The sequence below is a fragment of the Balaenoptera ricei genome, chromosome 8 (genome assembly GCF_028023285.1).
Source record: "Balaenoptera ricei isolate mBalRic1 chromosome 8, mBalRic1.hap2, whole genome shotgun sequence".
Taxonomy (NCBI): domain Eukaryota; kingdom Metazoa; phylum Chordata; class Mammalia; order Artiodactyla; family Balaenopteridae; genus Balaenoptera; species Balaenoptera ricei.
Window position 1 is genome coordinate 12,516,864 of NC_082646.1, and position 143,056 is coordinate 12,659,919.

General features: G+C 49.5%; 1 protein-coding gene across 3 annotated transcripts; it reads left to right on the forward strand.

Moving 5' to 3' along the window:
* Positions 1-10,236: 10,236 nt before the first annotated feature.
* Positions 10,237-69,971, forward strand: TRIM29 (tripartite motif containing 29). 3 transcript variants are annotated; one of them, XM_059929280.1, is made up of 10 exons: positions 10,237-10,256; positions 43,808-44,719; positions 53,091-53,186; positions 53,952-54,185; positions 55,371-55,569; positions 58,222-58,323; positions 60,678-60,761; positions 62,935-63,030; positions 65,943-66,019; positions 68,836-69,971. In XM_059929280.1, the coding sequence occupies exons 2-10, from the start codon at positions 43,916-43,918 to the stop codon at positions 68,896-68,898; spliced, it is 1,755 nt and encodes a 584-aa protein (XP_059785263.1). In that variant the 5' UTR covers positions 10,237-10,256; positions 43,808-43,915; the 3' UTR covers positions 68,899-69,971. The 3 variants fall into 3 exon arrangements, with proteins under 3 accessions (XP_059785263.1, XP_059785265.1, XP_059785264.1); XM_059929282.1 differs by having other exon boundaries at positions 55,515-55,569; XM_059929281.1 differs by lacking the exon at positions 60,678-60,761 and having other exon boundaries at positions 10,238-10,256.
* The last annotated feature ends 73,085 nt before the right edge of the window (positions 69,972-143,056 follow it).

The window sequence follows — 143,056 nt, forward strand, 5'->3', positions numbered from 1 at the left end:
TTAATTCTGGGTGGGGGGGGGGGTCTTCTAGTCTGTCCTGCTACCATGTCCGGTGCAGAAGAGAGGAGGGAGCAACCTGATCTGCCCCATGTGTGCAGCACAAGTGCCTTTCTTCTCCTGTCTTCTTTGACCTACACGGCATCCCTCTGCAGCAGGCAGGGTGGTGATGGTTGTCTCCATGTTGCAGGTGAGGAAACAGTGGTGCAGAAAGCAGAACTGACCTGACCAAGACAGCAGAGCTGGTCAGGGTTAGAGTTGGGGCTGAAGTTCCGTTTATCTGACAAGTCCAGAGTCCGTGCCCTCACCCACTCTGTCTCTCCTGTCTGGTCCGTTCTGCTGCTCTGCCCCTTCTCTCCAGGACCCCAGGTTCTCTGACGTGCCCTGGCTCCGATGAGAGCGATGAGAGATGCCCTGCTTCAGAGGGGGTCCTGGGGGATCAAGACCAGAACCCGGCATCCCTCCTCCTGGCTCCAGGCCTGGACGCTGTAGACGGTGCAGCCTCCCCATGCAGTGCTGGACTTCTCGGCTCTAGGACGGGGAGCAGGAGGGCTGGGGAGTCTTCAGTACACAGGACAGCAGACGAACGTGCTAAAGGTGCCAAAGGGCCCCCCTCCTGCATCTCCAGGCTTTCCTGGGTGATGTTTACTGAGATAAAACCTCCCTCCAATGGGAGAAAGTTTAGAGTGAAACCTCCCCAGAGCATTTGTCCTGTCCCGCTTGGGAACGTGGACAGGTAGCTCACAAAGGGATTCTTTCTCTCTCAGCTCCCACCTACCTTTTTGGTTCTAAAATCGAGCGAGCTGTTCCCCAGTGAGAGTGAGACCCTGGGTGCTGGCTTGGTCCACACTCTAAAGGGTGGAAAGGGGCTCCTGGGACAAGATGAGTGACTAAGCCGCTCTCCTCTCGGAGAATGCCCGAACTCCTCCTGTGCTCTAGATGAAGGCAATGATATACCTGCTCCATAGAAATGTGTTTTCTCAAACACAGGACTTTTGCATCATAACCCATCTCCACCTAGGACTGATGTCTGTTGGCTGGTCTGAGGGAGAAGCTAAGGAGAGAAGACTTATCTGAGTTTATCTTATTATTATTTTTATTTTTAAAATTTTTGGCCACATTGCACGGCATGCGGGATCCTAATTCCCTGACTAGGGATCGAAGCCAGACCCCCCGCCCTGGCATGGGAAATGTGGAGTCCTAACTGCTGGACCACCAGGGAAGTCCTGAGTTTATCTTGTTTGTTTGATAATCTGTTTTGGTCTGTCCTACCCCTATAATGTAAGTTGTAATGCCGTAATAGGTTTATATAGAACCCTGTAACGCTAAAGGTCATACACTTGAATCCTGCTACTGTATGGAGTTTACATATCAACTGGCTCCCTCTGAGACCCAGATGCCCCGCAGTCAAAAGCATTTTGCACTCTCCATAGCTGGCCCAGGTGAAACAGAGCAGGACCCTGTGGTCCTTGCCCCCCATGTCCTCAGCCTGCCTTTTGTCTGTGGAAGAACTTTAGCTAAAGAATAAGTTTAATCAGAGAAGTGGGAAAATGCAGAAACAAAGGAAAACAGTCCAACAAGACTAAATAATATTAGTTTAGTCATTAAGCAAAGTCAAGGAACTTTAGGTCCTCCTCAAGGGCTATAGATAAGATTCTGAGCCATATCCTGTGAGCTGTCTTATAGATACTGAGATCCCCACCAGGTGGAAGAAGTTAACTACATGATGACCAGACTGTAGTCATGACATAAGCTGCCACAATTCTGAGAACTGGCCTGAAAGAAATGGAAACAAACCGACCCTGGAACTGAAGACTAACTGTACTTAAAACAATCAAGATGATACTGATCAGGTCATCACATGACCAATTTCAAGATGCCTGTCAGAGCTGACCCTGCTGATTCTGCACGTAGCCCCCTCCCTCCGCCTATAGAAGCTCCTGCCCACTGATTGTCAGTGGCGGGGTGCGGGGGGGAGTCGGCCTTTGGACAGGTGTCCGCCCTCCCCCTGAGGTTGCCAGCCTCTGAAATAAAGCAAACTTTCCTTTCCTCCAGCCTTGCTTCTTTATTGGCTGTTGAGTGGTGAGCAGCTGGACACCACTTTCTGTAACACAGGGGCTCACTGGTCTGTTCACGTCAGGGCCCTGCTCCAGACCTAATGGCTTCCTCAGCCTGGCCTTCAAGGCCCAGCACCATCTTCCTCCTGCCACACCGTGCGTTCCGCGTCCCTGTGCGCTGGCATGAGTCTCTTTCCCTCCCTTTCTTTCCTTTTTTTTTTTGAATTTTATCTTATTTATTTTTTTATACAGCAGGTTCTCATTAGTTATCCATTTTATACGTATTAGTGTATATATGTCAGTCCCAATCTCCCGATTTCTCTCCCTCCCTATCTTCCTTCCATGATTTAAAGAGCACCAGACCCCTTTCGAAGTGCAATGGACTTGCTTTCCCTTAGCTTACATTACAGGGGTGGACACAGGTAAAAATAGATATTCAAATACACAAAGTAAATTTAGAGAAGTGCTATATGCGTACACTACAACAGGGTGATGTGCTAAAGAGTTCTGTGGGGTGGGAGTGAGGCCACATGCCTTGACCTACTCCTACGTGGGCAGAGGGAAATGCCCATGGGTAGAGGCTGCCCACAAGCCACTCCCCCAGGAAGTCCATCTGCTTTGGGGGGCTGGCAGCGTTCTCTCCCACCTCTGGACTTTATCCCCCTTTCTGACACGGTGTCTTGTGGCTTTACTGCAGTGCATGCCCCATCTGCTGCTGAGCTGTAAGCTCCCTACGGGTAGAGAAAGCATCTCTTCCAGTCCTGTGCCTCTCACCCGCCCCACGCATGCCAGGCACAGAGTAACTGCTCCAGGAGAGTTTGCTGGGTAAGATGTGCAAGGATGTCTCCCACCTCAGAGGGCAAAGGCAGAGGGGGCCCAGCTCAGGGTCATTGCCTAGAAGAGAGCCACTTCTGTGCCCTGGAGAGAGATGAGGAAGGGGTATAGTTGAATGGGAGGATTCATCCCTGGGGGAGGGGTTTTAAACCAGCGCAGGTAATTGTGGGACAGGAACAAGTCAAATTCTTGTAAAGCTTTAAATGGTTTGCTCTGATGAGGAGCCTAAGAACAGTTTCAGGCCTATTCCTTGGCTTGGAAAGGTCTGGAACTGTGTATGGGGGCATACTTTGATGAAGAGTGGGGAGTGGGTGTGCAGGGTCACTGCTTGTGGAGGTGGGCGTGTGTGGTTTGGAGTGTGGTTTGGCGTTAGTGTGCAGTGGGAGGGGTTTGTGTGGTGTCTGTGATTGCGGTTCCGAAATATTGGCATAGGATGTGAGGGAGGATGTGAGTGTGTGTGTGTGTGTGTGTGGCCAGGTGTGTGGGTGGCGGTGCCGTGGTGGCTGGGTGCATATATATGTGAGGTGCATCCCTGGCACGCAGCCCATGGTGTGGAGGGGCTGGAGGTGTGCTGGTGTGTTCTCCCAGAAGACAGTGGGGCACTTGCCCAGGGCCCTGCGGGGGACCCTGCTCCCTCACGGAGAGGGGTGGGGAGAGGTGGAGCGGCAGTGGGCTGGGAGCTGGGGGCCAGCATCCCTGGTGACTGGAGACATCACTCTCCCAGGTGGTACCCGGGGCCCTACAGCTGAAAGCCATCAGAGGCTCCTGCCTTGCCCCCAGGCCCCACACTGGTCTTTGGGGGATGGTCTTTCTTCTTCAGTTTCCCTGTGACCTGCAGTCCCTCCTTTTTGAAGCTTATCTTCGAGCCCCATCCCCATTCTCCATCCTACTATCCAGAACAGACACCAAAATATTTCTGCGTTTCCTCTGGAAAAATCCCGGGAGGTCTGCTTATGACTGCAGCAGAGCAGCCCACATCTGTGCGCAGTTCAGCTGGGACAGCTGGAAACCCAGGCACTGGAGTTGGCCGAAGCTCGGAGCACATCGGTGCTTCCCCATCTCTGCACGACGGGCACAGCAGAGTGAATTCGTGTGCCTGTAGTTAGCCCTTCACTGGTCCCTGTATGCACACACCCGCATAGGCAGACACGCTCTCGCACACAACCGATTTCCGTAAGACATACAGAGGCTGGACAAGGACACACGTGAACACAAAGGTGAGCCAGAACATTCTGAGAACCACCTCAAGATACAGAGGCCCGGTGCCCTGGGGCCTGTCCCACACGTGCGACGCCTCCCTCCCTCCCTGGACACGCAGGACAATGCACGCTGATCCAGCACGCCCACAGGCGGGCATGCAATGCACGTGGAGGTGTGATTCACTTTCAGCCGCCTGGAAAGCCCCCCACACCCAACCTCAGGCAACACCTGCCCTTTCTGGTGCACAGGCCTGCCCTCCCCTGGGAGAGCTGGGTACTCCCGACCCGGGGAGTGTCTCTATCTTTCCCCATTTTCTGCCCTTTCCCCGACAGAGGCTGTCCGCACCTCCTCTTGGGCCCTTTGCACCCTGGATCTCCTCCTCACCAGGTGTGTGGCTCTGGGCCTCAGTTTCCTCCCTGCAGAGGAGGGGCAGGACTGGAGAACTGCTGAGTCCTGTCCGTTCTAACCCTGGACTCTTCGCCAGTTTCTCGAGGCCCGACTGGGCTGGGAACAGGCCACCCTCCCAGGCCAAGTGCTCAGGCCATCTGGGGAGACAGGACTGCCGGGCTCTCTGGGAGTCCTGGAAGCAGGGACCTGCCCGTGTGGCGGAAACTGGGGACAGGGAAGGGGGCAGCCTCCAGGAGCTGGCTGGGCAGGCAACAGAAGGCCACCATGTGCCGGGATGCTAGGAAGTGTGCAAGGGAGGGCGCTGAAACAGGCGGAAGCCGCCCAGCTGTGCAAGGGTTAACCTGGGCTGGCGGAGGAGGAAGGCAGCCAGCCAGCCCTGCTGATGGGGCTTCAGAGCGTTCTTAGACACAGGCCTGGAGGGGGTGAGGGCCCCAAGTGAGCACCCCGAGTTAGAGCAGCTGCCGTGCCTGGCGAGGCCCAAGGCCGCCTGTTTGCCACTGACTTTTTGGTCTCCCCTGGGCTGGGCCCCTCTCCTTGACTTTTGCTACCCATGGCAGCCTAGACCAGACCCCCTGGGGGTGCTGAGGGGGACTGTGGGTTGCTGTAGGCGGGAGTGCCTCCCCAGCCGCCCCCCACTGCCATGGTCCCCGCTGGAGGGCAGGGCAGGGAACCTGAGAACCCCCTATCCTCGACTCCACACCTCTCCAGACGCCAGGTGGGTTCCGGGGCCACTCGTCCCACCAGCCCCCCTCCCCCTGCCGGGAGCTCCTCTCTCCCCATTGCTAACCCCTCCTTCCTTCAGTTCTGCTCTTGGATCGGCACTGCCTCCTCTTCCTTAGCCAAACCAGGCCTCCCAGATTCCAGTAAAGCTTCTCGGTCAGGATAGGAATTTGCTCTTTAGGGCAGATGGGGGGAGGGGGGAGCAGGCCAAGGAAGGGGGAAGGGGGAGAGGGCAAATGGGAAATAAAAAGTGGAAGGAGACGGAAAGAACTGACATTTGCTTGGGTCTCAGAAGGAAGGAGGGGCGAGTTTAGTGCAGCTGCAGGATGTCCAGTGTGTGCGTGGCCAGGCAGCAGGTGGGGAGGGAAGTAGGGACCGAGCTCTTCAAGTCCCATTGTTCTGCTGGGCACCCATTTTAAGGCACTGCCTGCTCCACATGGGGACAAAACCTGTGTCCTTGGTCTCTCCAGTAATGTATCCCAAAGACCTGATCTTCTCAGGCCAGACCAGGATTCTCCGGGACTCTTGGAGGGGTGTCCTCGGCTTGGGGTGCACTTTAACCCCCTTCATTCATATACAGGGCCATCTTGGTGGCTTCTGGGTCCAAAAGAGTATCCAACCTCTTGGACCTACCCAGTTCCCCTTGGGACCCTCCCTCTGCATATGAGCCCAGGCTGTACACAGACCCTCACTCATCTTTCTGAGCTGGAACATCACAGCTATATTCAGCTTTCTGTCCATACTCTTATGAATAATTCTGGAATGTTCTAACTCAATCATGAATTAAACCACCCCCCCCAAAAGTCCACTGGAAGCCTTGAGGCATTCTCCACCCTTCATTTCATATTTGTGAGGTCTGGGGCAAGTTTCTTCAAGGCTTTGCACCTCAGTTTCTTACAGGCAAAATAGGGAACCCCCCACCATCCCCCAGTAGGACAGTTGGGCGGTCAGTGTCTCCTGGGCACCCAGCCCAGTGCCTGATAATAGCAGGAGGCCCTTGATCAGCGTTAGTTCCCCTCTCCTTCCTCCCCACCCCCTTTTAGTCTTCTGACACCATTTAAGCCCAAGAGGAGCAAGCTGACCCCGCTGCCCTGGGACAAAGGAACGATGGCCTCCATTCAAGGGCAAAGTACAAGAGTTTTTGATTAACTCGGGAACACCACTGGCTTCCAGCAGCCCAGCTGCTGTGGGATGGGGTGGGGAAGGGAGGGGATGTTGTTGAGGGAAAAAATTCAGAAATCCTCGGAGGAGATGAGGGCTGAAAGCCTGTGCCAACGCCCTCTCCCATCTCTCCTCTGCAGCCCTGGAAGGCCACAGCCCAGGGGCAGAGGCTGAGGCTCTGCACTGGCTCCACCGGGAGCCTTAGGAAGGTGGATTCCTGTGGGACTGAAAGGGCTCCTATGCTCCCGTCCTCTGCCCCAGGCTCCCTGTCCCCAGCCCTGAGTGCGTCAGATGTGTTTCTTTCTGGACTTGGCTGGGGTGAGGTCACTCTGGCTTTGGAGGGGAGGAGTTATGCAGCCTCTAGGTCAGTGCCCCTGTGGACCAGGGACTTGGCCAGAGGGCACTAGGTGGGGAGGGTGGAGGTGTTGGCGGGGCCCAGAGTACAGAGGGCACAGTGCTCCCTGAAGAACCCCGGTGTGCTCCCATCAGAGGGCCTCCCAGGGTCAGAGGGCCCCTCCTCTGCCTCCAGGCCAAAGGGCTCCCCACCTACCCCAGGAAGCAGGCCAACTCCGTCCTTCAGACAGAACATTCCACATGGAGGCCGTCCTGGTCTGCACAGTCTTCCTGATTTGTAGCCTAAATCTTTCCTGCCAATCTGATAGAATTCTTTAGGTTTCAGGATATCAGTTTGTTTTTCCCCCTGTAGATAAACAAAATTTTGGGAGGATTCTAAATATCTTCACCCTCTTTCATCCAGCTCACACCCTCCCAGCCTCCTCCCCACCCAAGGACATGGGAAAATCTCCAGTTAGCCCTCCCAGTCATGCGAATGAGACCACGAGTCAGAGGCAGTGGGCAAGAAGGAGGCCACCCAGAGCAGCCCGAAAGAACCAGCCCTTTGTGCCGGACTGGGGTCCTTGGGGGATGAGTGCATTTTTGGCGTATTTGGAAAGATTTCTTTTTTATAATGAGGAGCAGAGTGGGAGAGCCGAGGGAGAGACAGAGAGGCCAAAGGCAGGACTTGGGAAAAGAGGAGGGAGGAGGAGGGGTGAGGGCCAGAGAGGGAGGTTGTAAGAGCACATGGAGAAATGTAAAAGGAAGCAAAGCTCGAGAAACGGGGGAGACGGGGCCCAGCAGGGCAATTCTTAGGACAGATGGAAATTGCCACATCGCCAAAATGGAGAGCTTCTGAAGAGAAAGGGTGTCTGTGTCTGGGGGCAGAGGGGTAGATGAAATGAAGGTGCCCAGAGAGGGTTTTACCTCCACTTTTACGCGTGGGAAAAACAGGCCTCAAAAGGGATGCAGGAGTTGGTAGCCAAGCTGACCGAGCCTTCGCACCACACCGGGCATCGGGCGTCGTGCTGAGGGCTTCGCAAGCAGCTGCTCATTTAATCCTCATGATAACCACACGTGGCCTGGGGTCTGTCATCATCCCCATTCTGCAGGAACTTTGAGAAGCCGGGCACCTTACTAACACCTAATTTGACGTCAGCCAGCTAAGAAGCCGCGGTGCTGGTGCTGAGCCTGCAGAGCTCCTGGGTGCCTCATGCTGCTGGGTGGGGCTTGGTGCAATCAGGGGAGACAGAGACACAGAAGCAGGGGCGGTGAGCACGCTTGAGGCACCCCCCTGGCCGGAGATGATACATAAATTCCAGCTGTAGACTCCACGCCTGGTCCTTCCTCAGGTCAGTTCAGAAGGTCCCACGTAGCTTTTGACGCGATGCACCATCTCCCTCCTGCCCGCGAGCCTGTCCCTCCACCATCTGACTCCCTTTGAGAAAAAACTGTTTTTCTCTTTCTTGAAATGCTCTGTGCCATGGGGGGCCTAGGAAACACCTTTCCTCCTTAGCTCTTTGTAGAGCAGACGTCATGAGGCCTCCTGCCTCGTGAGCCCATCCTCTCCCGCCCGTGTTTTCCACTTGGCCTTCCTCATTGCCAGTCCTCTGTTCACACATTGTTTTCCCCAGGGACTGCCTTTACTGAAAGCCCGACGCCTGGCCCAGCGCCGGACACAGCCGAAGGATGGTGCGGGCATTCCACAAATACTCAGTTTCCTGCATTCACACACATTTCTAGAGCATCCACTCCGTGCTTGGAGAGTGCAAGGAGCTGGGGAATGAGACATAGTCCTTGTTGTAGGGGCACCAGACCAGAGCTGTGGAGAGAGATGAGTGAATCAGTGACTACACAGCCTGGTGATGGTGATGACGGCAGAGGCCCCAGTGGGTGAGGAGCCTGGGGTGGGGTGGGGTGGAGGGAGGGGGACAAGTCCCTGAGGGCTTCCTGGACGAGGTGTGGACAGACAAGAGTCTTGAAGAAAGAGAGATCCTCAACTCCATCAAATTCTGGAGGATCCTGATTCTCTATTCCCCTTTCCCTACTCTTACCATCCATTAAAAAAAAATAGCAATAGTTCATTCATTTGTTAATTCATTTGAAAAATACTGCCGGCCCGATGTGTATCAGGCCCTGTGTTAGTCTTGGGAACTCAGCAATGACTAAGAGCTAGTCAGCGCCTGGCCAGAAGCTCCCAGATAAGTGAGAGCCGACAAGCAGGCAAGCAGTGACCCCCACGGAGCCCCCCGTGGAGTCCGAGCCAGGGCAGCCCTGTCACCTGACCCTCCGTCCCCCTGCCATTCACATGGGCTGGTGGCTTGCCCAAGGTCATGGGGCAAATAAGTAGGGGATCTGTGACCCTTCCTCAGTTCTCAGGCTCCAAGACCCTGTACTTGGCTCTTACCAGCCTGGTCCCTGCTGGAGGAAGGGGCTAAAGGTGGGCTGGCTGCTTGGGGGTGACCACTCGCGGGGTTGGGCTGCTGGGTCTCCCCTGAGAAAGTGGAACAGTGCCCCTTTCCTCCTGGGCGACCTGTGGAAGGTCTGGTGCTCGGTTGCGAAGGCAAAAGCTCTAGGGGTTGTCCCCGGGGGCGTGGCTGAGCTGGCAGGTCAGGACGCCCCTCCTGCACCTCCGCGCCTTCTCCCTCCTCCTCCACCTCTTCCCGCCCCTCCTCCATCTTCCCCCTCTTCCCCCCTCCCCCGCTCCAGTACGTCCCCCTCCTCCTCCTCTCCCCTTCCCTTCCTGCCTGTTTGCTCCCCCCACCGTCCCCTCCTCTTCTTCCTCCTCTTCCTTCTGCTTTTCTCCTTCAAACTAATTGCTTAAGGGGTGAAGACCAGGTCGACTTGTGAAAACGCTGATCCATCGCCATGGTGATGCTAATTCAAGCTGAGTTCAAAGGAAATTGTTCCAGTTAAAACTAACAAGCTGGAGCTGGGGCCCCAGGAAGGACCAGTGCCAGGAGGCGAGAGCCCCGCGCCCAGAGAAATAGGAAAAACAAACCCGTCGTTGGCTCCTCACACACCAGCTCTGTTCTGTTCTGCGCCCGCCCTGGGCCTTCAGATCTACCCTAGATGAGAAGGAACCAGAGAGGTTATTGCAGGGAGTCCCCTGCCTCCGGCCAGACTCCAGCCAAACCACCGCCAACAACCCAGTGCACTGAAGCCCGCCCTTGAAGGCCTGACACGGTCGCCCTCACTCTGTGGTCCCGGGTTGTAACCACCTTTGCTTCTGGGGAGTTCTCCACAGTTCACACGGTGCTTCCCGTCACTTTCTAATAAACGTGGATTTGAAAGCAACAGGAGTAAAGCAGCCAGTATTCCAGGAGTGTCTGCTCTGGGCTGGGCTGGTCCAAGCCTTCGTGTCTGTGCTGGTACTATTACCACTCTTACCAATACTTTTCAGGTTTCCAGGCATGAGAAAGCTCCCAGGGGAAGCACCTGCTTCATTTGAGCTTAGCCAGGTCTGGCTAGTTCAAGGGATGGACCCTGAACTGGGGAGAGATGCCTGACCGATGGACAGGGGAAGGTCTTGATTCCCAAGTACAGGTGAGCAGCCTCTGTGTGTTTTTTTTTTTTAATTCATTTTAAATTATTTATTTATTTTTGGCTGTGTTGGGTCTTCGTTTCTGTGCGAGGGCTTTCTCCAGTTGCGGCAAGCGGGGGCCACTCTTCATCGCGGTGCGCGGGCCTCTCACTATCACGGCCTCTCTTGTTGCGGAGCACAGGCTCCAGACGCGCAGGATCAGTAGTTGTGGCTCACGGGTCCAGTTGCTCCGCGGCATGTGGGATCCTCCCAGACCAGGGCTCGAACCCGTGTCCCGTGCATTGGCAGGCAGATTCTCAACCACTGCGCCACCAGGGAAGCCCCCAGCCTCTGTGCTTTGAATTGACCAGACCTCCGCTTCCACCTCCAGTCCCCACAGCACGTTGCCTGGACCATCCTGCATCCCGGCTCGCGTCCCTTTCAGTCTGGGTGTCTGCACGTGTTCTTCTTGACTCTGAGGGCAGGAACCGTGTCTTGTTTGTCTGGGGCCCATGAGTGGCCAGGCTGGGGCCAGGTTAACCGTTGTCTACCCATTGGAATGCTGAATGGGAACCCTAGCCCCTTGGGAGGGGGATGCTTTGAGGTCCGCCAGGTAAAGGAGGTTTGGGGAGCTCCCTCTCATGGAGGCCAACTGGAGACCAGCAGGAGGAGCCTTTCTGGGAGGACTTGGTGGTTCTAATCCACTGGCAGAGGCCAACACCAGAACGCTTCCCTTGGCAGCCCTCGCCTCTCCACTCTGACCTTCCAGAAGACCTCACTCTCTTGCTCAATCTCCCGTTCTTTTTCTTAACCCTGAAATATCCAGTGATTTTCCAGGCACTGTAGAGGTACTGGTTGAGCAGGAGAAGACATTCCTTAAGGCCGTGCCCGTGCGGTGCCTCTATCACAGCGCCGGCAATACAAAGCACAGGGCTGGGAAGCTCCTAGGAGAGCCTCAAATTTAAAAGAATGAGTAACTGGGGTCTGGCTGCCCTCTGGGGGGAGGACGCTAGGGGCCAGAAGGCTTCAGATCTGCTCTCTCCTCAGCTGTGCCCTGAGACCTTGAGAAACCTCTCCAGCTCTTTTTTCCTCGGTTTCTTCAAGTGTAACAAAAGGATGCTCATCAGTGATTCACCTCACTCTCCCAACCACGTTCAGAGGGAGTCACGAAGCTGTAAAATGCGTGGTGGCATCCCCACTAGCGTCAAGGCCAGAGCACCTCCCTCCCCTCCCAGTGAACTGAGGTTCACGCCTGGCCCGTGTGCTGCACACACTCTCTGGGAACACCCCATCCCCCCCTTCCTCCCTCCCTGAGCTGTCCTGAAAGGGGAGTTTGGTGTCTCTGGATTACAGAGGCGAGATCCAGCCAGGATGGAGGAAGTGACTCAGCACAGGGGCTGGGGAAGGCCCAGGGCCAGGTCTCCCACTCCCAGGACAACTCGCATTGTGCTTTTTACTCAACCCAGTGCCTTTTATCCCAGCATCTCAAAGCCCCTTTCAAGCTGCAGCAGTCCTGGGAGTTGGGTCATGATCTCAACCAACGCCTCCGGCTTGGGTTGCTGACTCAGGCCATTGGGTTGATGTCCAAGGAGGCCTGTGGCTGCAGACCATCCAACTCATCGATGCCAAGCTTCTCTCTCTGGCCCTTGTTGCCTTCCTGGCCTCAGACACCATCTCCCTCTCCCTTTGTCTTTGAACGTGGCTCTGGATGTAGCCAGGCATATCTGCTCAATAACCTCAGTATCTGACTCTCAGTCTTGCCCTTGCCCTTTGTGTAAGCCCATAACGTGAAGGCAGCAGGCCTGGCCCTTTCCCCACGTGGACCTTTTTCAAATCTTTGTTCCAGATTGGCTCCTCCGAGTCCTGCCATTAGCTTCCCTGCCTGTGAGCCTTCTTCGTCTTGGTGGCTGCTGTAGCAGGGCAGTGTGTTGCAGAGAGGCCAGCTGTGGCCAGGAGGTCCAGCTGTGCCTCGGGTTTGCACATGGGTTGGCTTTTGTTCTGGCCTGGGAGGGGGTGGGGCAGGTGAGGAGGAAGCATGGCCGAGGGCAGGCAGTTGGGAGCGTCTCCCGCCAAGTCTGGAGGACGCGTGAGGGTGGGATGGATGGAAAGGGTTCTGAAGAGGGAGGGGAGCTGGGCTTGGTATCAAATCATAAGGAGAAAAGAATTTGAACTTTCTTCTGGGGTTTGTGAATTCTAGAGTGTGGTTTCTTCAATATGACCTCTTCGATCCTTATCTGAGGTTCTCAAATGCCTTCCCATTCTGGCCTCCCTGACTCTCTCTGCTCCAAGTCCCCTATTACCCTCACTTCTAGCCTTGGGCTCAACATTTTTCTGGAGCTTTTTGCAGTCTTTGGATGGGTATAAATTCCTGCATTTTGCAGATGGAAAAACAGAGACTTTTAGAGAGATCTGGTGATTTACTTACAGACCCACAGCCAGCGATGTTAGAGCTGGAAAACTGACCAGGTCCCCCTGGCTCCGAAGTTGTGCTCCTTCCATTACACCCTCATACAGATGTGCAGGGTGTGCGTGTGCGTGTTGTGTGTTCATGTGCGTGTGATTTCCCAGAAGTCCTTGGAGGATTGTTTACTGACCCCTCTCCCCTCCCTCCCTCCCTCCCACCTTCCTTTTTTCCCTTTCCTCTTCTCTCTCTCCCTTCTGGATGATGCATTGGGCTGTCTGTGTTCATGACATGTTTTCTTTCCACGTTTGTGAGGATCAGATATTCTGGCATTGGTCTCTCTGCACCTTCAGGACACCCAGCGTCTAGCCCTGTCTCGGGAAGAGGGAGGTGGTTTTGTTGCTCTTCCCTGGCATAGCGGCAGTCTGGGCACCAGTCTTGGCTTCTAGGTGGAAATATAAAATTAAAAAAATTGTAAAGTGGAGAAAGCAGGAGGGTCAGGGAACCTGTGTGCTAGGTATGACTCGGCCTTTTACAGATTGTATGACCTTGGGTGAGCCTCTGAACTTCAGTTTCCTTAACTGTATGATGCTATCAGCCTCCCAGGAGTTGGATTAGAAGACATACTGTGTGTTATCATGCTTGGTAAACTGTAAAGGGTCAGGTCCACTAATGTCAACCCAGAGAATCAGGGATGTTTGGACACGCTTCCCCCCCGTGTCATTCTGACGGTGACATCAGGAGACCAGCATCCTCTCCACACCCTTGTCAGAGACAGGATCTACTTGGATGGACACTTCTTGATGATAATTCTTATTATGGCGGAATGAACTATTTGGTGGCCTCTCCCCCTTTCATCAAGGGGGTGTTAGGAATTAGGACAAATCTAATTGGAGTCATTCCAGACGCTGAGAACACTTAACAACTGATGTGGTGATACTTCTACTGTGAGCCAAGCTCAGGAATGAGTGATGCTTTCTTAGATGCATTAATGCTGGGGTTATTGTTCTATAAAGGGCAGGGTCAAAGTCAGACGAGGAGAAATAGCCCTTCCCAGGAAGAGACCAGGCTGTGTTGGCTCTGGGGAAACATGAGTGCTCCCCATGACTGGAGGCATGCTTGCTTCTTGGCTAATGAGGACACTCAGCCAGTGGGAGGCCGAGTGGAGTCAGGGAGCCCACCATTGCTCTCCTGAACTAACCACTGCTGCCAAGAACAGAGGCTCCATGAGCATCTGGCCAAGCTCGAGGCCATAAATAAGGGGACTTTCTGTGGGGAGGGAAAGAGTAGGGACACTGGTCCAGGGACCTTGAAAGGAGGGACTTTTACCAGAAGGATGGGAAATTGAAGAGACAGAGAGCTAAGAGCCTGACCGCTGCCCAGAGGAGCAATTGTTTGCTGAGGGTTCATCCCAGCTGGCAAAGGGCAGGCCCCGGAATTCCTAATCATCAGCCATGAAACCTTTTCCAAAGGAGCAGGTGAGCAAGCCTGCCCTTCTTTGCCTCTGTCTGAACCTGCTCCCTGCCCTTCCCTTGGGTTCCCACTCCCCTCCTCTTGGGTCCTCTCAGCTTCCACACCTTCTTATAGAAGTGAAGGGGGGAAGAAGTGGGCTAAGCAGTGGGACAGGAATACTCCTTGAACTCTGAGCCTCTCTTGATTCATCAAAGGGGGGCTACCTGGTTGCTGGAAGGAGTGGGGAAGGAGAAGAGAGGGAGAGGAGTGCTCTTCAGGCTGGGAAAGATCCAGAACTCTCATTAATGCCTGACACCTCCAATAAAAGCTGCATATTCCCCAAAAGCAAGTTTTGAGAATCCTAGACTCTTTGAAGCTTGGTGTTTAACTGCCACTCCTTCCACACACTTAATAGGAAACCAAGCCCCTTGGCTTGCGCACAGGGCTCCCATCTGGGGCAATTTCCCTCCTCCAAGCATTTGAGGCCCTTGTGTGCTTCTTGCAGCTGGGCATGAAAGGGAGGCCTTGGTCCTCACAGAATGAAGAGTAGCCACCCCGGGGGTAGTGGCTCTAGCGCAGACACGCTTGGAGGCTGGAGTGGGTCAGAGCTGGGTGGGAAGGAAGCAGGGGTAAGACTTTGGAAGTTGGAAGGCGAATGGAGTTGAGAAATGGGACTGAGCCCAAGCACTTATTTTTCTAGACTCTTTTCCTCCCCTTCATTTAACTGAAAAAATTAGCACATATATAAATGCTAAAATAGGAATATACTGAAAAGCAAGTCCCCATTTATGCAGACTACCTGCCTCTTAAATGGCCTCTTAAACTACAGTTAACAGCTTTTTGTGTATCATTCAGAAATTTTCTATGCTTAAATGCATTTACTTCTTTTTTTTTTTTTTTGCCATCAGCAGGAACATATGATACCCACTCTTCCATATATGGCTTGCTCTTTTATTTTTTAATTTAAAGATTTTATTTTTAATGTTTTATATTCATATTTATATTGCCCTATATGACTTGTTCTTAATATATCTTGGAGATCTTCATATAAATCTACTTCATTTACATGCACATATATTTCTTTATATACACACATATCTACTTCATTCTTTGGCTGGTATTGTATAGCATAGATGTACCATAATTTATTTACCCCACCCTCTAGTGATAGACACTTAAGTTCTTTTTAGCTTTTAGTTATCATGAACAAAACTGCAGTGGACAGCCTTATACATACACGTCTGTGCAAATATAACTGAGGGGTACCTTTCTAGAAGAGGAATTGCCGTGTCAGAGGTGTGTCGTTTAAGCTGACAGACGTTGCTCGGGTTGTTTTCTGGCCAAGATTGCATCCAAAGTGTGGGGAGAATTGGTTGTCAACCTTCCATCTCTCCCCCACCTCATCTGGGAATAATGTGACCCCCAGGGTGGGATAATTCCCTAGGGGATGATTGAGAAATCATCTCTTGTTTGGCTTTGGGATGCAGGAAGAAAGGTGTTTTCTGTCTGGTTTTTTGTTTGTCTGTTTGGTTTTTTGCAGAATAGTCTGTCCTCTTAATGATGTTTGCTTGGGCTGAGTGCTTCTTGCTTTCCCTGAGCAGAGCTGCACTGCAGAGGGACTGCCAGACTCAGGGGGTGTCAGCTGGGCTCCCCACAGAGTAGAGTGGCCAGCTAGTCTGCCCCCAGGGAACTCCCCGGGCTTCCCAGCGCTGTTCACCAAACTGCAATAATGTTGCAATCATTTGCCTGGTGGATTTAACTTTTCAAAGACTTTTGTAGCCAATGTTTCATTCCATTTCAGCTGTGAGGGAGGCCAAATAAATACTCTTAGGTCAGGTGAGGAAACAGACCCAGAGAGGCTGTGTGATAGAGTGTGGTCATGAAAAGGTACTGGTTCGTGAGCTGGGACCCTCGGGTTCAAGTTCAGCACCGAGGTGGTAGCAGGGTGGGCCTCTGTGGAAGCCGTTGGACAGGATGGTCTTCCAGCCCCTCCCCATCAAGGACGTGGTTTGATGACTATCCAAGGGCCTGCAGTTAGCTTGGGGGCAAGCTAATGATTTGTGAAACCCATCCTACAGTGGCTCCAGGCTGGTACCACATCCTGATGTGGCTTCTATAGAGGAAGCGGAGGGTCTTTCTCCTTTGGGTGATGGCACATCTTCCAAGACTCCTCAGGGGTGGGTTTGGTGGGGCGTGTGGCAGAAAGCACAGCAGTGGCTGGAGCTGATGTAATTGGGCCAGGCTGCTAGGGAAGAGGCCCCGCACCAACACCTTCCAAAGGCACTGTGGGTAAAGCCCTGCTGCCCCATTAAAGCCCCTATAATTCATGCCATCTGCCCCCCATAAGACCAACCAATCTCCAGTCTGACCCTGCAGATGGCTTTGGGACCTAATCAAAGCCAGACCCTTCCCTGGTCTCCTCCTCTTCCACTGGTCTGTGAATAGCCTTCAGCCATCCTGGCTCCAAGCCCCCTTAACCCCTTCATCCCTGGCTTCCTTTTTCTCCCCCAGGATCTCTGTTCTGCTGCCCTTTCACCCCCTTGGACTAGGGTCACACAGAGAAGCCCATTCCAAAGCCAAGTGTGATGTCTTCAAAGAATCTAGGTTGGGATCAGGAGGCCAGGACTCCTCCCCTCAGGCCACCACCGACTTGCTGTGTGGCTTCCAGAAATTCATTTAACCTTGTGGGGCCTCAGTTTCCCTATCTTTGGCAACCAACATTTATGTTTTAATAAAGAGCTTTCAAAATGTTTTTCACCTACATAGCTCCATTTAATGTTTCAAAAGGAGATCATTATGCCTCTTCTAATTACCATCACAGGGAGAAGTTCATGAGAAGGTGGGTTGTGGAGGTTAGGAAGCAATACCTAGGTCACCAGTTACCCTGCCAGACTGCGGAAGGGTCTCCACAGAAGATGGCACGAGCCTCTCTGTAGGCCGGTCAAGGCCCTCTGTGGGAGGGGGCAGGATTTCCTAAAAGCTCCTCACCCTCGAGGAGTTCATACACCACCCAGGGGACCACAGCGTGTGGGTCCACAAGGAAAGCGACTCCTGCTCCAGGCCACTCAGCTTAACCCAATGAGGCGGGGGTGTGGGTAGTGACAGGCCTTGCACTTGCCAACAGTCAGGGTCTGTCTCCCCAGAAGGCAAGACAGGAGGAAACACGCTAAATAGTAGGGGAAGGATTGAGGACAGACCCATGAAGGGCTGTGTCAAAGGGAGCCGGGGCCTGGGTGGCTGGTTGAGCCGGGGTGTGGAGACACCCTGTGGTGGGAATGAGGAACCACAGCCTGGTTCCCTCGGAAAGGCGATGGGGCGAACCGGGGATGCGGCTTACTTGAGTTTACACCTGTGCTGGGCAGGTACTTTCCCCAGCTGACCCTTGAGTCCCCGAACTGCCCTCTCCTCTGTGTTCACTCTGATGTTCAAGAACACCTCCTGGCTCCTCAGCTTTAAGACAACCTTCCCTGGGCCCAGGGCAGGGATGAGAGTGAGGATCCAGCCTTCATCACCCTTCAGGCCGGAGCTCAATGAGTGAGCTAACGACAGCAGGAGGGATGGTAGTTGGATACCAGAAGGGACTTACTGGGTGGAAGATTGTTCCATGGTGGCACAGAAATCCTTCTGCCCAGGCCAAGTTCAGTGACGGAAGGTAAAGGAAGGGGATAGACTGTTTCCTACGGTGTTCAGATGACCACTTCAGAGGCTGGTCCCCTTGCCAGTGGCCTGACGCTGTTGTTCTGATGGACAAAGTGGACACAGCAGGTCACATGGGCATTGCTTAGTCCTCGGCTCTTAAATGTCCAGGCCAAACCCCAGCCGTTCTCGGCGCCAACTTGGTGTAGCCAGTGAGACTCCTCCAGGGTCCCTGCACCATGGGCTTGCTGAGGGCACTGACTCAGGCTGGGAACTGACTCTAAGGGGCGAGCTGGGCATCTCATGTTGGGTGAGGGTATGGCTGCTGAGCCACGTGGGTTGTGGGGGGGGGGGGGTGGGTCATAGTAACAAGAACTAACACTCACCATGCATCTTCCTGTGCCAGCAGCTGTGTGTCCACAGTCCCTCCCAGCGACCCTATGCGGTAGATCCGTCATTTCCTCCATTTTACAGGTGAGGAAAGTGAGCCACAGAGAAATTAAGGAACTGGCATAAAGCCACACAGCTGGAAGACAGTGGAGCCAGGATCTGAGTGCAGGCGACCGGACTCCACAGCCCACACTTGTCACCGTTACACCTGCCTAAGGGGTAGGATGGTTGGGCTGGACCGAAAGTGGGGCTGCGAGGTCAGTGGGGGCAGAGTTGGAGCAGGAAAGGGGGCTCGAGATCCTGGGGGGCCTGAAGGCTTAGGGAGATGGGGGCAGGCTGTGAGGAGGGGAAACCCAGCCGTGTCATTGGACTTCCCTGTGAGAGGCTGAGCGTGCTTCCTCAGAGCGGCTAGAGGTTGTACAGTTCCACCTGCCCAAGAGCAGAGTTCCCATCTGTGGGCAGGGCACACTGATGTGCCAGGAATGAGTTGCAGGTGTTCTAAGACAGAGATCTCCTCCGTCCGATCCTCCAGATGGTCCCAGGTTCCTGGGGCATCTGCCAGTCCCTCCCCCAGCTGTAGCCTCTGGCTGAAAGCAGCCCCTCACTTTACTTCAGTGGGTCATGCCATGCCATGTCGTCGTTTTTCTCACGTGCCGTGCGGTGACAAACTTTGGGAAGCTCTGTCTCAGACAGGAGCTCACACGGTCTCTGAATCCTTCTAGGAGCTCAGAACATCAGATGCTGCTTCAACAGCTGCTACTACTGCTTCTCCGGTGTCAAGCACAGAGAGCCATGCCTACACTGGAGTGCTTGGGGACCTGTTGGTGGGGTGGCATGGGCCCGGCTGCCAGGCTGGGCTCTCTGCCCCGGAGCTGGCTGGTGAAAGCCCATGAAGCTCAGGGAATCTCCTGTGGGAAGCTCATTGCGTCCATCCAGTTCCTCTGCGCCTGCTTGCTTCTAGCTGCCTGCTCCTGGGCAGGTGACCTCCCGGGGCCCCAGATTCCTCATCAGGAAAATGAAAATAATAAACGTCCCCTCCCCCCGCCCACCGGAGGGTACTTGTTAGCATTAAGTGAGCACATGTGCCTCTTCAGCAAGCCTTTCCAATCTTGCTCTGGGCCGGGCAGTGGTTGGTGTCAGGGATGGGAAGTGAGTTAGTACACCGCAGTGTCTCTGGGCAAAGAGAGGAGGGGACCCAGGGGCAGGGAAACAGATCCAGAGACAGAAACCCAGATACTTAATAAATGGGGCTGCGCACAGAGCCCATACAAAACGCACCTCCAGTAAATAACCTGCTGGGTTTCTCTTTAGAACAAGAACGATCGGCATTGTCCCGGTGACCCGCTGGACGTTGGACTTCAGAAGTGCCCTCTGCCTCCCTGCTCAGTTTGGTCCCTCCCCTCACTCACCCCAACCCCTGGGGGGCCAGAGAGAACGTCCTGGAGCCCGGGTCCCTGCCACCCTCAGATGCTCACTGGGCAGCAAACTCAGGTCCCCGATTCTCCGGTCGCGGGGAACCCGCGGGCAGACACAAAACCCATTCCAGCGTTGGGCATGAAACAGGCCTTTCTGTCGGGCGGGAGCAGCCAGCAAAGCCCAGCGAGCGAGCGGGGGCAGCCCGGAGCGCTGAGAGCCTGGGCGCCGCTGGTTCCCACCGCGGCCACCGCTCCCACGGGCGCCGCCGCACCGCCGCGCCTCTCCAGACGCGCGCCCCTCTGCCTCCTCCGTTTCCATCCTCCCACTTTTAACTTCAGGGATGAGGCCGCTCTTACTTGCGTTGCACGTTTACAGCTTTGGGGAGCACCTTTCACTCCAGTTGACTCATTTGCTCTGCATCACAAACTGAGGAGGCATGAGGGTGCCACTCAGAGCTGTCAAGTGGCTCATTTGTTCAGTAAGCACCTGCTGTGTGCTGAGCTCTGAGGATACAAGGGCAGGGCTGGACTTTGCAGGGCGTTGGGCCATCTTAAGGACCGAGGTCTTATTCCTGAGAGCTGTGGGGTGCCACTGGAAGAATTTAGGTAAGGCCAGCATGTGAAGAAGGGAGGAGATGGCAAGTTCAAATTTATGTTTCAGAAAGACCCCCCTGGCTGCTGCATGGAGAATGCATTGAAGTGAGCCAGAGGCATTGCAGGGAGAGCAGCCGGAAACTCCCGAGAAGGCCAGGGTGGTGATGGGGACAGGGTCACACAAGTGCAGAATTCAATGAAGGACAAGTGTTGTGGAATTCAGCCCTTCGTCCAACTCCTCACACAAGATTCAGGGTAAAGCTGTTTGTAGGGTGAGAAGAGGGAGGGGTATGGAGACATTTCAAACTAGAAAGATTCAGGAGAGGCTCCCCATCCGTCGACTGTGGTAAGACTTGGGTATTGAAGTTGATTATTAGCCACAAGACTTGGGCCAGCCACATAATTTCTCAGTGCCTCAGTTTCCTACTGTGTGAAAAGGGATAATACAGTTCTGGCTTCTAGTAATGGAAGAATAGCTTTGTGGGACTTACCCATCCGCCCACCCCCCCCAAGCAGTCACCAGCAACAGATAACAATTATAAAATCTGGGAAAGTATTTTAAAAAAATTATTTGAAGACACCGGAGAATGACTAAAAGCAGACAAAAACTGCAAGGGTGTCTACCCTTGGAAAAAAGTAAACTGCAAGGAGGGAGATTTGTGAGTCTGTAGCCATTTTCTGATGAATACTCTGATACCCATGTGGATCTAGTGGTAGAATCTGCAGCCTCACTAATTTGGTAAGGGCAGAGCAACCAGAAAACTGAGGGGGGCCTGAAAAGGAGGGAACTGTAGCGGGGGTGAACCCCCAAACCTACATGTAAAATCTGTTCATATTCTCTGTTGATTTTAAGTTATTAAGCTAAACTGTCAAGCGTTAAGGAGATTCCAGGCAGCCTGCCAAAAAAGCCGTGGCTAGAAGCTGAAGGAACGGAGCAAAGATTTCAGATGTCACCACAGCGGAGGCAGAGTTTGGAGTTTCGGTCCAGCTAGGTTAACTGACAGCTTGAATAGAATTTACCCTTCAAAGAAATACAACACAATCCGGAGTCCATACATAGCATTCATAATGTCTAGAATCTAATCAGAGCCCAGTAGACGTGCAAAGAAACAGGAAAACATGACCCATTTTCAATTAAAAAGAGCAGTCAGTCAACCCCCAACCCCCATCCTGAGATGATCCAGATGTTGCAATTAGTAGACAATGATTTTAAAGCAGCTGTTATAATATGTTTTCTTAAATTAATTAATTTATTCATTTATTTAATTTTTGGCTGCATTGGGTCTTTGCTGCCGCATGCGGGTTTTCTCTAGTTGCTGAGAGCGGGGGCTACTCTTTGTTGCGGTGTGTGGGCTTCTCATTGCGGTGACTTCTCTTGTTGCGGAGCACGGGCTCTAGACGCGCAGGCTCAGTAGTTGTGGCTCGTGCTCGGGCTTAGTTGCTCCGCAGCATGTGGGAATCTTCCCCGACCAGGGCTCGAACCCGTGTCCCCTGCACTGGCAGGCAGATTCTTAACCACTGCACCACCAGGGAAACCCTGTTATAATATGTTTGAAAACTTAAAGGAAAACAATTGGGTTATGAATTAACGGATAGGGAATCTTAGCAGAAAAAAATACTATAATAAAAGAACCAAACGGAAATTCTAGAACTGAAAGTTACAAAAAATGAAATAAAACGTTTACTGGGTGGGCTTACAGCAGAGTGGAGAAGGCAGGAAATAGAGTTAGTGAACTTGTACACAGACCAATAGAAGTTATCCTATATGAAGGACAAAGAGGAAAAATATTAAAGAAAAATGAAGAGCACCTCAGAGTCCTGTGGGACAACATCGAGCAATCTAACATGAATGTATCTGGAGCCCAGGAAGGAAAGGAGAGAGAGAGAATGGGTAAGAAAAATATTTAAAGAAATAATGGCTCAAATCTTCACAAATTTAGTGAAAGACATCAATTTAGAGATCTTAGAAGCCCGGTGAACCCCAAGCAAAGTAAGCATATAGAAAACCACACCTAGGCACAGATGGTCAAACTGCAGAGGTAAAGAGAACATACTGAAAGCTTCTAGAGAGGAACAACGGTACAATGATGGCCAACTTCTCAGCAATGATGGAGGACAGGACACAACTGAGCAGCATCTTCAAAATGCTGAAAGAAAAAAAGGAAAAAACTCCCTGTGAACTCAGAATTAAAAAAATTTTTTTTGATTTTTATTTTCAGAATTCTATATTCAGCAAAATTATCTTAAAAAATGAAGATATATAAATTTTAAGAAAAATAAGGTGAATTCATTAGCCATCACACTTAACACTACAAAAAATGTTAAAGGAAAATTTTCAGACTGAAGGGAAATGATACCAGATGTTAACTCAGATTTATAGGAAAAGGGAAAATCATCAGACATGATAAATATGTGGGTAAATATAAAAGACTATACATATTTTGTCTTTTCTTCAATTCTTTAGAAGACATGACTATTTAAAGCAAAAATTACAACACTGTAGTGAGGGGTCTATTACATATGTAGATTAATATATATGACATGCAGTGAAAACTATGATGGCAAGTGTAAATGGAACTGTCTTGTTGCAAGATTCTTATATTTTATGTGAAGCAGTACAATATTAACTCTAAGTAGATTGTGGTAAGTCAAAGATGTACATTATAATACCTGGAACAACTCCTACAGATGCAAAGATATATAGCTATAAAACTAATAGAGGAATCACAATAAAATATTTTAGAATATTTTATTAATTCCAAACAAATCAAGGAGGGAAGAACAAATGAACAAGGAAACAAATGAAATCAATATAAAACAAATAGGAAGTGGCAGACCTAAACCCAAATTTATCAATAATTACATCAAATGTAGTTTTATGAATTATTGATAAAATTGATGAATTAAACATTTTAATGAAAAGGTATAGATTGTCTGACTGGGTCTGACAGGACCCAGATATGTGTTGACTCTAAGAGGTGTACTTTGAATCCAAAGAGACAAAGTGAAAGTAAAAGGATGGAAAAATATATACCATTTGTGATAATTAGTTTTATGTGTCAATTTGATTAGTGCCCAGTTATTTAATTAAACACTAATCCAGATGTTGCTGTGAAGGTATTTTGTAGATGTGATTAACATCCACAATGAGTTGACTTCAAGTAAGGGAGATTATCTTCTGTCATCTGGGTGGGCTTCATCCAATCAGTTGAAAGGCCTTAAGAGCAAAATTAAGGTTTCCTAAAGAAAGAAGAAAATTTGCCTATGAACTACAGCTTCAGCATCTGTCTGAAAGTTTCGAGCCTTCCAGCCTGCCCTACCCTACAGATTTCGGACTTACCAGCCCCCACAAGCACATCAACCAACTGCTTGAAATAAATCTCTCTCTATCCATCTCTCTTTTTCTTTTTACACATAAGAAAACATGGATAGATAAAGAAATATTGTTATAGATTTCCAGTAGGTTCTATTTCTATTAGGTCTCTAAGGCAGCATTTAAACACAACACATAGGAAAGCTGGAGTAACTATATTAATCTCAGACAAAATAAACTTCAAGTCAAAGATTATTACTGGAAATAAAAGGGATATTTCATAATGATAAAATGGTCAAAACATTAAGAAAGCATAATAATTATAAATCTGTACTAAGATATAATAATACTCAAAATAATTGTTTATAATCTGTACTAAACCTAGTAACAGAGCTTCAAAATACATGAAGCAAACACTAACAGAAGAAAAGAGAGAAATAGACAAATTCACAATCATAGTTGCAAATTTTATCATCCTTCTCTCAGAACAACTGGACAAAAATTTAGTTAGAATATAGAAGATCTGAAGGACACAATAGACTCCCTCAGTTGAATCGACATTTATAGAATACTACCCATAACACTTGCTATACACATTTTCCCCCCAAATGCCCATGGAACACTCACTAAGATGGATCATATGCTAGATGAAATAGCATCTCAATAAATTCCATAAGACTGAAATAAGATTGAGGATGTTTTCTGACCAAAGTGGGATTAATTTAAAAATCAATAAGATATTTAGAAAAATTCCAAATATTTGAAAATTAAAAAATACAGCTTTAAATAACTTGTGGGTCAAAGAAAAAACTAAAAGGTAAATTTAAAAGTATTTTGAACTAAATAATAATGAAAATACAACATATCAAAATTTGTAGCATGGTATTTAGAAGAAACTTTACAGTTTTAAATTCTTCTATTAGCTAAGAATAATGGCTTAAAATCAATCATCTAAATTTTTACCTTCAAAAACTGGAAAGAGAGGAGAAAATTAAACTGAAAATAAGTAGAAGAAAGGAAATAATAAAGGGCAGAATCAATAAAATAGAAAACAGATGATAGAGAAAAACAATGAAACCAAAAGTTTTTTCTGGAAAAATTAATAACATTGATAAACCTCTATCAAGACTGACCAAGAAAAAGAGAGGAAATATCAAGTACCAGTATCTGTAATAATAGAGGAATATCCCCACAGATCCTTTAGGACATCAAAAGGATAACAAGGGGGCTTCCCTGGTGGCGCAGTGGTTGAGAATCTGCCTGCTAATGCAGGGGACACGGGTTCGAGCCCTGGTCTGGGAGGATCCCACATGCCGCGGAGCAACTAGGCCCGTGAGCCACAACTGCTGAGCCTGCGCGTCTGGAGCCTGTGCTCCGCAACGAGAGGCCACGATGGTGAGGCCCGCGCACCGCGATGAAGAGTGGCCCCCACTTGCCGCAGCTGGAGGAAGCCCTCGCACAGAAACGAAGACCCCACACAGCCAAAAATAAATAAATAAATAAATAAGTAAATATATAATAATTTTAAAAAAAAACTTAAAAAAAAAAAAAAAGGATAATAAGGGACTATTATGAACAACTTTATGCCAATAAATTTGACCACCTAGATGGAATAGGCAAATTCTTTGAAAAAAGCCAACAGACCAAAACGGACATAAAAGAAATAGAAAATCAAAATAGTCCTATACCTATCCAGTACATTGAATTTGTTATATAAAACTGCTCTACAAAGGAAATTCCAAGCCCAAGTAGTTTTACTGTTGAGTTCATTACATATGTAAGGAAGAAATAGTACCTGTGGTCTTTCAGAAAATGTAGAAGAAGGAACACGTCTCAGTTCTTTTCATGGGTCCAACATAACCTTGAGCCCAAATTTGACAAAGACAAGAAAATTATAGACCAGTATCTCGCATAAACATATATACAAAAACCTTTAACAAAATATTCACAAATTGAATCCAACAATATATAAAAAGGATCATATATCTGACTATATGAGGTTTATCCATTGCATACTTGTAAATCTGTTATTATAATCCACCTCATTTATAGGATAAAGGAGAAAATTCATATGATTATCTTAATAAATGCACAAAAAGCATTTGACAAAATTCCACTCAATCATGATAAAAACTCTCAGAAAACTAGGAAAACAAGAGACTTTCCCAGTCTGATAAAGGGCACTATATGAAACCTACAGCTTTAATCACCCTTATTAGTGAAAGACTGAACACTTTCCCTGTAAGATCAGGATGTCTACTTTTATTACTTCTATTTAACATTGTACTGAAGATCATAGTCACCGCAACAAGGCAAGGAAAAGAAATAAAAGACACAAATATTGGGAAAGAAGAAGTAAAATAATATGTTTTCACAAATGACATGATAGTTTATGTGGATAAAAACCTTACTAGAACTAATGAATGAATTTAGCAAAGTTGCTAGATACAAGGTCAATATATACACATAAACTATATTTCTACATACAAGCAGCAAACAACTTGAAAAATTCCACTTACAATAGTGTTATAAATAACAAGATACTTAGGAAAGTCTTTAACAAAAAATATGCAAGAACTGTGCACTGAAAATTATAAATTTTCCTGAGTGAAATTTAAAAAGACCTAAATAAATGGAGAGTTATATAACATTTATAATTGAAAGACTCAATCTTGATAAGATGTAATCTTTGCCAAGTTAATATGGAGATTTAATGTAGTTCCATTCATAATCCTAGAAGGGTTTGCTAATAGCATTTTATAGGCTATTCTGAAATTTATATGGAAGTTCAAAAGACCAAAATAATCCTAAGAAAGAAAAACAAAGATGAAGAGTTTATAGTAGATTACTTTAAGATTTACTATAAAGCGGCAGCAGGGACTTCCCTGGTGGTCCAGTGGTTAAGAATCTGCCTCCCCATGCAGGGGACGTGGGTTACACCCCTGGTCAGGAACTAAGATCCCACATGCCGCAGGGCAACCAAGCCCGTGTGCCGCAACTACTGAGCATGTGAGCCACAACTAGAGAGAAGCCTGCGTACTGCAACAAAGAGCCCGCATGCCACAGCGAAAGATCCCACATGCTGCAACGAAGATCCCATGTGCTGCAACTAAGACTCGAAGCAGCCAAAAATAAAATAAATAAATAAATATTTTTTTAAAAAGCTGCAGCAATCAAGACAGTGTTGTATTGACATAAGGATAGACAAATTGATCACAAAACACAATAGAGATTCTAGAAATAGACTTGCACTCACACAGTTAATTAATTTTGAACACAGGTGTCAAAGCAATTCTATGGAGAAAAGAAAATATTTCAACAAATGGTCCTGAAACAACTGTACATGTTTATCCAGAAAGAATAAGCCTTGACACCTGAACTTTATATCATATATCAAAAAATTAGAGTTGGATCATAGACCTAAATGTAGCAGCTAACACTACAAAGTATTTTGTTAAAGCAAGCATAGGAGAGAATATTTTTGAGACCCAAAAGTAGGCAAAGAGGTCTTGAACAAGACCCAAAAGTCAATAACCAAAAAAGAAAAAAATGATAAAGTAGGCTTCATTAAAATTAAAACAAAAACAACTTTTGCTCATCAATGAACACATCTGCTTTCATCATGATGGAGTAATGGGGACCAGATCTACCCTGTCACCTTAAACATGTAGAAAATTGGAAAAAATATATGGAACAACGTTTTTCAGTTATTAGATAATAGCACAAGGCTGTGATCCTTGAGAGAAGGGAAAAAATGAAGTGAGCCCTCCAAATACCTAACTTTATTGCCTGGAGGCATTTTCCAGGTCACAGAACAGGGAAAGAGAAGCCAAGCACTGCCTGGTGGTCTGATTGAATTGAGGAGAAAGTGACTGGAGGTCAGGGAAGCCAAGGAGCAGAACTTGCAGGGCAGGGTACCAAAGAGGAGGGAGCTACAGAGGAGAGAGAGCTCTGGATATCTTCAGAGGTGTCCCTTGAGTCTTTGATTGGCTATTGATTTACAATGTGTGAGAGGAAATGACCCAAAGCTAGGGAAAGGATCCCCAGAAAGGAGTGGGCAAAACAATTTCTAGAGCCACATAGAACTTGGAACTCGTGTTCTCACCAACCAGAGCTGAGAAACCTTATAATGCATGGGACATTGGGTTAAATGCTCAGAAAGGTATTGCCATAGGAGTGGAGCTAAATCAATTCTGGTCTAAAGGTTGCTGTGGACCCACATTAAAGAAGCTTAGACAAAAGTCTTGAAAGGCTTCAAGTGATTACATATCACTTACCCGTGCATCAGAATAAAGTCCAGCACTTAAAGGAATGCAACAAAATTCAGCACCCAACAGATAAAATTTACAATGCCTAGCATTTAATAAAAATTTCCAAGCATGAGATGAATTAAGAAAAACGTGACTCATAATCAGGAGATAAATTGGCCAATAGAAAAACAGATAAAATAAAATGAACAAACAAGAGTGTTAAAAGCATATTATAAATATGCTTCATAGATTCAAGAAGGTAGAGGAAAACTAACATAATGTGAGAAAAATGGATAATATAAAAAACCCAAATGGAACTTCTACAGATGAAAATATAATATCTGAAATAAAAAATACTTTGGAAGGAACTAAACGCAGGTTAGACACTGTGGAAAAAAGGAGTAATGAACTTGAAGATCCAGCAATATAAATCATACAGAATGAAACACAGAGAGGAAAAATATTGGGGGAATAAATGAACAGAGCTTCAATGATCTGCAGAATAATGTCAAGCAATCTAATATTCATGTAATTGGAATTTCATAAGGAGAGAGTGGGGCAGGGCAGAAAAAGCTTAAACCCAATGCAGGAAATAAGAAAAATGAGAGCAGAAATTACTGAAACAAAAAGAAAAAAAGAGAAAAATCCAAGAAACCTAAAGCTTACTCTTTGGAAAATATTTTGATTTCTCCCTATTCACCCAGTTGGTGAGACAGGGATTCTTGCCCATGAGTTAGGAAAATGGTGGAACACGTAACACCTGACACCAGACAGATGCAACTGACAGGAGTTTATTAGTCACATATACCCACAGTCAGGGGGAGGAGGACACTACATGCCATTCAGGGCTGCATAGGGGTTGCACTTGGGAAGAGAGTGAACACCAGGGGCTGTTGGGAGGCAAGCTTTGCAGTACCAAGAGGTTGAGGTGCCCCATGATTCCTAGGATGTGATTGGTGTGTTTGAATAATTCCACCAGCTGTCAGGGAACTGAAACTTACTATTCAGGGACAAATAGGAACTGCACCTGGTCCTCTTGATAGGGTGGGTTGTTTGGCTAGAGGACCTTACTCACAGTAACAGAGTGGGAAGGGGAAGTTGAGGTAGGGCCAGATGAGGCCCTCCTGATTTCACTAGGTGTCAAAGCAGCACATAATATTGGACCAGAATTTTAGACCTTACACCATAGAAAGATCAACATAATTGATAAAACTCTAGCTTGACTGATCAGGAGAAAAGAGAAAAGACACAAATGACCAATATCAGGAGTGAAAGAGGGGAAATCGCTATAGATTCTACAGACATTTAAAAAACCTAAGGGAATATCATGAACAACTATATGCCAATAAATTCAGCAACTTAGATGAAATGGACATATTCCTTGAAACACAAGTCACACAATAAGAAATAAATAATTTGACTATCCCTATATCTATTAAATAAATTAATAGTTTTTTTTAAAAAAAACTTTCTATAAAGAAAACTCCAGGAATGGCTTCACTAGTGAATCCTACCCATTGGTGTGCTGGCAAATGTTTCACCTGTGATTTTCCAAAGGGAAAAAAAATCCCTGGTTTGTAGCATTTGCCAGTTTCCTTGGTGTAAGTATTCCCACCATGATCAATTTCAGTTACCAATGTGATGTCACTGATCATGGAGCTGGGGAGAGATGTGCAGTAGAACACCACATGGATAAAATAGTCATAAATGTCCCCAAGAGCACTGCTACTAATAAAATGTAGCAAAAATAATTAAAAAGTGATGCACGGTCATTCAGGATTTATTACCTTTGTTTTTAATATAACTTATTTAATTTTTAATAATGGCTGTGCTTAACAATGGTTCACAAAATTCCTAAAAGCTATCATGAGCCAATACAAGCCAGTTCTGGTATACCAATGATTCTAATAAACATTTAAGGTAAAAATAATACCAATTCTATAAATACTTTAATAGAAAATAAAAGAGGAACGAACATTTCCAAACTTACTTTAGCGTTACCTGGATACAAAAACCATACAAAGAAATTATAAGGAGAAAAAAAAAAAAGCTAAAACTACAAACCACCGTCACTCAAGAACATAGATACAGAAATACTTAACAAAATTTTGGCAAAGAAATTTCAGCAATATGTAAAGAGGATAACAAATCATGACCAAATGGCCTTTTTCCCAGGAATTCAAGGTTGTTTTAATATTCAAAAGTCAATCTATGCTTTATCATATGTGATAGACAGAATATCCATTTCTTAATCCCAGAATCTGTGAATATGCTGCTTTCTGTAGCTTAAGAGATTTTGCAGATGTGATTAATTTAAGGATTTTGAGACGGAATGGGATTCTCTCCTAGAGCCTCCAGAAGGAAGATAGCCCTGCCGACATCTTGACTTTAGCCCAGTAGGATCCATTTTGAACTTCAAACCTCCACATTGGTAAAATAATAAATCTGTATTGTTGTTAAGCCACTGTTTTTAAGCAGCAGTAGGAAACTAAGTAGAAAACTAATGCACCATTTAAACAGTCTTAAGAGAAACAACATACAATCACGTCAATTGATGCAAAGGAAGTTTTTGACAAAATTCAACATAGACCCATGATAAAATTTTAGCAAACTAGGAATAGAAGGGAACTTACACAACCTGAAAAGAAAGGATGTCTATAAAAAAACCTAAATAAAGATGTTTAAAAATTTTTTTAAAAACCCCAAAAAACAAACAAACAAAAAACACCTACAGCTAACATCATAGTTAGTGGTGAAAGACTGAATGCTTTCCCTCTCAGATCTGAAACAAGGCAAGGAAATCTGTAAAAACTATTCCCCCCTCCAGTTTTATTGAGATATACTTAGCACATAAGATTGTACTAGTTTAAGATGTATGACATAATGATTCGATGTATATATTGCAAAATGATCACCACAAAAGATTTAGTTAATTTATCCGTCACCTCACATAGTTACATTTTTCGCTTGTGATGAGAATTTTAAGATCTACTCTCTTAGTAACTTTCAAATATACAATACATTACTGTTAACTAGAGTTACTATGCTGTGTATTACATCCCCAGAACTTATTAATACTATAATTGGACATCTTGGCCACCTTCACCCATTTTTCCCATGCCCACCCCCCTTTTATAAATATTTCTATTCAACAGTGTACTGACGGTCCTAGGCAATGCAATAATTCAAGAAAAAGAAATAAAAGCCTTGTTGTTTTGAAGGGAAGATTCAATATTGTCTTTGTTTACAGTCAACATGATTGTTTATCTAGAGAATCTCAAGGAATCTACAGAAAAGCTAGGGTACTGGAACTAATAAGTAAGTTTGGCAAGATTTCAAATACAAGTTCAATATACAAAATGAATTGTATTTCTATAGACTAGAAACTAACAACTGGATATTTACATTAAAAATAACATTTATAATAGCATAAAAACATGAACCATTTAGGGGAAAATTAGCAAAATTTATACAGTACACTGAAAACTACAAAATATTGCTGGGAGAAATTAAAGAAGATCTAAATAAATAGAGAGATAGACCATGTTCATGAACCAGAACAATTGATATTGTTAAGATATCAATTCTGCCCCAAATTAATCTATAGATCTAGTGTATTCCCAGTCAAAATCCCAGCAGGTTTTCTGAGAATTTCACAAGCTGATTCTAAAATTCATGTGGAAATGGAAAGGACAATAATAGCTAAAAAAATTTTACGAAAAACAAAGAACAAGGTTGGAGGAATTACTACCTGATTTCAAGACTTACAATAAAGTTACAGTAATTAAGACAGTGTATTATAGTGTAGAATAGAGATTTGGATCAGTGGAACAGAATAGAGCATCTAGAAATACTTACACATATACAGTTAATTGACTTTTCACAAAGGTGTCAAGCTAATTCAATGCGGGAAATGGCAGTTTTTTCAACAAATGGTGCTGGAATAATTGGATGTCTATATACAAGAAAAAACAATGACCCTTGTCTCACACCATAAACAACAACTTGAAATTGTGGGTCAAAGACCTAAAATCTTTGTGATCTTGAGTTAGCCAAGATTTCTTAGATAGGACAAAGAAAGCACAACCTCTCTTTAATGAGAAAAAAAAATCAGTATATTGGACTTCATCAAAATGAAAACCTTTTGCTTTTTAAAAAAGACATTGTTAAAAAAGTGAAAAGGCAAGCCACAATGGGGGAGAAAATATTGCAAATCCTATATCTAATAACGTACTTGGATCCAGAAAATACATGAAAAACTCTTCCCACTCAGTAGAAAGACAAATAACCTGGTTAAAAAGCGAGCAAAAGATTTGGAGAGACATTTCACCAATAAAGGTAAACAGAGCAAATAAGCATGTGAAAAGAAGCTCAACATCATTTGTCACTAGATAAACACAAATTAAAATTACACTGAGATACCACTTAACGACCAGTGGAATGGCTACGACTTCAGGAGACTGATTTTACCACGTGTTGGCAGGGTGAGGGGCAGCTGGAAGTCGTGTGAGTTGGTGGGAATGAGAAATGGCATGGCAGCTTTGAAAAACATTTTGGTAGTTACTTATAAAGTTAAACATAACTTTATAAGTTATAAAATATTTATTTATTTATAAGAAATAAAAATATTTGTGTGTCTTTAAACACATAAAGACATTTATGTAAGTACTCATAGCAACTTTATCTATAACAGCTGCAAACAGAAACACCCAAATGTCCATCAAGTGATAAATGGATAAATTGTAGAATGTCCATACAATGGAATACTATTCATCAATAAAAAGGAATTATGTATATAGTCAACAATGTTAATGAATCTCAAAAACATTATGCTAAGTGAAAGAAGCCAGACAGAAAAGATTACATACTGAGAGACTCAACTTATAGAAATTCTGGAACAGGTGAAACCATGGTGCCAGAAAGCATATCAGTGATTTCCAGAGCCTAGGGGGATTCACTATAAAGGAGCACAAGGGAACTTTTCAGAATGATGGAACTATTCTAGATTGTGCTTCTCATGCTGGTTATATGACCATACACATTTGTCAAAATTCTTTGAATCATACACTGAAAACGGGTGAATCTCATCTAAATTATGCCTTGATAAATTTGATAGAAGGACACCATTAAGAAAATTAATAGGCAGGCCACAGACTTGGAGAAAATATTCAGAAAACATATAACCGACAAAGGACTGACTACAAGAATAAACAAAGAACTCCTATGATTCTATAATGAAAAGACAAGCAAGTTCATTAAAAATGGGCAAGAGGCTTGAACAGATACTTCACAAAAGATGTAGGAATGCCAATAGCACATGAAACATTGCTTGACATCATTAGAGTAATGCAAATTACAAGCAGTACATACCAGCCAGCATGGCTAAAATTTAAAAGCCTGACAACCACCAAATGTTGACGAGGCCATAGAGCAACTGGAACACACACACATTGCTGGTGGGAATGCAAACCAGTACAACTGCTCTGGAAAAGGGTTTGACAGTTTCTCATAAACTTAAACATACACCTATACACCTACTCTTTGACTCGGTAATTCCCCTCGTAGGTATTTATCCAAGGGAAGTGAAAACATATGCCCACAAAAACAAATGTTCATAGAAGTTTTATTCACAATAGTCACATACTGGAAACAGCCCAAATGGTCATCAACAGGAGAATCAGCAGACAAATTCTGATACATTCCTACAGTGGAGTACTAGTCAGCAGTGGAAAAGAAACCAACTACTGATGCATGCATCAAGATATATGAGTCTCAAAAATAATATGCCGTGAGAAAGGAGCAAGGCACTCAGGAGTACATATGGTATGATTCCACTCATGTGAAGTTCTAGATTAGGCAAAACTATTGTTAGCTACAAATTAGATCAGTTTGGGGTGGAGGTAGGTGGCGGGATTGACTGGGAATGAACATGGAGAACTTGCCCGTGAGATGGTAATGTGTCATATTATGACAGGGATGCGGGTTACTTGGATATAAACATTTAGCAACATTATACAGCTATATTTGTACATTTTAACGTATGTAAATTTTCCTAAAAGTAGTCATGTCAAAAAATAATAAAAATTGAGTGGGTGAAAATATAGTGAAAGGAAGAATGGCACAGTGAGATAATTGTTACAGCGAGGCGATGTGTGCATAGGGATTTAAATTATACCATTATGTTTACTCTGTGTATTTTTGAAGTTTTCCGTAATAAAAAGTAAAATAAAATAAAAGGAAAGAACAGGATAATGATACCTCCTGGAGCTGTTGTGCGTTCATTTAAGCAGTGCCGGGGAAAGGGTTTTGGAGTCGGGGAAGTATGTTTTGACACAAGCTTTCTCCACTGGATCTGCCTTCCCCTCCCTCTCATTTACTCACTCTAGTTCTTGCTGTCTGCTGCACTCTTGTTCTGTTTTGTCCTTCCTGCCGCTCTGCTTTCTTTTTTCTTTCCCACCTGCCTAGTTCCCTCCCTCCCCCTGCCTGCCCATCGCCCTCTGTCCACTGATGCCTCCAGATCTGCCTCGTTGGGGCTCTGCAGACTGGGCGAGGGCGGTGTCCTGAAGGTGTTTCCTGCACAGCAAGCGGCCTGCTTGGGGAGGTCAGGGAAGGTGCTGCTTCCTGCTTTCTCCTCTCGCTCCCCGCAGCTCGGCCACCCTGTGTCTCCCAGGCTCCTCTGGTTGCCTTGCGGCCTGAGAGCCAGCCCTCTAGCCAGACGGACCGGCTGCGTTGCCCTGACAACGTCTCCTCTACTTGGCGTCCCTGAAGAGCGTCAGATTTGAGGGAAATTTGAGCCAGGCTCCCAAGCCCTAAACCCCAGCTCATCTCCTTTCTGGAGACGCCCTGCCCTACTCCGACCTCCACTGCCTCACGGCTGCCGTCAGCATCTCGGCCCTTGTACCCTGATTTGTTCTTGCCGAGCCCCAGCTGAGTGCCTGGAGATGCTCCGGAAACTGTGGGCTTCGGGGCAGGATCCACAAGATGCCTACAGTCTGCTCTTTCTTTTGTTCTGTTTTCATCCTCCGTTAACTCAACAGATATTTATCAGGCACCCACTGTGTGCTGGGCACCGAGTGAGACGCTGATGGCCGTAGAGCTGGCCTGGTGGTGGGAGGAACGGAAGGTTACAAGGCAGTGTGACCGGGTCAGCCACCAGGGAACTCGGAGGAGCGGGGTTGGGGGGGTGGGGGGAGCGGGAAGGGAGGGGTCGCTTGGCCTGGATTGGGGTGAGGGGTTGTCAAGAAGCAGTTCTTGGAGGAAGTGCCAACTAAGCGAAGACCCAAAGTGGGTGGAGTGGCAAAGAAGCAGCGTGTGAAACAGCCCCAGGGTGAGTGTTCCTTGCAGGGCCTTCCGGGAGCTGCAGAAAGTTCAGTCTGGTTAGACTTTGGGTGTGAGGGGGCGTGTCCAGCCCGCACGTGAGGCCTGGAGACCCCCCTGCTCCCCGGCCAGAGCTGCCGACCGGCCTCCCTGGGCGCCCCTCCCCGGGCAGTGGTGCTTCTGCCTGGACCAGGGGGACTCCAAGGTGGCTGGCGCTGGCCGCCCCTGAGCAGCAGAGGACTTGAGCGAGACGGTGCCGAGCAGGGGCCTGGGTGCCCCTCAGCTTGCTCCCCCTCTTCCCCAGCGGTCCTCCCCGCGAAGCCCTCAGTGACTCAGGCAGAGGTGGCCTCGCCTCCTTCCATGTGGCTCACGCCTTGTGCCTCTGTGGGGCCCGGCAGCCTCCTCTGCCCCCTTTGCCTTTCAGGGAATGCTCTGGCTTCCCTTCCAGTTCCGGTTCCAATTCTTGTCCAGGTTCCGGCTCTGGTTCTGGGCTCAGCTGTACCCACAGGTGAGGCCACACACAGAAGCCAGGCCTTGCCAGGGCCAGGAGAGCCGATTCTGACCTCAGTCTCCTCCTGGGGAGGGGCCTCCCCCATCCCTGAGCCAGGATGGGGGCAAGGGCGGCCACGGGGTGATGAGACAGACTGTGGATGAACTTCCCAGAAGTGGAGGCTGGAAAAACATGGAAGATATGGAAGGAATTTTTAGTGACATTACAAAGGTAGCCGTTAGACTCTAAAATCAGTTAGCATGCTTGGCTCAGAAGAAAAAAATTTAGCAGTATAGTTTAAGGGATTAGAAGGAGAGCTCTGGAGTCAGATTATGTAGAATTCAAAACTCAGTTCTGCTACTTATTAACCTTGTGACCTTGGGCAAGTTACTTAACCTCTCTGTGTCTCAATTTCCTCCACTGTAGCATGGGAAGAATGACAGTACCCACCTGGTAAGATTATGGGAGGGCTGAATCAGATAATTCATATTAAGGATTTAGCCTAGTACCTGTTACATGGTGAAGGCTTCATAAATAATAATAATAATAAAAATAATAATGCTATTTATTGGTATTATTCTCTCCAACCCCTCTGATAGACGGGTGAGTGACCCTTGCCTGCCACCCACTGGGGGCTTCACAAGGGATTACTCCCCCCTCCCCTCACCATGGAATGAGAGAGCGGCAGAATGGGGGTTCTGCTGGGATGTATGCCGTCACTGGTTAACAAACAGCTGAGTGACTGAGGGCAAGTTGCTCAACTTCCTGGTCTTAATTGGTCTTAATTTCCTCATCAGTGAGATGGGGATAATGCTATCTCACTTGTGAGTAGTAAAGTTTGTATGGCATGGATGGATGGCACAGAGCTGAGTTTCAGCTCTGCTGTGTGACCTTGGGCAAGTTGCTTCACCTCTCTGGACCTCTGTTTCTTGGTACTATGTACCAGGGAGAGTTGTGAAAGTGGGGATAATCTATGTAATGTTCCTGGCAGAGAGTATGACTTCAATAAAAAATAGTCACTAGTATTGTTATCCTGATGATGAAGATGGGGAAGAAGTTCAGGGTTCTGGGAGGGAACTGGTTGCTTCTGGGAGGGAACTGGTTGGACCTACGTGTTCCTTGGGAGAGAGAGCTACTTATCGCAGCCTCAGAATGAGATGTGCATCTTGTTTTCCTTCATGTCTTCCTGAGATGTTAGCACTGCCTGAACCTGGGCAGGTTCACGTTCAAGCTGTGTGGAAGGGATGGGGAAGGAAGGTGACCTTGGAGGTCTTAGGAGCAAACCCAAAGCAGAGGCTTCTCTGTGACCGACCCCCCCTCACTTTGTGGGGCTTGTGCTGACCGACCCCCTCATCCCCTCCAGCCCTCCCCGGCTGACAGGCCATTCAGGGCAGCGGGGTGCTGCTGGACCAGCCCTGCCACACCCGTTCCGTCTGCTCTCCGGTTTGATTGTTTGTTTTTTTCCTTTCCTCCTATCTTTCACAATTCTGGGGAAATTAGTTTCTAGAATTCAAACAGCCGGGAGGAAAGCCGGAGGCTGTCCAACACATTTCCTACCACAAGGCGGGTCTGCAGCAATCCCACCCTCCATCCCCCCCCATCCCCGCGCCCCCCAAGTCCTCTAAAGGAGATGGTATCTTGGGCGAGGCAGACAGCCTGTGGTCTGTCTGACCTCAGTCCTTCTAGCTGGGCTGTTAGCCTGTGCCCTCTTGTTTGGCCCTCTAGAGAGGTGGAAAGAAGCTGGCCAGCCTATATCCAAATAACCCTCCTGAGGTTAAGAAGGGTGTTATTAAGGCATCCCTTCTCCAGGCTAGATAAGCCTAGTGCCTTTAACCCTTTCCTCTCAGATTCTGTTTTCCAAGTCTTTAATTCTTTTCATTGCCCTCTCTGTAATTTAGGATACCACCCTATAATCATAGAATGTCAGAGCTGGAAGGTACCCAGGAGAGGTGTGGAGGAGAGCCAGATGCAGAGGGTTCAGGCCTCTCCTTGCCCAGTCGCCAGCATGGGAAGGAAGCCCGGGAGGCTCCCCTTCACGACGCCCTTCCCCATCCCTCTTCCAGCAGGGGAGAGCCCTGCTCATTTGTCCTTAAAGCAAACATTGATTGAGCCGTTCTGGCGCGCTGTGCGCTGTCTAGGCATTTTCAAAATTGTGACCTCCTTAATCCGTCCACTGACCTGCCAGGGAGCCTCATTTTGTAGGCAAGGAAACTGGCTCGGAGAGATTAAGTAACTTACCCAAATTCACACACGAAGAAAGTCCCAGGGCCCCTCCACCCAAACTCCCTTCTCCTGCTACTCTCACCCCAATCCCAGTGGCGCCCACAGAGTCAATTCCCACAGGCCTTTACGGAAGCATCTCTCTCCTGGAGAGTCTGTCTAGCTCCATGGAGGCCAGAGCTGGGCTGCGGCAGGAATTGTCAGGATTCTCTCTCTCTCTCTGTATATATATATCTTTATATATCCATATATATTTATATGAAGAGCTTCATTTATGTATCTTTATTTGTATATGAAGAGATTTATTTCAAGGAATTGGTTCATGCAATTGGGAGCTGGTAAGTGCAAAGTCCAGAGGACAGGCTGGCAGGTTGGAGATCAGGCGGGATTTGATGGCGCAGTTTTCGAGGCAGAATTTCTTCTCCAGGAAACCTCAGTTTTTACTCTTAAAGCCTTTCCACTGATTCGAAGAGACTCAACCACATTAAAGAGGGTGATCTCCTTCACTTAAAGTCAACTGACTGTAATGTAACCACATCTACAGAATACCTTCTCAGCAATACCTGGATTAGTGTTTGATTAAATAACTGGGTATTATAGCTTAGGCAAGTTGACACAGAAAGCTACCCATCACACGCTCCTTCATGGGTATCGATGGGGAGAAGTTGGCTTGATCCAGTGAGCCGTTTCCCCAGAGTCCCAGGCAAGTGCTGGGAAGGTGCCAAGGAGGGCATAGCCCTCTGTGGACCTCCCCATTACGAAGGTGCTAGGTCCCAGGTCAGGGTTAGCCCACCAGATCCACACCAGGACGCTTTCCCCTGGGGATGTGCTGCCTTCGTCTGCTTGAGAGCTGCATTTAAGACCCAGGGACTTTTCAGGGGGCAGAAGGCTTAGGAGGAGCAAAGGGCGATCCTCGGAGAAGGAGAAAGAGGACTGTTGCCTGAGTCCGAGGGACCAGGTAGGCCAAGAGCCCTTGAGGGTGCGGACCGTGCCTTATCTCTCTGTATCCCAGGGCTGGGACCATGGCCCACGGGAGATGTGCTACAAATGTCTGTTCCTTTTCCTTCATCAACCTCCCCGGTAGGTGCCTAAAACATACTAGGCAGGTAGAAATAAGACCTGTTTTTAAAGTTCTTCCAATAAGAATATTTACTGATAAAAGAAATAGTATTTCCCGGTCTAGAGAGTTCTTCTTCTTCTCCTCCTTCTTCTCCTTTTTCTTCTTCTCCTCCTCCTCCTCCTCCTCCCCCTCCCCCTCCTCCTCCTCCTCCTCCTCCTCCTCCTCCTCCTTCTTCTTCTTTTTCTGGTCAAAGGGTATAACCTTTTCTTTTTAAAATAAATAAGTCCTGGGGATGTAACGTACAGCATGGTGACAATAGTTAATAATACTGTATTGCATATTTGAAAGCTGTTAAGAGAGTAGATCTTAAAAGTTCTCATCACAAGAAAAAAAATTAGAGAGTTCTTCTCAATATAAAATCAAAACCCCTCCAGTTTCAGGTCAAACTCTGTAGGACTAGGATAGCAGAAATGAGTAAATTAGACTTCGGAGATTTTATTGCTGCTCTAAAGTTTGAACCACCACAGGCTTCTGGCTGCTGTTTACAACTAGAGGCACACAGAGACACAAAGGACAGAGATACCGGCAGTTCAGAAGACCCATGCAAGCACTAAGATTGGACCAGAGCCCTCCTCTCACAGACATAATTGCCCCTCATCTTGTCTTTCGCAGGGCTTGAGGCTCAGATAGACTCAAAGAAGAAGTTCCTGCAGCAAACAGTCCTAAAGCTTGAAATCAAATGGCTAAGGGATCTTGTGAAATCTTTTTCTTTGCAGGTCTTTTAGAGGACGTTTCTAGATATAGTGTTTCTCAGAGGCAGGGAGTGGACCAGCTGGCCGCTCCCTCTCAACCCTGGGATTCCAAGGGAACAGGAGGAGTTTTCTCCTTTTCAGGGGTTTCCTCTTTCATCTGGAGGTGATTGGTGAGAGAATCAGGTGTTGCCAGGGCACAGCAGCGGGTGGGTGAGGCTGCTCCACCCATCGAATCAAGGGACGCTTCCAGGAGGGGAATGGCTTGGAGATGACTCATGAAACAAGCCTGGGAGGAGGCTTGGGGTTGGCTGATAGGTGGGTATGGGAGGAAGGGACTTGGTGGGAGCTGGCTGGAAGGGCAGGCCTAGTCTGAAGAGGCAGGATTCGCCCCAGCTTCACGGGAGTCCTTCTCTGGAAGCCATACCTGTCAGCTCTTCTTACCTCCTAAACCTTGCAAGGGATGGGGTAGGGGATGGTAGCCAGTGACATTCCACCATCAGTTGGTATAGGGAGAAATGTTGCAGCAGGAAGGCTTTAAGCTAGACCAGAGGGAGAACTGGATAAGAAGGGAGATGAGTGAATGAGGGGCTCCAGGGGCCCCTTTCTTTCAAGGCCTTTAAAAACAAAGAGGTTTCTTCTGCTCCCAGCACCCTCCTCACCTCCAAGGCACAGTGATGGTTATGCGAGCCTTTGGGGGCTTTTTGCCAGTTTGCGCGTAACACGTAGGTTCTGTGAGCCATCAGGAAATACCCTTTCGTGGAAACTGTGCAACTAGATTTGGGATTGAAGAGCAGCCAGACCCCAGCAGATAGTGTAGAGTGTAGTTTCGGGGGGCACAATGGCAGAACTGGAGTGAGGGGTTTGGGGGGGCTCTGGGAGCAATCCTTCTCCCGTGGATGGTCCTCAGTGCCCACACCAGACCTCAGTACTCCAGAGGGTAGAAATCCTTGCCTCTCTAGTTCAGCCCTGGGGCTGGTGGGCATGGAGTCATGGGGTCCCTGGAAGGACAATTGTTTCATTGGCTTCTTCCCTTTTTCAGCCCTTGGATTCTGGAGATTGTCAGGAGACTCTACGTAGAGTCCACCATGCCTTTGGAAGGAGCACCCGCACCAAGGGAAGGAAGGGCCTGAGGCCCTTACCTGGGAGGGCCAAAACACCTGTAAACCAGCACCGACACAATTCAACTGAATCAATCTGCTGAGTCAAATCAAATGCTGCCTCTGTCTGGCCAGGGAAGATGCTTCTGTGCATGGGAAGTGAGCCATGCTCAGCCTGGTTGGAGGGACCAGCCTCTCTCAGCAAGGCCTGGGCTCTCCCTCCCCCCGCTGGGCAGCCCAAAACTCTCACATGGATTTCTCTCATTCACGGACATGCCAGATTCAAACGACTGACTCACTGGTTTGTTTCCCCACTGGACTGGGAGCTCCCCAGCCACGAGATCTGGGACTCATTTATGCCTGTGTGATCAGTCTCTTGTTTAGAGCCTGGTATATGGTAGGAGGCTGGAGAAATATCAGTGTGAATGAGTGAGTAATTAACCCCATCGGGTGATCTGAGCTAAATATCTCTGAGTAGGACAGACAGGGATGTAACAGGGTTTCCGAGGAGGGAGCCATCACTGTGGGCCTGGGTCAGAGGGAAAGCCTCGTGGAAGAGATAAAGTAGCCTTGTCTTCCATTGCCTTAAAATCACTTGAGCCCATTTTCCTCCCTCAGGACAACTGAGAGTTGAATTCTCCAGCATCCCTTTTTCTATCCTCCTTCCTACATTAATTCGTCTACCCTGGTCACCCGCTGATCCTCCGTGATGTGCCGGAGGGGCTCACAGTGGCCTGGCGGAGCTGACTGTGCTCATCTCTTCCCTCCTCTTCCCTCTCTCCTTCCCACGAATCTTCCTTCCTTCCCTTTTCTCTTCTTTTGTTATCAATTCTTTTATCCAGTTCCCCACCTACCTACTCATCCGTCCAACCACCATCCATCCACCATCCATCCACCATCCATCTATCCATCCACCATCCATCCATCCATCCATCATCCATCCATCCATCCATCATCCATCCATCAATCCACCATCCATCCATCCATCCACCATCCATCCATCAATCCACCATCCATCCATCAATCCATCATCCATCCATCCATCCACCATCCATCCATCCATCCACCATCCTGCCATCCACTCACCTATCATCCACACATCTACTATCCATCCACCCATCCATTTCCCACTTGGATCCATCTAAATTTTATTTCTTTTGTTCATCCATCCATCCATCCATCCACAAATGCTTTCTGAGCATCTTCTCTGTGTCGGCCTATTCCCCAGGCTCAGAATCTTTCCCAGACCTCTGGAAGATAGGTGCATGAAGGACTAGCCCTTAGAAGGACCAGCAGAGGTCTCCCAGTGCAGCACCCCAGGGTCAGCCGGCACTGATGTTGGGTTCATGACCAGAACACTTGGGTTTGCCCCTTCTGCTGCTCCTTGCCCTCTCTGCTCCTTGCTCCTCATAGCCTGTTCTCACAGGGTCCAGGAGACACTAGCAGGGGAAGGAGAGGCATGTCCCCATCTCTCACTCCCTCCACACCTCAGGCAAGAGCCCAGTGGAATTGGGCCTGACTTTGAGAAAGGGTTTCCTGCCCCAAAAGTCCCCACGAGCTCTTAGACAACTTACCAGTGAGTTCAAACAAGATGGGGCTCCCCTGGAGCCTGAGAACAGAGACACGAGGTGAGAGGGAAGCCCCATCATGAAGCAGTACTCTCTGCCCCCAACACCACCCCACCCCTCCTCTTAAAACTCTGGCTGCTCTGTGAACCAAGCTTGTCTCTCGTTCCCAGGGGCTGTTATTGCAAACGGTTTGCTGTTCAGCCTGGTGAGCCAAAGGGGCTATAGGGCTCCCAGAGCCCGACCTGGAGTCGAGGGGAAGGAAGGGAAACCCACTACCCTACACGCAGTCCAGAACCTGCCACCTCAGCCATACCCATCTCCTGCGCTGCCCCATCCAGCCCAGCCTGGGAGAGGCACAGCCCTTTACTCTGTGGGGAGGTGTTGGCTTCCCTGGACCATGGCAGAGGGTCGCAGCCCAGAGGGGACCAGGTGGCATGTCCTGGCAGGAGCGGAGGGTCCCCAGTGTTCCTGCAGGGGGTCAGAGAGAGGAAGTGGCTAGAGTTGTTTTTCTCACTTCTTCCCCTGGGGTCTGTGTTTATATGACAGTCTTACCCAAACGTCTCACTTCTGAGAGTATCTGAGTCCACACTTCACTGGCCTCTTTTTGGAGGGTATTGCCTGTGGCCTGGAACAGAGAGGGCGGGCAGATTTTGTTCTGAGTCACACAGCATACCTACTGTGGAGACAGATGAAAGTGAAGTGTTTGGGCCCCGAGGATGCAGCCCCCTGTCCTGGCACTGCTTGCATTCGTGTCCCTCACTACTATTTCTCTGTCCTTTGGATCCAAGCAGGTTATTTCTACCTGCTCTGAGAGAAATAACATAAGGCTGTATGCATCTTGTTCGCGCTGCTGGGACAGACGTGACTTTCCGAAGCTGTCTTCCATTGTGATAGTCAGGTGGCTGACGGGACCTTAGCATCTCAAAGGCCTTGGGTTCAAATCTCAGCTCCACCAGGACTCAGCTGACTTAGGCCAGCGAGTTACCTTCTTAGAGCTTCAGTTTTCTCATCTATTAAATGGGGATAATTGAACAGGTTGCTGTAAGGTTTAAGTGAGCTCATACAGGTAATGTACCTAACACAGTGCCTGGAAGTTGGCATGCAGGATTAAATGATCAGTAGCCACTTCACTCCAAATCCTAAAATCCAAATCAAACTGAACCCATCATTCCCTTTAAGATGAGAAGCAACTCCATTGTCTCAGGGCGGCGGGGGATCTTCCTCTGAAACCTGGGCCCTCAAATTACAGGGTTATTTGGCTTGTGTGAGCCAATTAATAGCCCTCTGTCCTGTGGGCCTCTGCGGGCACCTCACCTTCTGTCCCGGGGGCCGCTCAGCTCAGTGAAACCTGTGAGGACAGAGGCTCCCACTTTCCTGATGAGAAGAAAGTGAGTCAGGAGGAAGCAGCCCAACTGGTTGCTGAGCCGTGGAAAATAATTAAACTGGGGGAGAGAAAAAACACTTGTTTAAAAAATCAGGCTAGGTATGAATGTGTAGGGTGTGGCCCCCTGTATAATTAGCTGCTCTGCCGGCTCTGGGAGCTGCTTGCCTCTCCGGGCCCGTTGAGTCAGGTTCGCCTGCGGCCCCTCCTCTCCGCTCCGCCTCCCCTCTCCCTGCAGGTGTGTCTCGGGCTCTGCGGCTGCCTGTCTCACTCCTGCCGAGACGCCGCGAGAGGTCACCCACCGCACCTCCAGCGAGCCCGACACAGACCAGCCAGGCGACCCACAATGGAAGCTGCAGATGTCTCCAGGAGCGATGGGGCCAGCCCGGAAGCCAGGGGTGCCCGCAGCTCGCTGAGCCCCAAGGGCAGCCTGGAGACTGGGGCCAAGGCCGAAGGCAAAGAGGCCAAGATCACCAACGGGCACGGCAGGGAAGCGGCCGAGGGCAAGAGCCTGGGCGGCTCCCTGAAGCCAGGCGAGGGAAAGGGCTCCCTGTTCTTGGGCAACGAGCGGCGGCGGCCCATCATCCAGTTTGTTGAGTCTGTGGATGACAAGGGCCCCAACTACTTCAGCATGGACTCTGGAGAAGGCAAGAGGTTCCCCTACGCCAGGCTCCAGCTGGGGGCCACCAAGAAGCCACCCGTCACCTTTGCCGAGAAGGGGGAGCCGCGCAAGTCCATCTTCTCGGAGCCCCGCAAGTCCACGGTGTCCGTCACGGAGCCTGGGGACCTCCAGCGGAACAGCTCCCGCCGGGCCGCCTCGAGCAACCTCCTGTGCTCCAAGTCGGGCTCCGAGGAGGTCCTGTGCGACTCGTGCATCGGCAACAAGCAGAAGGCCGTCAAGTCCTGCCTGGTGTGCCAGACCTCCTTCTGCGAGCTGCACCTCAAGCCCCACCTGGAGGGCGCCGCCTTCCGTGACCACCAGCTGCTCAAGCCCATCAGGGACTTCGAGGCCCGCAAGTGCCCCCTGCATGGCAAGACCATGGAACTCTTCTGCCAGACGGACCAGACCTGCATCTGCTACCTCTGCATGTTCCAGGAGCACAAGAACCACAGCACCGTGACCGTGGAAGAGACCAAAGCCGAGAAGGAGGTAACAGCGGGCCCCTCCAGGTCTCTCCTCCCTCAACGCGTCCTCCCACCTCATCTTCTCCACTGGGGGTTCCCAGGGTCTGGGGCTTAAGTCTCTGCTGTCCCTTGTCCTTTCAGAAAGCAGTTCTTTGCCCTCCCACCCCCTCAGGAGACCAGGCATCTCCTAGATGAGCAAATGCGGGCTCAGCAAAGATGGGGGGCTTGGCCAAGGTCATAGGATAGATTCAAGTCAGGTCAGGGAATCAGCACTCAGTCCTGGGCTCTGTGTCTGGCTGGGTCTTTTCTTTCTTTCTTTCTTTCTTTCTTTCTTTCTTTCTTTCTTTCTTTCTTTCTTTCTTCCTTTCTTCCTTTCTTCCTTTCTTCCTTTCTTCCTTCCTTCCTTCCTTCCTTCCCTCCCTCCTTCCTTTCTTTTCTTTTCTTTCTTTCTTTTTTACTTAGGGGAGAGAGAATTCTTCCCACCTGAGCAGGGCTGGCTCCTGGGATGAGTCATGGGTGAGGAGAAGGGAATTTGAGGACCACTTCAAGGCCCTTTTTTTCTGGCTTCAGAGTTGGCTTTTGCAGTCCGGTGGCTCCTTCTTGTTCTATCTGATCCCCCAGCCAGTCTCTTGACCCTCCCAGTGGCCTCCTTTACCCTTCCCTCTGCTGCGCCCCGTGTGCTTTGTGTGTGTGGTTGTATGTGGACATACCTCTGCCTGTAGGTAGACACTCCTGGGGAGGGTTGGAGCTGGGGGCGGGGGAAGGGGTGTGTTATATTCATATGTGGATGTTTGCGTATGACTGTATATGTGATACGTTAAGTGCTTTTGTGTTCTGTGTATGTGATCCTGCATGTGCTTCTGTGGGGAGGAGTGGGGGCGTGTGGAAACCTGTGAACATGGACACCTTACACCTGGAGAGCGTGTGCTGGACCAAAGGCTCAGCTGTGGCTGCCACTCGTGACTCCACAGATGCTGGGCTGGTGCCCCAGCGGCAACACAGCTCTGTGACGTGGGCGGTCTCCAGCCGCTGGTCAAGGCAGGGCACCTGACTTTCTGCACCCCGCAGAACGGGGCAGCACAGGACACCCTCTGGGCCCAGCCTTCCTAACCGGGAGTCTGTAGGTTACTCTCTCCTACCCACACCCCTGGGGCAGAAAGGATGAGTCAGAGATGAGAAAAGACTCAAAGATCCTTTTCAGAAGCCTCATTTGGCCCAGGAAAAAGGTGATCCCAGTTTCCCTAACTCCCTGACCCCAGTCTGGCTTCAAGCTTCAGACAGGGAGATGGAGATGGGGCAGGGGCTGTGGACCCCGCCTCCAGAACTTCACCTAGGAAATCAAAACAGAACGAGGGCCAATCATACTCAGCCACCGCAACCAAGACATTGCAGAACCCCGGGCTGTGTTTTAGGAGACCTGACTTCCAGTCCTGGTTTTTGCCTCTAACCAGCTGTGAGATGGTGGACAAGTCCCTTCCATTCTCTCAGGCTTGGTTTCCCTTCATGTGAAACTAAGGGATTGGACTAGATTGGAAGTTTTCAAATGACCCCTGGAGCCCTAGGATTCTTGGGAATGTCTTTGAGGCATCAGGGATGAGGAGGGGGGCAAATTGATACCAAGAAGTCAGGGGAACCCTGTTTCCACACCCCGTGCAAGCAGCGCATGCTCTTATTTATCTGTAGGGTTTGGCCCCAAATTTCATCTGAAACAAGGGTAGCTCCACTTAAGAAAAGCCTGAGTGCCCCTGGAGGACAGGACGGTCTTGGGCAGTTTTCTCTGGTGGTACCTGGGACTCAGAGTTCATGTTCTAGTACTGGAACAGGACTCAAAGACACAGTTCTCACCCTTGAAGGCTCATGATGTAGGTCAAGAGGCAGAGCTCAGACGCACAAACCAGTCTGGGGCGTATCCACCCCCTTACACAGCAGTGGCTGTAAGTAAACATCAACTTGCAGAGGACAGAACGCCAGACTGGAGCATTAGCGATCTCGTCAGTCTGCTCTCCACCTTGCATGGGGACACAGACCCAGAGAAAGGAAGAGACCTGTCCAAGCTCAGTGTTTGAGGAAGAAGTTCCCTGAGTCCTCTTCCAATGTTGGGGAGCAACTTAGGGGAAGGGTTAGGGTTCCTTTGAGGGGGATGGGATTACAGGGACTCAGGGGAAAATGTCTGATTCACTGGAGTGACTTTAGGGGTGGGAGCTTCAGATTGTATGTGTGTGTGTGTGTGTGTGTGTGTGTGTGTGTGTGCATGCGTGTGTGTACACCAGCAGTGTAGGTAGGCAGGGACGGGTGGTGCCGGGCAGCTGAGTGGAGATGGAGATGGAGCGGAGCATTTTGTCCCGGTCTGGCTCTGCTGGAATGTCAGACGTGAGGGACGTTGGCACAGAGCAGTGTTAGATGGGTTGACAGATCAAAGTGGACTGGCGTGTCAATCCTGGCATCCTTTGGAGGCAGCCCTGCAGACTCAAGCATTAGGCCCCACACAGCTTTTTGCAAGGAGCCCCGTCCAGAACCTGTTCTGCAGCCTGGTTGGTGAGGCCCAGGTGAGGTGATCGCTGACCTATCTTGGTTACTTGCACAAAAGTGTAGACAACACCCAGGGCTGCGGTGCTCATCTCTTGGGCTTCAGATCTTGCTACAGACTCCGAGCAGAGGCAGTGCTGGAGAAAGGCCACTTGGTATGCCAGCATGACAATCCTTCCTCTGCTGACCCAAGATCAGAAGGTTTCCAATTCCACTCCGAATGTCACAAGGAAGGTCCCACAGATGTCCTGTGGTCCACCCCTCTGCCTCTGGGCGTTTCCCAGGCTGGATTAGACTGATGAGATTGCAGTGTACACATCCATCCTTTCCTGTGTCTCGTGGCCCTTCCTTCTGCCTATCCCGAGTGCCTTCTGCTGCATTGGGTCCGGGTGGAGGATTCCTGGCCATGGCTGCTTGCTGCAGGGCGGCCTGCCTGTCGTGGGTCCTCTTGGGCTCTGGGTTGGCAGCCTGACAAGGCGCCGGGAGGAGTACTCAGGCCAAGCATTGCTCTGGAGGGCGAGGTCCTAGCTCGTCAGCGCGGCTCAGATTCCGTGCCTCGGTCGCTCTCCTGACGCCATCATTTGGCTCGGTTCCTCTCTGTCACCATGGCCTGTGGCTTCGCTTCTGGTCTCATTGTCCAATTCTTCCTTGAAGGCTGAACTGCCGGGCTGCTGGGCGTGGGCAGTTGCTGCTCATTGAGTCTTGGGAGCTGGTCTGGGCTTTTGGGGCTCTTTGGGTGGACAGCCATGACTGGGGTTTGGGAAGAGGAGCCAGGCGAAAGGCCTAGGGTGCGGTGGCAGGTGTTGGGACCATCCTCCCCAGAGATCCTGGGGGAAAACTTCTGCTCTGGGACAGGGTGGGTGAGAAAGGAGGTGGGATGAACTCTGTGGGCGCTGGGGAGGAAAGGACAAAATAAAAGAGGTACAGACACAGGAGGCGGGGAAGGAGGGTGCCAGGGAGGAAGGCAGGAGACACCCCTGTCTTTATGGAGTACATCTATGTGCCAGGCGCTAGCTTGAGCATTTTACACAGTTACTCCTGACAACAGTCCCACGGGGTGGGAGTAACTGCTTCTATTTTATAGGTGAAGAAATGGGCTCAAAGATGCCAAGAAACTTACCCAACGTTATAGCACTGGGAGGTGGCAGAGCTGGGATTCAGATTCATTGTGGCCATAGCCCAACCTGTTTTCTCTCCACCATTTTAAATGTTGTTTTTATAGGGTTGGCAGTGGCTCCTTGGGGTCACCTGGGAGGTTCTGATTCAGGGGGTCAGGGCCTGGGATCTGTATTTTTAAGTCACCCTCAGGGATTCGAATACGTAGTCAGGTTGGAAATCAGGAATCTAGTCCAGTTTTACCAGGAAGAAACCGAGGCCTGGGAGGTGGGGTAACATGTCAAGGGCCCAATGCTGGTCTGGAGATAGTCTGGGTGATGCTCTTCCCACCCCGTCTTGCCCCTTCCCCATCCTGACACCCAAGGAAGCAGAAGGAACGGTGTGCCCCGACTAAGCAGACTAATACTGGGCTGTTTGACATCTGTGTGGAAATGGGGAAATCTCTCCAGCACTTCAGATTCTTTTCCATATAATCACCATTTGTCTGAAAGTACAAATTTGGCAATTAACTGGCTCATTTGGCAAATGTCACAGCCAACGGCCTTTGTGGTTAATTCAGACCAGGGGAGGATCCTTCGGGGCCCTGTCTCCTCTTCCCTGGGGGCAGCGCAGGCACGTGTCCAGGTGAGTGCTCAGGTGTGTCTACACTTGAAGGCCCCGTCCGTCCGGGCTGAGACACCACCAGCCACTGGCCACCCCTCTGCTCCCCCAAGGCCGGAAGGATTTCAAGGCTGTGTGGTCTACACAGGCCCGTCCCAGGCAACCAGGCGAGAGGCAATCGACATGGAGGAGTGTGGGAGAAGAGAACAAAGAAGGCATTTAGGGACAGGCCCAGGCAGGGTGTAAGGAGTGAGCTGGGGAGAAGAAGGAAGTCAGGAGGGAGGTGTAGACAGGGGTGGAGCTGAGGGGAGCTGAGGCCCCGTCAGACATCAGATTTAATCAGATTTCAAGGGAGGAGGGAAAGAAGGAGAAAGCGGGGCCTCAGGGGGTGATGGGGAGGGTGTAGGGAGGAGAGCAAAAGAGGCAGAATTGATGAATTGCCCCATCCGTGAGGTGGGGGAGCTTGGGCAGGAGTGAAGGGCACGGATGATGTCCTGGAAGGTACAGAGAATAGCCCAGAGGTTGAGGCCATGTAACAGAGCTGAGTCCTGTTGCTGTGTCGTGGTCTTCCCACTTCCTCGCTGGGAGAACTCAGGCAAGCTCCTCAGTGTTTCTGGGCCTCAGTTTCTGCATCTGTAAAATGGGGATAATGCGGCTTGCCTCCCCAGGGGGCTTTTGCAGATGAAAGGAGAAATGTGGGCACATAGTGGATGCTTAGTAAAGCAGTTGGGGTCCTTCCTTCTAAGGTTGCAGGAGAACCCAGTATTTTGGAGCCTTCCTATGTTTTATTGTTTCCTATATCCTGCCTTTTCTGGCTTTTGTGCAACCCTGCCAGCAGGGAAAAATTGCCAAGGGCTAAACAGATGCTGGACACATCCCCAGAGGTCTCACCCCAAACCCTCTTCTCCTGACAGGGTAGCACTCATCCCAGAGGTGAGAGCAGACCCTTCTAGTAGCACAGAGTTCCCAGCCCAAGGTCCCTTCGGAGATCCCCGGTGCCCTGCAAGTCTGGCCTTGCAAGGCCCCTCCCAGCCGATGTTGACTTCCCTGGTGCCCCAAAGAAACCAGGAGACTAGTCTCTCCTCCGCCCTGACTGATGTTTCCGCCCACTGCTGCAGACAGGGCGGCTCCGCTTTTGACCCTTCTCTCGCCTGTTTCCAGATCGGCTGCCTCTCCCTCCGGCCCTCCCAGGTCACTGGCCGACACCTCTGGCTCTCCTTTGTGTGGCCCCTGCTAGCCTCCCTCTTCCCTGCCTCTCTTGCTCAGGATGGACCCCAGGGGCTGACTCCTGCTACCCTTGGCCGAGGCTCTTCATTGTTCTAGAGCCCCTGGACTCTCCCTCCTCTGTACTCAGTGCCTTCTTCCTCCCTCTTGGCCAGTGAGTCTGTGCTCTGTGGGTTAGACCTTTCCTCACCTTAATCCCCCACGCCCCACAGCTGCCAGCAGGTCCCCCGAGCACCTCTGCTCACTCCGCTGGCTCCTCACCTCCACCTTCTCTACGCAAACCTTCTCCCCTCACGCAGGGGGTTAGCCTGCCTGCACCACCCCCTTTATCCTACCTCCTTTCTACTTTCCCCAATATCCTCCAATCTTCAGTTCCCCACCATCTAAGCCTCTACTTTGCGTCTGCAGCCCAATGTCTTGACCTCCCTCCCCCAACCCCTGGACGATTCACTCTATCCCGACTGTGCACGCACCACCCTTGGGCCCCAGCACAACGGCACACTCTCATCTGCACCCCTGAACACCACCAAGACCTCACCTGATTGCACCTGCCCACTCCCCTCACTTACCCGTGCCCTGTGGGCCCGCCCGTCACCCTGTCCTCTCCCCTCCGAGCCCGGCTCCTGGTCCATGGAAGGTGCCCCACCCAGCAGTGGGGATGGGACCACTCGTCAGCGCTTTCTCTCTGCCAGGGGCTCTCTGAGAGCCTCACTTGCCTGATCCGAGTTCATCCCACACCTGGCTGCGAGATGGCCCTCATACTACCTCCACGAACAACGGAGTGACCGAGGCACCAAGTTTGGTAACTTGTGAAGGCCACCTGCCTAGAGGTGGTGGTAACTGGATTCAAAGCCTTGGAACCCCAGTCCTGGGCTCTGGGTGGGCTCCCTCCTGGATCCCCCAGGCTCATTTCATGGAAGAACTGCCCTGCCCCTGCCCCCCGCCCCCCCAGGCCTGGGGGTGGGAGTGAATACACTTTTGTTCTCTGCTTTCCTTGCTCTGGGTGCTGAGGTAGGGTGAGAAGCCCCAGCGCCAGCCGCTCTATCGCTGAGCTGGTAAGGACGGCTCAGCTGCGGGGGGAGGGGTGGCTTCCAGCGTCCCATCCCCCTCAGGCCGTGCTTGCTGGGGGTGAGGGGCTCTCCAGGGCTGGGAAGGGTGCCCAGCACAGACGCACTGGCCGGTCTTTAGGCTTCTTCCTCACAGACCCACCTACGAGTCCCAGGCTTCTCAGGAAACTTCCAGGCCACCGGCTCTGCCAACCTCGGAGTTCCGGGCTCTTGGCTCTGGCCCCGCAGAGAGTCTCCGCTGCCCACATGGGGTCTGGGTCCCTTGGCTCTCCACCCTCCCACCACCGTGTCTATCGACAGCTGGCTTCTCCCAGCCTTTGTCCAGAGACCAGGCCAAATCCTCTTCTTCATCCGCGTTTACTCCTCCTCTTAAACATTCTCCATCCCTGGCGATGGCATTTTCCGTGTTGTGGGATTTCCAGCGCGTAGTTCGTGGGGCACATGCTTTCTGAGAAGAACTTAGAATCTCTGGCCCGGGGAGCCCAGGGATGTGGGCAGAGCGGGTAGAGTTGCAATCCCGGGCTGTCTGTCCGGGGGCTCTGCAGCTCCTGCCCGAGGCCTTCCCACCTTCTCCACCAGCTTCTCGGCCCTCTGGGTACTTTTTCAAGAAAGCCAGGACACTCTCTCCTCCATCAATCCACTTCCCTGGGTGTCTGCACAGGGACCCACCAGCAGCCCCCTGGCCTGGGAGGGTATCCAGGGGGTGTGACGTGTGCGCCCAGCTGCTCAGGACTCCTTGCCAGGAGCTCACATTCCTGGTGGTTTGTGGCTTCCACATCTTGACTCTTCTTGTGGTTCCTCAAGGAGATGGCTGGGACTCTGTGTTCAAAACCCAGGGTAGTGGGGAGACCGGTGAGCACTCCGGGGTGTTCTCAGATGCCTTGGTCTTCCTGCCTTCAGGTGGAGATCACCCACCTGTCTTCCAAGCTGGCAGGTGCTTTGGGAGCACTAGTGGGGAACCCACAGAAGAAAAGAGGTGCCTCTTGGCTGAACTGGATTGACCTTAGCTTCACGCCTCCACTTTTGTCTCTGTTGTAGCTGCTTTTCAGAGAAGGACATTCCTCCGATGGAAGGAAACCATTATCCATACTTTCCGTATCCATCAGAGTTCATGTCCCAGCTCATTCCTGATAGATCCTCTTCCCAGCCCACCCCACACCCTGACAGCCCATGTTCTCTTCCTGAGCAGGGGTGCCTACAACCTCTCCTTCTCTTCTCCCATCCACCCTCACTGCCTCACTTGCTGGCCTCTCTCCTCCCCCACGGAGCCCGAATAAAGTCCCGATCTTGCCCAAACTGCAGACGGCACTCCCTTTCCCATAAACAGGTTTATAGCTGTGCCTGCCCAGACGGAGTCCCCGCTGGCGGCAACCCAGGCTCCTGCTTGCAACACAAGCCTCACGTCATGTCATAGAAACGCTGCACACTGTTACTGCCACGGGACACTCCCTGGGCTGGGCTCTGCTGAGCTGGGCTGCGTCCCCTTTCTCCCCTAAGCTGCTCCCTGATGGCCCCAGGTCCATTGAAAGGAGTGGGAACCCCATAAATGAGCTTCCTTCCTGCTCACGTTGGGTGGAAGGCCTGGCAGAGGGTCAGCCTTATGAAGACATGGCTGGGCCGCCCAGCCCCAGAGCCCTGAGTTTACAATGAGATGGCGTTTGACTTGTTGCTGGATCCTCGGTGACTGGCGTGGTGCCTGGCATATCCGACGGCCTGATGAGCGTTTGCTGAATGAACGGCTGAAGGGCTGAGTGGTGGACCCTGCTCGAGTTTGCCCCCTGGGTGGGCCCACTCCCTGACTCTCTGGTTCTCTTCCACCTCTTCCCCCTGACTTCTCCTGCAACCCTGGCTCCTTCCCTGCAGACAGAGCTGTCACTGCAAAAGGAGCAGCTGCAGCTCAAGATCATCGAGATCGAAGATGAAGCTGAGAAGTGGCAGAAGGAGAAGGACCGCATCAAGGTAAGCAGCCCCCAGGGCTCTCCCCAACCTGTGCTGCCTGGAAGAGGCAGACCTGGGCTCCAGCTCGAGGTCTCAGGCCCACAGTTACAACCCACACTCGTTTCTTCTACGTTCTCTTGCCCCCTTCTAAGTGTGGGCCAGGCATCCATGTTGCCCAGCACCTAATGCTCATTTTACATCATCCCAGCAAATAAAGACCCTGGACCAACTTGTCCTCCAGTGTGGCTTCCAATGTCCACCGATGTCTGTTCTGCCCACCAGGCTACCCAGCCACCAAATGCATGCTATTTTCCCTTTCCTTGTGTCAGTGTGGCTAGATGTATGTCCGCCATGGTTTGAATGCTTGTAAACTACAACCTGAAATCACTGACTCTTGACCGTGGCTGCATAAACAGCTCATTAATTCACTTTCTGAATGATGTTTGGGTCTGGTTGAAGTTTCAATGGACACACCCTGACTCATCTGGGAACTTCTGGGCCCACGGAGTTACCCAAGGGTGGAATGATGGTTCATGTCAACCCACCAAGGGGGAGGAGCTGCTGACGGATAAGGAAAGGTGGGCTGTTAAAAAAACCCTGGCCATCTCTATCGAGAGATGGCATCCCTCAATGATGCCTTTGAATGAGATTCTTGGTTGAACAGGCTTGCAGGGTCAGGGCAGTAGAAATGCCCTGACCCTATGTTGGGAACCTAAAGATGCACCCTCTAGGGAGATTTTTAATTCCTGAAACCGTCCTTCCTCTCTCCGCTCACTCTGGACGCAGAGCTTCACTACCAATGAGAAGGCCACCCTGGAGCAGAACTTCCGAGACCTGATGCAGGACCTGGAGAAGCAAAAGGAGGAAGTGAAGGCTGCACTGGAGCAGCGGGAGCGGGAGGCTTCAGAACAAGTGGAGGTGATCGTGGGTGCTCTGCATGAGAGGGCCAAGGTGCTGCAGGACGACAAGCAGACCAGGGAGCAGCTACACAGCATCAGTGACTCAGTGCTGTTTCTGCAGGTAACAAGCAGCTCCTCCGTCATTCAGTCCCTCACTCCTTCTATCCACTTACCCAGACCCTCATCCAGTGTCCATCTGTCCACCCATCCATCTATCCACCATCCGTCTATCCACCGTCCATCATCCATCCATCTATCCATCCATTCATCCCTCTAAGCTCCATTCCATCTGTCTATTTAATTTTTCCATCCAAGCCATTTCCTTACCTACTTTAAAGATGGCACACAAATATCACTTTGTCCCAACTTCAACTGATAAGTACAAATAGGGCTCCAGGCTCAGTAGGAAACAGTTCTGTGATCGATTAGTGATGCCTGCACTGGGGATGGGGTGTGTGTGACACATACAAGCGCTGCATATTTGTTATCCTTCATCTTATCTGTCTGTCAATTCCTCCATCCATCCTTCCACCTGCTAGACTGTTTTGGGTACTGCATGCCCAGTACTCTATCAGGTGCTGTGGAGAATAGAAAGGTGTAAGACATGGTTATTGCTCTCAAGGAGCTGCAATCGGCTGGGAAGATAAGACACGTACAATTAGAGAACAATATAGAAGAGAGTGTAATTAAGTGATAAAGCCTATGGTTCAGGAGATAAGAGCCTGTGGAAGCTCTGGGAAGGGCAAACAGGCCGGAGACAGCTTTGTGGAGGCGGTGGAATTTGAACTGGGTCTTGAAGGCCCGTTAGGACTTGAGATGAAGGGATTCTCCAGTGAGAGGGAAGGGAGGTGAGAAGTGCCAAAGTGTAGAGGCAGTGAGTGGGCATGTGCAGGGGGAGAAACCACCATGACCGACCCACACACTAGTAATTCCTTGCCTTTCTTTGGTGCTTTCATGCCCAAAGACTTCACAGCTTGTGTCACACCCATAAACCCCTGTGAGGTAGGCACAACACACCCAGTTTAAGAGATGGGAACCACGGAGTCACATGTCTCGGTGCTAGTGCCATTAGGGATATTAGCATCTAGTGGATTTTAGTTGAACCCTTTCATTTTACAGAAGAATAAGAAACAAGTGCCTAGTGGGAAAAAGTGGGACTAGTTAGTAGCAGAGCTAGATCTAGAGACCAGCTCCTCTGCCTCCTGTACTGAGTCTTCCAGCTGGACCATGAAAGCCCCGTGCAGAGAAAGGTCCCCATAGCTCCCAAAGACCCAGAAAGTTAATGGCTTCTTTCCTTTCCTGGTAGGAATTTGGTGCCTTGATGAGCAGTTACTCCCTCCCCCCGCCCCTGCCCACCTATCATGTTCTATTGGAGGGGGAGGGCCTGGGGCAGTCGCTGGGCAACTTCAAGGACGACCTGCTTAATGTGTGCATGCGCCATATTGAGAAGATGTGCAAGGCGGACCTGAGCCGTAACTTCATCGAGAGGAGCCACATGGAGGACGGTGAGTCCCCTCTTGTGGGCAGGCCCCAAGGCCGTGGATGTTTCCTCCCAGGTCAATTCCTGCTGCCTGGTGCAGGCTGACATCGAGCCAGCTGGCCCCTCACTGTTCCCAGCCACCCATCCCACTTAAGGGTGTTTGGACTAGGATTCAGGGATGGTGCCCCCCTCCCTTGAAGTTGCTGCCACAGTTATGCAGCTATTACAAGGGGCCTCCAGGGCAGGAAGCATCCCAGGCACTGGCTGCACAAATGTCCTCTCTGTGGGTTGTCCATCAAACTCAGGGATTGGTTTCATTCAGCTCTGTGTCTGCTTGGCGGACCCAATCCAGCAGCTGTGTAGATGCTGCAGCTTGTAAGGGCCAGACTCCAACCTGGTGGCTTTGCAGGTTCCAGTGGACATGACCTAGAACTGCATGCGTGCTTGGAGGGAGAACTTGCCTGTCACCATGGCCGTGCTGAGCAGTGTTGAGCCCAGAGGTGGACTTGGCCTGGTGGCCCGGCTGGGGATGGTTGGGCACAGCGTGTCTCGGTGACTCACCAGCTCCCCTGAAGTCAGCTTCTCTACTGAATCACTCTGTCCTCTGCAGAGGCAACTGAATCATCTCACAGCGTTCTAACATGAGAACCTGCCCCATTAAATGCTTTTCCACCAGTCCCAGCCCAGTCCCTTTAGGGCCTGAAGCTGGACACTTTCCCCAAGCCCCACCCAGTGGCCCGGGCCTTGAGGTTGCAGCCTAACTAATGACTTCTTGCCCCAGCACCCCGAAGGCAGTGACCCTGGTCTTTGGTCTCCGAAGGGAGCATGTGATTCTTTGGGAGATGAGAAGGGGGTAATAGTGCACAGAAGGGCTGGGACTCAGGGGGCAGCGTCTGTATATCTTGGGGATGGTGACGTCACATAGCGTCCCCGTGAGATGTGAGGGACATTCAGTCACACCTGAGGACAGATAAGCCATTGCAGCAAGACCATCATTTGGCTTCAAGTGGCACCTGGGTCCTGAAATCCTCCTAATGACCATGGCGACCGTCCTGAGGGGACGGCTCACAGCGACTGGGTGTTCCCTGGATGCTGGCTTTGTGTGAACGCCTCCCTTACATTATCTTAGTCTCCCTGTGGGATGAATTGCACGTCACAGATGAGAAGGCTGAGACTCAGAGAAGAAGCTTTTCAAAGGGCACACGGCTAAGCAGGGGGCGAGCTGGGTTTCATGCTCCGCTGTTCAACAGCCCCACCCGGTGTCCTCTCATCTGAGAAGCAGCTGCTGCTGGTGGCCGTGCAGAGGAGCTGGGAGTGTGACGATCATGACCCCTGGGGTACACACCTGGTTCGGGAGCCCCTCCACTGAGGTCTGGCCGGACCGATGAGGACAGCCCCGACCGGGTTGGGGTGGCCCGTGAGCCTCACAGGGACCGCCCCCGCCCCCTGCCTGCGGCCCGCCCACTCTGCCATTTCTAGGTCATGATTGTGCTGGCCATGGCCTCTGTGCAAGTGGGGCCCTGTGTCCTGTCCAAGGTGTGCTGGGAAGCGGCTGCCAGGAGAGGATGGGTGCTACTGATGTCAGCAGCCCTGCACCTGTGCCTGGGGCCCCGGGCCTCCACGTTGGCGTTTTGTCACTGCTGTGTGCTTGGGAGTGTGTCTGGCTGTAGGAGGTGGGGTGTGGGTGGCCGGTAAGTCAGACCTTGGAGTGACCGTCTTCTCTCCCTTGATTGTGGCCTGCCCACCGGACAGACCAGGGACTCAATCCCCACCATCAGAGGTGTGGGGTCTGAGACGCACCAGAGTATCTTCATCCTGGGCTTGGTGGGGACGGGGCGGGGCCAACATCGAGGAGGACTTCCATTTGTCGTGAAGTGCCTACTGCGTGCCAGGCCCCTGCTCGGCACACGTGATGGAGATGAAGGATGAGTATCCTCACTCCTCCTCTTGCCCAGGAGAGAGGGAGAGGGAAGGGCAGAGGGAAGGTAGGAGATGGGGAAGTAGCAGGAGAACGGACTGGGGCAGAGGGCAGTTGGGGAAAGGCAAACTTGGAGCCACAGATTTGTTTGGGTTCAGGGGTCTGCCGGTGGGTGTAGGGGGGAGTCAGTTAGGGTTAGCTACCCCTCCTGAGTAGCTCACTCTCCCCTGCACGGCTCCGCAGCTGGATCCCTGGCCATGGAGGCCAGTGCTGGGACTTCACTCCATCTCCTTCCTGGGCTGCCAGCAGTGGCTGAGACAGAGCCGGGAAACAGGGATGAAGGCTCGAGCCCCACATCTGCCCTTATTGGCCATGGGGCAGTGGCTTCACTCACCTCCTGAGCCTCAGTTTCCTTATCTGTCACCTGGGCATCTTCATACCAGCCCAAGGGTTGATGCACACATCAAACAAGAAATGAAACTCAGTAGCACCTTGCAAACTGCAAAGTGCCGTGCACACGTCTTCCTCACAGGGGCTCAGTCCCAGGGAGGGTGGACGGCCCACCACACAGACCCTCTCTCGCCCCCCAGGAGCTCAGGGCCGGAGGGGACGCTGGGCAGGGGGCCACCTTCTCCCGGGCTAGGGACCTCGCCTCTCCCTGGGACAGAGGGGCTATGGGCTGACTCAGCGACGCCCTCAGTGGGCCAGCTCATCCCCCACCCCCTGCCCCTCTGCTGACCCGGCCTCTCTGCTTCCCAGGGGGTGACCATCGCTACATGAACAGCTACAATAACAGCTACAGCAGCGAGTGGAGTGCTCCAGACACGGTGAAGAAATACTCCATGTACCTCACACCCAAGGGTAAGGGAAGGGAGCAGATCCTCCGCTGAGGGGGTGGTCCAGGAGAGACGCAGCGGGCTCCCCTGGGGCGTGACCCTCGTGGATGGGCCTGGGAAGGTCCTGGCACGTACCTGCTTCCCGGTGTACGTAGCGGCACCTCCTCTCGCCCTCTGTCTGGCACCTGCTCCTCAGCTTCCCTGGCCTGTGTCCACCCCTCCCACCCCCTCGCCTCCAGCCCACACCCTCCTTCTCCTTCCTTCCGGAGGGGCTCCTGGCTGCTGGCCTCAGCCACTCCCATCCACCAGGCTGAGCTGCGTTTTGCTTCTGCGGAGGTTTCTGTGGTCCTGAGGGAGGGCTGGCTTCTCCAGAGCCATCCTGCTCCTCAAGGCAGGGGGGCTGACGGCTGCTCTTTTAAACTCCTCAGCCCGCCCCCCCCCCCCTTGCAAGCCAGCCCCTCAGCCCTCCTTCCCAGGCCCTGGCGAGGCGCCGCCTGAGGGGTGGCAGCCCAGCTGGGCATGGGTAGAGACCAGCGCCTGCCTGTCCTTGCCCTGCGGTAGCCCGTCACATTCTTTGGCACCAGCAACAAACCACAGCGATGCCCGTTACGTAAGGGTGGGTGTGCCCGGTGGATAGAGGGGTGTGTGCATGTGTGTGTGTTGTGAGGGCCCAGGGGTCGGGACAGGAGAGGGTGTGCAGGGAAGGGGGAGAGAGGAGACGTGGGGAAGACGCCAGGGCCTGGAGCGCGGAGCCTCGAGCCCTGGGCACTGATCCACACGCCTCAGACGCGCGCGCACACACACACACACACGGACCCGGTGGGAGGGGCCCAGGGGAGATGAGCTCAGCAGAGAGGAACCTTGGCCGCCCCTCCCAACTTGAAAACAACACCTGGGCTTCCAGCAAAGAAGCTGGACCTGAGTACCCGGCCCTACATTCCTGGTGGGGCCTGGGCCCGGCCGGCTGGTCCTGCTCCCTTCCCTCCCCCGGGGCGCTGTCCTTTGGGTCTAGTTCTATGAGAGGGTGAGCTGCATTAACCAGCCCCATTCCAGCATCACTGGCCCTGACCCAGACCCTTCTGGTTCCCCAGCTTCTGAGGATCAGACCCTGGGGTGGTATCAAGTCCCCCGACTGGCCCCTGCTTGGCTGGCCTGCTCTGTAGAAGGCGGAGGGGAGCAGAGCAATAATGGGGGATTGAGGAAAGAGCATGGACCCCCCCAGATGTCACCCGAGAGCCCGGGCCTTGTGACCTTGGGCTGGTCACTGCCCCCTCAGTATCCTCATCTGAGAAGAAGGAGGTTGGACTCAGCTGTTAGGAGAGCTTCCAGCTCTGTTACCATGAGTCAGGCTGTGACACTTGTAGGGAGAAGAAACAGGTTCGTCCGGTGTCTCCGCCCCTGCACTGGGGACGGGAGGGAGGAAATCTGGGAGCCCCGGGCTCAGGGTAGAGGCAAGGGAGGGGCCAAGGGAGTCAGCAAGGAGATCAGGAAGCAAGGCCACCAAGGGACAGTGGCCTGAGTCTGGGAGCTTTGGGGCAGTGGGGCTGGGCAGTGAGACTTCCAGGAGAGGTTAGTTTCCAGGCTCCCTGCAAGAGGGGCCAAGGGCTCGGTAGAGAGGGCGTGGCTGTGATGGACAGAGGGCGCAGGGCGAGAGGGATGGACTGCAGGGGTGCGGATTTACAGAAGGACCAGCTGGTGCTCGGCCAGAACGGGAGCGGGGCTGGCTAGGCGGGAGGGCGGGAGCTGATGGAGGACTCTGACCCATGCAGACGCACGTGGGGAACGCGTTGTCTTCACCTGTGAAGTAGGGGTGTGGAGCCCGAATGGGGGAGGGAGGGAAACACCTGTGCCATTTAGAGCTCGTCCCTGGGGAAACATCCCCGTAGTGGGGGAGGTATTTGTGGCACAAGCTCATCAGGCCCCTCCAGGTGGCAGCCCTCATTCGGCCCTACACCTCTGCCCCATGGTGGCCATGGCCCAGCTTCCTCACGGGCACCCCATTTCCCAGCCTCTGGAGTCTCAGTCACACAGGGCCTGGCTCAGGAAGGCTCTGGTGACCCTCAAAGCCCCTAATTAGGACAACCATACATCTTAGTCCATCTAGGACTCTCCAGGTTTACACCCGGTACTCTCCGCATAACTATTCATAGCACCCCTTTCACACTCAGAACCATTCTGATTGGAAGGGTAACTTACGTGGTCACCTTATCCTAGACCCAAGGGAGCTGTCTTGGTGGGGGAACAGGCCCTGGCACAGGCAGAGGTCGCTGTCTGGGGGCAAGGAATCCTGCAGTACACCCCTCAGGTCAGAGCCACAGGCCCCCGACTGAGCCAGGTCCCCCTTTCTGCAATGAGAGCCCCTCCTCGTGTACTTCACAGGTGGGGCCAAGACATCGTACCAGCCGGTGTCCCCCAGCCTCCTCTCCAAGGAGAAGACCTTCAACAATGTGTATGGCACCAAGGGTAGGAGGCAGCTCAGCTGGGGGGTGGGCAGGGCCTGTGTGGGAGCCATGCAGGAGGGGCTGCGGGCTGGGTCATGGGCAGGGGGCCTGGGCTCCCCACGTGAGGTGAATGTGGGGAGCTGGGGTGGGGGTGGGGACCCAGAGACGGGTGACGAGGGGTCCTAGTGGGCTTAGGGCGTGTGCGCATGTACAGGCGTGAGTGTGCGTGTGTGTGACGTCGTTAGGCTGAGGAAAGGCAGCCGGGCACCTCGGCATCCCTGAAAATCCCCGAGTCCGTAGGATCTTCTCCCTGAAGGCTGAGTCAGGGGGAAGTGAACCCGGGGGTTAGGTGTGGGGACTTCCCTCAGCAGATGTCGGGGCTGGGGACCACAGAGGACCTCTCCTGATTTGTGTACTCCTGGGTCGGAAAGTCATACAGCGGTTAAGACAAACTAGGGGAGCAGGAAACGAGAAGTCAGGCATGCTATGAAATGGGCCGTCCCTGGAAACGCAGGAGGTATCGTTGTCAGGGAGGTGTGTGGGTGACTCATCCTTAAGACCCGGGAGGGGTGGAATGGGGGTAGAGACACAGCTTCCCCAGGGAGAGCTGCTGAGCGCAGGGTCCCCTCTGCCCACAGCGCTGAGGGCACCGCTGCGCTGAGGGCAGGGCCGACCCTCAAAGAGCCCGGCTTCTGGGGGCTCCTGCGGTGGGTGCCACTTGCGGGGGTGGGGGAGGGGACCGGGCCAGCTCTGCCAGAGTCCCCCTCGGACACAGCACCGGGACGTCTGAAGAGAAGAGGAAGGGAGTCAGGGCTCGGTAGTGAGGACCAGGCCCCCGGAGATCTGGAAGGTCAGGGGCACCGTGGGCAGGGCAGTGCCCAAGCCTCTAGGTGCAGGACTGGCTTCACCACAAGCACAGGAGACTGTGAGCTCCGTGAGGGCAGACGCTGGGTCTGTCCTGTTCCCTGACGCGATCCCAGGGTCCAGAAGAAGGTGGGGCTCAGCAAACATTTGTTGAATGAGAGGAAGAGGGGACCAATGAATGGGCGAAGGAAAGGGCAAGGTGGTTGGCCCCTTGGAGACTTGACAGGCGTGCTCAGTGAGGGCCTTGCTGCAGAGTCTGCCTGAGATACCTGTGGGAGGGCGTCCATGACGGGGCAGGCCGCCCGCCCCAACCCCATGTAACCGCTGACCCAGCTCCACCCCGCAGGCAGCAGCAGGAGAAAATCGCCAGGGCTGGTGAGCTCCGCTGTGGAGTGAGCTCAACTAAGGGGGAGTCCCCCACGCTCCGGGCTGCTGAGAGGGTGCACTGCCCACAGGGGCTCTCGAAGGCCCTCACGGTGCCCCTGCTGTCCCTGCCACACCGTCCCCACGGCCTCTTTTTGTCCACCTGCAAATGGACACTTGCAGCCTGTTCAACCTGGCAAACAGAATTTCAGGACTTGTATCAGCTGCTTCCGCCTCCAAGTTTTAGCCTGTGTTTGTATTTATTTGTTCCTTTACTCATTCATCCATCCATCAGCTGTACAATGAGCACCCTCCAGGAAGCAGGCTGGGTGCCAGGCATTGGGTGTGATGCTGGGCCAGACGGGCATTCCACCTGCCCCCACAGAGCCCAGTGGGGGACGTGGACCATTAAACGTGCAGTTACAATGCGATACGGGGCATGGGGCTGAGACACATGCAGACTTGGGGGAGGTGACATGGAAGCTGACACCTGAAGCCCCGACACCTGAATTTGCTACGCATGGGGGAGCAGGTGGGCTATTCTAGGCAGAGGACCTGGTCTGTGCAAAAAGCCTGGGGCAAGAGAGAGCCCGGTGTGTGTCAAGAGCTCAGAGCGCAGCCTGGTTGGAACATTGAGTGATGGAGGCCCGCCTCCAGGCGAAGGCAGAAAGTGGAGACAGTGGGGAGGGGTGAGGGCCTCATGAAAGAGCTGAGGGCCGTGCTAAGGACTTTGTACCTTAATCTGAGGGCAGTGGGCTGTTAGGTAGGGCAAGGACCTGACAACACTTTATAGTTTAGAAGGACAGCTTGATGGCAGGAAGGATTGGCCAGAAGTGTGACGAGGGCCCAGCAGTATCCTGGCTGGAGACGTGCGGGGGCTGGAGAGATTCACAGCAATGGCCGTGTCCCGGCCTCCGTCCCCCATGCCAAGCTGTCCAGGGCTGACGCCTCTTCCTTTCCCCGCCCAGGTAGCTACACCTCCCGGGTCTGGGACTACTCCTCCACCATTCAGAGCTCCGATGACCCGCCTGCCGTGCAAGGCAGCTCTTCCTTCTCCCTGAAAGGTGAGCTCGCCCTGTCCGGAGTGCCTTGGACTCTACTCACAAGTTCTTACCTTGTAGGGATCAGAGCCCTGCCTCCACATCTCTGCTGTCAGGAGGGCTGGGCCACCACACGCCGGTCCCTCAGGATGTGCTGTGATACAGGCCTCGGTGTCAGGGAGGTGCGGACACATGACACCCTCTACACCCCCCCCACCCCAGACATCCCCAGGGTGCTTCCATCAGGCACCGAGTCTTCCTACTGCAGAAAGTTTCCTTAACTTAGTCACCCAGTGACTCCCAGCCTTGGTTGACTCTAGAACCCTGTGACCACATGGCACCTGTCAGCATCCCATGGCACCAGAGTCCTGCCGAGTCCCTGCTGGGAGAGGCAGATGAGATGATCTCTAAGGCCTCCCAAGTCTGATTCTGCCCCCCAGAGCTCTTTGACAAGGCTGAGCAGCCGATGCCTCCTGTCTCCTGGGGATGGGGTCATCCTGAGGGGCAGGCCTGAGCCAGGCCCCAGCTCACAGTGGGGCCCACGGCCCTCCCATCTCTTCTGAAAGGTGCATGGGGCAGCTCTGGTGGGCTGAGGTGGGAGCAGGCCTGTCTGCCTTCTGGCTTAGAGACATCTGGCCTGGGAGACAGGATAAGCAGGCTGGGTGGGCTCAGGTGGAGGGGGTGGGAAAGGGGCAGGCGGACCTCCCGGCAGTGGCCTCCAATGGTGACTTTATCATCCAGCATTCCCTTCCGGGCTGGATCCCAGCCTATACCCAGGGCTGGGATTCTTGGATCTACCAGCAAGGAGATATGACTAGAGGGTCCCAGCCTGCAGGACCCCCAGGCCTGGGGAGTTCTGGGACTTGCCTTGGCCTGTCTGGCTTCCAACAGATCATCCCTGCTCTCTGGTCAAGCTTGGATTGACCGGCAGGTCAGGGCCCTGATTCCCGGCAGGGAAGACGGCCGCCCTTAGGTGTCATTTGGAGATTTCACGCTCCCTTGCATCTCCCAGTTGGCCTGCGGTCTCCCCAGGCGAAGGCCTTGTCCTAGGAGAGCCTCTCCTCAAAAAACACCAGGACCCGGGGACACATGTTGTCACCTTCATGCAGATCAGCTCCCCAGATCTGCTCGGAATGGCCTATATGGGGGTTCTGGGCAGGGGCTGCCTGCCTGGGAGGACTGACCCCACCTACTCTGGGGTGGGGGGAGGCAGGGAGTACACTCCGGCTGCCAGCGAGGACTGAGTGAGGGCTTTGAGAGCGGCCGTGCCCATGGGACGTGTGACTCCCTCTGGCCCCTCCTGGGACCAGTGCTAATGGCTCTCTCTCCCAGCAGGCACTGGGAAAGTCCCCTATCAGTTCACCACCTTGGGACAGGCTACCACAGAGTTTTCCAAACCACTGGACGGCAGTGGGCTGTTTAAATATCATCCTGGTACCTGCCTGTTTTACATCCCCCCCACCTTTTCCCTCCCACAGCAGGGCAAATGGGACACCCTATGGGGCTCTCTGCCACTTCTAGGGTGTCCTGGTCCCTCCTCCCCAGAGCCCCCTGGAAGAGGATGCATGCCCCTCGCCCCCTGCCATCCCTAGCCCACCTGCCCCTGCATGCTGCCTGCTATACAGGCTGGTCTCCTGGACCACACCCCTGCCCCGTCCCCATCCCCACCTCTCTCATGGCTGGCTTGGGATTTTCTTTCTGGGAACTGAGAAGTGAGACCTGAATTCCCCCCCTCTCAACCTCCCACTCAGGACCTGAGGAACCCTCTCTTCCCAAGGCTGCCCCCATCCCCAGATGCAGGGAGACCGCTGGGTTCTCTGCTCTGTTTCCACCCCCTTGCCAACCCGGGGAAGGGCCGGCCTCTCTGGCAGTCTGGCAGTGCTGCAGGTGGTTTCTGGGCCCGACCAGCTCATCCGCCTTTGAGCAGGCCAGCCTGCCCAGGGCTGCCCAGCCTGCAGGGCTCCAGCCTGCCCCTGCCAAGGCCAGATGCTGTTTATTTCTTGAGCTCCTCCATGTCCAGGTCACAGCCCGTTCCTTCCCAGGCACCACCGCCGGTCCCTGCAGGCTGAGGGCTGACACTGAGGGCACTTTTCACAGTTCTGGGGACTGCAGCTCCTTACAGACCCGCTGGGCTGAGGGGGAGGGGTGGGGAGGTGGACTTGGGCAGCGCTGCCCCGGACCCGCGCCTCGAGGACCCCAGGCCCAGATGGCGCCCATGTGCTCCAGGCCCCCTTGGGCTCGCTCTTTGAACCCTGGACCGCAGCCACATTGCTGCCCCCTCTCTGGGCCCCAGCCTCCTGCTCGTGAAGCAGGGAAGAGGGAGCCAGACTAGGCAGACAGGACGTGAGGATGGGTTTTGGAGTCCAGCAAACCTGGGTTCTAATTCTGACCATTGATTATTAGCTGTGCAGCTCAGGGCAACAGAGACAGGGAAGACCCATGCGAGTCCCAGCACAGTGCCTGGCACGAGTGGAGCCAATAAATGGGGAGCCTCGTCCACACAGTGGGGGGGAGGGAGTTGGGATGAGTGCCTAATGGTGGAAATCCTGGCAGGTCGTGCTTATAAAGTGGCTTCCCTGGGCTTTGGGGAGGGGAGGGGTCTGTGGGGTGAGCCTTCAGGGTAGGTGGGGGAAATCTCAGCAAGTGGTGTGATTCTGACCTGGATTGGGGGTGACACTCCCCTGCCGCCTGGCCCAGCCCACCTGGCCTGTTCCTCCTCCTTCTGTCTGCCTTGGTGCCCCCTCCCCTTGGCCCACCTCCTCAAGATTTTACATTGCAACCCTCCTGACTCCTGCATGCCTCCTCAGGGTTGGCTGCACTTGGTAATGGGCTGGATGGAGCTTGGCAGTCACTTTGGAGGTGGCGTCTGTGCTCCGGCCCTGGGCCCCTGACCGCCAGCCCATGCTCCCTCTGACCGGAGCCTCTTTTCTCCCCAGGCTATCCTTCCCTCCTCAGGAACCAGAGCCCCAAGGCCCAGCCCCAGACTTGGAAATCCAGCAAGCAGAATTATCTGGTGAGTGGAGAGCCTGCCTGGGCATGAGCATGTGCAGAATGGGCACTGAATGGGGCTCCCAGGAGCAACTGGTCATCACTTGCCCAGGGCCTGTGGGAGGATGGTGACATCTCTGGGCCATGGGATGGAGGTGGCAGTGGCCTGAATACCTGCATACAGCAAAGGGTAGTAAAGAAAGACCCAGGGCTAATAGGCAGGGGGCCTGGGTAAACATATACTTTTTGGGCCTCGGTTTTCTAATCTGTAAAGTGGGCGGCCCAGGATTTTTTTTATGTGCAGATGGTTGTTTGCTGCCTATGCTTGTTGAATGATGGCCAAAATGCTGAGTCCAGGGGACGGGCATCCTAGAGATGAGTCTCGCTTCCCTGGGGGCCAGCTCTGACAGCATAGAAGCCATTGGGATGATAGCGTGGGTAAGGCAGAGGCTGCAAAGTTAGGAATAGATATATTTAGGGTTCGATAGCTAATGACCCTGAGCTGGGGCATCAAAGAGCAGCACGAGAGGAAGCATGGTCTTGGGGTCCAGCCGCCTGCTGACTGTGGGGTCCTGAGTGAGTCAGAGCCCTCTGGGACTCTATAATGCGGTGCTGAGATGGGGTTGAACTCTAATACCTGTAGACCTGACATGCCTGAGCCCTGCCCGAGACCTCAGCGATCAGGGGTTGTCCTTCATGTGCTGTGCCTTCACTTCCCCGCATGCTCTCCTCCAAGGCCCATGCCAGGCCCTGCTGAAGGAGTCAGCCAGCTGCCTTGGGATGGGGGTGGCATCTGCTGGGCCCAAGGGCTGGAGCCCCCCGGCTCCCTTCTGTCTTTGCATTTGGAGGTCAGAGCATGGAGAGGTGATTTGCTTCAGGTCACAAAGAGTGACTGGGGCTGGTTTAATTGGAGAGAATCTTTAATTTGCTGGCGATGGAGCTAAGTGATGGTGTGTGTAATCTGAGCCAGGCCCAGGGCCACTGCAACAGCAGGGCTGCAAAAAGCAGATATGGAGAGAAAAAGGAAGCTTTCTCTTCCTGGACTTGGTCCTTCCCCTCCCTCCCACTACTTTCCCTCCCTCCCAGAGCCCTGATCCCAGCAGAGAAGGCTCAACATCACCTTGAGATGCCTGGCAGGGCAGGGTTCTGGGGTCCCCAGCTGGCACCCAGCACTGGGGGAATGGAGGCAGGTGCTAGTGTAGGAAGAGGCTGGCCTGGGGTCTGGCCCCAGTCCTCTCACCAGCTTGCCATGCGAGTCATTCTTCCCCTGTGCCTCAGTCTCCCCATCTGTAACATAAGGCAGATGGCCTGGATGCTTTCATAGCTCTTCCAACTTTCATGTGCTGTGACCCTGAGCCAGGGAGGGAATGGGGCAGGGGATGGGGGGGTGGTGTGTGCAGAGAGCACCCTGCCCAGGTGCTCTGTTTGTGCCCGCCCAGCACCCTGGACTCTTGACAAGACAGCACCATTCACTGGCCTGCGATCCATTTGATTGACCCAGCCTTCCTGTAAGAAAGGCTTCAGCCATTTCTGGGTCTATTCACTTTGCCTTACTGACTCCTTTGGGGTCCAGGCTGGCACCTGGGGATTAGGAGACCTGGTCCAGGCCCTGCTCTGCCACTGAGTAGCTGAGTAACTTGGGTATGTCTTTCCCCGCCCTGGGTTTCCATCTCTTCCGTTGTTTAATAAGTGTTTTAACCAAGGCCTGAGCTAAGTTCCCTCAGCCCCCGCATCCCACAGGCCCCCAGTCCTGCTGTGGACCAGATGTAGGCAAGGAGCTACTGTAGATACAGATTTCCAGGCAGGCAGGTCCAGGGCAGGGGCTGGGATCACCCTTGGGGTCTCCTGTACTGGGGTCATTGGGGTGTGAGGCGGGCCCAGGCTCTGACCCAGCTCAAGGGCGAAGCCACTTCTGGAGGCCCTCTAGGGGCCAAGGGTGCTCGCAGGGGCAAGCAGCGGCTAAAATGTGCTCTTCCATTGCAGCCTGGAGGGCGATTTCTCAGGGCCCTGACGAAGTGATTGGGAGGAGAAGGGAGTGCTGATTTTGTGAAATTGCTGCGGGATGTAATACACAGTCTGGCAAGAAAGTTGTCGCTGGCCCTGTCCTGAGAGATGCTCCCTGAATCCCTATGAGGGTTCCGGGATGAGAGAGGTGGAAGGTCTGGGATGGGAAGCCCCCAGTCTGTGTTGGGCTGGGGCGGTGGTTTGCCCTCTCTGCACCCCTTCTCTCAGGGAGAATTATGCAGAGAGAGAGCAGAGACCAAGTCTTGAGACTCAGAAGAGGTGCGTTGACATGGATGGGGCTGGGGGTTGAGCTCTGGAGCCAGATTGCTGGGTCTCGAATCCCAACTCCTCTGCTTGCCAGCTGGGTGACCTTGGGCAAGTTGCTTAGCCTCTCTGTGCCTTGGTTTGTTCATGTATAAAATGGGTACGATAATAGTAACCCACTTAATTGGGTAGCTGTGAAAATTCAGTGAGTCCGTCTATGGAAAGCCCTCATACCAGTTCTGTAGAGTAGAGAACACCATATTAATGGGAGCTACGCTGGTGCTGGCAGGGGCTTCCTGGGTGTGGAGAGACCGGTTGACGAGGCTGAAGTTCAAGCTCACCAGTCGACTGATGCAGTGAATTCTAATTAGGATGTGAACCCAGAGACTCTGATAATACTGGGGCCCAACTCCAATCCCAGGGTAGATGGAGCTTGCGGGTTGGGCCACAGGGCCCTAGAATTATTGGGGTTCAGACCACTGCTGCTTCCTGGCGGAGGTTAGGGGGTGGGCGTCTGACTGGTAAGCTCGAGTGCCATCCGACCTCCCTAACTACTCCTGTTTCCCCCCGCAGTCGAACTACCGGCCCTTCTCCGTCAACAAAGGCAATGGGATCCGGTCCAACGAGGCCCCATGAGCGCCAGGCAGGCAGGAACGAGGCACCGCCACCCCTGCCCTCCCCAGCCGGCCCTGCTCTTCTTGCTACTCTTCTCACCTGGGTGGGAGGGGGCCTGGCCCTCCCCCCGCCCCGCCTTCCCCTGCTCTCTCAGGGCTGCCTGGCCTCCCCCTCCTTCCCATCAGCCACGCTCCATCCAGGGCCCCTCCTGCTTTGTGACTAAGGATCACCATCTTGCCTGTGCTCAGAGGCCAACCCTCATGCGAGTGAGAGATAAGGCTTTTCTCCCCTAACCCGCCACATTCCTCCTTTTGGGTGGGATCCTTGGGGCCGGTAGTGGGTGCCCACACGGTACCAGCCTGCTTCCCCCGCCCAGGCCCCTGCTGTCTTCAGGCCTGTTGGCCATTTCTCTCCAAGGGCCCTTAGCCCGTGATGCTGTCAGTAGGTGCCTGGCCATGACAGCTGCCCATCTCCCACCCACACGGGCCCACTTCTTCCCAGCTGCCTGGCCCCCTAGGAGAAGACTGGCCCCGTGTGCCCTGCTCTGGTCCTACCTACCCAGGCTCAGCCTGGTGGGGCCTGCAGCCCTTGGCCACCACAGAGGAAAAGCTCTCAGTGTCTTGGCATCAACCTGCCCGGCCTTGGGTCTCCCCACATCCACCGCGAGTCTGCGGTCCCTGAGGACGGGCTCTCCTGGCTGGCAGGATGATCTTCGCCAAGATATTCCTTTCTTCTACCTGCTTAGATAAGCGATTCCCTTGACGTGATATACTCCACCCATGAAAATAGCCACCGGCCCAGCTGCTCCGAGGGAAATGTTTCATTGGTTTCATAATTGTGTTTCTCCCTGAGAATGGGAAGTGAGCAGGCTGGCGAAAGTGTGGCTGGGCTGGTAGCCGCGGGTGCTTATTTACAATGGTGCCTTACACCCCGCCACACCCCCATCCACTGCCCCCACTAGAGTCTCCCTCTTCCCTCTGACTACCCTCCATGTTACATGTTGTCATGGGGCCCAGGGCCTTGAGAGGAGCTCACACCAGCAGCACCAAGGTGGGGTCATCCCTCCTCTCGCCGTCCCCCTCCCAAGGGCCTATGGGGGCTACGGGGAGGGGGGCCAGCTGGCAGGGGTGGGAGAGGGAGGGAGGGAGGGGGGGATGGAAGAGGGAGGGAGGGAGACATTCAGCTTGGGCTTTCCCCTCCTGAATAAACCATTGATCACTCACTTCTTTGTATTGAACAAGCGTTTCCCTGAGGGTCACCAGACGGACTGGCTGCAGCTCTTCGGAGCACACTTTTTCCACCTCTGATGAGTATGTGGTCGTTTCCCCTCTTTCCTCCAGAAGACGTGCTTCCTTTGGGTCTCCCTCCCGCCCCTCCCCACGTCCACCTGAGTCCCTAGCGGGCAACACAGGACGCTGGACCTTTCTGAAGCGGCCTTGGTTAACAGTGAGCAGCAGGGAGGATGGTGCAGGTGGGGTCCGGGGGATCACCTGAATACCCCGAGGGCTGTGAGAGCTCAGAGCCCCTGGCCAGCCTACCCCAGAGTCCCCAGAGGGGAGCCAGGCCCAGGAGTGGCTACCCACGGGCTGGGGTGGAGGCCAAGCAGAGGCTTCAGACCTGAGAGCTTTCTTAGTAGGGGGAGGGCTTCCTGGGCAGGGGAGCTCACAGCCGAGGCCTGGCAGGGGAGCCCAGCTCCCGAGGGCAGCGCCATCCTGAATTTGGGCCATGGGGAAAGGAGATGAGGCCTTCCAGTCCCTAGGAACCCAGAGATGCCTGGGGAGGCAGTCAGGGAAGGCTCCCTGGAAGAGGCAAGCAAAACAGAAGGAAGCATGACTTGGGAGGGAGGGAAAGAGGGTGCAAGAAAATTACACCCCTGCCCCGGTATGGCTGGGACCCCCCAGGTCCCTCCATTCTCATGTCCTTCTTTGCTCCCCGCCAGGGGCCAAATGATCCCAGGGGAGCAGCCCCACCCACCTCAGTAAGAGACCCTCAGTGAGCTCACAGCTGGTCCATCGTGGAGGGGCAACACCCTCTTCTTCCCCTCCCTGCCCTGCTGGGCCGGGCAGCTTTGGGATGCCAGCCAGCAGCCAGACTTCCCAGAAGGGGGCTCCTTGGAATCAGGAGAAACGGAGAAGAGGATGACCGGGAGGAAAGAGGGGAAGGAAGGAAGGGAAGGTGAAGGGAGAACCTCCTGCCGTCGTCAGGAAGCAGGGCCGACCGCGCGTGGGACGCTCTGCCACCTTGGTGCCCTCCCTTGAGGTCTGGGAGCAGCGTCCTCGGCCTTGGCGGCTGCTTCCCCGCAGCCCCGGGGGCTGGTTCCATGAGCGATGCCCTCTGAGGAGCGTTCCCCTCCCAGCAGGTCCATCTCAGTGGCACCCAGCGCCCCGTGGCCTCGCCCACCTTCTTTAGGACCTGCAGTCCCTGTGGCTGTCATGGTGAAGAGGGCCACCACCCCCGCTCCCGGGCTCCAGGGGCGCCCAGATGCTCTGAGAAAAGGCCTGTCTGCCCACATTTTGGGCCCTTCCCCAAGCCCGCCAGCTCGAGGAGGGGAAATGGACCCCGGTCCTGCTGAATTCTCCGGGCTGAGAGCCATGGGGGGGCAGCTGGGCCCCTGCCTGTCCGAGGCCTGGGCCTCCCCAGGAGTGGCCACCTGCAGCCTGTGGGCCCTGGGCCCTCTGCTGGGACCTGGGTGGGGACGTCCCCCAAGCACGGTGCTCCCACATCCATCCCCACCGGTTCCATTACCGCCAGAGCTGTGATTGTAAAGCAATCAAGGGAATCCTTTCTTCCCACTTCTTAGAAAGCCTCCCTGCTCAGCGTGAATGAAAACATTGGGACTATCGCGGGCCCCAAGTGGCTCAGGGAATGGGAGGGGAGGCGTCCCTCCCCAGAACGGGAGAGAAAGGAGAGAAGCAAGACTCCATTTCTATTCTAGTTTCTCTCAGATCCATGCTCCCCGGTGCCCTGTCCTCACCAGCTCTGTGCCTTAGGCGATTCCGGGGGTGCTGCGGGTAGCCTGCCGGCACAGGGGGGTGGACCCATGGGGTCTGGGCTGGAGGAGGCGGCGCGGCAGAGCTGGGGCTCAGCAGGGAGCTGGGCCAGGTAGTTGGGATTTCTTTTCCTGACTCCATCACTTTGGGCTGTGTGATCTGCTTGCCCTCTCTGGTCCTGACCATCCCCATCTAAAAAATGAGGTGTTTTCACTGGATCATTCCTGGAGTCCTTTCCCAGCTCTGTGCAGCAAAGATCATAGCATGAGTGGTTGGAAGGGACTGAAGAATGGAGCTTGGTCCCAGGTGAGGGATCTGATCAGGACCTGGTCGAGAGCCAGGTGGATTGGACTCCTGACTCCCCAAGCCTCCCCTTACCCACCCGGCTGCCCCACCTCACCTTTAGACCCCGACAGTATGGGGCTTGGGCCTTCGCTGAGGAGATGCCTTTCCTGTTCAGAAGGAGGGGGAGGCTGGGGCCTCAGAAGTGTGGAGCTCTGCTCTGGACCTGGATCTTCAGGACCCACTGGAATATGGGCTCCGTTATATCAGGGGTTACTCTGTTTTGTTCTCCTAGAGGAAAGTGGGCGTGTGGACAGGACTTGGAGGCGGAGAAGCAGCTATCTGGGGGGAGGGGGTGGCAGCCGGGGGATGAAAGAAAAAACAGGGGAGTTGGGGAGAGGTCCAGTGAGGGGCTATCTGGGACATTCCATTGTGTGGGGAACCGAAACATGGGCTTCGGAGTTTGGAGTACAGAGTCTGGAGCCAGACGGCCTGAGTTAGTCTCGACTGTACTGCTCAGCAGCTGTGTGACCTTGGTGAGCTCCCTGGCCTGTAGGAGGGTACATTCCGTAAAGACATCGTACAGGATTGTTGGGAATGTGTGAAAAGCACCTGGCACAGCAAGCGCCCAATAATTGATACATGATAATATGACTGTTGTCAAATCAACATCCAAACCTGAGCGCAAGCTCGGTTTTCTGGTCCTTTCAACCTTCCGCAATTGGACAGGGGGTACTGGCAGGCCGCTGGGCGGTTTCTGGTCTCCTGACCAGCCCCAGGGCTCCCTGCAGTTTTGAGATATGGCCAGAAGGTGGCAGCATTTCACCACAGTTAATAGGCACTAAGCCTCCCTCCCCTAGCCCTGCAGTCAGGAACGGCCCCTCAAGGGGAGCCCCTTTCTTCTCTCTTTCTGCATTAGCTAAATAGACCCTGAGGTCCTAGGCTGTGGAATGCATCACGACAGCTGAGCAGGAAGGAGGGGCTTGCTGTTCACCCCATCAAACCCTGTCCAGCCTGGCATGAAGGTTGCAGCGTGGTGCATGGGGAGGGGCCCCTCCACGTGGGCACTGCTGCCCTTGCGCTGTCTTTGTGGGCCTGAGGAAGGGGGCTGGGTGGGCTGGTCAGGGTCACTTCTGCAGCCCCCGAAGGCAGGACTCTGTACAAGGCAGACCCCCAAGTGAAGTGCGAGATGGAAAGTCAGAGCCCTTGAAATCCAAAGTGAGAAAAAACCGAGGGGCTGCAAACTGCAGAGCCCATTGATGTCTGTCATCCTCAGATTTCCTGCCGACACGGAATGGGGGGATCTTGTACATTCCTCCTGATCAACTATGTAGGGAGGGCAGAGGCCTCAGGAATAACTCTGGGGAGGGGTGGGAGCTTGGAGGCAAAGATGTGGGCTGAGCTCCTACCCTGTCCTCATCTTCCCACCAAACCCTCACATCACCTCCCAGGAGTGACCCAGGCAGGTTTACCTTTCTGAGTGTTGACTATTAAGTCTGAAAATGAACTGTTGTCCAGCCACACGATCAAGAGAGATAAATGCTAATTGCTGGATGGATGTGCTAACTCCTGGCTCCTAATTCGTCACCTTGCCTAGGCTGAGGTTGAGAGAGGCAAGGGAAGGAGGAGGTGCTGGGGCCAGGACCCTGGGAGCCACTAGACCCTCTTGCAAGAGGATGTGGCAATGGGTGGGGGAGCCAGGACCCCCGCCCCAGGGGATGAGAAAGATACCATGGGTCCCTGAGGCTCTCCAGGGAGGACAAGGAGCCAGGTGAGGGAGGACGGGGAGGTCTTCGGCTAGCTCACGCTTATTAGGAAATTAATCCCAAGTAGACTGATAATTTGTTTCCCCACTGGCCTTGCGGTTGGCCTTGGGGAGCAAACTATTTCTCTGAGGTTGGTTGCATCCTCGTGTTAAGACGCTCAGTGGACTGCAAAACCCATGACTGATTGGCAACTTGCCGAAGGTGGATCTGGCTGTGGAAGGCGTGGGACTCACGATTATTCCTCGAGAGGTGAGGTTGTGGGTCTTTGGTGGCTTAGGTGGGGACCTGCCTAGAGCGGGATCTGGACTAGGTGACCTGGCGCAGATCCAGGTGAGAGCAGAGGGGCGGGAATGGGGATTCGTGTGGCAGCAGGACTGGTGGGAGCTCCTTTGCTCATTCCCAGGATTCGTGGCATCTCAAGATCCTGGCCCTCAGTTTTCTCATCTGCGAAATGGGGCTAGTAATCGCAACCACCTGTGTGTTTTGTGAGAATTAAATGAAAGGAAGTAAGGAAAGCATTGCCACAGTTCCTGGCACCTTATCCCTCGAGAAATAAATGTTCGGTGAGTGGGTGTCGGGCTTCGCTGTTCTCTTCTGACCCTGCTCTTGCTGCTGCTGGTGGCAGAATCCAACCTCACCATTCCAGGGGAGGGCCTGCCCATCCCTTAAGACCACCCACTCTGGTTTCTGGGGATGAGATGAGTCTGGGCCCCTCCTTCCCCGCCTGGGCATGCAGCCACGGGTCCTCTGGCTGCATCTGGCAGGGGAGGCAACCCGCGCACGGGAAGGATGGAGGCTGGTGCGTCTCCTCCCAGCATGCGGGGCTGGCCGCTACATGCATCAGTGGCCGGGGTAATTAATTTACACATTTCATCCTGCTTAAACTAATAAGCTTCTATATCCTCCTTCTCCACTGAGCCTGAGCCTGAGCCTTCATGCTGGGCTGTCATCCTGGCCCCAGGGAAGCTGTCACATTCCCCACTGCCGTCCCGTGGGCTGGGCCCAAGGCTTGGAGGCCCTGTGTCCACACTTCTGAGCGCGCCGGTCCAGGTCAGCCTCAGAGGCCGTCTCAAGGTGCCCAAGCAACCTCAGACCTGTCTGGGAGTAAAGGGAGAACTGGGAGTCCATCCTTGCAGCCCCCAGCCCCGCAGCTCCCCTTCCTGAAGCTGCGGGGTCTGGTACAAAGATGACTGGGGACATGAACACATCCTCTGGGCAGGGATAAGAAATAGCCTCCAAGAAAGGTGGTGAAGTGAAGATAGTGTAGGGAGGATAACGTGTATCCTATTCTGTTCTGTTAAGAAACGGAGAGAAGCATGTGCGTGTTTGCTTGCAGGATAAAGCCTGGATGGGTACACAGGAGACTGGCTGCCCCCAGGGAGGAGCTGGGGCTGCAAGGCAGGCGGAGGGAGACTTTCACCCTAATCCTTCTGTACCTCTTGAGTCTTGAGCGCTGTGAATGCATCACATATTCAAAAAACGTCAGCTGTTCAACAACAAATACAAATGTAATGTAAAAACCCCGTTTGTATCCAGCACGTTTGTTGGATACTCCTGTGTGCCTGGTGGTGAGGCTGCAGGAGGGTAAGTCATGATGCTCCCTTCAAAGATGGGGTGGGGAGCGAGGAAAGTCCTGGGTGATAATAACCGTGGTGAATGGAATACCTGAAAGCCCTTGAGCTCACGGACGAACTCCAGTGGGTAGTTCAGGAGCTGCCTGGCGGAGGGGGTCTTGGGCCATTTTGAAGGTAGTGTAGGGGTCCACCAGATGGAGAGGAGAGAGAAGGGCTGGACGGGCTTGAAGTGTGAGTTCCTATTTGGACGGCAAAACCCTGGGGTGCATTCGGGCCCTAGCGTTCCCATCTGTAACGTGGGAAGAATCCACTCAGGGAGCCAGTAAGGAAAGCGATTCCAGCCCCTAGAACTTCAGTGATCACCAACCCTCATGGTCCTGGAGTGGAAGCTATAGGATCCAGGCCTGTGCTTCACAGAGAGACTTTCTCCTTAGCTGAGGACGGCGTGCCAGCTCCTTCTGGCGGCTTCCTCCTACTTACGGATTCCACTTGTACGCTCCGATTCCAAATCCTGCAGGATTTAATATCCACTCTGTAATCTACTAGCACCAATAGGCATTATGTAACTAAACCTTAAATTGAAAATGCTAGGCTTCCATTTTCCCCATGCTGCCGGGAGAAGTCGGGGCTCTCCTCGTCCGACGTGACTGACTCTTGCACTAATTAAAGAGCTGTCTGTGCAGGCACACAACCTGCTCCCGACACACCTCACAACACAGCCTGGGGTGACCAGCCACGGTAGGGTCCTGGGCTGGCCATCCTAGTAGCTGCAAGATTGGCCCTGTGTCTAGCCCAAATATCACTTGCTTTAAGCCCATTTCATTTCCAGCTCACTGGCTGTAATGGCCATTCACTCATTCACTCACTCACTCATGCATTTATTACGCACTCATGACAGGCACAGAAGTGAAAGATGCTAACACATAGTCAGGCTCTTCTCACCTCCTTCCCTCTTTTGCTGTGACAGCTTCATATAATGCCAATTCCCAGGCCATACCAGTTCATAGCGGAACCCAGAGGAACGGAGAGCAAGAATAGCTAATGTGATAGATGCTATTCTTCTACAGATATCTTCTTCATGAGATAACTCTCTTTTTAAAAAATTAAACTTTTAATTTTGAGATGCTTGTAGTTTCACATGCAGTTGTAAGAAATAACACAGAGAGAGCCCGTGTATCCTGTGTCCAGTTCCCCCCATCTTGCACAACCTTAGTACAGTATCACACCCGGGATACTGACAGGGATACGGTCAACATACAGAGGATTTCCATCAGCAAAAGGATCTTTTCTGTTGCCCTTTATAGGCACCCTTATCTCCCCCTTCCTCCCCCTTTCCTGATTCCTGCCAACCACTGATCTGTTCTCCATTTCTATCATTTTGGTATCAAGAATGCCAAATGAATAGAATCGTAGAGTGTGTAATCTTGTGGTTTTGGCTTGAAGGACTCATTTAATCCTCACAACACCCCAGCAACGTAAGCATCCCTATCCCCATTTCACAGAAATGCAAGTTGAGGCCAGGGAAGTAACTTGCAGAGGCAGGATTCAAGCTTGGGTCATCCTGACCCCCAAGCCAGCCTCTCAGCTAACACTGAGCTGCAGGTATTGTTGGAAACATGGGTCTGCCCATGTCAGGGGAGCTCCCTCCGCATCCAGGACACAGCTGGAGGTCCTGGCCCTGGATTGTTGGGGGTTATGGCCCTAGCCTGTCTAGCACAGCCTGAATTCTCAAGGGCGGGCATAAGGGAACCTCATCCCAGGACCCCTGCTGTGGTGAAGAGACAGAGGTGGGGCTCCCTCCTTGTCTGGAGGGGCTGGCAGAGGGGCTCAGGTGCGCTGTCCCGCCTGAAGGCACGACAGGCTGATTGAGCTCCTTGGGGGATTGTGGGGGGAGGTTCCCGCACTGAAGTCCACCCCTGCTGCCTCCCAGGCCTCCCAGCCCAAGATTGGGTCTCACAGCCCACTGGTTGGGTCAGCCTGGGGGCCACAACAGGTCAGCTCCGAGGCAACGTCACTCGCAGAGCTAACCAAGCGTGGGATTGCTCAGATTGCTAGAATGAGCAGCTCCCCGTGTACACCCCCTCCCACCAGCCAGCCACAGGCTCCTCCGGCTCTCGCCTGGCTCTCGCTCCTGCCTTAACCCGACCTGGTCTCAAAGCCTCATGGCTCCCGCGTCACAGTTGACGAGGGCCTCATCTCCCTGTGGAGGGCTCAGCCCCTGGTTCCTGGGGAGGGGAATCTGGCTCTCTCTGTATCCAGTGGGAGGGCCGGATAGGCCAGTGGGAGTGGTCACTCCCCAGACTCAACTCTGGAGCGTGGTCGGCAGGGCAGGGCTGGGGCTCGTGCATGAATGTGGGACAGAGGGGACCTCTTCTGGACCAGGGTTGGAGTTAGCAGCAGTGACCCAAGCCTCTGCACATCAGGAGTCTGCTAGAGGGCAGAACCAGGGCCAGTGTGAGAGGTTATGATGAGGGAGGCAAGTTTTGCTCAATGAAAGAAAGAATTTGCAGTAACTAGGAATGTCCAAAAGTAGAGCAGATGGCTTTGTGAGTAGTGAGGTCCCCGTCAGTGAAGGCATGCATTCACTCATTCATTTAACCCCTGTCGATTGTCTGCCTTGGGAAGGCAATACACCACTGTGGCTCTCAGCACTAGAGTCCCCCAGATGTGGGGTCTCCCCGCTCTGCCACTTCACAGTCTTTAGCAAGTTCTCTGTGCCTGTGTTGCCTCCCCTGCAAAACAGGAATAATAACAGTTCCTTACCTATCTCAGTGGGAGAATTGTAAAGACTCTCTGCCCCATGCCCAGCACCAGCTAAACACGAGCAGCACGTGTTATTTCCCAGGTGCCATTACCTCTGTTCTATAGATGAGTTAAATAAATTCTCTGCGACTCAGTGCCTGAGTGGGGATTTGAACTCAAGCTGGTCTCATTTCAGAGCCCATGGTCCTCCCCCTTGACCATAAAGCTATGCCAGTTAGGTGTTAAAATCTGAGACTAAGGGACTTATATCTAGAGTATATAAAGAACACTTACAACTCCATAATAAAAAGACAACCCAATTAAAAAGTGGACAAAGTATCAGAATACATATTTCTCGGGGCTTCCCTGGTGGCGCAGTGGTTGAGAGTCTGCCTGCGAATGCAGGGGACATGGGTTCGAGCCCTGGTCTGGGAAGATCCCACATGCCGCGGAGCAACTGGGCCCGTGAGCCACACCTACTGAGCCTGCGCGTCTGGAGCCTGTGCTCCGCAACAAGAGAGGCCGCGATAGTGAGAGGCCCGCGCACCGCGATGAAGAGTGGCCCCCGCTTGCCCCAACTAGAGAAAGCCCTTGCACAGAAACGAAGACCCAACACAGCCAAAAATAAATAAATAAAAATAATAAATAAAAATAAAGGAATTCCTTTAAAAAAAAAAACCATATTTCTCCAAGGAATTACACATGGCCAATAAGCACGTGAAAAGATGCTCAACACCGTTAGTCGTCAGGGAAACACAAATCAAAACCGCAATGAGATGCTACTTCACGTCCAGTAGGTTGGTGATAATCGAGAAGACACATAATAGCAAGTGCTGTCAGGGATGTGGAGAAATTAGAACCTCATACACTGCTGGTAAGAGTGTGAAATGGTGCAGCCACTTTGGAAACCAGTCTGGCAGTTCCTCAAATGGTTAAACATAGTTACCATATAACCCAGCACTTCCACTCTTAGGTATATACTCAGGAGAACAGAAAACATACATCCACACAAAACCTTGTATGCCAACGTTTATAGCAGCTTTCTTCATTGTAGCCAAAAGGTAGAAACAAGCCAGTTGTTCACCAAGTGATGAATGGGTGACCAAAATGTATGTATCCACACAATAGCATCCAGCCGTGAAGGGAATGGAGTCCTGACACATGCTACCACGTGGATGAACATCGAAAACCTTAGGTGGAAGAAGTCAGTCCCAAAAGTCCACCTAGTATGCAATTCTGTGCCTACAAAAGTCCAGAATAAGCAAATCTGTGGGGACAGAAAGTAGGTTAATGGTTGCTTAGGGACTTGAGTGGGGCTGGGGGGATGGAGGGGTGATGGCTGAAAGGTACGGGGTTTCTTTTTGAGATGATGAAAATGTTCTAAAGTGAACTGTGGTGGTGCTCGCACACGTTTGTGAATAAACTAAAAACCATTCAATTGTAGACTTTAAATAGGTGAATTATAAGGTATTTGGGTTGTATCTCAATAAAGCTGTTCAAAAAAGAGAAAAAAATCCATAGAAAAAAACTGAGGCTGAGGGGCGAGGTATGGGTGGAGACAGAGGCTGGGGAGTTGCTAATGGAGGGCTTGGTGGTGGGGGGATGACCTTACTCAGGAAGCATTTCCCAAGGGATGGATGATGGACCCTGGGGGAATGCCTTCATGGAGGAAGAGGTGTCACTCAGGCAGGTGAACCCCTGGGAGGTGTCGGGGCAGGCAGAGGGCTGAACCGGTGACCTCTGGCAGCCCTCAAACCCTCCAGCAGGAGAGGGCGGGTCAGTGTTCGGTAGGGGGATCTGGGGTTCTGATGAGGTGCCTGCAGCTCCAAGGAGCAGTGGCCCTGCCCACCCATCTACCTCCAGCTGGAGGTCATCACACCACTGATGTGACCTTGTGCAGAGGGACAGAACTTGACCCAGTCCATGTCCCCATGACTGGAGCACAAATGATGGGAGCTTGAGTTTGGAGGCAGAGGACCTCTCTGACCTCAGGCTCCTTATCAGTAGTCTGGGGTGGTCATTTCCCCCTCCTTGGGTTGCCCTGCATGAAATTAGATGCTGTGTTGAAAGCACCTGGTAGGAGGAGTTCCAGTGATGGGTGAAAACTGATCTCAGTTGGTCTTGGCATCAACCCTGTGAGTAGATGGGGCAGCTATTACATGAGGTATCACAGAGGCCACGTGTCTTGGTGACTCGTCGAAGGGCACATTGCCGAGAGGGAGGACAGAACTGGACCCTGCCTCTGGGATGCCTTGCACCTGACAACGCAGCAGGGCTGACACCTCACAAAGCACTGTGGGCAAATACTCTCATTTCACCTTCAGGACAAGCTTCTGCGTAAGTAGGATGGGTATCACTAGCCCCGTCTTACAGGTGAGAAAACTGAGAGTCAGGGATGTGTCTCCAAACATTATTCAGAGCACCCGGACTCCTGCTGGCTTTAGAGCACTCACACCCATAATCCTGGAGGCTTCTAGACTCTAAGATGCAGCAGATGAAAGGCCTTGCAATGAAGGTGGTGCCGTGGGGAGGTGCTGAGGATGGAAGTGAGGTGGGTCTGTGCTAGGCCGAGTGTGGGTGGCTCTGGCAGCACCTTCCGTGGACCCGTCCGCCTCTCCCGGTTCCGGCGGGAGGGAGGAGGCAGGAGGCTTCTGTGCACAGGGAAGGTGGCTGCATGTTCAACGGGAATCACACAAGCGCTCTTGATAAACAGCAGGTAGCCCCGCTTCCGCTAGCTAACAGGATTAATCTAAACGCACACAGACGCAGCTGGGCAAAATCAAAACACAGACCCCAAGCTAAATTACACCACTTAGTGGCGGGGCCCTCAGAGCCTCCGAACGTGTCACCTGACTTGCTCACCTGCTGCAGGAAGAGGCCACGTGTGATGCTCATGTGCGGCACAGGGGTCAGGGGGACCCTGGAGGAGGGCCGGGGGCCGGGGCACTCGGGCAGGGCCGTCTCCGAGGGTCCATAGCCTCAGGAGGGTGGTACATCCTGGAAGGCTGGGGCAGCTGCCAGGCCTGAAGAAAACGGAGAAGCCAGGATGCTCCTGTGACCAGCATCCCACCTGCTGGTCTTGCCTGATGAGAGTCCTGCCTCCCAGGGAACCTGACCCCAGGATGTCCACACAGAGAGTGTCGGGTAGCTCTGCCCAGTGGTCTGGCATCCTAGGCTTTATTCTGGCCTCCACAGTGAGGGAAGGGAGAGGGAGGGGAACTCTTAACCCTGGTAACCACATTCAATCCCCACTATGGCTATTATAACCCCACTTTACAGATAAGGAAACTGAGGCAGAGTTAGGTTTCAGATCTGTTGGGATCCAGAGCCCACGCTCTCGCACTGCCCCAAGCTTCCTCCCCAGTCATAGCTTTGATGAGGTACAAATCTATCTGGGGTCTGCCTTGGGCTCAGGTGGGCTCCAAGCCCAAGGTCAGGGCAGAAGCCTCTTAACTCCCCAGGGTCTAGAGCCCTGTTTCCTTCGCTTTAGCTTAGGACACCTTGGTAATGTCCTCTGGCTGTGGGCGTCTAAGCCCCAAAAGCTGCACAGGGAGGGCACTCTAGGGGAAAATGAGAAAGGCCGTGAAAATGACTTTCTGGGCCCCTCACCCTGGGAGAGAACTGGGGGTTCATTATGTCCATCTCTTGGCCAATGAGTGGCAGGCAAACCAGCAGGGCAAACCCCCCTTCCCTTAAATCTTAGGAATGATAAATCCATTGCTCACGTCAATTGAGCACGTACTCTCTGCTAGGAGCTTTGCTAAGCCCTTTGAATCCATTCTCTCTCCTAATGCTCCCAATAACCCTAGGGGGTTGGTATTATCTTCATTATAACAAGGAAGTGGCACAGACCCCAACGTCCTGTGATCTCTCTCCTTCCCAGGATTCGGTCACCTTAACCGGGTTCTCCCGTGTGACCCACAGAAAGGGCAAGGTTGGGGTGTAGTTCCTGCTCCCCCCAGCTACCTGGTTCCATGGCCCTGGGCAGCCCAGGGCTTCTTTTTTTTTTTTTTTAACATCTTCATTGGAGTATAATTGCTTTACAATGGTGTGTTAGTTTCTGCTTTATAACAAAGTGAATCAGTTATACATATACATATGTTCCCATATCTCTTCCCTCTTGCATCTCCCTCCCTCCCACCCTCCCTATCCCACCCCTCTAGGTGGTCACAAAGCACAGAGCTGATCTCCCTGTGCTATGCGGCTGCTTCCCACTAGCTATCTATTTTACGTTTGGTAGTGCATATATGTCCATGCCACTCTCTCTCTTTGTCACAACTTACCCTTCCCCCTCCCCATACCGGGGCTTCTTTGAACTGGGAATTCCTGGCTTGTAAAACAAGGAGAAGCCCTCCACCCTACCTGCATTCCTACCTTATTGTGGGAATCACAGGAGAGAAATACAACCTGGCTTTCATGCTGGGAGGCGCTACATAAACGTTAGTTATTGTTCCACACCCCAGAGCAGGCCTGTCCCAGAGCTCCGCATGAGGTTGTTTTTTTTAAATTAATACTGTTAGGAATGAGAATTACTACTACTAAGCCCGTTGCTTGTCCACGTACCTCTGCGTGGGGACCTCGATGTCCCCAGGACACAGTCTCTGCCCAGGGTCTAAGAGGAGGGGACCATGCTCCCCATTCTGCAGTGGGGTAAACGGAGGCCCCTGGCAAGAACAAAGGGCGGCCCCAGGCCTCCAGGGGAATGGAGATTTCACTTAGGATCTGGGATTTCCGGTCTTCTCCCTCCCGCTGGGAGGGCTCCCAGGCCTCTCCGAGAGTGATTTATGGCAGCAATGTGCACAGCCAGTGCTGTGTCAGCGCCTCCCTCCCCTCCTACCTCCCGCTCTGGTCTCTCCCCAGCCCCCATTTCAGCTTCTCACCTGTTTCTCCCAAAGCTGCTGCTCACCTCTCACTGGTTCTCCCCTCCCAGAGTGAGTTGCCCCAGGCTGAGCTGGGCCTACTTTCAACTCCTTTCTGGGCTGAGCCGTCCCTAGCTGCTGAGAGATCTGAGGGGGGTGAAGTGCTAATGAGGAGCTCCCCCTGCCCTGCCCCACCCCTCCCGTGGTCCCGGGAGAGCTGCCCTGAGGCCTTTGGTGGAAAAGGAGGGGAGGGGGCCTGGAGGCTTCGGTTCCTGTCACCTGTTCAGTGGCAGGACCAGCTCTGAGACTCAGTCTGTGGGACTCCCAGGCTTATGTTTTCCCCATCTCCAGGGCTGAAAAAGCCTGGACACCGGGACTGGGGGCAGAGCTGCCCCCTCAGGGCCATGCAGACCCCTGTGCGGAGGTCCTGGTGCTTTGCTACCAATTGCAAAGCACCGGCTGCCGGCTGCCATAATGCAGATTTGAGATCCTGTGGGGAAGGAAAATCCAGGGGGAGTGAGCTTCTAGACTGAGGAGTCAGGGGATGGAGGCTAGAAGCAGACACTGAATCCTTCTTCCCATGCTCCTATCAGAGCTAGTGAAGCAGGAGACCAAGGGCTTCTGGGAAGGCAAACAGGGCCCACGAGGGGGTACTGCCCAGAAAAACATCCAGATCATTAAATAGTTAAAAACAATAGAAAATTTATGAAAACCCGGAATTTAGTGTATTGTGAACTCATTTTCTAACATGGAGAAAATGGAAACTCAGAGAAGTTCTTTAACTTGCCCAAGGTCACACAGCTAATGGATTCAGAAAATACAGCTCTAGGCTGGTGGGCTCTCCGTCCTGTGCACAGAAGCTAGGGTGTGGGCCAAGCTCTGGCCAGTCCCTGGCTACACTCTCCCTGCTGCCCTTGCCCCTTCCAGCATCCCCAACTTCAGGAGGCCTGCTCTGCCCTCAGCTTCTGAGCTGGGTCAAATTCAGAGTGACCCCACCAAAGGCCTCCCTGGGGTTTAGGACTACGCACTGCTTCTCCCTCCACGTCCAGGACCTGGGTGGGCCTGGGGAGGCTGGGGAGGGCCCGGCCTTGCTATCATAACTCTCACTTCTGGGACCCAGAGGGTCAAGTAGGCATTTTGGAGACAGTGATTGGTAGAGAAGGAACTTGGGGAACAAAAACAGGATGCTGAGGACTTAAGGGGGTAAAGGGGGCTGTCCTCCCAGGCGCAGCTGGGATCTTTGGGGCTAGCTCCTGCCTCTCAACCCCTCCCTTGGCCCCTAGCTCATTTCTGGGACAATGAAACGCTAGTGCATTGGGCCAGCGGGCCAGACACTCTACCTGATTCCCTTTGGCCTGATCCCCACATGCTGACTTCATGACGAGCCCAACCAAAGAGGCTGGCCCTGGCACATCTTCCATCCCGTGGACAAACTTGTTATTCACGTTGATTGGTGCATGATTAACAGCTAATTTGTTAATCAACCACAGCCTATGTAACTTAGGTGCGGCTGTCTCTCCATGGAAATCTACCAAGGTCCCATCCTGAGAGGCTAGTCTGGCAGCTGGGGGAGCAGGTGGTGGCAATGGGGGTGTGGGCTTGAGGGTCCCTCCCATCCACAGCCTCTATTGACCCTCCCTGCCCTTGTATGAAACTTCTTCTGGCTCTCTGGGGTTTCCACCATCCTCCCCTCACCCCGTACCAGACACCCAAGGCCACCCTCGCTCAAGGCCATCAGCTGCCAGGTGCCTTGGGCAAATCACCTCACCCCTCTGAGCCTCAGTTTCCCCATTTTTGGTCTCCCCGTTGAGAAGATGGGTGATTTCTGTGAAAGCACCATACAGTCAGTAGGGTGCCAGAGCTGGCTGGTATCGACTCACAAGAGTCAGTTGTTAAACTTTCAGTGATTTTTGCGAGCTGGTTGATAAACATGTCCATTATTAAAAATTAAACTATATAAACTTACAATTAAATAAGTTACATTAAACACAAAGGTAATAAATACTCAAAACTCATTACTTCCTAATTACTTTACTATTGTCTGTGCTCTTGAGGTTATTTACGTCGATTGTATCTGTATGTTGGAAATGCTGTGTAATGACTCACTGCTAAGCATCTCTTTCCAACTCCACATTCAATGACATCACCTTGGTAGCTTGAAATCAGCCAGAGTAGGGGTATTCGCAACATGGAAATTGGCAAATGCCGTTAAGTCAGGACTTCATTTATTGTTTTGTTATTTGTTTAGACCTAAAAACAGTGATGGAGAAAATCTTAATGATGCAGATTAAACCTAAAAGTATGTGGTGTGTGTAGCTATTACATTGTAAATAGCACAAAAAAATTGCGGAAATATTCTTGCAGTAATTGAAAACTATTTTCTGACGCAGCAAAGGAGTCACATCATTGACGAAGGAGGTTCCCACAAATGTCTTTGTCGTTTCACTTTCTTTTTACCCATTAATGTAAATGCAAATATTAACCAACATTCATGTGAGAACTACACTCATTTGTCAATTGCAGCCATAGGTTGGCTACGGATAGAAGAGTTCTGCAAAAATCAGCAGAAGCATTCTGTGAAAACCAATTGGATATGTGGAATTTACAATAAAGAGTGTTGTATATTTTATTATTTTTGTAAAATATATGCAATGTACCCTTTATATCAGTAAAATCACAAATACCCATATTCACACACTTTTCTTTTTTTCCTGGAGAGCCAGCTGTTAAACCTTTACCACTGACCAGCACACCACTGACTGTACTTATGGGAGAGACCCTCATCCCCTTCCTCTTTGCCCCTCACTCTGGCTCTAGGACTTGTATGGTGTCATCAGCCTTTAATGGCTGCACCAGATGTGGAGGAAGGGGCTAGAACTTGGCTGTCTCATCCTCCTCCACAGTCCCCTCCAAAGAAGGTGGATTCCTAGTTGTGCCCCAGGAGAGAAGATGTCATTGGGACACATCCCTGGGCAGAGAGCGGAAGGACCCAAGACCCTGGAACTTGCCTGCTCTGCTTTGGGGGGTGTCTCCACCTGTTGGCTGACTCCATCCAGAATCAGACCTCTGACACTACCTTGGGAGGGGCCACCATCATCTTTGTCTGGATTTTGACAAGAGCCTCCTAACTGGTCTCCCCATTTCTATCCTTGCCCCCTTTACAGTCTGTTCTCAACAGACAGCCAGAGGGATCTTGTTAAAAAACAAAATCAGATCATGTCCTCCTCTACCAGAAGCCCTGCCATGGCTTCCCTTCAAATCTCTACAATAGCCCTGCATGACCCAGCCTCCTGCTACCTTGTCCCTGTCTCCTGCCACTCTGCCCTTGTTTACTCTCTCTCGGAGTCAGCCGAGCTAGCCTCTTTGTGGTCCCTTGTGCTCACCAGGCACCTCGGCTCTTAGGGACTTCGCACTGGCTGTTTCCTGTTTGGAATGCTCTTCCTTCAAACATCTCCTTGGCTTGCTCCTTCACCTCCTTCAGATCCACTCCAATCTCACCTCCCCATCAAGGCCGTCCTTGATTCAACACTCTCACTCCCACTCCAATGCACCTGATCCCCCTCCCCTTGATCAATTTTTAATTTTTTCATAGTGTTTCCCACCTTGTAATATACTAATTTCCTGATTACGTCTGCAATGGAAACTGAGTGTCACGAGGGCAGGGATCTTTGTTTCATTCACTGATATACTCATACTCCCAAAACAGTGCCTGCCACAAGGCAGGGGTAAGTAAATATTTTTGAAGAAATTCTTTGTGGGAGGAAGGGCAGCTTCTCAAAGGAGTCTGTGCAAGAGCAGACAACCTTTCCTTTCTCGATTGATGTGGGGATGGGAGGCCTCCTGCCTCAGTCCAGCCCAGCTTTCCAGCTCATCTCCTAAATCAGAGCCTGTCTGAAAGCAGTCAGGATTCTCCAGAGAAACAGAACCAAAAGATATATGCATAGCTATAGCTATAGAGATATAGAAGGAGAGTTATTATAAGTAATTGGCTCATGTGATTATGGAGGCTGACAAGTCCCAAGGCCTGCAGTCGGCAAGCTGGGGACCCAGGGGAGCTGGTGGTGCAGTTCCAGTCTGAAAGCCAGCAGGCTTAAGACCTAGGAAGAGCCGATGTTTCCATTCAAGTTCAGAGGCAGGAAAAAACGAATGTCCCAGTTCAACAGCCATGCAGCAGGGGTTCCCTCTTACTCAGCCTTTTTGTTCTATTCAGGTCTTCATCTGATTAGATGAGGCCCACCCACACCGGGGAGGGCAATCTGCTTTATTCAGTCTGCAGGTTCAGATGTTCATCTCATCCAGAAACATCCTCACAGACACAACCAGAATAATGTTCGGCCAAATATCTGGGCACTCCATGGCCCAGTCAAGTTGACCCATAAAATTAACCATCACAGGCCCTTCATCTCACAGGGCAGAAGGAGAACAGCCTGCAGCAGACTGAGTAACACACAGCCTTCTGCCAGCTGGGCAACGCTGCAATTAACATGGCCTGTTAGCACCACCGTTTCTCTTCTCCTGCTCTCCAGGGACCTAGAACCTGGGTAATGAGGAGAGGAAAGGAGGCTTAGAACAACATTTGTGGCCTTGGCCTAGCCTCTGTTTTCTCGTCTGTAATATGGGCTTATACTGTATTATGCATCTCACAGCTGTAAGGCTCAAATGAGAAAATGTTTTGTCAAATACAAAACCTTGTGCAAGCCCAAGGTATTCGTCTTGCAAACTCACTCCTACTCATCTCTGACAAGTCCCTATCCCTGTCAAGGGAAAGGTTAAGCCCGCCTTCTTTTTTATTCAGTTTCTCGTGTCCTAAGAGGGAAGTGCATGGGACAAGGCACAAGTAGGGCCAGGGTCTTTGAAAATAGCAGCAGTAACAGCACATGTATTTGAGAGGCTAAGCTGAGAATTGGTGCTTTCTCCATCCTGTGGCAGGAGAGAATCATCAGACTGTTGGTTTTCTCCACTCCTGTGCCATTGCCCGTTGGGAAGGGCTGCAGTTCTGAATGTGGCTGATGAGACGTGTTATCAGAGGAGCTTTCTGTCTGGGAGCTGTGGAGGAACAGGTCTGTCCTGGGTGAGTTGTGTGCAGGCGAGCCTGGCAGCAAGGGGATGAATGGGAGATCTGAGCTCCTATCTGCCCAAAGAATGTCTCCTCTTATTGGTGTTTCCCCACCACCATTAGCACATCCCTTTCCCTTGGTCCTGTATGGTTGGGAATCAGAAATGAGAAGGCACTTTCCTTTGCCTAGATCTCCATTCTGGCTCCTCCATCCAGTCACTGGCAGAGCCAAAGTTCAGGTAGAAACTTGTCTGGCTGGATTGCCAAGATTGCCGCGGCCACCCACTGCCTGGCTCTGACAGCTGTTTGGCAAGATGGAGCATGGATGCCAGTGCTGTGGTAATGGGTGCCGAGTGGCACAGGGCATTCCCAGCACAGGGGCCTATCAGGGAGACATGTGACTGATGGGAAACTCTCATTGGGATGGGATAAAGTAAATATCCAGGAGACAGGAAGGCAGGCAGTCTTTGCTCTCCTGTCCCCTGCTGACAGCAGAGAACATGGGCATACCTCACCTTTGCCCTCTGGGAGTGCCATGTCCCGATGCCCATCATTGGGTACTCTCTATGTTTGGGGCTTCAGGTCAGGGGGCGGATATGGAGCTGATTGGTTTCATGACACAGTTACGGTGGAGCTGATTCATTCATTCATTCAACCATTCACTTATTCAATATTTATTGAGAGCCTTTTCTCTGCCTGTATGCTGGCAGTGTTTTATTTTTTGGTTTTATTTATTTATTTTTAAAAATATTTATTTTCTTTATTTTTTTGGCTGCGTCAGGTCTTACTTCTGGCACGCGGGATCTTTCGTTGCAGCGCGGGTTCTTCGTTGCGGCGTGCGGGCTTCTCTCGGGTTGGGGTGTGCGGGTTTTCTCTCTCTAGTTATGGTGCACAGGCTCCAGAGCGCGTGGGCTCTGCAGTTTGCGGCACGTGGGCTCTTTCGGTGAGGCATGAGAGTTCAGTAGTTGTGGTGCGCGGCCTTAGTTGCCCCAAGGCTTGTGGGATCTTAATTCCCCGACCAGGGATCAAACCCTCATCCCCTGCATTGGAAGGCAGATTCTTTACCACTGGCCCACCAGGGAAGTCTTTGGCACTGTTTTAGATGTGAGAATCGAGGTCCCTTGTGTCATGGAGCTTACAATCTAGTTGGAGAGGCAAGGGCATACATGTGAACAAGTGTAAAGAGGAAAACTGGATAGATCTGGGTCTGAGCCTTGGACGTGTCATTTACTAGCTGTGTGACCTTGGGCAAGTTACTTAACTGTGTTGAACTGCAGTTTTCTCATCTTTAGAGTCAAGATGATGATAATACTGATTTCATAGGGCTGTGAAGATGACTTGAAAGCAAGTATATGAAGCACACAATGGAGAACTGACTCATGGTGGATGTACCCATGTATGCATTATTGTTATTGTTATTGTGAATATTACACATTTAGAAATAGAAGCAGGAGACCTTTCTTTCAGCAAAGTGACACCCTGGAAGAGGTGATTCCAAAGCTGTGTCTGTACTGCGTCACAACATTTAGTTGGTAAAAGATCAATTCAGCCAACTCCTTGAGTGTTTGGTCAACAAAGGCTCTAACAACTGACATTTATTTTTTTCATTGGTGGGATCAGGTGGTTGTTTGAATTGAAGGAACCAATTGGTTGTTCTAATTGGATGAACTAATTCATTGTTCACGCATCCTGGTGACCCAGTCTAAGAATGGTTGTGATTTTATCCAAGGCCCTGGGTGCTTTCTCTTTTACAAGTGAACTTTTGGCCTGATTTTGTCTTCATTTTATAACTGTTAAAAACATGTGAAGACACATATACACACACACAGAAGCCAAGCCAGCTCATGATTATCCCTGCTGAGCTGGGACCAAGAGAACCCGAACTTTATATTTTGCCAACAGCTTTTACCTCTTCTCAGCCAGTTCTTTTCCACAGCAGATGCCAAAGAGCCAAATGGCGTAGTCTGAGCTTGGTCCCTTTCCTGCCAGTCTTTGGGCAAGGCTCTGGCTGTTGGCACTCTACTCTGCTGTCCATTGTGAGGTCTCATCCGCTCCGCCTGGCACGGCAAGGGGAGAGCTGGCATTGTCCAGCAGGTAGGTGCTTGAGGCAGGAGGCCGAGGAGGCTGGTTCCTGGCAGGCAAACCTGTTGCCACTAAAACTTGGCACGTCTGGGCGGCTTTAGCAGTCCAGACAGAGAATTAGCACAGAGGAAGTGCCTGCTCCGCAACGCCGGTCTGGCTCCTTGGTACTCCCCGTGGAAAGCACCCATGGTGCTACCCATGCTCTCTTCCTTGGTTGCAAATTTATGTGAAGTGGGGTAAAGAGAATCCCAGCATGACTATGACCCCAGTCATCTGGGAGGCTCCTCCTGGGACATTTTGCCGAGTGCGTGGGGATCCTACATTTTTCTGAGCTCTTCCAGCAGAGGTAATGAATGTCATTTCTGAACTTTTGGAAATTGGCGAGCTGGTGATGTCTTAAGGATGTTTCTTGCCTGCTCCTGGAGTACCGTCTCCCATTGTCACCCCAAGCCCTTGATGGAGTCCTTGGCAGGGACACAGACTGCTCAGCCAGGTGCCTTTCTTTCTACCTGCTGGCAGATGGAGGGCACTGCGTGTGGAGCCAGGAGATGGACATTCCAGGGCAGCACTGCCTGGCACAAGCCGTGTGGAATGTGGACAAGCTGCTTAACTTCCCCGGGCCTCAGTTTCCATGGGCCTTATGTATCGTCGTGAGGATTGAATGCGGTGATGCAGGTGAAGGCAAACTATACACTGAGAAACCTCAAACACAGGCAAGGCATAGATGATAACTCTCCACATGCCGCCTTCCACCAGACTAGCGCCCTGTGATCATTTTTCTCATTCGATTTTGTTAGAAAGCTGCCTACTTGGATAAAACCCTCAGGAGAAGCAAGAAGTCCATCCCTGGGGAACCCTACTCTTTCCTGGCCCGTCTGTCTTGATTCATAGATTTCTGTGCCCTCTGAAGCTCTCAGACACCTCCAAAGCCAGTCCCTGGGCAGGCACGGACTTGACGAGGGGAAGGGTGAGCGGGAACAGCCACAGAAACGAAAGATTACGGATTCTCTTTCTATTCCTTTCTTGATTTCCTGTTCTGAGATGGGCGAAGCAGCCTGATTTATTTTTGACAAACGTATCTGCATTATGAATTATATTGGGGATGGGATTGTTACATTCAATCAATGTTAATTTTTGACTTCTGTTCAAGGCGCCATAAATAATCAACTCCAGGGTGAGGTTATGGACTGAAGTCGCCCAAATTATGCTAATGAGGATGATTAAATTTTTGAATTCTAAGTTTCTGTAAGAATAACAATCAGTTAGCATTTACATTTCTGCCATGCCCTAGGATTTGCAGCTTTTTCTAAAGCTGCTATTAAATATAAATAACAATACCAGTTTTTAAAGCCAAGTTGGGCCCTTTGGGGCATATTTTATTCTCTTTCCTGGTGCTCTACTTCTGAGGCTATGGAGAGGGGTTTAGGCTCCGTGTCTGAGGCTAGCAGAGATGGAAGGGAGGATGCCACAGAGTGCCACAGGAGCTGGGCAATTTGCATTTGACTTGGAACTGCAAAGGCACGTTCAAGTTCTAAAAGAGACAATAATTCAATTTTGCATTGTTCCATTTGGTGAGGAATGCCGGGAAGCCCCAATGGGCTTTAGAAGTGCTACCCCCAGTGAGCAATGATTTCGGAGGGATCTGAACTTAGGATGGGGGACCAGGGCTTAGCCTTTCCTGCCTGTGTGTTGTGGGTCTTTGGGGCTCCTCCATTAGCTTTCTGGGCTTTGTTGTCCCTCCACAGGTTTCCTAGGATGCCACTCGATCCCCTAGTTTAGCTCAAGAAAGGGCAAAAAGAGCTAGTTGATTTCCAGCCTCCTGTTTAGCCACCTGTTATGCAAGCTGCCCAGAGATGCTCATCTCCTGATGTCTGCGTGAGGCCCAGGTGGCTACCATCGTAGTGACAGGTCAGCTCCGAGGTTAGGCTGCTGGCTGAGTGGCTATTGTTTATCCCAGTTTCAATTTCATTGTCATGACAACCCACGCAAGTCACTGTCCGAGCCCCCACTGTGGACCAGGACCCATCTCTGCACTCGGGGGGCGGCTCCTTCCTTTCCTCCGTGTATTCAGGGTGATCTTATTTTCTCCACCACTTACCCAGAAATTGTTTTTGAAAAGCGTCTCATTTCAACAGAATTTGGCCTAGAGTGATTGGGAACACTGCTCGGCAGGGTTTGTTGCCCAACCCTCCACGTGAGCATTCTCACCGGCATCCTTATTCCCACGGGTTTCTAGAACTGCTGTGGCCACTGGTGGGAGGGGTGTTGGCGGTGGGTGGGAAGTCTGCCCGCTTGATACTCATGGCATCAGAAGGAAGTCCTCTTGAAAGTTCTGTCCCATAACCTGGGGTGATGTATCTCAGACGTGAAATCTGCCTCAATGCATCTTTCCAGCTAAGGGGTGCCCCCTCCTTCATAGTTTCAAGAGACAGATGGCTGGAGCTTCTGTTGTGCGCTATTGCTCTGAGAAATCCTTATGTCTGTGTGGGGCTGTTTAGGCACCAGCTCTGGATGTTAACGTCAGTGAGCCTTGAAAGAACTGCCTTGGCGGAATGGGACTGTCTGGTGAATTTCTCTTCCGGGTCTACAAGTACTTTATGATTCTGAAAGCATACACGTCTTTGACTGAGACTCAAAGAGGGGCTCTTCTTCGAGCTGGCTCTGTGGTGAGTGTGTGGGGAGGAGGCCTTGGCCAGGGCTGCCCACTGCGAGGGTTACGAGGGAGGCCCAGCACCGAGGAGGAATGTTGCCTCCCCGTCAAGCGCTCTGCTGGGTGTGCCTCAGGATCACCTGTTTTGGCCAAACCAATGGCTCATTTCCCTAAATAAAATAGCGAGGGATTTTCTCTCTTTCTTTCTCTCTCTTTCTCCCTTTCTCTCTCTCTTTCTCCCTTTCTTTCTCTCTTTCTCTCTCTTTCTCTCTTTCTTTCTTTCTTTTCTTTCTCTCTTTTCTTTCTCTCTTTCTTTCTTTCTTTCTTTCTTTCTTTCTTTCTTTCTTTCTTTCTTTCTTTCTTTCTTTCTCCCTTCCTTCCTCCCTCTCTTCCTCGCTCCCTCCCCTTCCTTCCTTCCATTCTTCCTTCCTCCCTTCCTCCCTTCCTTTTTTCCTTCTTTCCCTCTCTTCCTTCCTTCTTTCTCTCTCTCTCTCTTTCTTTCTCCCTCTCTCTCTCTTAGATATTGGGGTTTCTCTGCCTGAAACAGAGAGGCGATGAGGGACTGGAGAGCTAATTAAAAGTCTCCAAATCAAGGAAGATTGTTATAGACACAAGTGAATCCATTGCTCTGGGAAATGCTGAGGTTACTTCCACACGTCTTGGCCCCTCTGTTTTCATCGGCATGGGTCAAAGTTGAGCCGGGCAATGAGAGAGGGCAGAAGGCAGGTAGGGAAGTCAAGAACCAGGGCTGACACAAGCAAGCCTAGTGCAGGAGTCCTGTTAGAAGGTGGTGGGATTTGGGGCCCAACAGTCTCCACCTTCTTCCCCTTCATTCATTCCACAAACCGATTTGGAGTATTTACTATGTGTCTGGCTCTATTCTAGCTCCTCATGAGCCAGTGGTGAGTGAAACAGACAGAAATGCCAACGCTGCTAGAGCTTTACTTTCTACTGGGGGCCCCAGATAGTAAGCAGATCATTGAAACACTTGGTGTGTCAGATGGCAATAAGGGCTACATTAGGAGAGGGGCAGAGGGAGTGTGGAGGTGCTGCAGTCTAAGACAGGTGGGCAAGGCAGGTTTTTGAAGATGCTTCAGTGAAAAAGTAAAGGAGTGAGGGCTGGAGCCATGGGGATGCTTGGGAGAGGAAGACCCAGGCAGAGGGAACAGCAAGCACAGAGCCCATGGGCCTGGTGTGCTGGGAGAACAGGGGTGGGAGTCTGCATCACTGGAACGGGGTGAAGAAGGGGAGAACCGCAGAGGACGAGGTCCAAGAAGGAACCAGGAGCCTGATCGCCCTGGGCTTTGCAGCCACTGTAAGGGTTTTCTGGGTGCAATGGGAAGGCTTGGGGAGGTTTGACAGGAGAGAGGTATACTCTATAGGCTCTTACAGGATCCTTCTGGCTGCTGTGTTGCGAATATTTTAAATTTTAGACCTTGTCTCCTTAGATTAGGTCCTCACTCTGTTCTTGTCGCTGGACTGGAGACGGTCTACATGATTATCAGATTAAACTCTACTAGGATTGGAGTATTTCCAGGAAAACAGTGAATTGAATATGTCACAAATTTGTACCAATGAGCAAAGTTAAAGAGAGGCCGATTTGACCCAATCTGGATTGGCCATGTGGGTCTCAATGTTATGAGAGGGGCTGGGCCCACATGACCCAGGATCCGTCCCCCTATAGCATTAAATGCATATGCATAATGTCACTCATTGGTGACCAGTGAATGGGAACTTACTCTCCTGCTTTACAGGGATGGGTCCGGAGATGTATTTAGGGATACTCCTAACTGCATTTCTTCCACACCACTGATGACAAGGCTTTGTGAGTTACCGACTGAGGAGAGATCTGAGCTGGCAGAATCAAAGGCAGTGGGTTTAGGAAAGGGTCCAAATTACATTGAGGAAGATCTCACTGCTGTTCCAAGCGCTCTAATGCCGCCTTTTGATTGAATAGGCTTGTTATTAAAAATGTATTTAAAAAAATGAAATCGAAGCAAATCCCTTCAAATAAGATTTCAGCCTTGTCTCAAATCCAAGGGTTTATTTGGAAGTTCTATCTTCTCATACTCTGTACAGAGCTGTGTTGGAAAGATCATAGCCTCCGGTGCCCTGAGCGTGATGAATGAGGAAGGTAGATATCAATCAGGTTTCCCGAGATGGCTGTGCAATGTCCCTTTGTTGCTTATTTTCTGGGCTACTTACATGGGGGAGGTGGTCACTTGAACTGTGTTAAATGTCGCTCCACCCAAATTCCTCATTTCCCTAGAGGGCTGAACCTGAGTTGATTTGGAATCTGTGACTCAGGAGTAGTTTCCTACTAACTCCCATCCCCAGGAGGCTTCTGCTCCTCTGTCTACTCCCTCCCCTAAACTCGGGCCACATTGTTGCTTCCTGCATGTCGGCCAGATTGGGGACCTCCCCACTAAGCTACATTCATAGGAAGCTATTCTTTATTGTATTAGGGAAAACACCACACTGCTTCCCTATGACCTGTCCCCTCTTTTAATCTGCTACTCCATGAAAGAAAGGGATGGGGCCAGGGAGGTATGCCAGCCAGGACAGTGTTAGCTTTAATCCTACTTAATTCTAATTCCATGATGAAAGGCTCATTTTGAGACTTGATTGAGGTGAGTTTCGGTCAAATAAGAGGAGGTTTCATTCAGCTCCACAGTCATTTATTCATCAAACATTCGGAGCCAGGCTCAGAGCTTGGGGCCGGGGGTCAGAGGAACCATACTTGGTCCCTGCCTTTTAGGGAGACAAACAGAAACAAATAGGAAATAACAAGATGTGCCATCAGTTCTGAAGTAAATGTATGTATTGATGCTGCAGAGAGAAGATGAGAGCCCCCTGGGACTCTGGGGCAGGGGATCGGGGACGAAACTGACTCTTACGTTGGGTTTTGGAGGCTGAGTAATAAACTCATGGAGATAGAGTTACGGAACTCATTACCTCCTGGAGAGATTACTAGCAGGAATTGCACGTGGATTCTGATAGATGGGAGAGCATATGTGGTTATTATGAGAGGGAAACCTAGACTTGACACCTGGAGGTGAGTGTCCGGGATGTGATACCTGGTAAGTTACTTAACATCTTTGTGCCTCAACTTCCTCATTTATAAAATGGGAAATGTAATAACAATGCCTGTCCTGCTGACCTCATGGGGTTGCTGGGAGGATCAAAAGTACCAGTGCATATGAACATGCCGGAAAACGGTCAAGTGCAAGGCAAATGTAAAGGCATTTTTAAGCCTTTTATTTGGAAAGAATTGCAAACTCACAAAAAGTTGCAAAACTAAAAATCGCACAAAGAACATCTATATACACTGTACCCAGATTTACCTATTGTTTACAGTTTACCCCATCTACTTTATGATGTATTTTCTCTCTCATACACACAGTTATATATGTTTATACATAATTTTTTTCTGAACATTGTGATAAGTTATATACATCAGAGCTCTTTATCCCTAAACACGTCAGTGTTATTTCCTAAGACTAGGAATATTCTCTTACATACCACAATAGAGTTATCAACTTGATTGATTTATATTATCTAAACTATCAGCAATATTATAATTTTTTCACTTGATCTAATAAGAGAAGTTTTTGCTCCAGTGTAGGATCCAGTCTGGGGTCAGGTATAGCATTTTGATTTCATGTCTCTTTAGCCTCCTTTAATCTGAAACATTCCCACAGCCTTTCCTTTGTCTTATATGATATTGATATTTTTGAAGAATACAGTGCTCCATTTTTAAAATAGGATGTTTCTCATTTTGTGTTTGTGTGATGTTTCTTTATGATTAGAGTGGGGTTATGCGTTCTCAGTAACAATACAATGTAGGTGATGATGTATACTTCTTGGGGTATCACATCTGGAGGCATGTAATGTCCATCTGTCCCTCGCAGGTGATCTTAATTTTGTTTGTCTAGTCAAGGTGTTACCTGCTTTCTCCACTGTTAATTACCATTTCCCCTCTCCGCTGCAACTAGTAAGCAGTTTGTGGGGAGACAGCTTACCATTTGTCATCAAAATTTTCTGCTAGATTTAATATCCATTGATGATTCTTGACTGACCCAATCTTTACCATGATGCTAATCTCGCGACTCCAGCATTTACCAGTTTGCCCTCAGCATTCTACTAAGCAAGAGCCCTCCTTTCATATCTGTTTATCTATCTATCATCTATCTACCTATCTAAATATATATTTTTGATATGGGCTCATAAATTCCTATTTTTTCAGTGGTTTATAATCCATTATTCTAGCTCATTATTTTGTTGTTCAAATTATCCCAGATTGGGCCAGTGGGAACCTCTTCAATGCGGTTCCTCTGTTCTGTGACATGCCCCATTATTATTATTATTATTATTATTGGAGCAATCCTTTACTTTGTGGCATAAGATGTTCCAGGCTTGTCTTGCAGCTACTCTGCCCTCTTCCTGGAATCAGCCACTTCTTTGGGGAGTCCTGGTTCCTTTTAGTGGAAAATGGTATTAGAGACCAAGATCAGGGGGCTAGGTGTGCTCATTGCTACAGGGGTATCTTTGCTTCTTGGCTATTTCAGTGGTTGAACTAGGAAATACATGCATGTGTATACAAATGCACATACACATGTATGCATATACAAATGCATCTGCACACACATACCTAGATTATACATGTGCATGTGAACATTCAAATACGTACATACTTTAGAAATCATGAGTTCACACCAATACTTCCAATTCAAGTCTATTTCCACGGGGTTCTTACCTTACCCCTTCAGTATTTGCACATCCCTTTTCCCTCAGTAAGAACCCTGCAGTTCATTCCACTACAATAAACAAATCTTCTCTAAAGAATTCAGGATTTGTCTGCACTTCTTCCCCCCACCAACCCCAAGACATGCATACACATATACACTCCTTATCTTGCCCCAGACTGAGGGTATGTGGTCAAATACTACTTTCCTAAGTCACTTGGATTAGTTCTTTCCCTCCCCCACTTCTGTGTGGTTATAATCCTCACTTGAAATATATAGTTTCATTTGTTTCAGTTTGCTTTCCATCTTTTCTCTGTCTCTAGTCTTACCAATTTAATTTGTTTTTAGAATTTATAGACTATTGACTTGCTTACAAAAGTCAAAATTATTTTAAAAAGATATACTCAGAGAAGTACCACTTCTTCACATATCCCTTTCACCCCATGTGTCCCTGTCTGTTCAGGTTACTATAACAAAATAGCATAGGCTGAGTGGCTTATAAACAATAGAAATTTATTTCTCACAATTCTGGAGGCTAGAAGTCAAAGATCAAGGCCCTGGCAGATTCAGTGTCTGCTGAGGGCCTGCTTCCTGGTTCACAGACAGCTTTCTTTTGGCTGTAATGTCACATGGCAGAAGGGGAAAAGTGAGCTCTGTAGGGCCTGTTATAAGGGCACTAACCCCATTCATGAGGGCTCGACGTTCATGACCTAATTACCCCCCAGAGGCCCTCCACTTCCAAATACTACTCCATTAGAGATTAGATTTCAACATATGAATTCGAGGGGACACAAATATTCAGTGTATGCCAATTTACCCTTGACCCCCCAAATTCATTTCCTTCTCACATGCAAAATACATTCATTCCATCCCAACAGCCCCCAAAGTCTTAACTCCTTCCAGTATCAACTGTAAAGTCTGAGTCCAAAGTCTCACCTAAGTATCATCTAAGTCAGGTATGGGTGAGACTCGAGGTACGATTCATCCTGAGGCAAATTGCTCTCCAGCTGCGAACCTGTGAACTCGAACAGATTATATCCTTCCAAAATACAATGGTGGGACAAGACAGACATTCCCATTCCAAAAGGGAGAGATAGGAAAGAAGGAAGGAGTGACTGGTCCTGAGCAAGTCCAAGACCCAACAGGGAAAACCCCATTAGCCCTTAAGGCATGAGAACATTCTACCGCACACACTGGAGCAGGGGTTCTGCCTCTGCAGCTTTGCTGGACAGGGGTTCAGCACCTAATGTTCTGGGTAGCCCTGCCCCACTGTTCCACTGGGCATTGCCCTTGTGGGGGCTCTCTGCAGGGACCCTGTCCCTGCAGTGGTTCTCTGTCTGGACCCTGCTCCTGCAGGCTGGGGTCCCAAGCAGTGGCTCTCCTGGGGTGGGGTTCTGAACCTATGGTTCTGCCAGGTAACCTTAGAAATCTAGGTGGGGAAGCCATGCCCCCATGGTTCGTGTACTCAGTGTGTAGGCCCCAGATGGTCCTGTAGGGAATCCGCCAAAGTCTGTATCTAGTGCCCTCCAAGAAGTGCGGCCACCAAGGCTGAGCTGTACCAGGGCCTAAATCACCCTGGAGGTTAAGGGGTTCATTCTTCCACTATCCTGAGCTGACTAATCTCCTTATCAAATGGTCATTTGGCCACCTTCTTAGTGTTCTCTCCCTAACAGACTTTCTCATTCTTTTCAGTATGGATAGGCTGAGAATATTATACATCTTTAAATTCTGCTTACATTTTGATTAACAAACGGTTGTCTTTTTTCTTTCTTTTTTTAATTGAGGTATAATTGACATATAACAGTGTATTCGTTTTAGGTGTATAACATAATAATTTGCTATATGTATATATTGTGAAACGATTACCAAAATAAGTTTAGTTAACATCCATCACCACATATAGGTACAATGTTTTTTTCTTGTGATGAGAACTTTTAAGATCTATTGTCTTAGCCACTTTCAAATGTGCACTCCAGTATTATCAACTATAGTCACTTCCCATGCATACATATGTATGTAACATCCCCAGAACTTATAACTGGAAGTTTGTACCTCTGGCAGCCACCAATCTGTTCTTGGTATCTGTGGGTTTGGTTTTTGTTTTGTTTTTGTTTTTTAAGAATCCATATGTAAGTGAGATCATACAGTACTTGTTTTTCTCTGTCTGACTTATTTCACTTTGCATAATGCCTTCAAGGTCCATTCATGTTGCAAATGGCAGGATTTCCTTCTTTTTTTATGTCTGAATAATATCCCATTTGTGTGTGTATGTGTATAAATAATATAGATAATAATTGCTCTTTTCTTATATTTCACGGTAAGCGGTAATGAGGAACCAGGCTGTTCCTTCAACACTTTGCTTAGATATTGCCTCAGCCAGATATCCAATTTCATCGCTCACAAGTTCTACCTTCCACAGAACACAATTCAGTCAAGTTCTTTGCCACTTTATAACAAGGATTTCTTTTCCTCTATTGTGCAAGAACATGTTCCTCATTTCCTTCCGGGACCTCATGAGAATGGCCTTTACCGTCTGTGTTTCTACCAACACTCTGCTCAGGGTTACTTGGGTATTCTCTAGAAGACTGAGGCTTTCTCTATAGCTCTCCTCTTTTCTTTCTGAGCTCCTGCCAGAATGAGTCTCTAATGGTCCATTTACGGCAATGCAGGCTTTTTTTCAACATGCGCTTCAAACTCTCACAGCCTCTACCCTTTACCCAGTTCCAAACCCACGTCAACATTTAAAAGTGTGTTTGTTACAGCAGCACCCACACATCTGGGTACCAATTTCCATCCCAGTCTGTTTGGGCTCCCATAACAAAGCACCATAGACTGTGTGGCTTATAAACAACAGAAATTTATTTCTCACAGGTCTGGAGGCTGGGAAATCCCAGTGCCCTGGCAGAGTTTGATGTCTGGAGAGAACCTACTTCCTGGTTCATAGACTGCAATCTTTTTTCTTGTGTCCTCACATAACAGAGGGATGAGGGAGCTCTCTGGGGCCTCTATTATAAGGGCACTGATCCCAATCATGAGGGCTCCACCCTCGTGACCTAATTACCCAAAGGCCTTACTTCCCAGCACCATCACATTGGGTTTCAACATATGAATTCTGGGGGGATACAAATATTCCAGTCTAAAGCACCATTTCTTCCTACTCCTTGTAGATAACTGTCATTATTTTCTGCTTTATCTTTCCTGTGTTTCTATTTGTAATCACAAGCTGATATAGGTACATTCTCTTATTTTCCCTTATTTCTTACACAAAAGATAGTATGCCATCTATGCTCTTTCGTACTTTGCCTTTTTCACTTAATAACATCTGGAAATCATTCCATATCACTTCACAGTGACTTCCTCTTTTTTTTTTTACAGTTGCATAGTACTGCGTGTATGTACCAGAGTATATTGAACCTATTGCTTCTAAAGATATTTTATTTTTCAAGATGTTGACACTTTCTCCACCTTTGCAAGCTAAGTGCACATTATGTGCCACAGGACATTCTGTGCATCTTGGTATAAGCTAGGACTCACTCCCACCACCCCTCATATTAGGGTCAGGTGTTTCTGCCAATTGGAGTTGTTGGGCATTACCTCTCCCAGTGTGTATGCTGATTTGCATGAGGAACAGGGAGCTGTCTGGAATTAAAAGACAAACCTTGTCTATTGTTGGGGCATAGACACGTCTGATGGAGGGGGAGCTGGAGGGAGCAGTGGGTGGGATGAGAGCCAAAGGAAAGCAGATAACATGGGAGAATGACGAGGGCACACAAAATGCACTCACCTAAGTGAGAAAAGTGTCTGGAATAGGAAACCTGGCCCAGTCACTGACTGCACTCTCCATAGGGGAGTGTTTGCACCCCATCTTCCTGTCCCAGCCCCTTGGTGACTTGTGTGGTTTGAGATAAAGGGGCTCTGTGTGCCTGTGAACTGAAAAATCTGGAACATGTGGCTAATCCAAACTCCTTGCTGTGTGACAACCTTGTCTGTGTGAGATGAAGCATTCTCCTTGGTTGCAAAGTCAGAGTTGCCCTTGGGGTAGAAGCAGGGGGTGGTTCATTGGAGCCTGGACTGTGGAAGTTCTGGCCATGGTGGAGGCCCACCCCCGGCCTGTCTGGGGGAGGAGAAGAGCTGTTGACCAACTGAATAGCATTTCAGGTACCAGCCTTTTATTCACTCTCTGTGCTCTGAGTATTTCCCTTTTACTTTGCAAGAGCGACAATACCAGTAGTGGTAAAATCATAGGCAGCCTTCCCAGTCACTGACTTTGGGCTTCACTATAGAGTCATGGACCTGGCAGTGGCAAAATACTGGCAGTACAATGAGGTCCTAGAAGTGATACATCAGGGATGCTGTTGGGCCTGGGACTTGGTTGGTGGGAGTAAACAACAGGGCAGGGAGGCTTTGTGTCACCTGGGACCTCCCTGAAGCATCTCAGGAATAGACAGGAGAAGTTACTCCCTACAAGACTGGACTTCTTGCCACCACACAGCTGGGCACTTGCAGCAACAAGGTTTAGGCACAAAGGTTAATGGGACCAGCTTTTCACCTTCCAGCTGGGGAAGCCTGGGACACTCAGGATGTACTTGTGATAGAACTGCCATAGAGACCACTGCTGCTCCCTCCGGCCCCAGCAACCTGCCTGACAGATGGTCAGTGTGCTTCATGCTAATTGTCATTTGTTGTTCTGCTTCTGTGTGCACGCCTCATGCCCTTTCTAGTGTGCTCACCCCAACCCCCTGAAGGCAGTGGCTGTCTCTTCACTGTCCCTGTGTCCCCACACTGTGCCTCTAAACTAGGAGACGGGCCTTTTTGCTCATCACTCCGAGTGATGGGTGCTCAGATCTGGCCTGACACCTGAGCTGGGGAGGTAGGAAATGGGGTACTTGGCTCCTAGTTCCCTCCTTACAGAGACCTGCCCTGACCCCCCATCGAAACAGCGCCCCTGGTGCCATCCACCTTCTTAGCTGACTTAGGTTTCTCCATAGCACTTTTCACTCCCATATTTTCCTGTTTGTTTATGAACTCTCTCCCCCATTAGCACTGAGCTCTACCAAGGCAAGAGTTTCTGTTTTGTTCACTTCGAATTGTCCATGCCCAGAACAGTGCCGGGCACATAACAGGCCCTCAACAGGTAATTGTTGAATAAATAGAACACTGGTGCCATTGATAAGGATGCCGATGGTGAAAGATTCCTGACTCGTTTTAGGCCGTCGCTGCCAGAAACAAAGAAATACAGGCATTTGGCCTTCTCAGTCTTCAAAAAATCAATCCAAAAGTTGTTCCGTGATTTGAAATTCACTGGGAAGATGTCCCTCCTCCTATTCTCACCCAGGTCCGACTCTCGGGAGGAGGGGCTTCTTAAGAGGCCACGTGGTTGTCAAATCTGGGGCCTCACCTGGAACTCCATGCGGTTCAGTGCTCTCAACAGTGTTCTTGAGAGGAGAGACCCAGTGCGACCTGGACGGGTCTGGCTCCAGACCTCAGCTTCCCTCCAAGTCCTGACACGGCTACCTCTCAGATGTATCCTGACCCCAGCTGGAGGGAATTAATAGTTCCACCTTGGTGCCCAGGGATTCTGCTTCAAGTTATGCTGGCTGCCAATAAGGCCCTAGCCTGCCCCTCAGATCTGAGAACCAGGCACTTGCTGTGGCACGTGTTCAAATCTCATGCTTGGCGTGGCACACAGAGTCATGCCAGTCTCACTCTTTCCATGACCCAGTCACGGTGCCCGGCCCCTGGAGGCCACCTCCGAGTCCCAGTGGCCGGGCTGGACTACAGGGTAGCATAGGAGCTGGTGTTGGAGGCCCCGTGGTGAAGTGGCAAGGCCATGAGTTCAAATCCCACCTCTCTAGCTGAGAGACCTTAGACAAATATTAATTAATTCCTGAGCTCATCTTGAAGAGTTGTTGGGGACATAAAAAGAGAAACATTGAAAAAAAAATGCTAAACAGTAGCTTTTGTTATTGACAATGGCTGGCTTCCTTGACACTGAACTGCTTGCTTGTCCCACTTGCCTCCTGGGTGCCATGTCCCATCAAAGCCCCCTTCCCCACCCTCAGCCACCAACCCTTCTGTGTGTCTCCACTGCTCCTCACCCACCACTTTGGGCTCCTCAGCCCAAATCAAGGCTCTTTTGATTTCTAACAAAAACTCACTCAAGCTCCTGCCAGAGTGTATACCATCATTTCTAATGCACGTTGCTGTGGTTATTCACCTTGGCTAATAAAGAAGGGCAAGTAACCATCAGCTCATACCTATAATGCGAGTATTACCATTTAAAACAAAGTACAAATAACACATGTGTTTTGGTTGGCAAGACCTGAAAATTAGAGTGTTTTGGCTCCTTGTGTGCCCAAACCTTGTCTTCCAGAGGAAGATAAAGCAGCTGAGCCAAAAATAGTTAGGCCCTCGCATCTAATGAGGGGATTAAAGGGCAAAAAACTGTGGTGTGGTAGGGTGGGGCAGTGGTAGCGGTCATCCCAGATGCCAGCAATAGGATGCATGCTGTCTGCAGAGAATTTAGAAACACCAACACCGATTAAAAATCAGTCAGCTTTCTAGTACCATCATGCAGTGGAAATTCTAAACATTGATGATAAAATACTCCCTAGAAAGTCTCCTGTTGGCCTAAGTTCTAAATAATTTCAACAGTTACTTTTGAGTGTTAATAATGTATATGTAAGCCTCAGAGTAGCCAAAGCGATCTTGAGAAAGAAGAAAAAAGCTAGAGGCATCATGCTTTCTGATTTCAAACTATATTACAATGCTATAGTCAAAACAGTATGGTATTGGCATAAAAGCAGACATATAGATCAATGGAACATTATAAAGAGCCCAGAAATAAACCCACGTGTATATGGTCAATTAATTTATGACAAAAAAGCCAAGAATATACAATGGGGAAAGGATAGTCTCTTCAGTAAATGGTATTGGGGAAACTGGATAGTCATATGTAAAAGAATGAAACTGGGGCACTCTCTTAAACCATACACAAAATTTAACTCAAAATGGGTTAAAGACTTGAACCTAAGATCTGAGACCATAAAGACTTGAACCTAAGATCTGAGACCATAAAACTCTTAGGAAAAAACATATGGGGTAGGCTCTTTGACATAGGTCTTGGCAATGATTTTGGGGGTTTGACACCAAAAACAAAGGCAACAAAAGCAAAAATAAACAAGTGGGGCTACACCAAACTGAAAAGCTTCTGCACAGCAAAGGGAATCATCAACAAAATGAAAAGGCAACTATGGAATGGGAGAAAATATTTGCAAACTATATATCTGATAAGCAGTTAATACCCAAAATATGTAAAGAACTCTTACAACTCAATAGCAAAAAAAAAAAAAAAAAAAAAAAAAATCTGATTAAAAAATGGGCAGAGGATCCGAATAGACAGTTTTCCAAAGAAGACATTCAAATGGCCAACAGGTACATGTAAAGTGCTCAACATCACTAATCATCAGGGAAATGTAAATCAAAACCACAATGAGATATCACCTCACAGCTGTTAGAATGGCCATTATTAAAAAGACAAGAAATAACAAGTGTTGGTGGGGATGTGGAGTAAAGGAAGCCCTTGTGCATTGTGGGTGGGAATATAAAACAGTATGGAGGTTCCTCAAAAAATTAAAAATAGAACTACCACATGATACAGCAATTCCATATTTGGGTGTTTATCTGATGGAAGTGAAATCACTATCTCAAAAAGCTATCTGCACTCCTATGTTCATTGCAGCATTATTTACAACAGCTAGACATGGAAACAAGTGTTCATTGATGGATGATTGAATTTAAAAAGTATAAACATGTATTATTCATATATATATTATTCAGCCATTACAAAAGGAGAGAAATCCTGCCATTTGCTATAACATGGATGGATCTGGAGAACATTATGTTAAGTGAAATAAGTCAGACAGAAAAAGAGAAATACTGTATGATCTTACTTATAAATGGAATCTGAAAAAAATGAACTCATAGAAATAGAGAACAGACTGGTGATTATCAGAGTCTTGGGGTTGGGGGCGTGGACAAAATGGGTGAAGGTGGTCAAAAAGTATGAACTTTCAGATATAAGATAAATAAATCTGGGGATGTAATGTACAACATGGTGTCCATAATAAACAATACTGTATTGCATATTTGAAAGTTGCTAAGAGAGTAGATCTTAAAATTTCCCCAACAAGAAAAAAATTTACAACTATGTATGGTGATGGATGTTAATTCAACTTATTCTGATAATCATTTTGCAATATATATATATCAATTCATTATGTTGTACACCTAAAACTAATACTCTGTTATATGTCAATTATATCTAAATAAATAAATAAATAAATGTAAGCTTCAAATTAGCACAATTTTATGACTTATTCTTTAATAAACATTATATGCACGTGGAAGTTAATTTGGAGAATTTCTAGTGTTCAGTCGCCTCTTGACACACGTGGACTCAGTTTTACAAGTCAGTTCATAATTGTTTGGGATTGAGTTTGCTTCAGGTGGAGTTTGTCTCCAACCCCTTGGGGTATGACATATTCCTGCATTTAAACAATAAACTCTCAATCAACAGTGACAGCACAGCGATTTTACAGAAGAGCCCAGATCCTGAGTTATTTCAGTTTATGTGACCACTTGGAATTTTTATTTGTGTTTAAAATTTAAAACAATGAAACAAAGTGCAAGTCATGAATTGTAATATTTTTGTTTGGCTAAGTGCAAATTTTAGTTCACATGTGAAATATTTTGCTTAATTTAAATAATATCTTTAAAATTAAAATTTATTATTCTTTAAAAAGTACTAATTGTTTTAACGCTAAAGAATGATCCCAAGAGATAAAATATAATATCATTGGTGCAATTTAATATTGCCTAAATTGTGCCATTTGCAAAATGCTTGGGTTTTATTAAAATTCATTTATTAATCATTGGAAAATTATTTACCTAAAATATTATTTTTTATTTTTTTATTGGCATGCTTATATATATGAGGTTTAATAAAAGAACGTTTTCACTGTGTTTCTTTTCTGGCCATGATTATTATTTGTTTATTTCATGATTATCACTGAAAATAACGTTGTTGAATAGAGGAAAGGACTTTTTAAAAAATGCACTCTGAGTATGGCGTATGCTAGGATGCCACCGCATAAGCCAGTGGGAGTCAGCACCTGCTTCTGATGTCCTGCCCCTCAGAACAAGGACCTGTGAGGTGCAGGACCTGCCCTCATGGACAGAAGGGATGTGTGGGAATCTTCTAGAGGGCTGGGGCTGAGCCTTGCCATAAAGTGGGACAACTGTGCTGAACATATCCCTGGTTGAAAATTGCACTAAAACCCTCCAGTTAAGATATGGATTCAGCTGCAGTAATGCTATAACAAAATCCAAAATAATAGTGGCTTATACAAAATAGTTTATTTCTCTCTCTGCAACTGGGCTGGAATAGTAGCTCCATGGTATAGGAACACAGGCCTCTCTACCTTGTTCCTCTGGCATCGCTGAAGTTGCCCTTCATGATGGTTAATTTCATGTGTCAACCTGACTGGGCCATGGGGTGCCCAGATATTCGGTCAACAATATTCTCGGTGTTTCTGTGGCAGTGCTTTTGCATGAGTTTAGCATTTAACTCGATAGACCGAGTAAAGCCAATTGCTCTCCCAAATGTGTGTGGGCTTCATCCGACCATTTGAAGGTTTGACTAGAACAAAAGGGCTGACCCTCCTCCAAATAAGAGAGAATTCCTCCTGCCTGACTGCCTTCAAGCTGGAACATTGGTCTTTTCCTACCTTCAGACTTGAACTGGGCCTTGAACTTGCTGGCCTTTGGACTAGAATTACACCATTGGCTCTCCTAGTTCTCAGGCCTTCAGATTCGAACTGGAACTGTACCATCAGCTCTCCTGGGTCTCCAGCTTGCCAACTGCAGATCTTCAGACTTGTCAACATCCATAATAGTGTGTCAATTCCTTATATCTCTGTATATATAAAGGTGAGTATGAAAATCTATAAAATAAATATATAATATATACATATCACACACACCACACACATCCTATTGGTTCTGTTTCTCTGGAGACACCTTGTTGGTGTGGTCCAAGATGTCTCACCACCAGCTCTGCATTCCAACGAGTATAGAAAGGGAAAAAGGGGGCAGAAAGGGCACACGCCTTTTCCATAAGCCCTGATCCATAAGTTGTGTACATCACTTTTGCTCACATCCCATTGGCCACAACTTAGTCACATGGCCACATCTAGCTGCAAGGGAAGCTGGAAAATATATTCTTTATTTTGGGCTGCTATGTGTCCAGCTAAAAATTCTATTACCACAGAAGAAGAGAAAAATGAATATCTGGGAACAACCAGCGTTAATGCAGTGGTTTCTACCACTGAAGATGATAGCCCAGCAGGAGCTAATTCAAGGTCCTGGAAGTGTCACTGATATCCTATCCATCCTGAGGGAAACTGTTCCAACTGTTAGAATATCTTATCTTGGGGCTGGGATGAATGGAGGGGATAAGAAATTTGTGTAACTTCCTTTTTTGCCTGGCTGTACCCCCAAAATGGGCATTTTCCCTCTTTTTTTTAAGCAATGTGGTGCTGCATATTCAATTCACCTGACTCACACAGAAGAAACAAGGAGGATGGGAGTAAACCAGTGTCTCCTTAACTTGCCATAAGTCCACCCTGGGTGTTTGTAAAAAGTGCATATCCTGGCCCACCCTGGAGACACAGATTCAGTGGTCTGGGAAGGAACCCAGGGGTCTGTAGGTTTAACAAACCGCCTGTGTGATTTTTAATCAGGTAAGTTTAGGACACACTGTATTGTTTCCCTAGCTTCTCAGGAGCTTGTCCAGAACATGGAGATTTATTGCAAGGATATTCATGATTGCATCTCAGGACAGAAGCTGTGGCATGGGGCTTAGACAGGAAGATGGGGTGAGGTGGGGGTCCAAGGTAGCTCTCAGGATGTGGTTCTCCCTCCAGACTCTACCACCAACAGGACTCATCTGCCTTCTCTTCTGTGGCTTCTTACTTCTCCTGTGCCTGCCAATGGCTTTATTCTTTCCTTTTCCAAAAAGAGAGAGAGATTGATTGGTTGAGCTAATTGCTTTCTGTACCTGGCCATTTCACAGGCCTCTGGTCAGCCTATGAACTGGTTGCCCTTGTCCGGTGCCCACCCCCATGTTCAAACAGGTCATGTGGTTCTAAACAGGGGACAGCCTGAGGCCAAGCCCCGGCCCATTCTATCCTGACTCCAGTCCCCCAGCTTACCATCCAGCCTTCCAGACCCGTCAGCATCTCAGCTGCCCATCATATAGCCCTGGGGGTTGGGGGACAGGGGTGGGAGGTGCTCCCTTCTTTCTGAAGTCAGGCAGCTGGGGACACAGGCCACTAGGCAGTCCTCCGAGCACCCATGCCAATGCTGAGATTGGCAACAAGTAGCAGACCCTTCCTCTGGTCAGGATCTGTCTTTCCCAGTCCATTAACGTAGCACTTGCAGAGCAAGGTTAATGGAACTGAGACGGAGCTGCCAGGAGAGGGACAGCCCGTGGGGACCACACAGCCTACCTCCTGTCACTCAGCCTACTCTTTCCTCTTTCTCAGCTCTGGGCACATCCGAGGAATGTGTCCACCTGGGCACCTCTGCTTCAGAGAGACATAGGGGAGGAGGGGAAAGGGGCACAGAGGCGAGGGGGTCAACATTCCCCAGCACTCTTACCCACGGGGCCCTGAGGGAGGGTCGCCATCAGCTCAGTTAAGGGAGTCAATAAGAGAGAAAATCCATTTTGATGCTCATAGGCAGGGTGGCGTGATTGAACTGTGGGTGCGTACAGAGGCAGGCTGCAAATCTCGGAGCGCTGGAGCCTCTGTGTGTGCTAGGTGAGGTCCTGAAAGGACGAGAGAGAAGGAGCATGACCCCAACCCCTCCCTGGGGTGAGTGCTGTTCCCATCAGCCCAGCTCCCTGGAACCATCATTTACTCTTAAGTGGAAGGAAATGGCTCCAAGAGATGCAGATGGGTCTGAGGTCTGCCAGCATATCAGATGCACATTAAATTGGAGGAAGGAGGTGAGAAAGTTCCCCATCTTCAGGGAGGATATGAGGTCAGTGGGTGCAAATTTCACAGGTAAAAATGACACATTTCATAACCCAAGTTCTGGGTGGATTTTCACACCCATTGATTTGAAAAACAGTCAAAGCTGCTCAGATGACCTTCCTTCTGATGAGGAAACTGGAGAGACACTTCTGGCAGTCTGGCTCCACTCTGTGACTTTTTGGGCAATGGGGGTGCTCCCAGAATCCTGCCTTCCTCCACCTCACCAAGCTCAGGTCCACTTACAACTTAAACTGTAGCTGTTTCAGAAAGAATGCAGTTGGATGTAAGGAAGGACTTCGCAAGCAGCTGTGAGACAAGGGCAGCTGTTCCTGGGGGAAGCGGCAGGATTCTTTTTCCTGAAGACATTTGCAAATAGGACTGTTACTGACACCATCCAAGAGAGGTTCCGCTATATCTCACCTTTGCATAGGAGCTGGCAGGTTAAAAGCATTTTCAATCCATTCCCATTTGTTCCAGTAAGGTATCAGATTCCATTATACTCATTGTACAGGCAAGGGAATGAAGCTCATTGGTTAAGTGACTTGACCACGGTCACACAGCCAGTAACTGGGGAGTTGGAGCCACAGCTGAGCTCTCTGGACCCCATTTCTTCTCCATCTACCTCATGCTGTGTCTGGCATTGCACGTGAAATGCTGCTGTGGATGCCTCTGGAAGGTTCTGCCCAGCAGAGAGGATGGGAAACCTGTCTCAGAGCTCCCCCACCTCCTTTGGATCTATATTCTTAGCCCAGGGCCCTCCCACCGAAACCAAAATTAAACCCAAACTCAAGAGGTAGGCCTGGAGCCACAGCTGAAAGAGGAGGCTGCTGGCTTCCTAGGGCAGGAGGGGCACTTTGTCCCTGTCCTCCTGGTTCTGGCAAATTCTTCCTAGACTCCTTTTTGGGCCATTTCCCAGCAGGTGCTAAATGGAGAAGATGGAAAAGTGTTCCCTAACTCTTGATTCATGGGGATATTTCAGTCTTCAGGGCTTGGAGAGGTATTGAAACCAGTGGGGTGTATGTATATGTGCATGTACATATGTGTGTGGTTTGGGAACAAGAAACTTCTCCTTCATAATGAAAAAATAAAAGCTTGAAAGGGATTTGTTAAATCAACTAAATGGGGGCCCTGGGATCTCTATCTCTCTTACGCACAAACCCTTTCCTAATGTACAAATGAATCAGAACCACATGGATCTGATTTCACTCAGAAACTGTGCTGGTTTATAAAATCCAGAAAGGAAAATCACCAAAGGCCACGTTTGTTTTCATCTCTCTGTCCACACGCTCCCAGAGGCTTGTTCTGGTCTCTCCACCCTCTGGGGAGATGGGATGTTTGCCTGTTTGGGTAGGAGGAGGATGGAGAGAGGTTCTCATCATGCATTTCTTGAGCCCAGACCAGGTGAGCTCCTGGAAAAACTGCAACTAGGGTGTGTGGGTCCTGCTTTCGAGACACAAAAATTCAGCCTGGAAAATGGAGGGGAACAGATGTTTGCATCCTCGATGAAGGGGCTCAGGGAAGATGGGAGAGTATCTTTGTCCTCCTTTCTATCTCTCCAGGTCTTTCTCTAAGGGCCTGCTTACCAAGGTGCTGTGCAGGATGGGACTGGCCAGAAAACAGCCCATTCGAAGGAAGCCTGGGGTCTGCGGAGTGGCCCACGGATGTGCATTGGGGGGATCTTGGAGAAACCCAAGCTCAGCCCACACTTGGTCCTCCCTCTAAGGACTGCAGGGTGATGTTGCTGCAAGTTGCCTGTGGTATAATAAAAATACATATCTGATCTTTGTCCCAGGTTCCTAGCAAAGTGTTCCTAAAAGCCAGGGTATCTCCTGAGTGATGAGTGTCTTTTGCGTGCTAATTGAATGACTCTAGCTGGGTTGGATGTGGGGTGGCGAGGGGGACAGATAGCTTCAGGGTGAGGGTAGGTGGCCAGAAATACCCAGTCTGTATCATCAGATTAGAACTTTCAGTTCTATCCTGATAACCTCCAGGGAGGAGAGAGGGGCTGGTAATTAAACTCAATCATCAATACCCAATGATTTCATCAATAGCTCCTAGATAATGAAGTCTCCATCAAAACCTATAATCCATAGGGTTTGGAGAGCATCTAGGTTGGTGAATGTAGTGATGTGCTTGGAAGTTGGCACACCTCAGGAGGCATGGAAGCCCTGCCACCCACCCCTCCCCCCATAACGTTCCCTATGCATCTCTTCCATTTGGCTGTTCCCGAGTTGTGTCCTTTATAATAAATAGGTAAACATAAATAAAATGTTTTTCTGAGTTCTACAAGTCATTCTATGGAATTATTGCACCTGAGAGGAGGTTGGGAGAACCCCTGATTTATAGCCAGGCAGTCGGAAGTACGGGTGGCCCCCAGGACTCGTGATTGGAATCTGAAGTGGGGGCAGTCTTGTGCAGCTACACCCTTAGAACTGCGGGGTCTGATGCTAACTCCGGCTAGTTAGTGTCAGAACAGGACTGAACTGTAGGACAATCTTGGCGTCAGAACTGCAGCATTGGTTGTGGTGTGGGAAAACACACATTTGGCATCAGAAAAAAGACCCTACATTGCAATAGAAAGCTAATACATATATTTGTTCCAATAAATCGTTCAAGAAATATTTATTGAGCTTACCATGCCAGTATTGGAAATGGAATCATGATCAGGCAGATGGGTCTCTGTCTCAGGGAATTTTAGGGATTTGGTTGTCATACTTTCCAAGTCAGACTCCTTGAAAGGCAGGGTCAAAATCTTATCTTCTTACTTATCTCCCATAGTACCTAGTACAAGGCTGGTGCTCAATTCACTCTTACGCATTGCTTAAACTGTGAGCTCCCTGAAAGCAGAAACAGTGCTGTTTTATAGTTGCATGACCCTGAGCAAGCTACTTCTCACCTTATGCCTCGGTTTCCTCATCTGTAAAACAGGAATGATAATAGTACCTGCATCTTAGGGTTTTTGCGAGAATTAAGTACGTTAATTAATACATGTAAAATGCTTAGAGCAGTGCCTGGTCCACAGTAAGCTCTGAATAAGTGTTGTCTTTTGTTATTCCCTCCTCTTTCTCATCCCAGAGTGCTGGGAACAAACCACTGTGAAGCAAGGACTCTGTCCTTGGCATTGTTGTCACTGACTTGCAGGGGGAGGTTGGGAGCTAGTGTAATGGGCTGGGGTCTGACTGGACCTCTTCTTGGTCTGCAGGGACTGTAGTGGGGGGGCTAGCTCACCCCATGTAGCAAAGGGTCTCTGCCACCCAGGGGGAAACAAGCATACCCTCAGCTTAGTTTCCAGGTGTCCAGACCACCCTGCCCTGAGCAAACCTTCTGATTTGGGGGAGAGAAGCCTTGGTGACCATCTTCCCCTGTAGACTCCATCCCCGTTTCTCAAGCCCTATTCCAAGGGCTCCCAAATTGAAGCCCAGACAAGCCACGCAGCTTGCCCAAGATCACACAGCATATAGTGGCTGTTTCTGGGCACAGATGCAGGTCTCCTATTTCCTGGAAAAGTGTTGAAGCCAAAGGCCAGGCTTCTTCTCCCCTCTCTAGGAGAACATGGGTTGTCCTGGCACCTCCACTGCTTCTCATTTCCCCAACTGCTTGGGTGCCTGGGTCCTCTGAACTTTTCAAGGAATTACTTGGCCTCATGATGCCAAAAGAAAACTCCAAAATCAAAATTAATAAATGTTTGATTGCATGTCTATAGAACATGTCAACTAGCCAAGTGCCACTTAACTCCTAGTTATATCTAAATTATAGTTAATGTAAAATGTGTATGCAATTTAAGATGATTGATGTCCTGTGCGGCCCCCAACTATCAGACTGAATAGAGTATGGTGGTCATAGAGTGACCCCGTCCTTCCACATCTCTGCTTGTGAATCAGAAAGCTGAAGAGGGACAGGAGACAGGGAGCTCCCGGGGCAGGAGCCCAGCTCCGCTCCTGACTCAGGCGTCTCCTGGACCAAGGAGGGGAAATCTAGTTCATGGCCCTCCCTCTCCATTAAACTTTAAATAGCTCCCCATTTTCCATCTTCCTGGACAACAGAGCTATAGTTAATTCAAAATGAAGGCCAATGCAAACATCATTTGAGGTTGGCTTAGGGCAGTATCACACTGAATACCCCTGGGTTGGACCCCTAATTTTCTTGGACTCAGTCCACCTGCAAATGACTGGGGTGGTGAATAGTCCATATTTATTCAAAACGTTCAATAAATTCTTGTGCCAGCCATTATGTCAAAAGCAGGGTGTGCAGAAGTGAGCAAAACAGACCCCCTTCTCTCGTGGAGGTTAGTGTCTAACGGGGAACAATTGCCAGTTTTGTGCCATAACCTTTTCTCATTTGATTCTTGAAAAAGCCCTGGAACCAGTCAGGGCAGGATTAGTTTGGTTTTATCACCTTTTTTAGTTGAGAAAACTGGCACTCAGAGAAGCCAATCAGGGTGTTTAAGGTGGCAGCGACAAAGCCTGGACTGAATCCCTCAGGGGCTCTTTCCAGATGCCTAGTTCTTTCTCTAATGCCACCAGGCCTCCCAGTGATGGCCATGGGGGTCGTCCAGACAGCTAAGGAGAAGCTGCAGTCTGCGCAGGCTGCTGTCTGAGGCTGCTGGCTGTGGGACTGCCTCTGGGGCTGAGCCCGGCGACACCCTGCACCCGGGAGAGGGCTTGTCCAGCAGCGGCGAGGTGGTTGCCTGCCCGCCGCGCTGCTCCGCGCGCTCTCTGAGCTTCCGATGCTATTTGGAACAAATCAGCCATTTATTTCAGCCAATTCATTATGTTCTCTTTGAACCACATTTCCTTTTCCCGCAGAAAAGCTGCCTTGGAACTTGTTAGAATGTTGCGGGCAAAATGTGCTCTCGGGCTTGCATTCCGGAGCCAGCTCCGCACGTCTCCACGCTGTCGCTGCGCCCTCGGCCGGGATGGATGGGCTCAGCCCCGCGGCTGCGTCCCCCGAAGCACCGGTCCTGCCGCTCCGGTTTTCCAAGGTGCTAAATCACCCCTCCGCCCCCGCCCCCGGGGCCGCGGCCGGCAATCTCCTGCATCAAAGTGTCCCCCGTGCTCCATCAGGCTCTGGGCTCTGCAGCAAATCCTTCGTCTCTGGCTTCAATCCCTCCCGAGCCGCCGTTCAATCATCCCTCAGCGCCCGGCTTAGCGCTGCTCTAGCCCTCCCCGTGGGCTCTTTCACCCGCCCTCACCCTGCCCTGCTCACGTCATCTGCTCCACCAGTTCCCCTCCTCCCACCGCAGCCATCCCAGATGCACATCGACTTCCCGCTGTCACTCCCGCTGGCCTCTTTCCCCTCCCGCCCTCTCTCACATCAGATTTTGCCACCCAGTGTGGTTGGCTGGCCCATCCTAGCCACTTTCTGACTCTGGGTGAGGACAGGAGGTCAGGGTAGTGGGAAGGTGGGAGGGATTGGGGGGGGGGGCTTTCTTCCTTTCAGCTCCAGACTCTCCTCAGGTGCTGGTCAAGGTGGGGTGAGCTCACCAAAGCAAGCTGGGAAAATCCCCAGGAGCCTTGGGTCACCGTGGCCAGCCGCTCCTCCCAACCTCTCCCCAGCCTCAAACAGTCAAAACCCCAGAGAGTACGGTTTCACTCTAGGACGTTCTCTCCTGATAAATTCAGTAGTCTCAACTTGGGGCTGTGCCATCTGGCCTTGGGAGAAACGGAGCCATCTTGAGAACGTACGTCGTCAGCAGCTCCCCAAGATCACCACTGGGGGCCTCCACGTGCCCTGCCAGGGAATCTGGTTGCTATGGCAACAGGAAGGCAGCCCCCACAGATGCAGAGGGTAGGGGCCTGCGGAGTGCAGAGGGACGTGACACTTGACCACTGTGGCTGTCTGTGCTGTGCTTTCCTCCCCCATCTCAAGGGAAGTGGCCCTCCAGGAGCACAAGTGGGCAAGCGTCCTGCGGGGGCTGGGAGTGGGGGGATGAAGCTTGCTGCCTTGTGGCAGAACTGGCAAGGGAGCAGTAGAGGGGTGCCACTGCAAATTCAGCCTGTCGTCCTGGGGGATTTGGGGGACCCACGGGATGTGGAGCACAGAAATAGAAGAATTATCCTCTAAGCCCAAACCCATGATACATCTGTCTGGCCAGAGCTTGCCTGTGACAGTTTTTCCTAAACCACTTCACGGGAAAGGCTTTATCCTAGAAGCTAGCAACATCAGAGTCATGTCCCAACACCTGCCACTTCCCTAACAGCCTGTTGAGAGCTAGCGTTCATGAGTGTCCTAAACCCTTCCCTAACCTATTTATATTTTCATACTGTGACACTTCTTAGGGAAATGAGCTCCCTGAATTTGAGGAGCGTTCCCCTCTGATCTGCCCTGTAACCATCTGACGTAGGTGTCAAAGGGATCTCCCAGGTTCAGTATTTGGAGATTTGGTGAACTACTCTTCATCCCACCCTTCCAACCCTTATGATATTATATACTTTAATTTCAAAGATGAATATTTCAGAGTGCCTGCCGTGTTCCATGTGACTTTAAAATATTACCTCATTTACTCCTCAAGACCTTATGAGGTAAGAGTTATAATCCTCATTTCAAAGATGAGAAAGCCAACTCAGAGACAAGAGTCGACTTGTCCACCAGTTAGCACAAGGCAGAGGTGGATTGGAACAGGTCTGACGATGCGGACAGCGTTTTTCCCATGAAGACCCAGCTACTTTTGAGCCCATGGGTCCTGGAAGGGTGAATATAAATTAAACTAAGAGATTTAATCCTCTTAAGGGAATTAAGGGAGGAGAGAGACATCTTTCCCCCTCCCTTTAATTTCAGAATTTTTTTCTCTGTCCTTTTCAAATGCACATAAATCTTTATAATGGTTAAGTAAGTTTCTAACCAGTCTCACAAAGCAGGTATTTCCTCAAGGACTGAAGATCATCTTTTTGAAATGTAAACAACCAGAGAGATAGCGCCCTCTGTCCCAGTTCCCGTGGGAGGATAGGCACCTAACTTTGGTGGGAGCCTTTCTCCCATTGGCAAAACTTCCTCCTGTCATAGTTATGAGTTTGTTTTTCCTCTAGATAAAGCCAGTAAGCTAAAGCAGATGTCACCCCAGTTGCCAGGTAAAGGCAGGATGAACTATGTGTGACAAATGGTGCTGACAAGACCTCTCAGGGAAGGACTAGTTCTTGCTTATCTTGATGTACAAACAATGGCTATGTCTGTAAAGGATTATATCTGCTTGGCTATCAAAGGCGGGGCCAGAATATGTCACCCCAAAATATGCCTTTTTGGCATATGGATCATTTTTGAGCTGAAAGCCTTCGAGGAACAACAGATGCAGGAAAAGCTCTAAAAACAGAGCATAGGTTTCCCTTTTGTCAAGGCAATTTCCATTTGTAAAAGTGTCTCCCTCCAGTAGCAAGGAAGAGGAGACTCTTGACAGCTCTTATCAAAGGAGAAGGCACTGACTTAAGTCTGCATAACAAATCTTACTAAACAACCCTAGTTTACCCTACTTTCACTTGTCACCTTCCCATAACTTTCACCTCCATGCCCCCCAACCCCAAACACCTTTTCCTTTTTCTAGCCTCAGATAATATATAAGCCCCTAAATTCTGGCTGCCTCTTTAAGCCACATTTTCTTGGTGAGTTTCTGTGCGTGTGTATGTCATTAAAACTTTTTTCTCTTGTTAATCTGTCTCTTATCAGTTTGATTCTCAGGCCCCAGCCATTGAACCTAGGAGGGTAGAGGGAAGGAGGGTTATCTCCCGTCCTCTGTGTAAGGGGTTGAGATTTCGTTCTGTCTTTGCCATCTCTTAGCGGATTGCCTACGACGCTCATCGCATTCTGGTTTAATGCTCATCCAATAAGAAAACTGTTTTCTGTCTCTGCTACCTTTGTGGAGAGGTTTTCTGGGTTGGGAGAAGATCTCTTTTTCTAATTCTATTTTCCCAACAGCCCCCTTGCCTTGCTTGGTCCTTCCAATCATAGATTTCTGTCTTTTGACTCCATTCTTCTCACCCCTGACTCCTCCAAGACTCCAGACTCCCACTGACCCCCACTTTCCCATTCTGTGGGGTGTGGCCTCTGATCTGAATTAAGACTTGCTGATGTGGTAATAGATGTCAGACCACAGCTAAGGGTGATCCCACCGGGCCTTCTTAGGGAACCGTTAGGCCAGTCCACATTTTAAGGGAGGTTTCAGCAGCTATAGCTTTAGTCCCCAGAGCTGCCCCCACTGATGTTACTTAAAAACATTTGAGGTCTAGGAGGTAAAGTCACAACTTAGTCATGTAGGGACCCCAGAGGCCGACTCAAGCCTACCTTTCCTGCCATACCTTCTGCTGCTCTTCCAGTTTTATCTCTCGGATCCTCCGCCCCGCACCCCCATAGTCCACTCAACAATGCATTCATTAAACTGACCTCATTCCCTCTGGCCTGAAATGTTTCCTCTCTACTTTCCACCCAGGCAAAGTCTGTCTATTCTTCAAGGACCTCTACTGCACGTCTCCCACTGCACCAAGCCCAGGGCCATACCTGGCTGCATGAATGAACTTCCAGGCAGCCCCAGCCTTGGTGGGTCCTACAATCTCAGGTCTTGGGCTGCGCGGTGCAGGGTTCCCAAAGAGGAGTTGTTAAGGGAGTTACATTTGTTCCTCTGCAGTCTGAGGGTCACTGACTCTTTCTCAGCTAATCAGCGGGTGGCAATGTAGCCATCCCACCTGGGCCACCCAGCGCACAAGACCTTCTTGCTCCCCTTCTCTCTCCAGAGTAATAAACAGAGTCGTTACCAGGTGCCTCTTGCAGCCTCCTGTGCTGGCAGGTTATTTATATGTAAATTTGCCTGTCTGTGGTTGTGGCGGTTCAGAAACACGATAACAGAAGCCTCTGTAGGGGCTGGGATGTGAGGGGCTGATGGGGGGAGAGGCCCTGTAGCTTCTGCCGGGAGAGTTAATATGAGATTAGCTACAACCAATTAGATGGTATCAAACCCAAAAGGATATAGCTGTTTAGCTAAACTGAAGATCCGCTGAGGGAGGGGGCTGTGGCTATCAGGAAGGCATCCGGCACTGGCAGAGCCATCCCCCAGGAAGCCAGGCTTTGGGGCAGAGCCCAGGCCTCTTGGGAAGGGGCTAGGGGCGGAAGGGCATCACCTTGACCTTACGCTGGTCCTGGCATCCACAGGTTGGGGGCGGGGTGTGGGAGGGGAAGCATCCCTGCCCAGGAGGTGCAAAGGCATTCATTCAGCCCACCTAGGCAATGGGCTGCACGCTGTCACGCTCAGGTACCTTCACACACACTGACCCCTACTCTGCCTGGTAGACTGCAACTCATCCTCTGGGACCCCCTGGGATGTCACTTCTCCTGGAAAGCCTTGCTTAGCCTGTCCCTGCTCTGAGGTCCTGCGAGACTTTGTACATGACTGGAGTACCGCTCATCACACTGTTCAGTTTATGTGTCTGTCTCCTGTCCAGCCTGCAGGTGCTTGAAGGGCACACATAGCTTCATTGTCTTTGACTCCCCAGGGATGGAACAGTGTTTGGCACAAAGTAGATGGTCAATAAATAGATTTTGAGAGACTGGAAGGGAAATACAACGAAAGCCAAGGATATTTGGGCTTAAATGCTGACTTATGGTTGAATATACCACCCCATAATATGCCTCTTTGGCATAGGGATTATTAAAGAGTTAAGATCCATTGAGAATCAGTAGACGCAGGAAAAACTCTAAAAACAAGGAACAAGTTTTCCTTTTGGAAAGGAAATTTCCACTTGTAAAAATGTCTCCCTCTCCTGTAGCAGGAAGAGGAGACTTAACAGCTCTTATCAGTGGAGAAGGCACTGACTTACTGCATCACTAACGTCACTAAACAACTCTGCTTACCATATTGTTGCTGGCCCCCTTCCCATAACTTGCCACCTCCCACTCCCCCTGAAGCCCCCTTTTCCTTTGTGTAACCTAAGATGGTATAGAAGTCCAAGTTCTAATCACCCCTGAGGGTTACTCATCATTGGGTGCTCCCATGTATGCATGCATATTGTACATATTAATTCACTTGTTTTTTTTTCTCTTGTCAATTTGTCTTTGGCCAGTCTAATTACAGGGACCCAGCAGCTGGAGAACTAATGGGTAGAGAAAAGTATGTTTTTTCTTTCCTACGTACTGCTTTTGTGATATTGGGCAAGTTACTTCACTCTTTGAGACTCAGTTTCCTCATCCGTAAAATGGGGATAACAGTCCCTCGTGTGCTATCCTATGTATGGAGATTGTAAAGCCTGGCCCTTGAGAGTTTGCTCAATAAAGTTAGTTACATTTCTCTTGCCATTAACTGCTTCCCTTCCCATCCCTCCAGGGCATCAGACCACAGGTCAAATAGTCTCTTTTCTCTCAGGGGAGTTCAGTCCCTGGGGAAGGTAATCAGAAAAGAATTCAGCAATCAGGAAAGCAAAGACTTGTGGATAATAGAGCAGGGAGGGAGAGGAGAATTGATTGGGAAAGGGAACGGAAAATCAGCCACAGCCTCTGAAAGTGCCTTTTTCTTGTAAGGGTATCCCTGAGAAGTGGCAGGAAGCATGGAAGAAGCTGTGGGCTCAGAGTAAGGGGTAGTGACACCGGTCTGCTTTCTGGGCCAGTCAGCGAGCAGGAACTAGAGCCTGCCCCATGCCAGGCAGGCCTCCTACACCCAGCAGAGGAGATGAAGGAGGCAGTGGAGAGAACGGAGGCTGCCCTCAATTTACTTACAACCCAGGGACCCCTGGCCAGGCTTCAGGCTCGCTCTCTAGGAATCCTTCCCTGCTGACCCTGGGAGCTGGGGGTGGGGGTGGGGTATCCGGCCACGTCCCCAGGCAGCTCCGTGCATTTTGCTCCGTGACAACGCATTCTGCTCCATCTGGCACTGGAGCATCCGCACAACCTCACAGAATGTGCCGGCCAGAAGGAGCTGCATGGAACATCAGGTCCAAAGCACTTGTCTTACCAACGAGGAGAAGGAGGCCTGGGAGCCCATGGGATGCGCTCCATCTCACACTGCACCTGAGTCCCAGGTCAGAGCTCTCTCGGCTGTTTCCCATTGGTGCAAGGAGGGGTCAGCTCCCTTCGGCACTGGCCCTGGAGATCCTCCTACTGGTCAATGCCCTGCCCAGGCAGGAGAAACCAACAGGGCTGTGGACAGCAGGGCAACCACGAGATCTCCTCCCTCCCCAGGGTTGTCAGCTCCCAGTTGAAGTGGGAGTCTAGGCTCTGTGCTTGTCACCAAACGCAAGTTCATGTGTCCAATGCACAGTGCGGCCAAACAAACTGAAATGTTGGAGTTTGGAGCAGAGAAAGGTTGATTGCAGGGCCAAGCAAGGAGAATGGGTGGGTTATGCTCCAAAAATCTGAACTCCCTGATGGTTTTCAGGGAAACGTTTTTACAGGCAAAATTTGGGGTGAGGGCTGCAGAGTGTGTGACTTTCTTCTGATTGGTTGGTGGTGAGGTCACAGGGAGGTGCTCCAGGAATCTTGTGCTTAGCCTGAAGTTACCATCCTCCACCTAGGGGGGGACCTTAGTTCCGGTAGAAGAACTCAAAGATATTGTTATGTATATCCCTTGAGGAGGAGCCAGGATCCTGCTTTAATTCCCTGCGCTGTAGTTTATGGATTGTTCCTTCTTTGTTTCTGCATTCCCTTATTTCCCTGATTAGCAACTGTTTGAATCTGCTCTTTGGGACTCAGAGAGGTCTAGGAAGCTGAAGATTTTATCCTGCAAATAAGAACCAGGGGACACAGAAAGGTTTTTGTGCCCAGGAGGGCCCCACAGGGTCCTGCTCAGTTACATGCTTACAGCTGTTTGCTGCCCAGATCTTTGGGGATACCCTCCTCTCCACTCAGTGACTAATCCCACCATCCATCTTCCTATTAGTCCTGCTGGAATCCTGGGAGACTGTCGTGGTTCCATCCTCTCCTAGCCCCCATACCCAAGGGCTAGAGACCTCGGCTTCTCTGGAAGACCCCACACATCCCATAACTTCTCTGAATCTGGTCGTTTCCCTCCTTAACTCTCAGCACAACCTCGACATTCCCTGGCTTGACCAAAACCTTCTAAAACAAAGAGGCAGATTGACCTGGAAACTTGTTTTTTTGCCATATAACACACAGATATTGTCAGTTCTCCCTGTGCGTATGAAAAGCCCAGTCCTCAAAGGTACGACGGCTTGGCTTCCCTGCTGGGGTGGGAGTGAGGAGGAAGAGGGGTGGAAATACTTTTCATTCTTTACCAAGGAGCCTACAATGGAGAAAACAAGACACAGCTAGTCTCTCAAAAGGCTATTCTGCCACATTACATTTTTAACAAACCTCCCTGCTACATTTCTAAGACAAATCTGATCATGTCTCCTCTCTCCTTAAAATCTTTCAGTGGCTCCCCACCGCCCTCTGGATAAAACCCAAGCCTCCCCCACCACATAAGAACATCACGATCGGCTAGATCTCACTTCTCCAGCTGGTACTACCGCTCTCCTCCCAGCTCTGCTGTGGCCAGACTGATACAAAATTTGACAGCGTGTTTAACGCTGCTGGCCTGGCCTAGAATGCTCTCTCTCACTTAGTTCCTTGGACCTGCTGTTCCTTCAGCCTGGAACACCTTCCCCATCTTCCTTTATTCCTCTTCATCCTCCAAGATTCAGCGGGTGGGCCTGGTGCAGAGTGGATGCTCATTAAGTGTTAAGTGAATCCCACCCTCTGAGATGCCCCCAAAATTCAGTATCGGCCACACAAATGTATCCAAGGTATCATATGGCTAGTTTATACTTGAAGTTTTTAGTATTATTTAGCCTAAATATCAGGACCTGCTCAACTCTTTTTTATGAGATTCATAGTTTCCTATTTTATCTTTTTTTTTAAAAAATAAATTTATTTATTTATTTTTGGCTGTGTTGGGTCTTCGTTTCTGTGCGAGGGCTTTCTCCAGTTGCGGCGAGAGGGAGCCACTCTTCATCGCGGTGCGCGGGCCTCTCACTGTCGTGGCCTCTCTTGTTGCGGAGCACAGGCTCCAGACGCGCAGGCTCAGTAGTTGTGGCTCACGGGCCCAGTTGCTCCGCGGCATGTGGGATCTTCCCGGACCGGGGCTCGAACCCGTGTGCCCTGCATTGGCAGGCAGATTCTCAACCACTGCGCCACCAGGAAAGCCCCTATTTTATCTTTAAAACGATTTGATGGAGGATGTGTCAATTCAGAGGCAGCTGGGTCTGTAGCCTTTGTTCCTAGTGAGGAGGTGGGTGGATGCCCCCATTACTGTCTCTAGTGAGAGCCATCATCCAAGCCCAGGGGCTCTCTTAACCCCCAAGGGAGGCCTCCCCAGCTTCCACCGTCCACTGCAGTCCCCGGCTCTGGAGAGCACTGGGTCCAGTCTGAGGCCAGGCCCAGGTTGGCTGGGAACATGGTGTTCCTGCCTCCTGGCGCCCAGATTCATCCAGGTCCAAGGGAACAGTTTCCCAAATTCTTTTCATCATCCTTGTCTTGCAATCCAACCCCATCCAACCCATGAGGGCCCTGAGAGAGAAGCAGACATGGAGCATCCCCAGGGAGGGCGCCGAGGGGCGGTCCTGTTTCACGTAGTCAATAAGCCAAGTGGACCAGAATCCTGCAGGGAGGCCCTTGGGGGTAGGGCACAGTGGAGGGTCATTATTTAGTTACACTGTTGCTGTTGAGATCAGCACTCTCCTTCCTCAAGTGCTTACAGAAATCCACTACATTCTCTTTCTTTCACACATTTCTTGATGCTGGGAGGTGGGCAAGAGATGAAGGCCATGTCCATGGCTGAGTATGGTTCCAGCAAATGCTGACTGTCAGCCGTGTGTGGTTGCCTTGGAGATGAGCTGCACTGTGGCCCTGCTGTGTCCTGCTTCAGTGCCAGCTGACAGAACCTCTGCTGCTGGCCGCATCACAGAGCTGACCCTGCATGGGAAGGAGCAGCTCATTTTGCCCTCAGTGACAACCTCATAGCCCCCGTGCACCAGATTAAAGTTGGTTTGGTTGGTCAGAGGGTCTTTAGGACACCATCCATCCAGTCATGAACACATCCTTGGCACTGCGGGGAAGGGGGGTGTGGCACTCTGAACTTGAGAGCTCATATGCCCAGGTGTGTGGGAGGAGCCTGGGATAGAAGACCAGGCACTTTGGGATTGGCATTCTCACAGCACCTTCTTCAGGAAGCATTCCTGGACAACCCACCAGACACACTTTACCCAGCAGAACCTCACCAAACAGTGGTCTTAATAGCACTTCCCTTCTCCCAGCTTCCAGGGCCCAAAACCTTGGAGTCAATTTTCTCTTCTTTTCCATGTCTCCATATTGAGTTGGTCACTGGGTCATTTCCATTTCTTCTAAGCAATGTGTTTGAGGCCATTCTTACTCTGGTCACCCTGGTCTGGGTTTACATCCTAGCGGGCCTTCAGACTTCAGGCTCTGGTCCCTCTAATCCACTTTACATACAAATGTCCAAACGAATCTTCTTTGCATTCAGCTGTCATCCGTGCCTCCCCTATTATTAATCTTCCATGGCTCCCTCTTTTCTGGTACATAGAAGCCAGTGTATTATCTAGTTTTCTTCTCTCTCAACTGATTACCAATGGCCTTCCCATATACAAATCAATTGTTCCTTTTCAGTCCTTACATTTTCTGAAACTCTCTTCACTCCAGACTTCCTTAGGACTACTCTATCCTATTTCTCCTCCTACCTCCCCTCAATTCCTGCCCAGTTTCTCAGATCGTTCCTGCTTCTCTTCTTTCTGTCCAACTCTTAAATATTGATGTTTCCCAATTTTCCATCCTTGGCACTTTCTTCTCTCTCCACGTCCATACTCTCCTTATGTGATTTTATCCAACTGCAGAGCTTCAGCCACTACCTATTTGCTGTTGATTTATAAATCTAGATCTTTAGTCTAGACTGGTGGCCTGCAAGAAGCTATGTGCTACATGATCTCTTGAGGTAGAAGAAGAAAATATTGTTTTAATTTTTATCTAAAAAGTAAGAAAGAAAATAAGCTTTATAAGTATATAATATACATATTGACATACATGCTAATTATGTATGTTACTACATAATTTTGAAAAAAAATTATGTACAAATACACATATATTGGGGGGGTATGTGCTCAACAATGTTTTACTAATGGGGTATGTGGCAGAGATTCCTAGCCATCCAAGAATATATGTTTGTCCCTTCTTCCATAGTAACAATAAACTGTGCACACGGCTGCCTGGAATAATATGTTACTCAGCCTCCCTTTAACCCTGATGTGGGACCAGTTTCTGGGATGTGAGCAGAGTCATATGTGCATCTCTCAGGGTTATGTCCCTAAAAGGAAGGGGCTTGCCCTCCCCTTGCCCAGTGCCCCTTTTCTGCTGGCTGGAATGCAGATGGTAGTGAGTCATCTTGGACAATGCACATACAACAAGACAGGGGGAGGCGGGTCCCTGACCCCTTCGAGCTCCACATCAGCCCTGGATTGCTTATGCTTATGAGAGAGAGTGAAACCTCATCCTATTTAAGCCACTTTTATTTTGGGTTTTGTAACAGTAGTTGAATCTGTATCCTATCAAATATAAGATATATGGTCTAGATTTCTCTTCTGAGCTCCAAACCTGTACATGCACCTGGTATCTATGGCATGGTGAGCTCAAGAAGTCTGAGCCAGAACACATTAGATCCCCCTCTTACCACCATCTGCTCCTCCCCTTCCCTGTTTGGGTCCATGCACCTCTGTGACCTGGAGCAGGACTCCCAGGCCACTCCAGGCTAGGTGCCGGGCTCAGCTGTTTATATGCTTGGAGGGCTGGGGCTCCTGGGGATATTAATTCTCCCTAAGCTTTTTGTTTTTATGCTAATAGAGGATGAGAGAAGTTCTTTTTTAAAAAATGAGTCTTCAGGGAGGTTGAGGGGACAAGTGGAAGGAGGTGATTGGGACAATTGTGGGGAGGATGGGTTAGTGGGAGTGGGAACTGGGATGGCGAGAGGGTTGAGGCCTGAGGCTGAGGGAGCTGCTTCCATAAGCACAATGTTTTGTTTTGTTTTTTAATTTTTTATTTATTATTTATTTATTATGTTTATTTTTGGCTGTGTTGGGTCTTCGTTTCTGTGCGAGGGCTTTCTCTAGTTGTGGCAAGCGGGGGCCACTCTTCATCGCGGTGCGCGGGCCTCTCACTATCGCAGCCTCTCTTGTTGCGGAGCAGAGGCTCCAGACACTCAGGCTCAGTAGTTGTGGCTCACGGGCCCAGTTGCTCCGCGGCATGTGGGATCTTCCCAGACCAGGGCTCGAACCCGTGTCCCCTGCATTGGCAGGCAGATTCTCAACCACTGCGCCACCAGGGAAGCCCCAGCACAATGGTTTTTGAAGGAGCAAACCCTGCTCTGGTGTCTCAAAGATGGGTGGTGGGGAGCATCAGGAGATTGATCTTTGTGTGGACATTGGTGCTCTCATGATGGGGACCACTGGTAGGGCCAACTAGGAAGGGGCCTATGGCACAAACGATGCTATAAAGGCACCCAGTGGGACTACATGTCCCAGCCGCCTAGCAGGTGATACCATTTTTCTAAGAATGTGGACAGAGTGATGTGCTCCACTCCTAGGCCTCACCTCCCTCTCATTAAATTTAGTTTCTACACTCTCTTTCCTCTGCTGACTGGACGGTGCTGGGGTGACTGTGAAGCCACAGAATGGTGGCAGCATACGTCCACAGCACCACTAAGAGGAGAACCTCCCAGGAGAGCTGCCCAATCGGGAACATCCCAAATACGTGTGGTGAGCAGAAAGTAATTTTTATTATGTAAAGACACTGGGATTTGGAAGTTGTTTGTTCTAGCAGCAACCATTAATTATCCTAGCTAACAGAGTTCTCTAGTGGCTTTGTGAGTGACGGACACTGACAAAGGGCAAGTGAAGACCAAGAGAGGAAACAGGGACATTGTATATGACTGGAGGTGGCAGACAGATGTCCAAGTGTGCGCGTGATGCCCTTTGCAGGGACATCAGGGAGGTGAGAGTTTATTAACCCCTAAGTCCAGACAATCTTTCCCATAATCCTTTTCTACTTTCCGTCACTTTGGAACTTGCAAAACCCATGCATATGTCTGTCTTTGTGTATGCGTGTGTGTGTGTGTATAACTATAGACATTATATATATATATACAGATAATTCATACTTTTTAAAAAGCCCATATAATCTTTGGAGTTTGCACTATGAAATTATAAACAGCATGGGATTTTAAAAAATTAACTTTTTTATTCTGAGATAATTGTACATTCACATGCAGTAATAAGAAATAACACAGAGAGATCCTATGTACCCTTGTCCCCTTTACCTGGGTTCCCCTGATGGTAACATCTTATGAAACTGTAGTACAGTGTCATACCCAGAATGCTGACACTGATTCCATCACCACAAATATCCCTCATGTTGTCACTCAGCATAATTCTCCACGTTGTCACGTGAACCCAGTTTGTTCTGTTTTAGTGTTGAGTAGTGTTCCATGGTATGGATATGACACAGCTTATTTAACCTTTCACTGGTTGAAGGACATTTGCAGTGTTCAGTTTTGGACTATTGTGAATAAAGCTGCTATAACATCCATATACAAGGTTTTGTGTGGGCTTAAATCTTTATTCTCTGAGATAAATGCCCAGGAATGCAACTGCTGGGTCATGTGGTAATTAACTGCATGTTTAATTTTTTTCTTTTACAAAACTGACAAACTGTTTTCCAGAATGGCAATATCATTTTCAATTCCACCAGAAATATATAAGTGATCCAGTTTCTCTGTATTCTTGTAAACATCTGGTATTGTCATTATTTTTTATTTTAGCCATTCTGATAGGTGTGTAGTAAGTCGTATCTTATTGTTATTGGCTCTAATTTGCATTTTCCTAAGGGCTAATGATGTTGACCATCTTTTCATGTGCTTATATGTCATCTGTAGATCTTCTTTGGTGAAATGTCTCTTCATATCTTTGTCCATGTTCTAGTTGGATTGTTTGCTTTTTCACTGTTGTGTTTTGAGAGTCCTTTATGTAGTCTAGAAACCAGTCCTCTGTCAGATATGTGGTATGTCTAATAGTAAATATTTGCAAATATTTTCTCCCACTCTGTAGCTTGTCTTTTCATCCTCTTAATAGTGTATTTCATGGAACAAAAATTCCTAATTTTGATGAAGATCAATTTATCAATTTTTTTTTTTAATGGGTTGTACTTCTGGTATCAAGTCTTCAATCTCTGCTTAGGCATAGATCCTAAAGATTTCTGTCCATAATATTTTCTAAAAGGTTTATATTTTTACATTTTATATTTCAGTCCATGATACATTTTGAGTTGATTTTTGTATAAGGTGTGAGACTTAGGTCAATGTTCAGCTTTTGCCTGTGGATGTCATTTGGTCTAGTATCACTTGTTGAAATGTTATTCTTTCTCCATTTAATTGCTCTCACATTTTTGTCAAAATCAGTTGGAGATAATTGTGTAGGTCTAATTCTGGCTTCTCTATTCTGTTCCATTGATCTATGTGTCTATCCCTTTGCTAGTATTACAAAGTCTTAATTATTATAGCTATATAGTAAGTCTTGATATTGGGTACACTGATTCTTTCCACTTTATTTTTTCTGAAAATTGTTTTTGGGGAGAACTGACATCTTTATTATGTTGAGTCTTCCAACTCATGAATATAGTACATCTTTCCATTTAGTTGTATCTTTGATTTCTTTCATCAGTGTTGTGTAGTTTTCAGCATACAAGTCCCGTGCATATTTTGTTAGATTTACAGGTAAGTAATTTTTTTGAGTTATTGTAAATAGTATTGTATTTAAAATTTTGATGTCTACATGTGCATTGCTAGTATACAGAAATACAGTTGATTTTTTGGTATGTTTTTCTTGTATCCTGCAATATTTCTAAATTAATTTATTAGTTCTAGGAGGTGTTTTTGGTAGATTCCTTGGGACTTTCTACATAGACAATCAGGTCACCTGCCAATGGGGATAGTTTTATTTCTTTCTTTCTGATCTTATTCTTTTCATTTACTTATCTCATTGCATTGGCTAGCTCTTCCAGCGCTGTGTTGAATAAGAGTGGTGAGAAACCACAAGCTTGCCTTGTTCCCAATTCTAGGGAGAAAGCATTCCGTCTTCTATGATTAAGTATAATGTCGGCTGTAGGTTTTTTTTTTTTTTTTTGGCTGTGTTGGGTCTTTGTTGCTGCTCCCGGGTTTTCTCTAGTTGTGGCAAGCAGGGGCTATTCTTCGTTGCAGTGCATGGGCTTCTCATTGCGGTGGCTTCTCTTGTTGCGGAGCACAGGCTCTAGGTGTGTGGGCTTCAGTAGTTGCAGCACGTGGGCTCAGTAGTTGTGGTGCACAGGCTTAGTTGCTCTGCAGCATGTGGGATCTTTCTGGACCAGGGATCGAACCCGTGTCCATGCATTGGCAGGCAGATTCTTAACCACTGCGCCACCAGTGAAGGCCCAGCTGTAGGTTTTTTGTAGATGCTCTTTATCAAGTTGATTAATATGTCACCTGATTTTTCTTCTTTATTCTGTTAATATGGTTGATCATATTAATTTTCAAACATTGAACCAACTTTGCCCCCTCTAAAATATCCCCAATTAGATCAGCTCGGTGCTTTGTGACCACCTAGAGGGGTGGGATAGGGAGGGTGGGAGGGAGACGCAAGAGGGTGGAGATATGGGGATATATGTATATGTATGGCTGATTCACTTTGTTATACAGCAGAAACTAACACACCATTGTAAAGCAATTATACTCCAATAAAGATGTTAAAATAAATAAATAAATAAAATAAAATATCCCCAATTTATGGCAATTCCTTTTATTTATTGCTGAATTCTATTTGCTAATATTTTGTTAAGGATTTTTATGTCTGCACTCATGATCGATATTGGTCTATAGTTTTCTTTCTTTTTTTTTTTTTTTTTTTTGGTGTGGTTTTTGCCTGATATCAGGATAATACTAGCTTCAAAAAATAAATTGGATAGTATTTTCTCCTCATCTATTTTCTGGAAGAGATTCTATAAAATTGGTATTAATTCTTTAAGTATTTGGTAGAATTCTCCCATGAAGCCATCTAGACCTAGATACATCTTTTTTTTGAGTTTTAAAATTATGAATTCAGTTTTCTTAGTAGTTACAGGACTATTCAATGAAATTCTGCTTCATATTGGGTAAATAGTGGTAGTTGGTCCTTTTCAAGGAATTGGTCCATTCTGCTTAAGTTGTCAAATTTATGTGTGTAGAGTTGTTCATAATATTCCCTTATTATCTTTTTGACGTCTGTAGGATCTGCAATGATATCGCCTGTTTCATTCCTGATGTTGGTAATTTGTGATTTCTCTCTCTCTCTCTCTCTCTCTTTTTTAATATGACAGTCTTACTAGACGTCTGTCAATTTTATTGATCTTTCCAAAATACTTTTTGTTTCGTTGACTTTGTCTATTATTTTTCTCTTTTCAGTGTTATTGACTTCTGCTCTTATCTGCATTATTTCCTTTCTTCTTGTTTACGGTTTATTTTGTTTTCCTTTTTCTAGATTCGCGAGGTGAGGGCTTAGACTACTGACTGAGATTTTTCCTCTTTTCTAATGTATGCATTTTAGTGGTATAAATTTCCCTCTCAGATTGCTTTAGCTGCATCTCATAAATTTTTCTATGTTGTATTTACATTTTTCATACAGCTCAATATACTTTTAAAATTCGCTTTGAGACTTCCTCTATTGTTTAGAAGTGTGTTGTTTAGTTTCCATCTGTTTGGTGATGTTCCTGCTCTCTTTCTGTTGTTGATTTCTATTTTGATTCCAGTGTTGTTGGAGAACACATTGTATGATTTCAATTCTCTTAAATTATGTTTAAGAGAATTGAAATCATATTCTGTTAACTTTGTCTTATGGCCTAAGATATGGCCTATCTTGGTATATGTTCTATGGGCACTTGAAAAAAATATGTTTTCTGCTGTTGTTGGGTGGAATGCTCTATAAATGTAGATTTACATCACTTTACCCTCTCCCATTTATAGTATAATTGTCTTAAATATTTTATTTACACACATGCAGAACTGCATCAGTGTTATAATTTTTGCTTCAACCATAAAACAATTTAGAAAACTCAAGAAAAAAAGGAAAGCCTACCCGTGTCTACCCATGCTTAACATGTTCTTTCTTCTTTCCTAATCTTCCAAGGTTCCTTCTTTTATCATTTCCTTTCTGTTTAGAGAACTTCCTTTAGCCATTCTTTCAGGTGGCCGCTGCTGACAAATTCTCTTAGTTTTCTCTCATGTGAGAATGTCTTGATTTCCTTTTTATTCCTGAAGGGTAGCTTTCCTTGCTGTAGGATTCTGGGTTGCACTTCTTTTCTTTCAGCACTTCAAAAATATTATGCCACTTCCTTCTGGCCTCCATGGTTTCTGATGAGAAATTTGCTGTTATTCAAATGATTTTACCCTATAGATAAAGTGTCATTTATTTTTTCTGGCTGTTTTCAAGAATTTTTGTCTTTAGCTTTCAAAAATTTAATTATGATGTGTTTGCATCATAATTTCTTTGAGTTTATCCTGTTTGGGATTCACTCAGCTTCTTGAATTTTTAGGTTGATATCTCTTGTTAAATTTGGAAAGTTTTTAGTCATGATTTCTCCTAGTACTTTTCAGCCCTGTCCTCTTTCTCCTTTCCTTCTGGCACTCCAATGACATGAATGTTAGATCTTTTGTTATAGTCCCACAGGTTCCTGAAGCTCCATTCGTTTTTCATTTAAATCATTTTCTCTGTTGTCTGTAATGGGTAATTTCTATTTTCTATCTCCCAGTTCACTGCTTCTTTCCTCTGTCCCCTCCATTCTTCACTGAGCCCATCACTGAGCCTTTTATTTGGATTATTATATTTTTCTGTTCAAAAATTTCCATTTGGTTATTCTTTATATCTTTGATTTCTTTACTGAGACTTCTAATTTTTTATTTGTTTCAAGTGTGTTTTTAATTGCTCATTGAAGCGTTTTTATCATGGCTACTTTAAAATATTAGTCAGATAATTCTAACATCTCTATCATCTTGATTTTGACATTTATTAGTCCCCTTTTCTCATTCAGTTTGAGATCATCCTGGCTCTTAGTGTAATAAGTGGTTTTCAAGTGAAACCTGGATATTTTCACATTATGAGATTCTGGGTCTTATTTAAACCCTCTGTTTCTCTGTCTGCTACTGCCACATGGAAGTGGAAGTCCAGGTTCCCCACTCAGCCTTTGTCGACACCTGATATGGGTGGGGGGAGGGGGGAGGAGCTCCTTGTTACTGCTGGTTGGGGTTGAGATTTCCGCATCCCTACACAGTCTTCATCAACACCACGGTGGGTATGGCCTTGTTACCAGCGGGCAACGGTGAAAGTGCTGAGTCTCCAGTACACCTCCTGTAGCAGGGGAGGGGAAGGGCCCCTCATTACTGCTGGGTGGGGGTGGAAGTGCAGGCTCCCACGTCATCTCCACTGACATTGTGTGGTGGTGCTGGTTGGGGGATGGGGGGTTTGTTACCGGCTGGTGGGATGAAAGTCCCAGCTTCCTACTCGGCCTTCTCTGGCACAACCCCAGCAGGTGTGTTGGGACACCCTGTTACAGTCTTGCAAGGATGGAAGTCTAGGTTTCCCACTCGGCCTCTGCTGGCATGAGTGGGTATGGGCCCACAGGGGTTTTTTTTGTGTGTGTATGTGTGGTATTTGGAGTAGAGCAGTTATTACTATTATTTTTTTATAAATCTATTTATTTTATTTATTTATTTTTGGCTGCATTGGGTCTTCGTTGTTGCGTGCAGGCTTTCTCTAGTTGCGGCGAGCGGGGGCTATTCTTCATTGTGTTGTGCAGGCTTCTCATTGCGGTGGCTTCTCTTGTTGCCGAGCATGGGCTCTAGGTGCTCGGGCTTCAGTAGTTGTGGCATGCGGGCTCAGTAGTTGTGGCTCGTGGGCTCTAGAATGCAGGCTCAGTAGTTGTGGCACACGGGCTTAGTTGCTCCGTGGCATGTGGGATCTTCCCAGACCAGGGCTCAAACCTGTGTCCCCTGTGTTGGCAGGCAGGTTCTTAACCACTGCGCCACCAGGGAAGCCCTTGGAGTAGAGCAGTTATTGTCTAAAAGTTTTCTTTTAGAAAGAGTAGGCTTTTGTTGTGGTTTTTGTTATTATTATTGCTGTTGTTGTTTTGGTCTGTGGGCATTGGTATTTCCAGTTTGTCAGCTTCTTCATCTCCAAGTCTGGAATATATAAGATAACCCAGAGAACTCACCACTGTGTCATTCCTTGGGTCCTGAGGTCCCTAGCAATTCTGTCTTCTCTCCACCTTTTGGAGTCTGCTTATGTTTGTTTTATATATAATGCCCAGGGTTTTCGGTTGTACTTAGTGAGAAGAATAGAGAGAAGCTCATCTATATATACTCTATCTTCCCAGAAGCAAAAGTCCCCCTATTATACTTTTTAGCAACTTGACGTTTAATTCACATGCCATACAACTCAGCCATTTCAAGTATACAATTCAGTGGTTTTAAATACATATAGCTGTGCAATCATTACTACAACTAATTTTAGAACATTTTTGTTACCTCTAAAAGACACCATGTACCCTTAGCCATTAACTCCCATTGCCTTCCCCATGTCCTACTCTTCCAGCTCTAGGTAACCACTAATCTGCTTTCTGTCTCTATAGATTTGCCTAGCCTGGGCATTTCATTTAAATGAAACCATACAATATATAGTTCTTTGTGACTTGCTTCTTTTGCTTAGCATAATACTCTCACGGTTTATGTCATAGCACGTACCAATACCTATTACTTTTTCTTTATACCAGTATGTTACAAGGGAATTAGAAGAGTAGAAAATGACAGACCAATCTCTCTCACAGATATAGATGCAAAACTCATTACATAAATATTAGCAAATGGAATCTAATAAATATATAATCACCAGTGGAATTAATTACCGAAACACAGGGTAGATAGAATCAGTGTATTTCATCTGATTAACAGATTAAAAAAAAAGAGAAGGGTTTCCCTGGTGGTGCAGTGGCTGAGAATCTGCCTGTCAATGCAGGTGACACGTGTTCGAGCCCTGGTCTGGGAAGATCCCACATGCTGCAGAGCGACTAGGCCCATGAGCCACAACTACTGAGCCTGCGCGTCTGAAGCCCGTGCTCCACAACAAGAGAGGCCGCAACAGTGAGAGGCCCGCGCACCACGATGAAGAGTGGCCCCTGCTCGCCACAACTAGAGAAAGCCCTCGCACAGAAACGAAGACCCAACACACCCAAAAATAAATAAATAAATAAATAAATTTTAAAAAAAAGAAAAGAAATAAAACATAATGAATTAGCTATCCCTCAACCTTCTAATCCCTTTAAAAAAAAATCTTTTTATGTTCCCTGAAAGATGAAGGGAAAAAATACTTATTTTTTATTGCTGAGTAATATTCCATTGTATGGATATATCACATTTTATATATCCATTCATCAGTTGATGGACATTTGGGTTGTTTATACCTTTTGATTTGTGTGAATAATGCCACTATAAACATTTCTATGGGAGTTTTTTTGCTGTTGTTTTGGATATATGCTTTCATTTCTCTTACATATTTACCTAGGAGTGGAATTGTTGGATCATACAGTTAATCACTGAATGAATTGTCAGATTGTTTTCCAAAGTGGATGCACCATTTTACATTCCCACCAGCAATGCATGAAGGTTGCAATTTCTCCACATCCTTACTAATACTTGTTATTACCTGTTTTTTTTTGTTGTTGTTTTTTGTTTGTTTTTTATTATAGCCCTCCTAGTGGATGTAAAGTTGTATCACATAGTGGTTTTGATTTGCATTTCCCTGATGACTTACGATGTTGTGTATCCTTCCGGTGTTTATTGGCCATTTGTATATCTTCTTTTTTTTGTCGGGGGGGAGGATAATTGTTTAACAATGTTGTGTTAGTTTCTACTATACAGCGAAGTGGAGTTCCTTGTGCTAAACAGCAGGTTCTCATTAGCTATCTCTTTTATACATATTAGTGTATATATGTCAATCTCAATCTCCCAATTCATCCCATCCCCCCATCCCCCCTTGGTGTCCATATCTTTGCTCTCTACGTCTGTGTCTCTATTTCTGCCTTGCAAACACATTCATCTGTACCATCTGTCTAGATTCCACATATATGTGTTAATATACAATATTTGTTTTTCTCTTTCTGACTTACTTCACTCTGTATGACAGTCTCTAGGTCCATCCCCATCTCTACAAATGACCCAATATCATTCCTTTTTATGGCTGAGTAATATTCCATTGTATATATGTACCAAATGTTTTTTATCCATTCATCTGTTGATGGACATTTAGGTTGCTTCCATGACCTGGCTATTATAAATAGTGCTGCAATGAACATTGGGGTGCATGTGTCTTTTTGAATTATGGTTTCCTCTGGGTTTATGCCCAGTAGTGGGATTGCTGGGTCATATGGTAATTCTATTTTCAGTTTTTTAAGGAACCTCCATACTGTTCTCCATAGTGGCTGTTTCAATTTACATTCCCACCAACAGTGCAAGAGGGTTCCCTTTTCTCCACACCCTCTCCAGTATTTATTGTTTGTAGATTTTTTGATGATGGCCTTTTTGACTGATGTGAGGAGATACCTCATTGTAGTTTTGATTTGCATTTCTCTAATAATTAGTGATGTTGAGCATCTTTTCATGTGCCTCTTGTATATCTTCTTTGGGGAACTATCCACATTCTTTACAGATTTTTAAATTGGATTGTGTTTTTGTTATTGAGTTGTAATAGCTCTTTATATATTCTAGATACAAGCCCTTATTAGACATATGATTTGCAAAGATTTTCTTCTGTGAGCATCTTTATACTTTCTTGATGGTGTCCTTTGAAGCACAAAAGTTTTAAGTTTTGGTAATGTCCAATTTATCTATTTTTCTCTTTTTTTAATAAATTTATTTATTTAATTTTGGCTGCATTAGGTCTTCGTTGCTGCATGCGGGCTTTCTCTAGTTGCTGTGAGTGGGGGCTACTCTTCGTTGCGGTGTGTGGGCCTCTCATTGTGGTGGCCTCTCCTTTTGCAGAGCACAGGCTCCAGGCGCACAGGCTTCAGTAGTTGTGGCACATGGGCTCTAGAGTGCAGGCTAAGTAGTTGTGGCACATGGGCTCAGCTGCTCCGTGGCATGTGGGATCTCCTGGACCAGGGCTCAAACCCTTGTCCCCTGCACCGGCAGCTGGACTCTCAACCACTGTGCCACCAGGGAAGCCCTCTGTTGTTTTTTTGTGTGTGTGTGCTATATAATAAACCATTGTCTAAGCCAAGGTCATGAAGATTTACGCCTGTATTTTCTTCTAAGAGTTTTATAGTTTTAGCTCTTTCATTTAGGTATTTGATTCATTTTGAGTTAACTTTTGTACATGGTATGAGGTAGCAATCTGACTTCATTCATTATAGATATCCAGTTGTTTCTGTACCATTTGTTGAAAAGAATATTCTTTCTCATTGAATTGTCACCCTTGTTGAAACTCAATTGACTATAAATGTGAGGGTCTGTCTCTGGACTGCCAATTTTATTCCACTAATCTATATGTTCCTTATTATATTTTGAGTTCCTTTAAAAGATGCCTATTCATTTTCATATTCCTGGCATATGTTAAGGTCTGTAGGTAAATCTAAGTTCTGTCTGCTGAACTGAATAGAAAGCAGGAGTACTTGCCTGGCATCTGGTGACAGATGAGAGGCAGGAAGACGAGGCTGCCCCAGCTAAGCATCACCTGCTCAAAATGCAGCAGCAATATGCCTGGCAAGCATGGGCCAGTCTGAGAAGTTAGCCAGACTTCCTGAGGTCAAGTGAGGGCCTGGCAAGGGACAAGAGGGCAGTGTGGGCTGTTTTCTTCCTGTGTAAGTGATGTTTGCGAGAGACAGAAATAGACATAAGAGGGTTAACCTGTGAGAGGATGGAGAGACGTGTGTATGGGTATGCTTGAATGGAGAGTGTGTGCAGGGGATATTACTCCCTATCACCAGAGAGAGCCAAGAGGCATGATAACTGTTTCTCCTACAGTGATTTCTGCTTGTTGTTGCTAAACAGTTATTGTGAACATTCGTGGGACAGATACAACAGCTAAGCCTTGGCTGGACACACACACACACACACACACAGTGCCTCCCTACACAGGTGCAGGCCCCTTTTCTGGGAAGCGCTTATAGTATAAGGATACTTGGCATCTTTCTCTGTGGCATCCCTGGGTTTCTCTTAGGCTTTCACACATTATCCATTCTCTGCTCTGCTGTGGGGGTAGAGCAGTGGGGTCCTGTGAAAGCCCCTCCCTGAGATGCAGCTTCATCATCTTTATCATAGAGATGTGAAATGCTTGCCCCCAACTTTTTAACCCGTGGGCTTTTAGAAAACTTTGACATCCAGTGTCAATGGGAGAACAAGAGGGATAGACGAGGTGGATTGCTAGGGGAGGAGGGATGAGATCAAGCAAAAGGAGAAGAATAGGAGCAATCATGTGTAAGGAGCCTCCAGTACCTCCCAAATTGAGCCCAGGGTCTTGTTATTATTTCTGGTGGAGGCCCAGACAGCATTCTTGCAACGCAATAATATCAAAAGGCTCAGGAGTAAGCAATTGTAATGGTTTTCATTGATCAGGCCTTTAAGCTCACTCATTGACTTTCAGGAAGTTCAAGTCAGGGTTGGGAATAGGTTCAGGCAGAAGAAGAGAAGGCTGGGAAGTGAGATCAGAAGTCAGTGCATTCCAAGTGGAGAGCGGGCATGACCTGGGCACGGGGGGTTGTGTGGACATGAAGCCAGTCTTCCTTTTGCACAATTCAGATGTGCTAGTTAATTTCATCCCCTCTGGGCTGTAGAGATGGGCTTCGGGCCTGGAGTCTCAGAGTCCCAGAGGCTGGAATGGATCAGAGGAACATGAATTTACCATCTCCTGCCCCCTTGGGGAGGCTGGGAGGTTTTCAGCCCAGTTTCTTCTGCCCTCCCAGGCTGCAACGCTGAGGCTTTTACAACTTTCTTCTAATTAGCAACCCTCAGCTGTGAAGATATTGAAACCCCAGGTTCCTTCTCCACCTCCCTGCTTTCCTGTGGGCACGTGGTTTCTGGGCCACAGGGCCTAGTGATGCCATCTTGCATGTCTCCAGGGCTCTCTGCCTTTCACTGCCCCTGCATGGAGCATGTCTTTCCAGGCCTCATGGCAAACTTGCATGCCCAGGCACGGAGAAGCAGGTCACTGTTCTTTATGAGACAGAGCAAACTGGTAAGGCCATTAGGACCAGAACTCAGGGGTCAGGATGCCCAGTTTCTACTTTTTCCAGTACATCTCATTTCCTAAACAGAATAAGTGCTCAAGTAACCGCTGCCCATTTTATCTCACTATTCTTTTCCTTCACCTCCCTCCTCATCCATGGTGTCTAGCGGAGATTTCTAAGAATGGTGGGTGGACTGCTGGAGAGAGCCCCATTTGTAAACATTTCCTTAGGACTTGGAGTTCTGCTGGGAAGGGCTCCCGCTGGCAAAATCTGGGACAATCTGAACATTGAAAAGAATAATGAGTACAACTGATTATAAAACATTGAACAAATAGATATCCATCAGAGCATGGTAGATAGATAGATAAGCAAATAAATAACTAAATAAATAACTGTCTGAGTTGAGAAATAGAGAGAAACTCATTTACCACCATTGAAGGTGACTACTGAACCAATTCTTTATTCAGGAAATTCATAATTAAAAAGAAGGAACTAAGCATTTACCTGACTTTTTAGGAGGAATTGTTCTCAATTCCTGTTGATGAGGGAAAACTCTTCTTTGTGAATAACATGAGCCAGTGAATATGAAAAGAATGATATAATTTTAAAAAATCATTTTGCAATATTTAAAGAAATAATTGACTCAGGCAAAGATCATCAGTTAAGGTTAAATGCATCAGGTGATAGAGTTGAAGAACAAGGTATTCCAGGGGGTCAAGGTATTGTCCTGCAGATGACTTGCTGATTGTAAAAAGGGAAAATAAACCTTTTCAATGGCCAGATTTTCAGGGGCCACCTTAACCAAATGATGAAAATTAGTGGGACAGCTTGGCAGTATATGCCTTCTGATGTGATGAAACATGACGTTGATAGCATCCCCTATGAAGCTGTATTATCTATTAATTTATATATTAGTCTGCTCAGAGTGTCATAACAAAACACCATAGACCAGGTGGCTTAAGCAACAGATACTTATTTCTCACAGTTTTGGATGCTGAAGTCCAAGATCAAGGTGCCGGCTGATTCGGTTTCTGGTGAGAGCTCTCTTCCTGACTTGGAGATGGTCACCTTCTTGCTGTGTCCTCACATGGTGTGGAGAGAAAGATGTCTCCTCTTCCTCTTCTTATAAGGCCACAGTCCTATTGGATTGGGGCCCTGCTTATGAACCTATTTAATCTTAATTACTCCCTAAAGATCCTATCTCCAGATACAGTCACATTAGGGGTTAGGGCTTCAACATATGAATTTGGGACAGGGGGACACCATCTAGTCCATGGCAGTGCATAACAAAATACCCCCAGACATAGTAGCCTAAAACGACAAATGATTATTATCTCACCGTTTCTGTGGGTCAGGAATGCAGGCACAGCTTAGCTGGCTCAAGGTCTCTCATGAGGTTGCAGTCAAGCTGTCACCTGGGGCTGTGGTCTCCCCTGAAAGCTTAATGGGGTGGGGGGAGACCTGCTTCCAAGCTCACTCATGCGGTTGTTGGCAGACCTCAGACCCTAGCCACGTGGACCCCTCCACAGGGTGCCCCATGGCATGGCATCTGGCTTCCCCCAGGATGGGGGATCCAAGAAAGAGAGAGAGAGAGAGAGAGAGAGAGAACAGCCATGACAGAAGCCACAGTTTTTTATAATCTAATCTCAGAAGCGACATCTCATTATTTCTGCCATATTCTATTTATTAGAAGCGAGTCACAAAGCCCAGCCCGTGCTCAAGGAGAGGGGACTACACAGGGTGTGAATGCCAGGAGGCAGGGATCAATGGGGGCCATCTCAGAAGCTTCGACCACTGATGTTTTCTTACCTGAAATCTTTAACTTGAATCTAATCAAGCTGAGGATCTAATGTGCAGTTTACAGGAAATACAGGGAATAAAGTGACAAGTTGAATAGCACCATAAGGAAATAACCAAGCAAGCTCAAAAAGTGGGACATTTTGCAAGATCATCAGCTCAATCACTTCAAAAAGTTGATGTCATGACAAAAAAAGGGCCGGTGTAGGGGGGAAGGGGATGCTATTTTAGATAGAAGAAGATTAAATACACATAACAACTAAATGCAGTGTTTGACCTTTGTAGTCTGCTGTTAAAATACAGCTGTAAAAGACATTTCTGGGACAACTGGAAATTTAATATGGGCTGGATATTAAATAATATTAGGAAATTATTAATTTTTCTTAGGTGTGATAAGGACATCTTGGTTACGTAGGAGAATGTCCTTTTTAAGAGGTACAGGCTGGGGCTTCCCTGGTGGCGCAGTGGTTGAGAATCTGCCTGCTAATGCAGGGGACGCGGGTTCGAGCCCTGGTCTGGGAAGATCCCACATGCCGCGGAGCAACTGGGCCCTTGAGCCACAACTGCTGAGCCTGCGCGTCTGGAGCCTGTGCCCTGCAACGGGAGAGGCCACGACAGTGAGAGGCCCGCGCACCGCGATGAAGAGTGGCCCCCGCACCACAATGAAGAGTGGCCCCCGCTTGCCGCAACTAGAGAAAGCCCTCGCACGAAATGAAGACCCAACACAGCTAAAAATAAATAAATAAATAAATAAATAAATAAATAAATAAATAAATAAATAAAGTAGCTATTAATTAAAAAAAAAAAAAAGAGGTACAGGCTGAAACATTTAGGAGTGTGCTGTCTTGATGTCTGCAGCTTCCACTCAAACAGTCGAGAAAAACACATAGATAAAGCAAAATTGACTAACTGTTAATTGGAGAATGTAGATTTTGGTATATGGGCTATTATTATCTTATTCTTTGAGATTTGCTATACGGATGAAATCTTTTTGTAGTAAAAAGTTGAGAGGAAAAATATTCAGTCTTCTGACTGCTGGGAGCCAGCGTTTGTTTTGTTCTGCAGCTGCCTGAGGCTGAGGCCAGGTGGGGAGAGGGTGCCCGATGGGGAGGGGGGAAGGGAGCAGGCAGCAGAGGGCTGGGGTGCCCCGGGGCCACCTGTGTCATTTTACCTCTGTGCTGAGGGCTGACGGGGCCAAGCTGGTGTGGAGAAGACAACCTTCGCTATGGAGAAGCTAAGGAAGCACCGGGCTAGAAGTCAGAGGACTGGTCTCTAGGCCGGCCTCCTTCACCAGGGGTCTGGGATGGTCACTTCTCCTCTGATTTGGGTTCTCATCTGTCCAATGGTGGTTTTCTAGGACCCACCATCACAGAGGTTCTCAACCTTTGGGATGCCTGGCCAACCCCAGACTCACCCAACCCCATCTATAGGGGCGGAGACCGAGCATCTCCTTACCCAAACATCTCCTAGGTGATTCTGCCTACAGCCAGGGCAGCTGAGGCTCAGGAAGGCAGCAGGGGTTGGTGAGCGAGGAGGGAATGCCAGGGAGACAGAAGCTTCTTCAAACCCCTGAAATCCCAGGACTGCTTTAGTGAAAGCTTTCGAGTTCAGAAGGGTGACCTGAGGACATTCAGACCTCCTACTGATGGGTTAGATGGGACAGATGATGTTGCCAGGCCCACAGCTTTTAGTCTGAGCTCAGACAAGGTGCATCGTCCCTGTTCTCACTTCAGTGCATCCCTACTTGAGTGGCTGGGGCAGAAGAAATCATCTGAGAACTGAGAAATATGGCAAAACACCGTGAAATATCTTCCAAGAAGGAAATGCAGATGGCGTGGTGGGGGGAAGAATTCACAAAAATCTCCATGAGGTCTCTAGGCTTCTTTCCTTTGAGGCCAGTGACAGAACTGGTTTGCCTGATCTGGAGTAAAGAGGCCTTTGATGGGGTGACCACCGACCCCACCCCCAGCATCAGAGAAGAGTTCAGAATGACACTGGAGGTCTCAAGGGCCACCTTGGTCTCAAGGCTCCACCTCTCACTGGAGGAGCAAGGGCCACCCAGAGGAGGACAGGACTTGCAGCTTCCCCCAAACTTGGAAGGACAAAGTAAGGAGGCAGTTCCCCAGTGGGGTTCCTGGCCAGGGCCATCCCACTGCTGTCTGGAGGACAGCCAATCTATCCGAGGCCTTGCTCCAGCGATTAGAGCTCAGGCTGCCTTGGAAAATCTCTCAGCATCACTCCTGACCTGGACCACCTTGATCAACCTGGGCCTTCAGGAAACCTTAGGCAGGGATCAAGACAGCAGCCTCGGGAAGGACTTGGGGTGGATGGGGACACAGGAGCCCAGTAGCAGACGGAAGAGGGGGAAGAGGGAGGGAGAGGGGGTGGGCGGGTCAGGGAACAGGGGAAGGGTGTGTGGGGAGATATGACTGTCCTCTGTTCTCCCTGCACCCAGCCCTCTCAGCGGGTCAGGGCTCTCACTGTGCAGGGACCCCCCTTGTTCCTGCTCACACCCCTCATTCCCATCCCCCTGCCTTTGCCCTTATGTCCCTTTGAACATCTTCCCTTTCCTAGTTTTTTTTCTTTTTTTTTTAATAGATTTTTTGAAAATAAATTTATTTATTTTTGGCTGCCTTGGGTCTTCATTGCGGTGTGTGGGCTTCTCATTGCGGTGGCTTCTCTTTTTGCGGAGCACGGGCTCTAGGCGCGCGGGCTTCAGTAGTTGTGGCACAGGGGCTTAGTTGCTCCCCAGCATGTGGGATCTTCCCGGACCAGAGCTCGAACCCGTGTCCTCTGCATTGGCAAGCGGATTCTTAACACTGTGTCACCAGGGAAGTCCAAGAGGGGATTTCAATTTCCTTTGAAAATCACAGCACAATAGTCCCATGGTGGCTTTTGCAGGAGCCACGAGATTCTGCTCTCGGAGCCAGAGACCTAGGACATCAGGAGTCAGGGGAGTTGTCAAGAGGGTCGTGTGAGGAGCTTCAGGCATTAGTGAGGCTGCCTAGAGGGTGCGGGTGGTTGGAGGGAGGGCTGGAAGGTTCTGTGTCGGGGGGGTCAGGAAAAGTTGCAGTGGGGGCAGCGTGGGGAGGACTTCAGGGATGGCAAGGTGACGGGGACATACTCACACACTGTCCCACAGGCCTGGACAAGGTGAGGCCAGCGAGGCACCTCAGGTATAGAATGTAAGAAGCATCGCTCTCAGGTTTGTGCAAGTGGATCCTGATTTGCACAGGTTGTTGGCTGGGATCCGTACCAAGGGGGCACCACGGACCTCCCAGTCCCCCGATGGACAG

Excerpts from the sequence above, each read along its gene's own strand:
- TRIM29 (XM_059929280.1), top strand. The coding sequence starts at position 43,916 with ATGGAAGCTGCAGATGTCTCCAGGAGCGATGGGGCCAGCCCGGAAGCC. Across the intron at positions 53,187-53,951 it reads AGGAGAAGGACCGCATCAAG|AGCTTCACTACCAATGAGAA; the intron begins GTAAGCAGCCCC and ends CTCTGGACGCAG. Across the intron at positions 55,570-58,221 it reads GAGGAGCCACATGGAGGACG|GGGGTGACCATCGCTACATG; the intron begins GTGAGTCCCCTC and ends TCTGCTTCCCAG.